The following is a 113040-nucleotide window of genomic DNA, read 5'->3' as shown; positions in this document are numbered from 1 at the left end:
GGTCCGCACAGATCGGCACTTCCAGAACCAGGTTTTCGTGAGGCTGTTCCAGTATCTTTCAGCTTCTTTTTAACTTTGTAGACTGCACATCTGGATATTCTCAGATTTGCTGCAATCTCAGTAGGTGTCAGACCGGCACGCAGCAATTCAGGTACAGCTAAAGTTTTCTTCATTTTCAGCAGGAGCACAGGAATTGTAGAGACGAGAGATTACCAGCTGCATTGAGTGACCTTAATGAATCACTTAAGCATGACAACCTATAGTCCCTACTCACGTGACGTCACAGCCACGCCCCCGCGCCATGTTGTCCTTCTGCTCGTCGTGTTAATGCATTAGCGCTTCGTAAATTCCTCCTATTATGGCGTGTTTTTCTGCTCGTTAACATTAATAATCAAAATGGTGAAGTCGTGTGTGGCAGTCGATTGCAAAAACAGAAGTTTTACCGTATTCCGAGAGACCCGGAGAGGAGAGCGAGATGGATTGCTGCAATTCGACGAGAAAACTGGGCTCCAAACGACTACCACAGATTATGTAGTAGTCATTTTATATCTGGTAGGATGCATTTAATATATATTTAGAGGGTTTTGGGCTGACAACCACAATTAAGATCATTGCTAGGCTAATCGCCGACAACATACACTCAGACATTGTGAATGAACTACCTGAAAATATATAATTATATGGGGATAATAAGACAGTTGTCATACAATTAATTTACAATTTCACTATTGAGGTCAAAAGCCAAAAAATAAATTCAACTAGGGACGATCTGGAGTAGTGCTATCGCACTTCATATTTATTACATATGTATGTAGTGAGAGTGCTATCGCTAAACCATATAAACATTAAAAGCCCTAGCTCCATTGACAAATGACATGAAATACATTAGACTTGACAGTGGATGTTAGCAAGAACAAAAGATTTTGAATTGAAAATTTCGTAACTCACCTTCCCGAGCACAAGATAGATTCCTGCCGAATTTTCGTGGACGAGGACCTGTTTCACCCAACCAGCAACGAAGTATTTATAAGCCTCCAAGCTCTTAAAGTTTTTCAAACTTTTGTGAGAATAGGCTGATTTTGTGTGGACAAGATGTAAATATCAGGGATGTCAGGCAAAGACGGCGAAGACAGCGGGTCGAAAAACATCGATTTAGGCATCAAATATGGATCTGGTGAATGGATAAACTGAAGCTTTTCCACATAACGCCTTTTATGCAACGCATCCAATGAGTTTACAGCATCAGATAACACCGGGACTTCCATGAATTGCTCTATAACTTGCACGACTAATTGAAAACAATGAGAATAGGTCTAAAAAATACGGACAATATGGCGGCCGGATACAGCGATACGTCATTTTGTGACGTAGGTGAGTAGGGTCTATTTAGATATGTTTCAATGGCTTTTAAACAAGCAGTCAACTGAGTGTAAACTTTTTTTGGGGTCACCCTGTAAAAAGCATGAAAACGGAGAACACAAACGGAAAGGAAGCTTACATGTTGCTCTGCATCGTTTACTTCCTTGATCTGAATGAATTGCCGACGCACATTTTAGCGTGGTGATGTCACGTAACCTTACGCACGGCTGAGGAGGGGTGGGGGGTTAGACGGGTGAAAAAAAAAAAAAGACACGGCTTTTTTTTGTCAATGGGAAAGGTGCCAAATGCCAATTGCTAGTGGGTTGCATCGGCTTGGAAAAAACGCGCGTTGACCCACTAGTTTCAGTGGGAAAGAGGCATAAGAGGGTTTAAGGTACACCACCTTTTTTCTTATTTTTATAGCTCATAGCGTAAAAGCACAAGCTCCAAGACAGGGTGAATGCAATAGAAGGAATCACAGATGGTCAGATTGGAGAGGAGCGAGGGGAGGTTCTGAGGGGGAATCCCAGAAGTGCATCTGGATCCAAAATACATTGGCCAATAAGCAACAACTAAATGAGAAACAAACCAGAATGTTCTAGAGCTGCAATTCAAATCAGAGCCTTTTCTCAACCCAGCAAGACTAAAAGGAGCGAGGAGAACATAATTCAGAAATCAAAGCGAGTCTCTCATTACTGGTCCAAATTCTGCGGGTTTATTCTTGTGTGTATGTTTTAAGGCAAAGTAGTGAATGAATTGCGTTCTGCAGGAGTGTTGCAGAATACATGAAAACATCTTATTTTAGATTTGTAATACTTTCTGTGCTGGATTTGTTTTGCACAGGAGTTTAAATTATGTCAGGCAGAGAGTTTTTTGTCATTTTGCTAAATTTTTTCCTAACTTTGAGCTCAGTCAAAAGCCAGGGCTCTCCGCAGGATGCCTTTATAATTCAGTACCTGGAGAGGAGATTGACTCAGATAGAGGTAAGTGTGGGATTTTTGCCTGTCCTTAATTTTTTGTGCACACTAATTGCATGTGAGAATATGTTCCCATAGGACACCATTGAGTTTCAGCCCCTTTACCTGTTGTTTTTAAGTGTGTTTGATCAATTTGAATAGCTGGGAAACAAATCACTTGACCTTCTTAAATGGTCAGTTTGTGAAATGGAAGTGTATAAGTCTATTTTATTTTTATTGTGCAATAGTAGGTACTCTTACACTTCATTTCTCCCTATTGGCTGGGTGAAGTAAACACAAGCAGTGGTGGATGAAGTACTCACTTTTTTTCTTACTTAAGCAAAAGTAAAGACACATGTGCATAGATTACTTAAGTGAAATTACAAGTACCCGCTTTAAAATTTACAAATAAAAATTAAAAGTATTTTCTCCCGATGCAAAAATGGAAGCCTGTGTGTTTTCTAACATGTTTGGTCATATGGATATTTAATATCAACTTTAACAATCTTGAGAGATTCAAGTAATAAAACTAAACAATTAAAACTGAATTTGTTTTAATAACTTTCTGTAAAATTTTATTTTAAACAAATGCCATTTCTGTTGAATAAATTAGGACATCCCCCATTCAGTCCCCCTTAAAATGGCAAAAATCACACACAGGGGTATTACATCAGGTGCACATGATTACAACATCATTATCCATTGTTTTGAAGGAGGCATGCCTAATTTAAACCTCACATTTAGTTTTGTGTGCCCTCGCTGACTGTTGAAGAGAGAGAAAACACCATGGTGAGATGAGGCTTTCAGAAAGAAGACTGTAGAAGTTTATGAGTCTGGTAAAGGATTTCAAAAGATCTCAAAAGAATATAAAATCCGCCATTCCACTATCCGGAAAATAGTCTCCAAGTGGAAGACATTCAAAACATCTGCCAACATGCCCAGGTCTGGCCGTTCAAGCAAGTTCACCCTGAGAGCAGACCGCAAGATGCTGTAAGAAGTCTCCAAAAACGCTAAAAATGTCATCAGGGACCTACAGAAGGGTCTTGCTACTGTTGATTTGAAAGTGCATGCTCTACAATCAGAAAGAGACTTCACAAGTTTAACCTTCATGGGAGGTGTACAAGGAGGAAACCTTTGCTCTCCAGAACATGAAGTCAAGACTGCAGTTTGCCAGAGTGAATGTAGACAAAGACTGGGACTTCTGGAAGAATGTTCTTTGGACAGATTCATCTAAAATAGAATTATTTGGACACCAGAACAGAGGACATGTTTGGTGTAAACACAATACAGCATTCTAGGAAAATAACCTCATACCAACTGTGGAGCATGGAGGTGGAAGTGTCATGGTTTGGGGATGCTTTGCTACAGCAGGACCTGGCCAGTTCACCATCATAGAATCCACCATGAATTATATCGTGTATCAGAGGGTGCTTGAGGAACATGTGAGATCATCTGTGAAAAATGAAATTTGAAGTGAAACTGGACCCTGCAACATGACAATGACCCAAAACACACCAGTAAATCCACCAAGGACTGACTGAAAAGGAAGAAATGGAGAGTCCTGGAATGGCTGAGTCAAAGCCCTGATCTTAATCGCATTGAGATGCTGTGGGGTGACTTGAAATGGACTGTATATGCAAGAAACCCCTCAAACATCTCACAGCTGAAAGTACTCTGTGTTGAGGAGCGGGGCAAACTTTCTTCAGACCAATGTCAAAGAATGGTAGATGGCTACAAAAAGGGTCTCACTGAAGTTATTTCAGCCAAAGGGGGAAACACTAGCTATTAGTTGGTAGCTTTTCCTAACTTTTTCCTCAGTTAGAATATGCATTTTTGGTGATATATTTGGTTTAACGGGTAAAACAATGTTTTTTTGTTGTTCACCTGTAATTTAATCGCTTTTTTTTCTAGAGATAAAGAAAAACAAGATCAGACATTGATATGTGAACATTTCCTAATAATCAGGGGTGCACAGTGGTCCGCATGCGCGCATGCGTACTGGACGTATACAAACGCGCTGGTCCTCAACGGCGTCCATACGCTTTTGCGTACCGATGGCTGACCACTGTATTTGCGGCAGACACGAGATAATCACTTCTCAAAATGTCGGAGGCAGGCCCCACTGAGTAATTATTTCCGTGTTCCCCCACCCCCGTCAAAGGACAGACAGACGACAGAGACGTCACCGGAGCTACCGAAAAAAGGACTTTTGCTGAAACGTGGCTGCAGGAGGTACCATGGCTAGAAGCAAATGATGCTCGCACGGATATGTGGTACAAAATTTGCCGTGAGAATCCCAATGTCGCTGATAAGAGCAGCGCATTTTATGTAGGGTCAAAGAATTTCAGCCATCCAAACTTTGAAAAGCACGAAAAAAACAGCATGTGGCAATTAAGCAAACTATCGATGTCAGGCAGCACCCCACTTGCCCTATGGACAAGTGGCGGAATAAAGTTAATGAAGAGCAGCGCCATGCACTGACAAACGTGTTTTTGCTCGCATTTCACAAAGCTAAACATGCACGTTCAATGAGCTCTTATGAGGAGGAGGACATCCCACTTTTACAAAGGCTTGGAGTTAATGTGGGAGCCGCATAATGCCCTTTATCTTGAATTAGTACTGCTTTTATGTTTATTTCTTTACATTTCACTTCAAAGTAATGGCAATTTTGTTGTGCCAGTTGATGTTAATCAGGCATTAATTGTTAATATAATTAATTAAAGGTATTTGGCTCTAACTAAAGCTTGTCATAATTTTATCGCATCAGGCGGGTCGGCTCTCAAGCTCAATGAGGACCAAGTTACATCTCCAGGTCCTCCTCTGAGAACCTGGGCAAAAAAAAATATGTGCACCCCTGCTAATAATGAACTGCATAGTTAATTAATTAATTAATTATTTCACAAGACTGTACATACATACATATATACATACATACATACAAACAGAGATCTGAGTTAATATTGAAAGAATGAACCAGAAAATGCATTGACTGGAAGAATGGAAAAAACAAGCAATAAAATTGACTGCACTGTAAACAGAAGCTCACCAAGCTCAAAAACTCCAAAACTTAGCCTAATGGCGAATTGCAAGCAGTATCAGGTGCATACCGCCACATACTGTACAAGAGTGTAGTGGTTTTTATTGGTCAATATCTTGTTCACCTGCCTAATCTTGCTTGTACTCGTGTTGCTGCCTCTAGTGCTCAGATACGGTATAGCTGCATGGGGCTTATCAAGTACACTGGAGGCATGAAAATGAAACTATCAATTCAAAATGAGAAAAAAACAAAACAAAAGTAACGTGTAACGCAGGCGACAATTTCAAAAGCAGTGGAGTAAAAAGTACAGATACCTGCTTTAAAATAAAGCAAAGTAAAAGTAAAAAGTACCACATATTTGTAGTACTTAAGTAAAGTACATACTGTAGGCACAAAAATGTACTTAAAGTGATCCTCTAGTTTTAAGACAAGTAATTCTTAAAAGATACATCTTAGTATGAGTTATAATAATTTGACATTAAATCCCTCTTAATATTTTCGTTTTAATAAAATTTGTAAAATTATTTTAACTGATTGTTCGCCATGGTTGTTGACGTCGCAGTGCTGTGACGTCACAAATCCCGCTGCCGGACTTCAGCGTGTCATTCATTAGCAACATCTCGTCGGTTCGTCCCTTCCAATTTGAACCAGAGCGGAAAAGTGAAGAGCAGGACAGCACTGTCGGTCGTTCACAAGACGAGCAGCAAAGGCGAAATGCAGAGCAAGAAATACCTGATGAGGCAAGAGTTGGGCTAAACTTCTGGTGTACTTGCGGCAAGTGCATCTCGATGACAACGGAGCGAGAGAGCGTATGTTGTCGAGAACTCAGGTTTTTGTCAGCAGATCTTCAAGGTGAGTTATTGCGTCATCAAACTCATTCCAATATAATTGTTTAGATTGTTAGCATCCAGAGCTGTCGTATGCTTTACATACAGTACAGGCCAAAACACATTGGCATTCGTGCCTTTTTATTTTCTTGACCATTGACATTATAAACTCTCACTGAAGGCAATAAAACTATGAATGTGTGGCGAGCTAGGGAAGGAGGCGGAGTATCAAACCACGGAGCTAATCCACATTGTTTTATTGACATTTAGGCTGCAAGAAATAGCAATGTCTGTCTGGCATGCGACCCGCGGAAGGTAACAGTTATTTCCAGCTGTTCCCTTCACAAAGTACCCCCCCCCCCCAACCACACAACGTGCCAACATAATTTCCGCCGGTGAATTCTGTTATAACTTGCTACAAATGCACACGTGTGTATTGTGTACTTAGAAAAAAGGTGAAATAACTAAAAACGTGTAATATTCTAGTATCTTCAAAGTAGCCACCCTTTTTTCTGATTACTGTTTGGCACTCTTGCCATTCTCGCGATGAGCTTTCAGAGGGAGTCCCCTAAAATGGATTTTGACTTCACATGTATGCCATTCCGGCGATGAGAATTTATTGCTTTATCAATGGGGTTGGGACATTTGTGTTGCATTGAATGAATTGCATTGGACGTGCTTTGATCAGTTTGAGTGGCAGCATCACTCATATTAGCTGAATACTGAACACACACTGCCTGATGAACTGACAGTAGAGGTGAATTATTAGCTTCCTCTGTGACTAGCGGTACGCCCGAAGGTTCGCCTCCCGCTGTAGCGACAGGAGCGGCTTGGGTGCTTAAGAGGGCGGCCAGAGTGTCTCGTCCGTCTCGCTTCATTGCGCGCATTTCACTCAATATCCGAGCATGCTGAGGCTTCTTGTGCGGGAAAATAGTTGCGACAGTATTTGGTTTTAGTCTGCGCTTATATCTAGCCGCTCCGGTGAGATCTTTCATTAGTTGTCATCTACTAAAATCCTCAAACGCGGTAGGAGAAAAATGGCGACAAGAAAGCCTTGGTTGTTTGGGAAGATTTGCTTGTCTACAGGCATTTTCCCAAACCTTTCTCCTCTTCTTGTCAACAGGAAATTTGTGGAGACTCGCATCACTCTCCTTGTTTCCATTTGACTCGAAATTGCATCCATAAGCAGCACATCGTGGCATTTTACTTCGCGAGTTAAGCCAGTAATACACAGTTGTTGTACACACGCTACACGATTGGAAAAATATCATCTACGTCATCACTTCGCGCCCGCAGAACATGGCGCCAACTATCGGTCAAAATATGCACTAAATATTATAAAATATTTCCATTGATTTAACATTTTATGTGTTTCTAACGACATATTTTAATACAAGAGAACAATTGTGATTTATTAGAGCCTACATGTCTTTAAAATCGAGGATCACTTTAAGCATTACTTTGTTACATTCCACCACTGAACACAAAGCTTTGAAAAAAAATTGTCAGATGATGCAAGGTGTTTGCTGGTTTATTTGTCATTTGCTTGTGCTTGTTCCATGGAAAGGTGGCTATCAGTTAGCAATTTACAGTTTTACACGCAAATTAACATGTAAAAACCATACATGAATATGAAAAGCCTGGAAAATGTCATATAAAATACTCTGCCATTGATGTCAGGAGCGTCTGAATCTCTGCGAACAAAACACAGTGAGCGTAACCCAGAAGACCTATGATCTATCCTCAGAAATAAGAGGTCATCTGTCAACCATAAATGCTATGAGGTAAGATTACTACTGATTGGTTGCCTAATTTTTCAGTTTAATGAATAGTTCATCCGTACGTTGTGCTAAGGAACATCAGGATTTACTGTTAGGGGTGCTTGAAAAAAATTATTGTCCTTCTAGATCCGAAGTGAGGAGCCAGCTCGATGGCATCTCTGTGCGTGTCGAGCGAGTGGAGAGAGAGCTGGAATATCTTGAAAACAAGATGCCTGTCCAATCTGACATTGACATTGAGGATGCACTGCTCGAACAACAGATAAAAGCAGCAGAACTGGACCAACTAAAAAGGAAAACTAAAATCAAAGTGGAAAATGGTACGCAATGTGAAATGGAAGAGTATTTACAGTAACAGGCATGCAGACAAAAATAAAATAATAAAAAAGGAAAAATGCACATCTTAGATGGATATACAATTATTATTATTATTATTTAATCCTTTCTAGATTGCAATGTAGCCTTGAGTCAAATTAAGTCACTCAAAATCATAAAGAAGATAGGAGACATCGCAGGCTCCTGGTTCAAGGACCCTTCTCGTGGATCGACCAAGGTATGTCACAATTGCATCTGGTTTGAATTAGCAGCATTTGTTGTTTTCACACAAGCACTATTTGGCCCGTTTTAAACGGATAAGATCTGAAAGTGGGAAAAAAATTGAAACTGAAAAATAAGATCTGAAAGTGGAAAAAAAAATCTTTGAACCTGAAAATATCCACTTTGTAACTGAAAAAATGAAAACTTTTTTTTTTCACTTTGAAAGATTCAAGAATAAAAAGGTTTTTTTTTTTTTTCAATTCTTTGTTTAGTTGTTTTTTTTTTTTTTCAGATTACAGTAATTTTGGCCTTGATTTAACACCATACACTTCCGCTCCCAAGGTTGCATTGCGTGTAGCGTCACTGCCTGGAGCATCACAGTTCCATGCTTTGACGCTGTATGTAAAGTAGCATAGGCCCACCCTGGTCCGCATGCATTTACAAGCGAAGCAGGGTGGGCTTACAGCAGACTGAAACCTACCATTTTTGAATGGACCAGAGTTTGTTTGTTTGGTTCGAACTAAAGTTGGGATGCGCGTTCTCATTTACAAAACGAAGCGGACTATCTGAGAAAAAAAAACTGTGGTCCGTTTAAAACGGACCAAACCGTGCTAGTGTGAAAGTGCCCTCATTATTGCCTCTGCATTGAATTGCCGATGGCTGATGTGATCATCACAAACACAAGTGAAAATGTATATTTAATTTTAAGAGGGGAAAAAAGTGGAGTTCTAACACAATCGTGTTTTTTTTTTTACTGTATATCTGATCTGATCAACCACTTAAAGGTCTACCTGCTGAGTGGAATTCGTAACGATACACTACTGGAGTATGCATCTCTACAAAGCTTCACAGAGAAAATCACTGTCCCCCCAGTTAAAGTGGTCAGGCTGCCATTTTCATGGCAGGGAACTGGCCACATGGTCTACAATGGATTCCTCTATTACCACAAAGCAGACACACCCAACCAGATATTAAAAGTATGTTAAGTATGTATATCTGGCCTACGACACTTTGTGATATGTTCCTCTTTCTGTATATATGCATAGCATCTAAATGTTTTCAGTGGTACTGCAGAGGAAGTGGGTAATTTGGAAACAAAGATAGACATTTGTCTTAATCTTGATTCATTTTGAAGTTAAGGATGATTTTGCAACTGTTGCTCTTGGCTGGCCACTGAGTTCAGTAAACTCCATCTGAACCTCGTCATTGGGGAGGATTGTTTTTCTTGGTGTATTTGCTATCCAATATTATCTGAGGCAAGTCAATGGAATTTGCCAAAACAAGGTCCTGACTGGAAAGTGATCTTAGAACTGACCTTCCTTCAACATGCAATTGAATTCTGTAGTCACAATCTGTTGTCAGACAGGAATGCATGAAAAACTCAAAACTTGCATGTGTATGTTTCAATTGCAAGTCGGGGAATACGTACATATGTTAAAACAAAATGTGTCATTTTTCATTCAGGTTGATCTGTCCAATGGCACAGTAGTCGACAGCACCCTTCTCCCAGGAGCTGGTCGTCTCCCAGTGTACAGCTTGAACCCGAACACCTACTTGGACATGGCTGTGGATGAACTTGGGCTTTGGGTTATTTATGCTGACCCGGAATACGGGGGAAACTTGGTTCTAACTAAACTGGATAAAGGTAGACTACTGTACTATACATCTTCAAATTTCGACTTTAATACAACCCCTAACAACAATTATTAAATCACCTGTCTCGGATGAGCCCTCACTCAGACATTTTATCATGCACAACAAACTCAGATAAAAAGCTTGAAAAAATAATGAATTAGTTCAAAAGTGCAACTCTTTAGCATTCAGAAACGCTAAAAGAAATGAAATAAAAAGCATTGTGGTGTCAATAAATGTTAATTTTTTAGAGCAAGTGCAGGGAAATATATATGGAATCACTCCATTCTAAGGAAAAAAATATGGAATCATGAGAAACAAACAAAGAAATAACAATCAAAACACATCTCTAGTATTTAGTAGAACCACATCTGGCTTTTATGACAGCTTGCAGTCTCTGAGGCATGGACTTGATGAGTATTTCTTCATCAATTTGGTGCCAACTCTCTTTGATTGAAGTTGCCGGATCATCGGTCGGAGCCTTACTGTGGACCTTTTTTTTTTTCTTTCCCTTTTTCCACCATAGGTTATCAGTAGGTTTGAGATCTGGGCTATTTGCAGGCCATGACATTGACTGGATGAGTCTTTCTCCAAGAAATGCTTTAACAGTTTTAGCTCTGTGGCATGATGCATTGTCATCTTGGAAAATGACAAACATATTTTCAATTGAAGGGATAGGAAAGCTGTCTAAAATTTCAATGTAAACTTTTGCATTTATTCAAGATTTAACAACAACCATCTCCCCAGTGCCTTTGCCTGACATGCAGCCCCATATCATCAAGGACTGAGGGAATTTTGATGTCTTATTTGTAAATCTCACTGGAACAGCAAGAAACAAAAGTTCCAGCATCTTTTTGCATGTCATCAAATTAATCAAATGAATTGCTTTTCCCACCCAGGTGAGTGAAAAAAAGGTGCAGGTGGTGCTACAAGGTAGTAGTAATAACTGTTAATGTAACCACATCTTCAACTTGTGGTAATTTCAGTTTGGTATATTTTCATAAATAGCTTGACTATTTTATCATTGACATTAAGAAACTTGCGCTTACTTAGTTTGCCGTTAGATTTTTTTATTTTAAGGGTACCACGGATAGAAAGACGTAATTCTTACAAGATAAATGTTAGGAAGAGTTATAATAATTACATAGTAAACCCCCTCTCAATGTTTTTTCATTTTAATAAAATTTGTAGAATTTTAAATAAAACTAGAAACTGCAATTTCGGGAGAAATTACACACCTTGGTCTTTCCTCTGTGGAGATACAGATCTTAGCCCCACTCAGGTCTATCAATAGAATGGACCATAATGCCAGTCAATGGCCTCGAAACAAAGTAAAAGCCATTAGAAATGAATGGGAGAATTGGACGTCCATGGACGTCAATGGCGGCACCCTTCATAATTGTTAATGGAATCGGGGAAGTTTGGGGGACACGTCCTATTGATATCATGTCATTTTCTGTTGATTTGGGGAAAAAAAAATTCCCATTGAAAATGAATAGGAAAAAATTTGGACGTCCATGGACGTCAATGGTATCAAATTACATAGGCGTCAATGGAATCCAAGTACATTGGCATCAATAGAACGAAAAAAGATGATTAAAAGCCATTAGAAATGAATGGGAAATTTGGACGTCCATGGCCGTCAATGGCGGCACACTTAATAAGCGTCAATGTAATTGGGGAAGTTTGGGGGACACGTCCTATTGATACCTGGTCATTTCCTGTTGATTTGGGGAAAAGAAAAATTCCCATTGAAAATGAATGGGAAAAATTTTGGACGTCCATGGACGTCAATGGTATCAACTTACATAAGCGTCAATGGAATCCAAGTACATTGGCATCAATAGAATGAACAAACATGAAGAAATGCCATTGGGATTTAATGGGAAGTTTGGACGTCCATGAACGTCAATGGCATCACCCTCCATAAGCAGCAATGCAATCGGGGACATTTGGGGGACACGTCCTATTGATATCTAGTCATTTTCTGTTGATTTGGGGAAAAAAAAAAAAATTCCCATTGAAAATGAATGGGAAAAATTTTGGACGTCCATGGACGTCAATGGTATCAACTTACATAAGCGTCAATAGAATCCAAGTACATTTGCATCAATAGAATGAAAAAACATAATTAAATGGCATTAGAAATGAATGGGAAATTTGGACGTCCATGGCCGTCAATGGCGGCGCCCTTCATAAGCGTCAATGGAATTGGACTAGTTTGGGGGACACGTCCTATTGATATCAGGTCGTTTTTTTGTTGATTTGGGGGGGAAAAAAATTCCCATTGAAAATGACTTTGATGCGGGAGGTCGTAGGATCGAACCTCTGTCAATACCAAGTTAGCTTTTGTCAATGCCTGTATCACATACATGATAACTTTATATACATATCACACAACACTGCATTTAGCAGATGGATAGCTCAGTGTTAATATCGCTGACCTTGGTACGAGAGGATGGTGGTTCGATCCCCGGTCAGTTTCCTACTTTATGCGTATACCTCAGAGTGGATTGGACGTCGCCGACGTCAAAAGAGCGGATGACGCCAACGTCCATCGAGAGGACGGCGCCGACGATCAACGAACGGATGGTGACGACGTCCAACGAGCAAACGGCGCCGACGTCAAAAGTTAGCGCGAGAGGCTGACGTCACCGACGTCAAAAGAGCAGATGATGCCGACATCCCACGTGGGACAGTGACAACGTTCAACAAGCAAACGTCAAAAGTGCAGAATGCGATGTCCAACGAGCCGACGTCCAAGACGTTAAAAGAGCAGATGACGCCGATGTTCCCGACGATCAACAAACGGATGGTGACGACGTCCAACGAGCAAACGGCGCCGACGTCACAAGTTAGCGTGAGAGGCCGACGTCATCGACGTCAAAAGAGCAGATGACGCCGACATCCCATGTGGGACAATGACAACGTTCAACAAGCAAAAGTCAAAAGTGCAGAATACGATGTCCAACGAGCGGACGTCACCGACGTCCAAGACCTCAAAAGAGCAGATGACGCCGACGTCTATCGAGCGCACGGTGCCGACATCTCACGTGGAACAGTGACGACGTTCTACAAGCAAACGTCCAAAGTGCAGAATGCGCCGTCTAACGAGCGGACGTCACCGACGTCCAAAGTGCAGAATGCGCCGTCCAACGAGCGGACATCACCGACTTCCAAACTGCTGACGGCGCCGACGTCCAACGAGCGGACGTCACCGACGTCCAAAGTGCTGACGCTGCCGACGTCCATCAAGCGGACGGTGCCGACGTCCAACGTGGGACAATTACGACGTTCAACAAGCAAACGTCAAAAGTGCAGAATGCGCCGTCTTACGTCCAACGAGCGGATGGTGACGATGTCAAAAGAGTGGACAAAGCCGACGTCCAAAGTTTGGCGACGTCCAACGAGCGGACGTCACCAACGTCCAAGACATCAAAAGAGCAGATGACGCCGACGTCCATCAAGAGGACGGTGCCGACATCTCACGTGGAACAGTGACGACGTTCAACAAGCAAACGTCAAAAGTGCAGAATGCGCCGTCCAACGAGCGGACGTCACCGACGTCCAAAGTGCTGACGCTGCCGACGTCCATCGAGCGGACGGTGCCGACGTCCAACGTGGGACAATGACGACGTTCAACAAGCAAACGTCAAAAGTGCAGAATGCGCCGTCTTACGTCCAACGAGCGGATGGTGACGATGTCAAAAGAGTGGACGACGCCGACGTCCAAAGTTTGGCGACGTCCAACGAGCGGACGTCACCGACGTCCTAATTGCTGTCGCTGCCGACGTCCAAAGTGCTGACGCTGCCGACATCCAACATAAAGACGGCGCCGACTTCCAACGAGCGGACGGCGCCGACGTCCAATGAGCGGACGGTGACGACGTCCAACTAGCAAACGTCGCCGACGTCCAACATGCGGATGACGCCGACGTCCAGTCGACGAAGTCCAACGTGCGGATGACGCCGACGTCCCATAAATTCCCATTGAAAATGAATGGGAAAAATTTTGGACGTCCATGGACGTCAATGGTATCAACTTACATAGGCGTCAATGGAATCCAAGTACATTGGCATCAATAAAATGAAAAAACATAATTAAATACCATTAGAAATGAATGGGAAATTTGGACGTCCATGGACGTCAATGGCATCACTCTTCACAAGCGTCAAAGGAATTGGGGAAGTTTGGGGGACACGTCCTATTGATATCTGGTCATTTATTGTTGATTTGGGGAAAAAAGAAGAAATTCCCATTGAAAATGAATGGGAAAAATTTTGGACGTCCATGGACGTCAATGGCAGCAACCCCCATAAGCGTCAATGGAGTTGGGGACGTTTGGGGTTTACGTCCTATTAATATCTGGTCATTTTCTGTTGATTTGGGGAAATTTAGTTTTTTCCCCATTGAAAATGAATGGGAAAATTTTTGGACGTCCATGGAAGTCAATGGCGGCACCCTTCATAAGCGTCAATGGAGTTGGGGACGTTTGGGATATACGTCCTATTGATATCTAGTCATTTTCTGTTGAGTTGGGGAAAAAAAAAAAAATTCCCATTGAAAATGAATGGGAAAATTTTTGGACGTCCATGGACGTCAATGGTATCAACTTAAATAGGCGTCAATGGATTCCAAGTACATTGGCATATATAGAAGAAAAAACATAATTAAATGCCATTAGAAATGAATGGGAAATTTGGACGTCCATGAACGTCAATGGCGGCGCCCTCCATAAAGGGCAATCCAATCAGGGAAATTTGGGGGACACGTCCTAATGATATCTAGTAATTTTCTGTTGATTTGGGGAAAAAAAAAAAATTCGCATTGAAAATGAATGGGAAAAATTTTGGACGTCCATGGACGTCAATGGTATCCATTTACATAAGCGTCAAGGGAATCCAAGTACATTGGCATCAATAGAATGAACAAACGTGAAGAAATGCCATTGGAAATGAATGGGAAGTTTGGACGTCCATGAACGTCAATGGCATCACCCTCCATTATCGGCAATCCAAGTACATTGGCATCAATAGAATGAACAAACATGAAGAAATGCCATTGGAAATAAATGGGAAGTTTGGACGTCCATGAACGTCAATGGCATCACCCTCCATTAGCGGCAATGCAATTGGGGACATTTGGGGGACACGTCCTATTGACATCTGGTCATTTTGTTTTGATTTTGGGAAAAAAAAAAAAATTCCTATTGAAAATGAATGGGAAAAATTTTGGACGTCCATGGACGTCAATGGCAGCAACCCCCATAAGCGTCAATGGAGTTGGGGACGTTTGGGGTTTACGTCCTATTAATATCTGGTCATTTTCTGTTGATTTGGGGAAATTTAGTTTTTTCCCCATTGAAAATGAATGGGAAAATTTTTGGACGTTCATCGAAGTCAATGGCGGCACCCTTCATAAGCGTCAATGGAGTTGGGGACGTTTGGGGTTTACGTCCTATTGATATCTGGTCATTTTCTGTTGATTAGGGGAAATTGTATTTTGTCCCCATTGAAAATGAATGGGAAAAATTTTGGACGTCCATGGCCGTCAATGGCATCGACATCCATATAGTCAATAGAATCCAAGTACATTGGCATCAATAGATTTGACATGCATGGCCGTCAATGGCATCAATGCAATGTAAATTCCATTGAAATCCCATTGTAAGTGAATGGGAACTTTTCCCATTAGAAATGAATGGGAGAGTTTTTGGCAAATTTCCGGGGAACCGTAAAGTTTTGCCAAATTCTGTATACAACTTTTATGCCCCTCACCGTCCCGGAATTTTTGATACCCAAATTATGTGATTTGGTCAAAAATTGTAGGACTAGATACATTTTTAAACTTTTTTTTTTTTCCGGAAAATTGCCGTTTACGGGCGAACGGAAAATTTTTCGGGGGATTTTGAAAAAGTCCCCGCGTCGCGCGAAAAATCCGGTCGTGTCAATACTTGAATGGTGCCGATCGGTGGTATGGTTCGGGCTGCGCGGCGCGCCGAAAAAACGCGGAGAATAAGATGATGATATAACTAGAAACTGCAATTTCGGGAGAAATTACACACCTTGGTCTTTCCTCTGTGGAGATACAGATCTTAGCCCCACTCAGGTCTATCAATAGAATGGATCATAATGCCAGTCATTGGCAAAAAACAAAGTAAAAGCCGTTAGAAATGAATGGGAGAATTGGACGTCCATGGACGTCAATGGCGGCACCTTTCATAATTGTTAATGGAATCGGGGAAGTTTGGGGGACACGTCCTAATGATATCTAGTCATTTTCTGTTGATTTGGGGAAAAAAAAAAATTTCCCATTGAAAATGAATGGGAAAAATTTTGGACGTCCATGGACGTCAATGGTATCAACTTACATAAGCGTCAATGGAATCCTAGTACATTGGCATCAATAAAATGAACAAACATGAAGAAATGCCATTGGAAATGAATGGGAAGTTTGGACGTCCATGAACGTCAATGACATCACCCTCCATAAGCGGCAATGCAATCGGGGACATTTGGGGGACACGTCCTAATGATATCTAGTCATTTTCTGTTGATTTGGGGAAAAAAAAAAAAATCCCATTGAAAATGAATGGGAAAAATTTTGGACGTCCATGGACGTCAATGGTATCAACTTACATAACCGTCAATGGAATCCAAGTACATTGGCATCAATAGAATGAACAAACATGAAGAAATGCCTTTGGAAATGATTGGGAAGTTTGGACGTCCATGGACGTCAATGGCATCACCCCCCATAAGCGGCAATGCAATCGGGGACATTTTGGGGACACGTCCTAATGATATCTAGTCATTTTCTGTTGATTTGGGGAAAAAAAAAAAATTCCCATTGAAAATGAATGGGAAAAATTTTGGACGTCCATGGACGTCAATGGTATCAACTTACATAAGCGTCAATGGAATCCAAGTACATTGGCATCAAAAGAATGAACAAACATGAAGAAATGCCATTGAAAATGAATGGGAAGTTTGGACGTCCCTGGACGTCAATGGCATCACCCTCCATAAGCCTAAATGGAATTGGGGACATTTGGGGGAAACGTCCTGTTGATATCTAGTCATTTTCTGTTGATTTGGGGGAAAAAAAAAAAATTCCCATTGAAAATGAATGGGTAAAATTTTGGACGTCCATGGACGTCAATGGCAGCACCCCCCATAAGCGTCAATGGAGTTGGGGACGTTTGGGGTATAAGTCCTATTGATATCTGGTCATTTTCTGTTGATTTGGAGAAATGTAGTTTTTTCCCCATTGAAAATGAATGGGAAAATTTTTGGACGTCCATGTAAGTCAATGGCGGCACCCCTCATAAGCGTCAATGGAATTGGGGAAGTTTGGGGGACACGTCCTATTGATATCTGGTCATTTTCTGTTGATTTGGGGAAATTTTGTTTTTTCCCCATTGAAAATGAATGGGAAAAATTTTGGACGTCCATGGCCGTCAATGGCATCGACATCCATATAGTCAATTGAATCCAAGTACATTGGCATCAGTAGATTCGACATGCATGGCCGTCAATGGCATCAATGCAATGTAAATTCCATTGGAAATCCCATTGGAAGTGAATGGGAACTTTTCCCATTCGAAATGAATGGGATAGTTTTTGGCAAATTTCCGAGGAAGCGTAATTTTTTTCCAAATTCTGTATACAACTTTTATGCCCCTCACCGTCCCGGAATTTTTGATGCCCAAATTATGTGATTTGGTCAAAAATTGTAGGACTAGATACATTTTGAAACTTTTTTTTTTTTCCGGAAAATTGCCGTTTACGGGCGAACGGAAAATTTTTCAAGGCCGTTTGAAAAATTCCCATCGTCGCGCGAAAATTCCGGTCGTGCCGATACTTGAACGGTACCGATCGGAGGTACGGTTCGGGCTGTGCGGCGCGCCGAAAAAAACGTCAACAATTATTGAATAATAATAATAACTAGAAACTGCAATTTCGGGAGAAATTACACCTGGGTCTTTCCTCAGTGGAGATACAGATCTTCGCCCCACTCAGGTATAGCAATAGAATGGACAATAATGCCAGTCAATGGCATTAAACAAAATAAATGCCATTAGAAATGATTGGGAGGATTGGACGTCCATGTCCGTCAATAGCGGCATACTTCATAAGCGTCAATGGAATTGGGGAAGTTTGGGGGACACGTCCTATTGATATCTGGTCATTTTTTGTAGATGTGGGGAAAAAAAAAAAAATCCCATTGAAAATGAATGGGAAAAATTTTGGACGTCCATGGACGTCAATGGTATCAACTTACATAGGCGTCAATGGAATCCAAGTACATTGGCATCAATAGAATGAACAAACATGAAGAAATGCCATTGGAAATTAATGGGAAGTTTGGACGTCCATGGACGTCAATGGCATCACCCTCTATAAGCAGCAATACAATCGGGGACATTTGGGGGACACGTCCTATTGATATTTAGTCATTTTCTGTTGATTTGGGGAAAAAAAAAAAAATTCCCATTGAAAATGAATGGGAAAATTTTTGGACGTCCATGGACGTCAATGGCAGCACCCCCCATAAGCGTCAATGGAGTTGGGGACGTTTGGGGTATATGTCCTATTGATATCTGGTCATTTTCTGTTGATTTGGAGAAATTGAGTTTTTTCCCCATTGAAAATGAATTGGAAAAATTTTGGACGTCCATGGAAGTCAATGGCGGCACCCTTCATAAGCGTCAATGGAATTGGGGAAGTTTGGGGGACACGTCCTATTGATATCTGGTCATTTTCTGTTGATTTGGGGAAATTTTGTTTTTTCCCCATTGAAAATGAATGGGAAAAATTTTGGACGTCCATGGCCGTCAATGGCGGCGCCCTTCATAAGCGTCAATGGAATTGGAGAAGTTTGGGGGACACGTCCTATTGATATCTGGCCTTTTTTTGTTGATTTGGGGAAAAAAAAAAAATTCCCATTGAAAATGAATGGGAAAAATTTTGGACGTCCATGGACGTCAATGGTATCAACTTACATAGGCGTCAATGGAATCCAAGTACATTGGCATCAATAGAATGAAAAAACATAATTAGATGCCATTAGAAATGAATGGGAAATTTGGACGTCCATGGCCGTCAATGGCGGAGCCCTCAATAAGCGTCAATGCAGTTGGGGACATTTGGGGTAAAGGTCCTATTGATATCTGGTGATTTCCTACTGATTTGGAGACATTTTGTTTTTTCCCCATTGAAAATGAATGGGAAAAATTTGGACGTCCATGGACGTCAATGGCATCACCCTCCATAAGCATCAATGCTATCGGGGACATTTGAGGTAAAGGTCCTATTGATATCTGTTGATTTCCTACTGATTTGGGGACATTTTGTCTTTTCCCCATAGAAAATGAATGGGAAAAATTTTGGACGTCCATGGCCGTCAATGGCATCGACATCCATATAGTCAATAGAATCCAAGTACATTGGCATCAGTAAATTCGACATGCATGGCCGTCAATGGCATCAATGCAATGTAAAGTCCATAGGAAATCCCATTGGAAGTGAATGGGAACTTTTCCCATTACAAATGAATGGGAGAGTTTTTGGCCAATTTCCGGGGAACCGTAATTTTTTGCCAAATTCTGTATACAACTTTTATGCCCCTCAACGTCCCGGAATTTTTGATGCCCAAATTATGTGATTTGGTCAAAAACTGTAGGACTAGATACATTTTTAAACTTTTTTTTTTTTCCGGAAAATTGCCGTTTACGGGCGAACGGAAAATTTTTCGGGGGATTTTGAAAAATTCCCATCGTCGCGCGAAAAATCCGGTCGTGTCAATACTTGAACGGTGCCGATCGGTGCTATGGTTCGGGCTGCGCGGCGCGCCGAAAAAACGCGGAGAATAAGATGATGATATAATAAATAATAATAATAATAATAAGACGAATAAAGTTGCAGAACAGCACTACCTGGACTTTCCATAGGAAAGACCCAGGTAATAATAAATAATAATAAAAAAAAGTACAATAAAGTTGTACAACAACATAACCTTGTTCTTTCCCTTGGAAAGACCAAGGTAACTAGAAACTGCAATTTCGGGAGAAATTACACACCTTGGTCTTTCCTCTGTGGAGATACAAATCTTAGCCCCACTCAGGTCTATCCATAGAATGGACCATAATGCCAGTCATTGGCACTAAACAAAGTTAAAGGCATTAGAAAAGATTGGGAGAATTGGACGTCCATGTCCGTCAATGGCAGCACCCTCCATAATTGTTAATGGAATCGGGGAAGTTTGGGGGACACGTCCTAATGATATCTAGTCATTTTCTGTTGATTTGGGGAAAAAAAAAAATTTCCCATTGAAAATGAATGGGAAAAATTTTGGACGTCCATGGACGTCAATGGTATCAACTTACATAAGCGTCAATGGAATCCTAGTACATTGGCATCAATAAAATGAACAAACATGAAGAAATGCCATTGGAAATGAATGGGAAGTTTGGACGTCCATGAACGTCAATGACATCACCCTCCATAAGCGGCAATGCAATCGGGGACATTTGGGGGACACGTCCTAATGATATCTAGTCATTTTCTGTTGATTTGGGGAAAAAAAAAAAAATCCCATTGAAAATGAATGGGAAAAATTTTGGACGTCCATGGACGTCAATGGTATCAACTTACATAACCGTCAATGGAATCCAAGTACATTGGCATCAATAGAATGAACAAACATGAAGAAATGCCTTTGGAAATGATTGGGAAGTTTGGACGTCCATGGACGTCAATGGCATCACCCCCCATAAGCGGCAATGCAATCGGGGACATTTTGGGGACACGTCCTAATGATATCTAGTCATTTTCTGTTGATTTGGGGAAAAAAAAAAAATTCCCATTGAAAATGAATGGGAAAAATTTTGGACGTCCATGGACGTCAATGGTATCAACTTACATAAGCGTCAATGGAATCCAAGTACATTGGCATCAAAAGAATGAACAAACATGAAGAAATGCCATTGAAAATGAATGGGAAGTTTGGACGTCCCTGGACGTCAATGGCATCACCCTCCATAAGCCTAAATGGAATTGGGGACATTTGGGGGAAACGTCCTGTTGATATCTAGTCATTTTCTGTTGATTTGGGGGAAAAAAAAAAAATTCCCATTGAAAATGAATGGGTAAAATTTTGGACGTCCATGGACGTCAATGGCAGCACCCCCCATAAGCGTCAATGGAGTTGGGGACGTTTGGGGTATAAGTCCTATTGATATCTGGTCATTTTCTGTTGATTTGGAGAAATGTAGTTTTTTCCCCATTGAAAATGAATGGGAAAATTTTTGGACGTCCATGTAAGTCAATGGCGGCACCCCTCATAAGCGTCAATGGAATTGGGGAAGTTTGGGGGACACGTCCTATTGATATCTGGTCATTTTCTGTTGATTTGGGGAAATTTTGTTTTTTCCCCATTGAAAATGAATGGGAAAAATTTTGGACGTCCATGGCCGTCAATGGCATCGACATCCATATAGTCAATTGAATCCAAGTACATTGGCATCAGTAGATTCGACATGCATGGCCGTCAATGGCATCAATGCAATGTAAATTCCATTGGAAATCCCATTGGAAGTGAATGGGAACTTTTCCCATTCGAAATGAATGGGATAGTTTTTGGCAAATTTCCGAGGAAGCGTAATTTTTTTCCAAATTCTGTATACAACTTTTATGCCCCTCACCGTCCCGGAATTTTTGATGCCCAAATTATGTGATTTGGTCAAAAATTGTAGGACTAGATACATTTTGAAACTTTTTTTTTTTTCCGGAAAATTGCCGTTTACGGGCGAACGGAAAATTTTTCAAGGCCGTTTGAAAAATTCCCATCGTCGCGCGAAAATTCCGGTCGTGCCGATACTTGAACGGTACCGATCGGAGGTACGGTTCGGGCTGTGCGGCGCGCCGAAAAAAACGTCAACAATTATTGAATAATAATAATAACTAGAAACTGCAATTTCGGGAGAAATTACACCTGGGTCTTTCCTCAGTGGAGATACAGATCTTCGCCCCACTCAGGTATAGCAATAGAATGGACAATAATGCCAGTCAATGGCATTAAACAAAATAAATGCCATTAGAAATGATTGGGAGGATTGGACGTCCATGTCCGTCAATAGCGGCATACTTCATAAGCGTCAATGGAATTGGGGAAGTTTGGGGGACACGTCCTATTGATATCTGGTCATTTTTTGTAGATGTGGGGAAAAAAAAAAAAATCCCATTGAAAATGAATGGGAAAAATTTTGGACGTCCATGGACGTCAATGGTATCAACTTACATAGGCGTCAATGGAATCCAAGTACATTGGCATCAATAGAATGAACAAACATGAAGAAATGCCATTGGAAATTAATGGGAAGTTTGGACGTCCATGGACGTCAATGGCATCACCCTCTATAAGCAGCAATACAATCGGGGACATTTGGGGGACACGTCCTATTGATATTTAGTCATTTTCTGTTGATTTGGGGAAAAAAAAAAAAATTCCCATTGAAAATGAATGGGAAAATTTTTGGACGTCCATGGACGTCAATGGCAGCACCCCCCATAAGCGTCAATGGAGTTGGGGACGTTTGGGGTATATGTCCTATTGATATCTGGTCATTTTCTGTTGATTTGGAGAAATTGAGTTTTTTCCCCATTGAAAATGAATTGGAAAAATTTTGGACGTCCATGGAAGTCAATGGCGGCACCCTTCATAAGCGTCAATGGAATTGGGGAAGTTTGGGGGACACGTCCTATTGATATCTGGTCATTTTCTGTTGATTTGGGGAAATTTTGTTTTTTCCCCATTGAAAATGAATGGGAAAAATTTTGGACGTCCATGGCCGTCAATGGCGGCGCCCTTCATAAGCGTCAATGGAATTGGAGAAGTTTGGGGGACACGTCCTATTGATATCTGGCCTTTTTTTGTTGATTTGGGGAAAAAAAAAAAATTCCCATTGAAAATGAATGGGAAAAATTTTGGACGTCCATGGACGTCAATGGTATCAACTTACATAGGCGTCAATGGAATCCAAGTACATTGGCATCAATAGAATGAAAAAACATAATTAGATGCCATTAGAAATGAATGGGAAATTTGGACGTCCATGGCCGTCAATGGCGGAGCCCTCAATAAGCGTCAATGCAGTTGGGGACATTTGGGGTAAAGGTCCTATTGATATCTGGTGATTTCCTACTGATTTGGAGACATTTTGTTTTTTCCCCATTGAAAATGAATGGGAAAAATTTGGACGTCCATGGACGTCAATGGCATCACCCTCCATAAGCATCAATGCTATCGGGGACATTTGAGGTAAAGGTCCTATTGATATCTGTTGATTTCCTACTGATTTGGGGACATTTTGTCTTTTCCCCATAGAAAATGAATGGGAAAAATTTTGGACGTCCATGGCCGTCAATGGCATCGACATCCATATAGTCAATAGAATCCAAGTACATTGGCATCAGTAAATTCGACATGCATGGCCGTCAATGGCATCAATGCAATGTAAAGTCCATAGGAAATCCCATTGGAAGTGAATGGGAACTTTTCCCATTACAAATGAATGGGAGAGTTTTTGGCCAATTTCCGGGGAACCGTAATTTTTTGCCAAATTCTGTATACAACTTTTATGCCCCTCAACGTCCCGGAATTTTTGATGCCCAAATTATGTGATTTGGTCAAAAACTGTAGGACTAGATACATTTTTAAACTTTTTTTTTTTTCCGGAAAATTGCCGTTTACGGGCGAACGGAAAATTTTTCGGGGGATTTTGAAAAATTCCCATCGTCGCGCGAAAAATCCGGTCGTGTCAATACTTGAACGGTGCCGATCGGTGCTATGGTTCGGGCTGCGCGGCGCGCCGAAAAAACGCGGAGAATAAGATGATGATATAATAAATAATAATAATAATAATAAGACGAATAAAGTTGCAGAACAGCACTACCTGGACTTTCCATAGGAAAGACCCAGGTAATAATAAATAATAATAAAAAAAAGTACAATAAAGTTGTACAACAACATAACCTTGTTCTTTCCCTTGGAAAGACCAAGGTAACTAGAAACTGCAATTTCGGGAGAAATTACACACCTTGGTCTTTCCTCTGTGGAGATACAAATCTTAGCCCCACTCAGGTCTATCCATAGAATGGACCATAATGCCAGTCATTGGCACTAAACAAAGTTAAAGGCATTAGAAAAGATTGGGAGAATTGGACGTCCATGTCCGTCAATGGCAGCACCCTCCATAATTGTTAATGGAATCGGGGAAGTTTGGGGGACACGTCCTATTGATATCTAGTCATTTTCTGTTGATTTGGGAAAAAAAAAAAAATTCCCATTGAAAATGAATGGGAAAAATTTTGGACGTCCATGGACGTCAATGGTATCAACTTACATAAGCGTCAATGGAATCCAAGTACATTGGCATCAATAAAATGAACAAACATGAAGAAATGCCATTGGAAATGAATGGGAAGTTTGGACGTCCATGAACGTCAATGGCATCACCCTCCATAAGCAGCAATGCAATCGGGGACATTTGGGGGACACGTCCTAATGATATCTAGTCATTTTCTGTTGATTTGGGAAAAAAAAAAAAAATCCCATTGAAAATGAATGGGAAAAATTTTGGACGTCCATGGACGTCAATGGTATCAACTTACATAAGCGTCAATGGAATCCAAGTACATTGGCATCAATAGAATGAACAAACATGAAGAAATGCCTTTGGAAATGAATGGGAAGTTTGGACGTCCATGGACGTCAATGGCATCACCCCCCATAAGCGGCAATGCAATCGGGGACATTTGGGGGACACGTCCTAATGATATCTAGTCATTTTCTGTTGATTTGGGGAAAAAAAAAAATTTCCCATTGAAAATGAATGGGAAAAGTTTTGGACGTCCATGGACGTCAATGGTATCAACTTACATAAGCGTCAATGGAATCCAAGTACATTGGCATCAATAGAATGAACAAACATGAAGAAATGCCTTTGGAAATGAATGGGAGTATTGGACGTCCATGGACGTCAATGGCGGCACCTTTCATAATTGTTAATGGAATCGGGGAAGTTTGGGGGACACGTCCTAATGATATCTAGTCATTTTCTGTTGATTTGGGAAAAAAAAAAAAATTCCCATTGAAAATGAATGGGAAAAATTTTGGACGTCCATGGACGTCAATGGTATCAACTTCCATAAGCGTCAATGGAATCCAAGTACATTGGCATCAATAGAATGAAAAAACATGAAGAAATGCCATTGGAAATGAATGGGAAGTTTGGACGTCCTTGGACGTCAATGGCATCACCCTCCATAAGCGGCAATGCAATCGGGGACATTTGGGGGACACGTCCTAATGATATCTAGTCATTTTCTGTTGATTTGGGGAAAAAAAAAAAATTCCCATTGAAAATGAATGGGAAAAATTTTGGACGTCCATGGACGTCAATGGCAACACCCCCCATAAGCGTCAATGGAGTTGGGGACGTTTGGGGTATACGTCCTATTAATATCTGGTCATTTTCTGTTGATTTGGGGAAATTTAGTTTTTTCCCCATTGAAAATGAATGGGAAAAATTTTGGACGTCCATGGACGACAATGGCAGCACCCCCTATAAGCGTAAATGGAGTTGGGGACATTTGGGGGACACATCCTATTGATATCTGGTCATTTTCTGTTGATTTGGGGAAGTGTAGTTTTTTCCCCATTGAAAATGAATGGGAAAAATTTTGGACGTCCATGGCCGTCAATGGCATCGACATTCATATAGTCAATTGAATCCAAGTACATTGGCATCAATAGATTCGACATGCATGGCAGTCAATGGCATCAATGATGTAAATTCCATTGGAAATCCCATTGAAATGAATGGGAAATTCTCCCATTAGAAATGAATGGGATAGTTTTTGGCAAATTACCGGGGAACCGTAAATTTTTGCCAAATTCTGTATACAACTTTTATGCCCCTCACCGTCCCGGAATTTTTGATACCCAAATTATGTGATTAGGTCAAAAATTGTAGGACTAGATACATTTTTAAACTTTTTTTTTTTTCCGGAAAATTGCCGTTTACGGGCGAACGGAAAATTTTTCGGGGGATTTTGAAAAAGTCCCCGCGTCGCGCGAAAAATCCGGTCGTGTCAATACTTGAATGGTGCCGATCGGTGGTATGGTTCGGGCTGCGCGGCGCGCCGAAAAAACGCGGAGAATAAGATGATGATATAATAAATAATAATAATAATAACTAGAAACTGCAATTTCGGGAGAAATTACACACCTTGGTCTTTCCTCTGTGGAGATACAAATCTTAGCCCCACTCAGGTCTATCAATAGAATGGACCATAATGCCAGTCAATGGCACTAAACAAAGTAAAAGTCATTAGAAAAGATTGGGAGAATATGACGTCCATGTCCGTCAATGGCAGCACCCTCCATAAGCGTCAATGTAATTGGGGAAGTTTGGGGGACACGTCCTATTGATATCTAGTCATTTTCTGTTGATTTGGGGAAAAAAAAAAAATTCCCATTGAAAATGAATGGGAAAAATTTTGGACGTCCATGGACGTCAATGGTATCAACCTACATAAGCGTCAATGGAATCCAAGTACATTGGCATCAATAGAATGAACAAACATGAAGAAATGCCATTGGAAATGAATGGGAAGTTTGGATGTCCGTGGACGTCAATGGCATCACCCTCCATAAGCGGCAATGCAATTGGGGACATTTGGGGGACACGTCCTAATGATATCTAGTCATTTTCTGTTGATTTGGGGAAAAAAAAAAAATTCCCATTGAAAATGAATGGGAAAAATTTTGGACGTCCAGGGACGTCAGTGGTATCAACTTACATAAGCGTCAATGGAATCCAAGTACATTGCCATCAATAGAATGAACAAACATGAAGAAATGCCAATGGAAATGAATGGGAAGTTTGGACGTCCATGAACGTCAATGGCATTACCCTCCATAAGCGTAAATGGAATTGGGGAAGTTTGGGGGACACGTCCTATTGACATCTAGTCATTTTCTTTTGATTTTGGGAAAAAAAAAAAATTCCTATTGAAAATGAATGGGAAAAATTTTGGACGTCCATGGCCGTCAATGGCAGCACCCCCCATAAGCAGCAATGCAATCGGGGACATTTGGGGGACACGTCCTATTGATATCTAGTCATTTTCTGTTGATTTGGGGAAAAAAAAAAAAATCCCATTGAAAATGAATGGGAAAATTTTTGGACGTCCATGGCCGTCAATGGCAGCACCCCCCATAAGCGTCAATGGAGTTGGGGACGTTTGGGGTATACGTCCTATTGATATCTGGTCATTTTCTGTTGATTTGGAGAAATTTAGTTTTTTCCCCATTGAAAATGAATGGGAAAAATTTTGGACGTCCATGGCCGTCAATGGCAGCACCCCCCATAAGCGTCAATGGAGTTGGGGACGTTTGGGGTATACGTCCTATTGATATCTGGTCATTTTCTGTTGATTTGGAGAAATTTAGTTTTTTCCCCATTGAAAATGAATGGGAAAAATTTTGGACGTCCATGGACGTCAATGGCAGCACCCCCCATAAGCGTCAATAGAGTTGGGGACGTTTGGGGTATACATCCTATTGATATCTCGTCATTTTCTGTTGATTTGGAGAAATTTAGTTTTTTCCCCATTGAAAATGAATGGGAAAAATTTTGGACGTCCATGGAAGTCAATGGCGGCACCCTTCATAAGCGTCAATGGAATTGGGGAAGTTTGGGGGACACGTCCTATTGATATCTGGTCATTTTCTGTTGATTTGGGGAAATTTTGTTTTTTCCCCATTGAAAATGAATGGGAAAAATTTTGGACGTCCGTGGCCGTCAATGGCATCGACATCCATATAGTCAATAGAATCCAAGTACATTGGCATCAGTAGATTTGACATGCATGGCCGTCAATGGCATCAATGCAATGTAAATTCCATTGGAAATCCCATTGGAAGTGAATGGGAACTTTTCCCATTCGAAATGAATGGGATAGTTTTTGGCAAATTTCCGAGGAAGCGTAATTTTTTTCCAAATTCTGTATACAACTTTTATGCCCCTCACCGTCCCGGAATTTTTGATGCCCAAATTATGTGATTTGGTCAAAAATTGTAGGACTAGATACATTTTGAAACTTTTTTTTTTTTTCACGGAAAATTGCCGTTTACGGACGAACGGAAAAATTTTCGGGGCCATTTGTAAAGTTTCCTGTGTCACGCGAAAATTCCGGTCGTGCCGATACTTGAACGGTGCCGATCGGTCTAACGGTTCGGGCTGTGAAGCGCGTGTTTTTTTTCCATTCAAAATGAATAGGAAAGTTTTTGGCAAATTTCCAGGGAACCGTAAATTTTTGCCAAATTCTGTATACAACTTTTATGACCCTCAATGTCCCGGAATTTTTGATGCCCAAATTATGTGATTTGGTCAAAAATTGTAGGACTAGATACATTTTGAAACTTTTTTTTTTTTCCGGAAAATTGCCGTTTACGGGCGAACGGAAAATTTTTCGGGGACGTTTGAAAAATTGCCCGCGTCGCACGAAAATTCCGGTCGTGCCGATACTTGAACGGTGCTGATCGGTGCTACGGGTCGGGCTGTGCGGCGCGCCGAAAAAACGCGGAGAATAAGATGAATTATAATAATAATAATAACTAGAAACTGCAATTTCGGGAGAAATTACACACCTTGGTCTTTCCTCTGTGGAGATACAAATCTTAGCCCCACTCAGGTCTATCAATAGAATGGACCATAATGCCAGTCATTGGCACTAAACAAAGTTAAAGGCATTAGAAAAGATTGGGAGAATTGGACGTCCATGTCCGTCAATGGCAGCACCCTCCATAATTGTTAATGGAATCGGGGAAGTTTGGGGGACACGTCCTATTGATATCTAGTCATTTTCTGTTGATTTGGGGAAAAAAAAAAAAATTCCCATTGAAAATGAATGGGAAAAATTTTGGACGTCCATGGACGTCTATGGTATCAACTTACATAAGCGTCAATGGAATCCAAGTACATTGGCATCAATAAAATGAACAAACATGAAGAAATGCCATTGGAAATGAATGGGAAGTTTGGACGTCCATGAACGTCAATGGCATCACCCTCCATAAGCGGCAATGCAATCGGGGACATTTGGGGGACACGTCCTAATGATATCTAGTCATTTTCTGTTGATTTGGGAAAAAAAAAAAAATCCCATTGAAAATGAATGGGAAAAATTTTGGACGTCCATGGACGTCAATGGTATCAACTTACATAAGCGTCAATGGAATCCAAGTACATTGGCATCAATAGAATGAACAAACATGAAGAAATGCCTTTGGAAATGAATGGGAAGTTTGGACGTCCATGGACGTCAATGGCATCACCCCCCATAAGCGGCAATGCAATCGGGGACATTTGGGGGACACGTCCTAATGATATCTAGTCATTTTCTGTTGATTTGGGGAAAAAAAAAAAATTCCCATTGAAAATGAATGGGAAAAATTTTGGACGTCCATGGACGTCAATGGTATCAACTTACATAAGCGTCAATGGAATCCAAGTACATTGGCATCAATAGAATGAACAAACATGAAGAAATGCCATTGGAAATTAATGGGAAGTTTGGACGTCCGTGGACGTCAATGGCATCACCCTCCATAAGCAGCAATGCAATCGGGGACATTTGGGGGACACGTCCTAATGATATCTAGTCATTTTCTGTTGATTTGGGGAAAAAAAAAAATTTCCCATTGAAAATGAATGGGAAAAATTTTGGACGTCCATGGACGTCAATGGTATCAACTTACATAACCGTCAATGGAATCCAAGTACATTGGCATCAAAAGAATGAACAAACATGAAGAAATGCCATTGGAAATGAATGGGAAGTTTGGACGTCCCTGGACGTCAATGGCATCACCCTCCATAAGCAGCAATGCAATCGGGGACATTTGGGGGACAGGTCCTATTGATATCTAGTCATTTTCTGTTGATTTGGGGAAAAAAAAAAATTCCCATTGAAAATGAATGGGTAAAATTTTGGACGTCCATGGACGTCAATGGCAGCACCCCCCATAAGCGTCAATGGAATTGGGGACGTTTGGGATATACGTCCTATTGATATCTGGTCATTTTCTGTTGATTTGGAGAAATTTTGTTTTTTCCCCATTGAAAATGAATGGGAAAAATTTTGGACGTCCATGTAAGTCAATGGCGGCACCCTTCATAAGCGTCAATGGAATTGGGGAAGTTTGGGGGACACGTCCTATTGATATCTGGTCATTTTCTGTTGATTTGGGGTAATTTTGTTTTTTCCCCATTGAAAATGAATGGGAAAATTTTTGGACGTCCATGGCAGTCAATGGCATCGACATCTATATAGTCAGTTGAATCCAAGTACATTGGCATCAGTAGATTCGACATGCATGGCCGTCAATGGCATCAATGCAATGTAAATTCCATTGGAAATCCCATTGGAAGTGAATGGGACTTTTCCCATTCGAAATGAATGGGATAGTTTTTGGCAAATTTCCGAGGAAGCGTAATTTTTTTCCAAATTCTGTATACAACTTTTATGCCCCTCACCGTCCCGGAATTTTTGATGCCCAAATTATTTGATTTGGTCAAAAATTGTAGGACTAGATACATTTTGAAACTTTTTTTTTTTCACGGAAAATTGCCGTTTACGGACGAACGGAAAAATTTTCGGGGCCATTTGTAAAGTTTCCTGTGTCACGCGAAAATTCCGGTCGTGCCGATACTTGAACGGTGCCGATCGGTCTAACGGTTCAGGCTGTGAAGCGCGCGTTTTTTTTCCATTCAAAATGAATAGGAAAGTTTTTGGCAAATTTCCGGGGAACCGTAAATTTTTGCCAAATTCTGTATACAACTTTTATGCCCCTCACCGTCCCGGAATTTTTGATGCCCAAATTATGTGATTTGGTCAAAAATTGTAGGACTAGATACATTTTGAAACTTTTTTAATTTTTCGGAAAATTGCCGTTTACGGGCGAACGGAAAATTTTTCGTGGCGGTTTGAAAAATTCCCATCGTCACACGAAAAATCCGGTCGTGCCGATACTTGAACGGTGCCGATCGGTGCTACGGTTTGGGCTGTGCGTTGGCTCAAAAAAACGCGGAGAAAAAGATGAATAATAATAATAATAACTAGAAACTGCAATTTCGGGAGAAATTACACACCTTGGTCTTTCCTCTGTGGAGATACAGATCTTAGCCCCACTCAGGTCTATCAATAGAATGGATCATAATGCCAGTCATTGGCAAAAAACAAAGTAAAAGCCGTTAGAAATGAATGGGAGAATTGGACGTCCATGGACGTCAATGGCGGCACCTTTCATAATTGTTAATGGAATCGGGGAAGTTTGGGGGACACGTCCTAATGACATCTAGTCATTTTCTGTTGATTTGGGGAAAAAAAAAAAATCCCATTGAAAATGAATGGGAAAAATTTTGGACGTCCATGGACGTCAATGGTATCAACTTACATAAGCGTCAATGGAATCCAAGTACATTGGCATCAATAGAATGAACAAACATGAAGAAATGCCTTTGGAAATGAATGGGAAGTTTGGACGTCCATGGACGTCAATGGCATCACCCCCCATAAGCGGCAATGCAGTCGGGGACATTTGGGGGACACGTCCTAATGATATCTAGTCATTTTCTGTTGATTTGGGGAAAAAAAAAAATTTCCCATTGAAAATGAATGGGAAAAATTTTGGACGTCCATGGACGTCAATGGTATCAACTTACATAACCGTCAATGGAATCCAAGTACATTGGCATCAATAGAATGAACAAACATGAAGAAATGCCATTGGAATAAATGGGAAGTTTGGACGTCCCTGGACGTCAATGGCATCACCCTCCATAAGCAGCAATGCAATCGGGGATATTTGGGGGACACGTCCTATTGATATCTAGTCATTTTCTGTTGATTTGGGGGAAAAAAAAAAAATTCCCATTGAAAATGAATGGGTAAAATTTTGGACGTCCATGGACGTCAATGGCAGCACCCCCCATAAGCGTCAATGGAGTTGGGGACGTTTGGGGTATACGTCCTATTGATATCTGGTCATTTTCTGTTGATTTGGAGAAATTTAGTTTTTTCCCCATTGAAAATGAATGGGAAAAATTTTGGACGTCCATGTAAGTCAATGGCGGCACCCTTCATAAGCGTCAATGGAATTGGGGAAGTTTGGGGAACACGTCCTATTGATATCTGGTCATTTTCTGTTGATTTGGGGAAATCTTGTTTTTTCCCCATTGAATATGAATGGGAAAAATTTTGGACGTCCATGGCCGTCAATGGCATCGACATCCATATAGTCAATTGAATCCAAGTACATTGGCATCAGTAGATTCGACATGCATGGCCGTCAATGGCATCAATGCAATGTAAATTCCATTGGAAATCCCATTGGAAGTGAATGGGAACTTTTCCCATTCGAAATGAATGGGATAGTTTTTGGCAAATTTCCGAGGAAGCGTAATTTTTTTCCAAATTCTGTATACAACTTTTATGCCCCTCACCGTCCCGGAATTTTTGATGCCCAAATGATGTGATTTGGTCAAAAATTGTGGGACTAGATACATTTTGAAACTTTTTTTTTTTTCACGGAAAATTGCCGTTTACGGACGAACGGAAAAATTTTCGGGGCCATTTGTAAAGTTTCCTGTGTCACGCGAAAATTCCGGTCGTGCTGATACTTGAACGGTAACGATCGGTCTAACGGTTCGGGCTGTGAAGTGCGCGTTTTTTTTCCATTCAAAATGAATAGGAAAGTTTTTGGCAAATTTCCGGGGAACCGTAAATTTTTGCCAAATTCTGTATATAACTTTTATGCCCCTCACCGTCCCGGAATTTTTGATGCCCAAATTATGTGATTTGGTCAAAAATTGTAGGACTAGATACATTTTGAAACTTTTTTTATTTTTCGGAAAATTGCCGTTTACGGGCGAACGGAAAATTTTTCGTGGCGGTTTGAAAAATTCCCATCGTCACGCGAAAAATCCGGTCGTGCCGATACTTCAACGGTGCCGATCGGTGCTACGGTTTGGGCTGTGCGTTGGCTCAAAAAAACGCGGAGATTTATTGAATAATAATAATAATAACTAGAAACTGCAATTTCGGGAGAAATTACACACCTTGGTCTTTCCTCTGTGGAGATACAGATCTTAGCCCCACTCAGGTCTATCAATAGAATGGACCATAATGCCAGTCAATGGCACTAAACAAAGTAAAAGCCATGAGAAAAGATTGGGAGAATTGGACGTCCATGTCCGTCAATGGCAGCACCCTCCATAATTGTTAATGGAATCGGGGAAGTTTGGGGGACACGTTCTATTGATATCTAGTCATTTTCTGTTGATTTGGGAAAAAAAAAAAAATTTCCCATTGAAAATGAATGGGAAAAATTTTGGACGTCCATGGACGTCAATGGTATCAACTTACATAAGCGTCAATGGAATCCAAGTACATTGGCATCAATAAAATGAACAAACATGAAGAAATGCCATTGGAAATGAATGGGAAGTTTGGACGTCCATGAACGTCAATGGCATCACCCTCCATAAGCGGCAATGCAATCGGGGACATTTGGGGGACACGTCCTAATGATATCTAGTCATTTTCTGTTGATTTGGGAAAAAAAAAAAAATCCCATTGAAAATGAATGGGAAAAATTTTGGACGTCCATGGACGTCAATGGTATCAACTTACATAAGCGTCAATGGAATCCAAGTACATTGGCATCAATAGAATGAACAAACATGAAGAAATGCCTTTGGAAATGAATGGGAAGTTTGGACGTCCATGGACGTCAATGGCATCACCCCCCATAAGCGGCAATGCAATCGGGGACATTTGGGGGACACGTCCTAATGATATCTAGTCATTTTCTGTTGATTTGGGGAAAAAAAAAAATTTCCCATTGAAAATGAATGGGAAAAATTTTGGACGTCCATGGACGTCAATGGTATCAACTTACATAAGCGTCAATGGAATCCAAGTACATTGGCATCAATAGAATGAACAAACATGAAGAAATGCCATTGGAAATGAATGGGAAGTTTGGACGTCCCTGGACGTCAATGGCATCACCCTCCATAAGCAGCAATGCAATCGGGGACATTTGGGGGACAGGTCCTATTGATATCTAGTCATTTTCTGTTGATTTGGGGAAAAAAAAAAATTTCCCATTGAAAATGAATGGGTAAAATTTTGGACGTCCATGGACGTCAATGGCAGCACCCCCCATAAGCGTCAATGGAATTGGGGACGTTTGGGATATACGTCCTATTGATATCTGGTCATTTTCTGTTGATTTGGAGAAATGTAGTTTTTTCCCCATTGAAAATGAATGGGAAAAATTTTGGACGTCCATGGAAGTCAATGGCGGCACCCTTCATAAGCGTCAATGGAATTGGGGAAGTTTGGGGGACACGTCCTATTGATATCTGGTCATTTTCTGTTGATTTGGGGAAATTTTGTTTTTTCCCCATTGAAAATGAATGGGAAAAATTTTGGACGTCCATGGCCGTCAATGGCATCGACATTCATATAGTCAATTGAATCCAAGTACATTGGCATCAGTAGATTCGACATGCATGGCCGTCAATGGCATCAATGCAATGTAAATTCCATTGGAAATCCCATTGGAAGTGAATGGGACTTTTCCCATTCGAAATGAATGGGATAGTTTTTGGCAAATTTCCGAGGAAGCGTAATTTTTTTCCAAATTCTGTATACAACTTTTATGCCCCTCACCGTCCCGGAATTTTTGATGCCCAAATTATGTGATTTGGTCAAAAATTGTAGGACTAGATACATTTTGAAACTTTTTTTTTTTTCACGGAAAATTGCCGTTTACGGACGAACGGAAAAATTTTCGGGGCCATTTGTAAAGTTTCCTGTGTCACGCGAAAATTCCGGTCGTGCCGATACTTGAACGGTGCCGATCGGTCTAACGGTTCGGGCTGTGAAGCGCGCGTTTTTTTTCCATTCAAAATGAATAGGAAAGTTTTTGGCAAATTTCCGGGGAACCGTAAATTTTTGCCAAATTCTGTATACAACTTTTATGCCCCTCACCGTCCCGGAATTTTTGATGCCCAAATTATGTGATTTGGTCAAAAATTGTAGGACTAGATACATTTTGAAACTTTTTTTGTTTTTCGGAAAATTGCCGTTTACGGGCGAACGGAAAATTTTTCGTGGCGGTTTGAAAAATTCCCATCGTCACGCGAAAATTCCGGTCGTGCCGATACTTGAACTGTGCCGATCGGTGCTACGGTTTGGGCTGTGCGTTGGCTCAAAAAAACGCGGAGAATAAGATGAATAAATAATAAGTACAACTAGAAACTGCAATTTCGGGAGAAATTACACACCTTGGTCTTTCCTCTGTGGAGATACAGATCTTAGCCCCACTCAGGTCTATCAATAGAATGGATCATAATGCCAGTCATTGGCAAAAAACAAAGTAAAAGCCGTTAGAAATGAATGGGAGAATTGGACGTCCATGGACGTCAATGGCGGCACCTTTCATAATTGTTAATGGAATTGGGGAAGTTTGGGGGACACGTCCTAATGATATCTAGTCATTTTCTGTTGATTTGGGGAAAAAAAAAAATTTCCCATTGAAAATGAATGGGAAAAATTTTGGACGTCCATGGACGTCAATGGTATCAACTTACATAAGCGTCAATGGAATCCAAGTCCATTGGCATCAATAGAATGAACAAACATGAAGAAATGGCTTTGGAAATGATTGGGAAGTTTGGACGTCCATGGACGTCAATGGCATCACCCCCCATAAGCGGTAATGCAATCGGGGACATTTGGGGGAAACGTCGTATTGATATCTAGTCATTTTCTGTTGATTTGGGGAAAAAAAAAAATTCCCATTGAAAATGAATGGGAAAAATTTTGGACGTCCATGGACGTCAATGGTATCAACTTACATAAGCGTCAATGGAATCCAAGTACATTGGCATCAAAAGAATGAACAAACGTGAAGAAATGCCATTGGAAATGAATGGGAAGTTTGGACGTCCCTGGACGTCAATGGCATCACCCTCCATAAGCAGCAATGCAATCGGGGACATTTGGGGGACAGGTCCTATTGATATCAAGTCATTTTCTGTTGATTTGGGGAAAAAAAAAAAAATTCCCATTGAAAATGAATGGGTAAAATTTTGGACGTCCATGGACGTCAATGGCAGCACCCCCCATAAGCGTCAATAGAATTAGGGACGTTTGGGATATACGTCCTATTGATATCTGGTCATTTTCTGTTGATTTGGAGAAATTTAGTTTTTTCCTCATTGAAAATGAATGGGAAAAATTTTGGACGTCCATGTAAGTCAATGGCGGCACCCCTCATAAGCGTCAATGGAATTGGGGAAGTTTGGGGGACACGTCCTATTGATATCTGGTCATTTTCTGTTGATTTGGGGTAATTTTGTTTTTTCCCCATTGAAAATGAATGGGAAAAATTTTGGACGTCCATGGCAGTCAATGGCATCGACATCTATATAGTCAATTGAATCCAAGTACATTGGCATCAGTAGATTCGACATGCATGGCCGTCAATGGCATCAATGCAATGTAAATTCCATTGGAAATCCCATTGGAAGTGAATGGGACTTTTCCCATTCGAAATGAATGGGATAGTTTTTGGCAAATTTCCGAGGAAGCGTAATTTTTTTCCAAATTCTGTATACAACTTTTATGCCCCTCACCGTCCCGGAATTTTTGATGCCCAAATTATTTGATTTGGTCAAAAATTGTAGGACTAGATACATTTTGAAACTTTTTTTTTTTTCACGGAAAATTGCCGTTTACGGACGAACGGAAAAATTTTCGGGGCCATTTGTAAAGTTTCCTGTGTCACGCGAAAATTCCGGTCGTGCCGATACTTGAACGGTGCCGATCGGTCTAACGGTTCGGGCTGTGAAGCGCGCGTTTTTTTTCCATTCAAAATGAATAGGAAAGTTTTTGGCAAATTTCCGGGGAACCGTAAATTTTTGCCAAATTCTGTATACAACTTTTATGCCCCTCACCGTCCCGGAATTTTTGATGCCCAAATTATGTGATTTGGTCAAAAATTGTAGGACTAGATACATTTTGAAACTTTTTTTATTTTTCGGAAAATTGCCGTTTACGGGCGAACGGAAAATTTTTCGTGGCGGTTTGAAAAATTCCCATCGTCACGCGAAAAATCCGGTCGTGCCGATACTTCAACGGTGCCGATCGGTGCTACGGTTTGGGCTGTGCGTTGGCTCAAAAAAACGCGGAGAATTATTGAATAATAATAATAATAACTAGAAACTGCAATTTCGGGAGAAATTACACCTTGGTCTTTCCTCTGTGGAGATACAAATCTTAGCCCCACTCAGGTCTATCAATAGAATGGACCATAATGCCAGTCAATGGCACTAAACAAAGTAAAAGCCATTAGAAAAGATTGGGAGAATTGGACGTCCATGTCCGTTAATGGCAGCACCCTCCATAAGCGTCAATGTAATTGGGGAAGTTTGGGGGACACGTCCTATTGATATGTAGTCATTTTCTTTTGATTTTGGGAAAAAAAAAAAAATCCCATTGAAAATGAATGGGAAAAAATTTGGACGTCCATAGACGTCAATGGCAGCACCCCCCATAAGCGTCAATGGAAGCAGGGAAGTTTGGGGGACATGTCCTATTGATATCTGGTCATTTTCTGTTGATTTGGTGAAATTTTGTTTTTTCCCCATTGAAAATGAATGGGAAAATTTTTGGACGTCCATGGCCGTCAATGGCATCGACATCCATATAGTCAATAGGATCCAAGTACATTGGCATCAGTAGATTCGACATGCATGGCCGTCAATGGCATCAATGCAATGTAAATTCCATTGAAAGTGAATGGGAACTTTTCCCATTAGAAATGAATGGGAGAGTTTTTGGCAAATTTCTGGGGAACCGTAAGTTTTTTCCAAATTCTGTATACAACTTTTATGCCCCTCACCGTCCCGGAATTTTTGATACCCAAATTATGTGATTTGGTCAAAAATTGTAGGACTAGATACATTTTTAAACTTTTTTTTTTTTTCGGAAAATTGCCGTTTACGGGCGAACGGAAAATTTTTCGTGGCGTTTTGAAAAATTCCCATCGTCACGCGAAAATTCCGGTCATGCCGATACTTGAACGGTGCCGATCGGGGCTACGGTTTAGGCTGTGCGTTGGCTCAAAAAAACGCGGAGAATAAGATGAATAAATAATAATAATAATAATAATAAGTACAATAAAGTTGTAGAATATCATTACCTTGTTCTTTCCTTTGGAAAGACCAAGGTAATAATAATAATAAAGTTGCACAACAACATAACCTTGTTCTTTCCTTCAGAAAGACCAAGGTAATAACTAGAAACTGCAATTTCGGGAGAAATTACACCTTGGTCTTTCCTCTGTGGAGATACAAATCTTAGCCCCACTCAGGTCTATCAATAGAATGGACCATAATGCCAGTCAATGGCACTAAACAAAGTAAAAGCCATTAGAAAAGATTGGGAGAATTGGACGTCCATGTCCGTTAATGGCAGCACCCTCCATAAGCGTCAATGTAATTGGGGAAGTTTGGGGGACACGTCCTATTGATATGTAGTCATTTTCTTTTGATTTTGGGGAAAAAAAAAAAAATCCCATTGAAAATGAATGGGAAAAAATTTGGACGTCCATAGACGTCAATGGCAGCACCCCCCATAAGCGTCAATGGAAGCAGGGAAGTTTGGGGGACATGTCCTATTGATATCTGGTCATTTTCTGTTGATTTGGTGAAATTTTGTTTTTTCCCCATTGAAAATGAATGGGAAAATTTTTGGACGTCCATGGCCGTCAATGGCATCGACATCCATATAGTCAATAGGATCCAAGTACATTGGCATCAGTAGATTCGACATGCATGGCCGTCAATGGCATCAATGCAATGTAAATTCCATTGAAAGTGAATGGGAACTTTTCCCATTAGAAATGAATGGGAGAGTTTTTGGCAAATTTCTGGGGAACCGTAAGTTTTTTCCAAATTCTGTATACAACTTTTATGCCCCTCACCGTCCCGGAATTTTTGATACCCAAATTATGTGATTTGGTCAAAAATTGTAGGACTAGATACATTTTTAAACTTTTTTTTTTTTTCGGAAAATTGCCGTTTACGGGCGAACGGAAAATTTTTCGTGGCGTTTTGAAAAATTCCCATCGTCACGCGAAAATTCCGGTCATGCCGATACTTGAACGGTCCCGATCGGGGCTACGGTTTAGGCTGTGCGTTGGCTCAAAAAAACGCGGAGAATAAGATGAATAAATAATAATAATAATAATAATAAGTACAATAAAGTTGTAGAATATCATTACCTTGTTCTTTCCTTTGGAAAGACCAAGGTAATAATAAGAACAATAAAGTTGCACAATAACAATACCTTGTTCTTTCTTTCAGAAAGACCAAGGTAATAAATAAGAATAATAAAGTTGCACAATAACAATACCTTGTTCTTTCCCTTGGAAAGACCAAGGTAACTAGAAACTGCAATTTCGGGAGAAATTACACACCTTGGTCTTTCCTCTGTGGAGATACAGATCTTAGCCCCACTCAGGTCTATCAATAGAATGGACCATAATGCCAGTCAATAGCACTAAACAAAGTAAAAGCCATTAGAAAAGATTGGGAGAATTGGACGTCCATGTCCGTCAATGGCAGCACCCTCCATAAGCGTCAATAGAGTCGGAGACGTTTAGGGGACAAGTCCTATTGATATCTGGTCATTTTCTGTTGATTTGGGAATTTTTTTTTTTTTCCCCATTGAAAATGAATGGGAAAAATTTGGACGTCCATGGACGTCAATGGCATCACCCTCCATAAGCATCAATGCTATCGGGGACATTTGGGGTAAAGGTCCTATTGATATCTGGTGATTTCCTACTGATTTGGGGACATTTTTTGTTTTTGCCATTGAAAATGAATGGGAAAAATTTGGACGTCCATGGACGTCAATGGTATCAACTTACATAAGCGTCAATGGAATCCAAGTACATTGGCATCAATAGAATGAACAAACATGAAAAAATGCCATTGGGATTTAATGGGAAGTTTGGACGTCCATGAACGTCAATGGCATCACCCTCCATAAGCGGCAATGCAATCGGGGACATTTGGGGGACACGTCCTAATGATATCTAGTCATTTTCTGTTGATTTGGGGAAGAAAAAAAAATTTCCCATTGAAAATGAATGGGAAAAATTTTGGACGTCCATGGACGTCAATGGTATCAACTTACATAAGCGTCAATGGAATCCAAGTACATTGGCATCAATAGAATGAACAAACATGAAGAAATGCCATTGGAAATAAATGGGAAGTTTGGACGTCCGTGGACGTCAATGGCATCACCCTCCATAAGAGGCAATGCAATCGGGGACATTTGGGGGACACGTCCTATTGATATCTAGTCATTTTCTGTTGATTTGGGGGAAAAAAAAAAATTCCCATTGAAAATGAATGGGAAAATTTTTGGACGTCCATGGACGTCAATGGTATCAACTTACATAAGCGTCAATGGAATCCAAGTACATTGGCATCAATAGAATGAACAAACATGAAGAAATGCCATTGGGATTTAATGGGAAGTTTGGACGTCCATGAACGTCAATGGCATCACCCTCCATAAGCGGCAATGCAATCGGGGACATTTGGGGGACACGTCCTAATGATATCTAGTTATTTTCTGTTGATTTGGGGAAAAAAAAAAAATTCCCATTGAAAATGAATGGGAAAAATTTTGGACGTCCATGGACGTCAATGGTATCAACTTACATAAGCGTCAATGGAATCCAAGTACATTGGCATCAATAGAATGAACAAACATGAAGAAATGCCATTGGAAATAAATGGGAAGTTTGGACGTCCATGGACGTCAATGGCATCACCCTCCATATGCAGCAATCCAATCGGGGACATTTGGGGGACACGTCCTAATGATATCTAGTCATTTTCTGTTGATTTGGGGAAAAAAAAAAATTTCCCATTGAAAATGAATGGGAAAAATTTTGGACGTCCATGGACGTCAATGGTATCAACTTACATAAGCGTCAATGGAATCCAAGTACATTGGCATCAATAGAATGAACAAACATGAAGAAATGCCATTGGAATTAATGGGAAGTTTGGACGTCCGTGGACGTCAATGGCATCACCCTCCATAAGCAGCAATGCAATGGGGCACATTTGGGGGAAACGTCCTATTGATATCTAGTCATTTTCTGTTGATTTGGGGAAAAAAAAAAAAATTCCCATTGAAAATGAATGGGAAAAATTTTGGACGTCCATGGACGTCAATGGTATCAACTTACATAAGCGTCAATGGAATCCAAGTATATTGGCATCAATAGAATGAACAATCATTAAGAAATGCCATTGGAAATGAATGGGAAGTTTGGACGTCCGTGGACGTCAATGGCATCACCCTCCATAAGCAGCAATGCAATCGGGCACATTTGGGGGAAACGTCCTATTGATATCTAGTCATTTTCTGTTGATTTGGGGAAAAAAAAAAATTTCCCATTGAAAATGAATGGGAAAAATTTTGGACGTCCATGGACGTCACTGGTATCAACTTACATAAGCGTCAATGGAATCCAAGTACATTGGCATCAATAGAATGAACAAACATGAAGAAATGCCATTGGGATTTAATGGGAAGTTTGGACGTCCGTGGACGTCAATGGCATCACCCTCCATAAGCGGCAATGCAATCGGGGACATTTGGGGGCCACGTCCTAATGATATCTAGTCATTTTCTGTTGATTTGGGGGAAAAAAAAAAATTCCCATTGAAAATGAATGGGAAAAATTTTGGACGTCCATGGACGTCAATGGTATCAACTTACATAAGCGTCAATGGAATCCAAGTACATTGGCATCAATTGAATGAACAAACATGAAGAAATGCCATTGGAAATAAATGGGAAGTTTGGACGTCCATGGACGTCAATGGCATCACCCTCCATATGCAGCAATCCAATCGGGGACATTTGGGGGACACGTCCTAATGATATCTAGTCATTTTCTGTTGATTTGGGGAAAAAAAAAAATTTCCCATTGAAAATGAATGGGAAAAATTTTGGACGTCCATGGACGTCAATGGTATCAACTTACATAAGCGTCAATGGAATCCAAGTACATTGGCATCAATAGAATGAACAAACATGAAGAAATGCCATTGGGAATTAATGGGAAGTTTGGACGTCCGTGGACGTCAATGGCATCACCCTCCATAAGCAGCAATGCAATGGGGCACATTTGGGGGAAACGTCCTATTGATATCTAGTCATTTTCTGTTGATTTGGGGAAAAAAAAAAAAATTCCCATTGAAAATGAATGGGAAAAATTTTGGACGTCCATGGACGTCAATGGTATCAACTTACATAAGCGTCAATGGAATCCAAGTATATTGGCATCAATAGAATGAACAATCATTAAGAAATGCCATTGGAAATGAATGGGAAGTTTGGACGTCCGTGGACGTCAATGGCATCACCCTCCATAAGCAGCAATGCAATCGGGCACATTTGGGGGAAACGTCCTATTGATATCTAGTCATTTTCTGTTGATTTGGGGGAAAAAAAAAATTTCCCATTGAAAATGAATGGGAAAAATTTTGGACGTCCATGGACGTCACTGGTATCAACTTACATAAGCGTCAATGGAATCCAAGTACATTGGCATCAATAGAATGAACAAACATGAAGAAATGCCATTGGAAATGAATGGGAAGTTTGGACGTCCCTGGACGTCAATGGCATCACCCTCCATAAGCAGCAATGCAATTGGGGACATTTGGGGGACACGTCCTATTGATATGTAGTCATTTACTGTTGATTTGGGGAAAAAAAAAAAATTCCCATTGAAAATGAATGGGTAAAATTTTGGACGTCCATGGACGTCAATGGCAGCACCCCCCATAAGCGTCAATGGAGTTGGGGACGTTTGGGGTATACGTCCTATTGATATCTGGTCATTTTCTGTTGATTTGGAGAAATGTAGTTTTTTCCCTATTGAAAATGAATGGGAAAAATTTTGGACGTCCATGTAAGTCAATGGCGGCACCCTTCATAAGCGTCAATGGAATTGGGGAAGTTTGGGGGACACGTCCTATTGATATCTGGTCATTTTCTGTTGATTTGGGGTAATTTTGTTTTTTCCCCATTGAAAATGAATGGGAAAAATTTTGGACGTCCATGGCAGTCAATGGCATCGACATCCATATAATCAATTGAATCCAAGTACATTGGCATCAGTAGATTCGACATGCATGGCCGTCAATGGCATCAATGCAATGTAAATTCCATTGGAAATCCCATTGGAAGTGAATGGGACTTTTCCCATTCGAAATGAATGGGATAGTTTTTGGCAAATTTCCGAGGAAGCGTAATTTTTTTCCAAATTCTGTATACAACTTTTATGCCCCTCACCGTCCCGGAATTTTTGATGCCCAAATTATGTGATTTGGTCAAAAATTGTAGGACTAGATACATTTTGAAACTTTTTTTTTTTTCACGGAAAATTGCCGTTTACGGACGAACGGAAAAATTTTCGGGGCCATTTGTAAAGTTTCCTGTGTCAAGCGAAAATTCCGGTCGTGCCGATACTTGAACGGTGCCGATCGGTCTAACGGTTCGGGCTGTGAAGCGCGCGTTTTTTTTCCATTCAAAATGAATAGGAAAGTTTTTGGCAAATTTCCGGGGAACCGTAAAGTTTTGCCAAATTCTGTATACAACTTTTATGCCCCTCAATGTCCTGGAATTTTTGATGCCCAAATTATGTGATTTGGTCCAAAATTGTAGGACTAGATACATTTTGAAACTTTTTTTTTTTTCCGGAAAATTGCCGTTTACGGGCGAACGGAAAATTTTTCGGGGCCGTTTGAAAAATTCCCATCGTCGCGCGAAAATTCCGGTCGTGCCGATACTTGAACGGTACCGATCGGAGGTACGGTTGGGGCTGCGCGGCGCGCCGAAAAAAACGTCGACAATTATTGAATAATAATAATAACTAGAAACTGCAATTTCGGGAGAAATTACACACCTTGGTCTTTCCTCTGTGGAGATACAAATCTTAGCCCCACTCAGGTCTATCAATAGAATGGACCATAATGCCAGTCATTGGCACTAAACAAAGTTAAAGCCATTAGAAAAGATTGGGAGAATTGGACGTCCATGTCCGTCAATGGCAGCACCCTCCATAATTGTTAATGGAATCGGGGAAGTTTGGGGGACACGTCCTATTGATATCTAGTCATTTTCTGTTGATTTGGGAAAAAAAAAAAATTCCCATTGAAAATGAATGGGGAAAATTTTGGACGTCCATGGACGTCAATGGTATCAACTTACATAAGCGTCAATGGAATCCAAGTACATTGGCATCAATAAAATGAACAAACATGAAGAAATGCCATTGGAAATGAATGGGAAGTTTGGACGTCCATGAACGTCAATGGCATCACCCTCCATAAGCGGCAATGCAATCGGGGACATTTGGGGGACACGTCCTAATGATATCTAGTCATTTTCTGTTGATTTGGGAAAAAAAAAAAAATCCCATTGAAAATGAATGGGAAAAATTTTGGACGTCCATGGACGTCAATGGTATCAACTTACATAAGCGTCAATGGAATCCAAGTACATTGGCATCAATAAAATGAACAAACATGAAGAAATGCCATTGGAAATGAATGGGAAGTTTGGACGTCCATGAACGTCAATGGCATCACCCTCCATAAGCGGCAATGCAATCGGGGACATTTGGGGGACAGGTCCTATTGATATCTAGTCATTTTCTGTTGATTTGGGGAAAAAAAAAAAATTTCCCATTGAAAATGAATGGGAAAAATTTTGGACGTCCATGGACGTCAACGGTATCAACGTACATAAGCGTCAATGGAATCCAAGTACATTGGCATCAAAAGAATGAACAAACATGAAGAAATGCCATTGGAAATGAATGGGAAGTTTGGACGTCCCTGGACGTCAATGGCATCACCCTCCATAAGCAGCAATGCAATCGGGGACATTTGGGGGACAGGTCCTATTGATATCTAGTCATTTTCTGTTGATTTGGGGAAAAAAAAAAAAATTCCCATTGAAAATGAATGGGTAAAATTTTGGACGTCTATGGACGTCAATGGCAGCACCCCCCATAAGCGTCAATGGAATTGGGGACGTTTGGGATATACGTCCTATTGATATCTGGTCATTTTCTGTTGATTTGGAGAAATTTAGTTTTTTCCCCATTGAAAATGAATGGGAAAAATTTTGGACGTCCATGTAAGTCAATGGCGGCACCCTTCATAAGCGTCAATGGAATTGGGGAAGTTTGGGGGACACGTCCTATTGATATCTGGTCATTTTCTGTTGATTTGGGGTAATTTTGTTTTTTCCCCATTGAAAATGAATGGGAAAAATTTTGGACGTCCATGGCAGTCAATGGCATCGACATCCATATAGTCAATTGAATCCAAGTACATTGGCATCAGTAGATTCGACATGCATGGCCGTCAATGGCATCAATGCAATGTAAATTCCATTGGAAATCCCATTGGAAGTGAATGGGACTTTTCCCATTCGAAATGAATGGGATAGTTTTTGGCAAATTTCCAAGGAAGCGTAATTTTTTTCCAAATTCTGTATACAACTTTTATGCCCCTCACCGTCCCGGAATTTTTGATGCCCAAATTGTGTGATTTGGTCAAAAATTGTAGGACTAGATACATTTTGAAACTTTTTTTTTTTTCCGGAAAATTGCCGTTTACGGGCGAAGGGAAAATTTTTCGGGTCCGTTTGAAAAATTCCCATCGTCGCGCGAAAATTCCGGTCGTGCCGATATTTGAACGGTGCCGATCGGTCAAACGGTTCGGGCTGTGCAGCGTGCGTTTTTTTTTCATTCAAAATGAATAGGAAAGTTTTTGGCAAATTTCCGGGGAACCGTAAATTTTTGCCAAATTCTGTATATAACTTTTATGCCCCTCACCGTCCCGGAATTTTTGATATCCAAATTATGTGATTTGGTCAAAAATTGTAGGACTAGATACATTTTGAAACTTTTTTATTTTTTCGGAAAATTGCCGTTTACGGGCGAACGGAAAATTTTTCGTGGCGGTTTGAAAAATTCCCATCGTCACGCGAAAAATCCGGTCGTGCCGATACTTCAACGGTGCCGATCGGTGCTACGGTTTGGGCTGCGCGGCGCGCCGAAAAAAACGACTATAATAATAAGAAGAACTAGAAACTGCAATTTCGGGAGAAATTACACACCTTGGTCTTTCCTCTGTGGAGATACAGATCTTAGCCCCACTCAGGTCTATCAATAGAATGGATCATAATGCCAGTCATTGGCAAAAAACAAAGTAAAAGCCGTTAGAAATGAATGGGAGAATTGTACGTCCATGGACGTCAATGGCGGCACCTTTCATAATTGTTAATGGAATCGGGGAAGTTTGGGGGACACGTCCTAATGATATCTAGTCATTTTCTGTTGATTTGGGAAAAAAAAAAAAATTCCCATTGAAAATGAATGGGAAAAATTTTGGACGTCCATGGACGTCAATGGTATCAACTTACATAAGCGTCAATGGAATCCAAGTACATTGGCATCAATAAAATGAACAAACATGAAGAAATGCCATTGGAAATGAATGGGAAGTTTGGACGTCCATGAACGTCAATGGCATCACCCTCCATAAGCGGCAATGCAATCGGGGACATTTGGGGGAAACGTCCTAATGATATCTAGTCATTTTCTGTTGATTTGGGAAAAAAAAAAAAAATCCCATTGAAAATGAATGGGAAAAATTTTGGACGTCCATGGACGTCAATGGTATCAACTTACATAAGCGTCAATGGAATCCAAGTACATTGGCATCAATAGAATGAAAAAACATAATTAAATGCCATTAGAAATGAATGGGAAGTTTGGACGTCCATGAACGTCAATGGCATCACCCCCCATAAGCGGTAATGCAATCGGGGACATTTGGGGGACACGTCCTAATGATATCTAGTCATTTTCTGTTGATTTGGGGAAAAAAAAAAAATTCCCATTGAAAATGAATGGGAAAAATTTTGGACGTCCATGGACGTCAATGGTATCAACTTACATAAGGGTCAATGGAATCCAAGTACATTGGCATCAATAGAATGAACAAACATGAAGAAATGCCATTGGAATTAATGGGAAGTTTGGACGTCCGTGGACCTCAATGGCATCACCCTCCATAAGCGGTAATGCAATCGGGGACATTTGGGGGACACGTCCTAATGATATCTAGTCATTTTCTGTTGATTTAGGGAAAAAAAAAATTTCCCATTGAAAATGAATGGGAAAAATTTTGGACGTCCATGGACGTCAATGGTATCAACTTACATAAGCGTCAATGGAATCCAAGTACATTGGCAACAATAGAATGAAAAAACATAATTAAATGCCATTAGAAATGAATGGGAAGTTTGGACGTCCGTGGATGTCAATGGCAGCACCCCTTATAAGCGTCAATGGAGTTGGGGACGTTTGGGGGACACGTCCTATTGATATCTGGTCATTTTCTGTTGATTTGGGGAAATGTAGTTTTTTCCCCATTGAAAATGAATGGGAAAAATTTTGGACGTCCATGGCCGTCAATGGCATCGATATCCATATAGTCAATTGAATCCAAGAACATTGGCATCAATAGATTCGACATGCATGGCCGTCAATGGCAATGCAATGTAAAGTCCATTGGAAATCCTATTGAAAGTGAATGGGAACTTTTCCCATTAGAAATGAATGGGATAGTTTTTGGCAAATATCCGGGGAACCGTAAATTTTTTCCAAATTCTGTATACAACTTTTATGCCCCTCACCGTCCCGGAATTTTTGATGCCCAAATTATGTGATTTGGTCAAAAATTGTAGGACTAGATACATTTTGAAACTTTTTTTTTTTTCACGGAAAATTTCCGTTTACGGACGAACGGAAAAATTTTCGGGGCCATTTGTAAAGTTTCCTGTGTCACGCGAAAATTCCGGTCGTGCCGATACTTGAACGGTGCCGATCGGTCTAACGGTTCGGGCTGTGAAGCGCGCGTTTTTTTTCCATTCAAAATGAATAGGAAAGTTTTTGGCAAATTTCCGGGGAACCGTAAATTTTTGCCAAATTCTGTATACAACTTTTATGCCCCTCACCGTCCCGGAATTTTTGATGCCCAAATTATGTGATTTGGTCAAAAATTGTAGGACTAGATACATTTTGAAACTTTTTTTATTTTTCGGAAAATTGCCGTTTACGGGCGAACGGAAAATTTTTCGTGGCGGTTTGAAAAATTCCCATCGTCACGCGAAAAATCCGGTCGTGCCGATACTTCAACGGTGCCGATCGGTGCTACGGTTTGGGCTGTGCGTTGGCTCAAAAAAACGCGGAGAATTATTGAATAATAACTAGAAACTGCAATTTCGGGAGAAATTACACCTTGGTCTTTCCTCTGTGGAGATACAAATCTTAGCCCCACTCAGGTCTATCAATAGAATGGACCATAATGCCAGTCAATGGCACTAAACAAAGTAAAAGCCATTAGAAAAGATTGGGAGAATTGGACGTCCATGGCCGTCAATGGCATCACCCTCCATAAGCGGCAATCCAATCAGGGACATTTGGGGGACACGTCCTAATGATATCTAGTCATTTTCTGTTGATTTGGGGAAAAAAAAAAAATCCCATTGAAAATGAATGGGAAAAATTTTGGACGTCCATGGACGTCAATGGTATCAATTTACATAAGCGTCAATGGAATCCAAGTACATTGGCATCAATAGAATGAACAAACATGAAGAAATGCCATTGGAAATGAATGGGAAGTTTGGACGTCCGTGGACGTCAATGGCATCACCCTCCATAAGAGGCAATGCAATCGGGGACATTAGGGGGACACGTCCTATTGATATCTAGTCATTTTCTGTTGATTTGGGGAAAAAAAAAAAATTCCCATTGAAAATGAATGGGAAAATTTTTGGACGTCCATGGACGTCAATGGTATCAACTTACATAGGCGTCAATGGAATCCAAGTACATTGGCATCAATAGAATGAACAAACATGAAGAAATGCCATTGGGATTTAATGGGAAGTTTGGACGTCCATGAACGTCAATGGCATCACCCTCCATAAGCGGCAATGCAATCGGGGACATTTGGGGGACACGTCATAATGATATCTAGTCATTTTCTGTTGATTTGGGGGAAAAAAAAAATTCCCATTGAAAATGAATGGGAAAAATTTTGGACGTCCATGGACGTCAATGGTATCAACTTACATAAGCGTCAATGGAATCCAAGTACATTGGCATCAATAGAATGAACAAACATGAAGAAATGCCATTGGAAATAAATGGGAAGTTTGGACGTCCATGGACGTCAATGGCATCACCCCCCATAAGCGGCAATGCAATCGGGGACATTTTGGGGACACGTCCTAATGATATCTAGTCATTTTCTGTTGATTTGGGGAAAAAAAAAAATTCCCATTGAAAATGAATGGGAAAAATTTTGGACGTCCATGGACGTCAATGGTATCAATTTACATAAGCGTCAATGGAATCCAAGTACATTGGCATCAATAGAATGAACAAACATGAAGAAATGCCATTGGAAATGAATGGGAAGTTTGGACGTCCATGAACGTCAATGGCATCACCTTCCATAAGAGGCAATGCAATCGGGGACATTTGGGCGACACGTCCTATTGATATCTAGTCATTTTCTGTTGATTTGGGGAAAAAAAAAAAATTCCCATTGAAAATGAATGGGAAAAATTTTGGACGTCCATGGACGTCAATGGTATCAATTTACATAAGCGTCAATGGAATCCAAGTACATTGGCATCAATAGAATGAACAAACATGAAGAAATGCCATTGGAAATGAATGGGAAGTTTGGACGTCCATGAACGTCAATGGCATCACCTTCCATAAGAGGCAATGCAATCGGGGACATTTGGGCGACACGTCCTATTGATATCTAGTCATTTTCTGTTGATTTGGGGAAAAAAAAAAAATTCCCATTGAAAATGAATGGGAAAAATTTTGGACGTCCATGGACGTCAATGGTATCAACTTACATAAGCGTCAATGGAATCCAAGTACATTGGCATCAATAGAATGAACAAACATGAAGAAATGCCATTGGAAATGAATGGGAAGTTTGGACGTCCATGGACGTCAATGGAATCACCCTCCATAAGCGGCAATGCAATCGGGGACATTTGGGGGACACGTCCTAATGATATCTAGTCATTTTCTGTTGATTTGGGGGAAAAAAAAAATTTCCCATTGAAAATGAATGGGAAAATTTTTGGACGTCCATGGACGTCAATGGCAGCACCCCCCATAAGCGTCAATGGAGTTGGGGACGTTTGGGGTATACGTCCTATTAATATCTGGTCATTTTCTGTTGATTTGGGGAAATTTAGTTTTTTCCCCATTGAAAATGAATGGGAAAAATTTTGGACGTCCATGGATGACAATGGCAGCACCCCCTATAAGCCTCAATGGAGTTGGGGACGTTTGGGGGACACGTCCTATTGATATCTGGTCATTTTCTGTTGATTTGGGGAAATGTAGTTTTTTCCCCATTGAAAATGAATGGGAAAAATTTTGGACGTCCATGGCCGTCAATGGCATCGACATCCATATAGTCAATTGAATCCAAGTACATTGGCATCAATAGATTCGACATGCATGGCAGTCAATGGCATCAATGTAATGTAAATTCCATTGGAATCCCATTGAAATGAATGGGAAATTTTCCCATTAGAAATGAATGGGATAGTTTTTGGCAAATATCCGGGGAACCGTAAATTTTTTCCAAATTCTGTATACAATCTTTATGCCCCCCACCGTCCCGGAATTTTTGATGTCCAAATTATGTGATTTGGTCAAAAATTGTAGGACAAGTAGCGTTTTGAAATTTTTTTTAAAAATCGGAAAATCGCCGTTTACGGGTGAACGGAAAAATTTTCGGGGTCGTTTGAAAAATTCCCATCGTCGCGCGAAAATTCCGGTCGTGTCGATACTTGAACGGTGCCGATCGGTGGTACGGTTCGGGCTGCGCGGCGCGCCGAAAAAACGCGGAGAAACCATTGCATAATAATAATAATAACTAGAAACTGCAATTTCGGGAGAAATTACACCTTGGTCTTTCCTCTGTGGAGATACAAATCTTAGCCCCACTCAGGTCTATCAATAGAATGGACCATAATGCCAGTCAATGGCACTAAACAAAGTAAAAGCCATTAGAAAAGATTGGGAGAATTGGACGTCCATGGCCGTCAATGGCGGCACCCTTCATAAGCGTCAATGGAATTGGAGAAGTTTGGGGGACACGTCCTATTGATATCTGGTCATTTTTTGTTGATTTGGGGAAAAAAAAAAATTCCCATTGAAAATGAATGGGAAAAATTTTGGACGTCCATTGACGTCAATGGTATCAATTTACATAGGCGTCAATGGAATCCAAGTACATTGGCATCAATAGAATGAACAAACATGAAGAAATGCCATTGGAAATTAATGGGAAGTTTGGACGTCCATGGACGTCAATGGCATCACCCTCCATAAGCAGCAATCCAATCGGGGACATTTGGGGGACACGTCCTATTGATATCTGGTCATTTTTTGTTGATTTGGGGAAAAAAAAAAATTCCCATTGAAAATGAATGGGAAAAATTTTGGACGTCCATGGACGTCAATGGTATCAACTTACATAAGCGTCAATGGATACCAAGTACATTGGCATCAATAGAATGAACAAACATGAAGAAATGCCATTGGAAATGAATGGGAAGTTTGGACGTCCATGGACGTCAATGGCATCACCCTCCATAAGCGGCAATCCAATCGGGGACATTTGGGGGACACGTCCTAATGATATCTAGTCATTTTCTGTTGATTTGGGGAAAAAAAAAATTCCCATTGAAAATGAATGGGAAAAATTTTGGACGTCCATGGACGTCAATGGTATCAATTACATAAGCGTCAAAGGAATCCAAGTACATTGGCATCAATAGAATGAACAAACATGAAGAAATGCCTTTGGAAATGAATGGGAAGTTTGGACGTCCATGAACGTCAATGGCATCACCCTCCATAAGAGGCAATGCAATCGGGGACATTTGGGCGACACGTCCTATTGATATCTAGTCATTTTCTGTTGATTTGGGGAAAAAAAAAAAATCCCATTGAAAATGAATGGGAAAAATTTTGGACGTCCATGGACGTCAATGGTATCAACTTACATAAGCGTCAATGGAATCCAACTACATTGGCATCAATAGAATGAACAAACATGAAGAAATGCTATTGGAAATGAATGGGAAGTTTGGACGTCCATGGACGTCAATGGAATCACCCTCCATCAGCGGCAATGCAATCGGGGACATTTGGGGGACACGTCCTAATGATATCTAGTCATTTTCTGTTGATTTGGGGGAAAAAAAAAAAATTCCCATTGAAAATGAATGGGAAAATTTTTGGACGTCCATGGACGTCAATGGTATCAACTTACATAGGCGTCAATGGAATCCAAGTACATTGGCATCAATAGAATGAACAAACATGAAGAAATGCCATTGGAAATGAATGGGAAGTTTGGACGTCCATGAACGTCAATGGCATCACCCTCCATAAGCCAAAATGGAATTGGGAACATTTGGGGGAAACGTCCTATTGATATCTATTCATTTTCTGTTGATTTGGGGAAAAAAAAAAAATTCCCATTGAAAATGAATGGGAAAAATTTTGGACGTCCATGGACGTCAATGGTATCAACTTACATAAGTGTCAATGGAATCCAAGTACATTGGCATCAATAGAATGAACAAACATGAAGAAATGACATTGGAAATGAATGGGAAGTTTGGACGTCTGTGGACGTCAATGGCATCAAAATCCATAAGCGGCAATGCAATTGGGGACATTTGGGGGACACGTCCTAATGATATCCAGTCATTTTTTGTTGATTTGCGTAAATGGAATTGGGGACGTTTGGGGTATACGTCCTATTAATATCTGGTCATTTTCTGTTGATTTGGGGAAATTTGGTTTTTTCCCCATTGAAAATGAATGGGAAAATTTTTGGACGTCCATGGACGTCAATGGCAGCACCCCCTATAAGCGTCAATGGAGTTCGGAACGTTTGGGGGAGACGTACTATTGATAACTGGTCATTTTCTGATGATTTGGGGAAATGTAGTTTTTTCCCCATTGAAAATGAATGGGAAAAATTTTGGACGTCCATGGACGTCAATGGCAGCACCCCCCATAAGCGTCAATGGAGTTGGGGACGTTTGGGGTATACGTCCTATTAATATCTGGTCATTTTCTGTTGATTTGGGGAAATTTAGTTTTTTTCCCCATTGAAAATGAATGGGAAAAATTTTGGACGTCCATGGCCGTCAATGGCATCGACATCCATATAGTCAAATGAATCCAAGTACATTGGCATCAATAGATTCGACATGCATGGCCGTCAATGGCATCAATGCAATGTAAAGTCCATTGGAAATACTATTGAAAGTGAATGGGAACTTTTCCCATTGGAAATGAATGGGATAGTTTTTGGCAAATATCTGGAGAACCGTAATTTTTTTCCAAATTCTGTATACAATCTTTATGCCCCCCACCGTCCCGGAATTTTTGATGTCCAAATTATGTGATTTGGTCAAAAATTGTAGGACAAGTAGCGTTTTGAAAAAGTTGTAAAAAATCGGAAAATCGCCGTTTACGGGCGAACGAAAAATTTTTCGGGGTCGTTTGAAAAATTCCCATCGTCGCGCGAAAATTCCGGTCGTGTCGATACTTGAACGGTGCCGATCGGTGGTACGGTTCGGGCTGCGCGGCGCGCCGAAAAAACGCGGAGAAACCATTGCATAATAATAATAATAAAGTTGTAGAATAACATAACCTTGTTCTTTCCTTTGGAAAGACCAAGGTAATAATAATAATAATAAAGTTGTAGAATAACATAACCTTGTTCTTTCCTTTGGAAAGACCAAGGTAATAATAACTAGAAACTGCAATTTCGGGAGAAATTACACACCTTGGTCTTTCCTCTGTGGAGATACAGATCTTAGCCCCACTCAGGTCTATCAATAGAATGGATCATAATGCCAGTCATTGGCAAAAAACAAAGTAAAAGCCGTTAGAAATGAATGGGAGAATTGGACGTCGATGGACGTCAATGGCGGCACCTTTCATAATTGTTAATGGAATCGGGGAAGTTTGGGGGACACGTCCTAATGATATCTAGTCATTTTCTGTTGATTTGGGAAAAAAAAAAAAAATTCCCATTGAAAATGAATGGGAAAAATTTTGGACGTCCATGGACGTCAATGGTATCAACTTACATAAGCGTCAATGGAATCCAAGTACATTGGCATCAATAAAATGAACAAACATGAAGAAATGCCATTGGAAATGAATGGGAAGTTTGGACGTCCATGAACGTCAATGGCATCACCCTCCATAAGCGGCAATGCAATCGGGGACATTTGGGGGACACGTCCTAATGATATCTAGTCATTTTCTGTTGATTTGGGAAAAAAAAAAAAATCCCATTGAAAATGAATGGGAAAAATTGTGGACGTCCATGGACGTCAATGGTATCAACTTACATAAGCGTCAATGGAATCCAAGTACATTGGAATCAATAGAATGAACAAACATGAAGAAATGGCTTTGGAAATGATTGGGAAGTTTGGACGTCCATGGACGTCAATGGCATCACCCCCCATAAGCGGCAATGCAATCGGGGACATTTGGGGGACAAGTCCTAATGATACCTAGTCATTTTCTGTTGATTTGGGGAAAAAAAAAAAATTCCCATTGAAAATGAATGGGAAAAATTTTGGACGTCCATGGACGTCAATGGTATCAATTTACATAAGCGTCAATGGAATCCAAGTACATTGGCATCAATAGAATGAACAAACATGAAGAAATGCCATTGGAAATGAATGGGAAGTTTGGACGACCGTGGCTGTCAATGGCATCACCCTCCATAAGAGGCAATGCAATCGGGGACATTTGGGGGACACGTCCTATTGATATCTAGTCATTTTCTGTTGATTTGGGGAAAAAAAAAAAATTCCCATTGAAAATGAATGGGAAAAATTTTGGACGTCCATGGACGTCAATGGTATCAACTTACATAAGCGTCAATGGAATCCAAGTACATTGGCATCAATAGAATGAACAAACATGAAGAAATGCCATTGGGATTTAATGGGAAGTTTGGACGTCCATGAACGTCAATGGCATCACCCTCCATAAGCGGCAATGCAATCGGGGACATTTGGGGGACACGTCCTAATAATATCTAGTCATTTTCTGTTGATTTGGGGAAAAAAAAAATTTCCCATTGAAAATGAATGGGAAAAATTTTGGACGTCTATGGACGTCAATGGTATCAACTTACATAAGCGTCAATGGAATCCAAGTACATTGGCATCAATAGAATGAACAAACATGAAGAAATGCCATTGGAAATGAATGGGAAGTTTGGACGACCGTGGCTGTCAATGGCATCACCCTCCATAAGAGGCAATGCAATCGGGGACATTTGGGGGACACGTCCTATTGATATCTAGTCATTTTCTGTTGATTTGGGGAAAAAAAAAAAATTCCCATTGAAAATGAATGGGAAAAATTTTGGACGTCCATGGACGTCAATGGTATCAACTTACATAAGCGTCAATGGAATCCAAGTACATTGGCATCAATAGAATGAACAAACATGAAGAAATGCCATTGGGATTTAATGGGAAGTTTGGACGTCCATGAACGTCAATGGCATCACCCTCCATAAGCGGCAATGCAATCGGGGACATTTGGGGGACACGTCCTAATAATATCTAGTCATTTTCTGTTGATTTGGGGAAAAAAAAAATTTCCCATTGAAAATGAATGGGAAAAATTTTGGACGTCTATGGACGTCAATGGTATCAACTTACATAAGCGTCAATGGAATCCAAGTACATTGGCATCAATAGAATGAACAAACATGAAGAAATGCCATTGGAAATGAATGGGAAGTTTGGACGTCCCTGGACGTCAATGGCATCACCCTCCATAAGCAGCAATGCAATCGGGGACATTTGGGGGCCACGTCCTATTGATATCTAGTCATTTTCTGTTGATTTGGGGAAAAAAAAAAATTTCCCATTGAAAATGAATGGGAAAAATTTTGGACGTCCATGGACGTCAATGGCATCACCCTCCATAAGCGGCAATGCAATCGGGGACATTTGGGGGAAACGTCCTAATGATATCTAGTCATTTTCTGTTGATTTGGGAAAAAAAAAAAAAATCCCATTGAAAATGAATGGGAAAAATTTTGGACGTCCATGGACGTCAATGGTATCAACTTACATAAGCGTCAATGGAATCCAAGTACATTGGCATCAATAGAATGAACAAACATGAAGAAATGGCTTTGGAAATGGTTGGGAAGTTTGGACGTCCATGGACGTCAATGGCATCACCCCCCATAAGCGGTAATGCAATCGGGGACATTTGGGGGACACGTCCTAATGATATCTAGTCATTTTCTGTTGATTTGGGGGGGGAAAAAAAATTCCCATTGAAAATGAATGGGAAAAATTTTGGACGTCCATGGACGTCAATGGTATCAACTTACATAAGGGTCAATGGAATCCAAGTACATTGGCATCAATAGAATGAACAAACATGAAGAAATGCCATTGGAAATGAATGGGAAGTTTGGACGTCCCTGGACGTCAATGGCATCACCCTCCATAAGCAGCAATGAAATCGGGGACATTTGGGGGACAGGTCCTATTGATATCTAGTCATTTTCTGTTGATTTGGGGAAAAAAAAAATTTTCCCATTGAAAATGAATGGGAAATATTTTGGACGTCCATGGACGTCAATGGCATCACCCTCCATAAGCAGCAATGCAATCGGGGACATTTGGGGGACACGTCCTAATGATATCTAGTCATTTTCTGTTGAATTGGGGGAAAAAAAAAAATTCCCATTGAAAATGAATGGGAAAAATTTTGGACGTCCATGGACGTCAATGGTATCAACTTACATAAGCGTCAATGGAATCCAAGTACATTGGCATCAATAGAATGAACAAACATGAAGAAATGCCTTTGGAAATGAATGGGAAGTTTGGACGTCCATGGACGTCAATGGCATCACCCTCCATAAGCGGCAATACAATCGGGGACATTTGGGGGACACGTCCTAATGATATCTAGTCATTTTCTGTTGATTTGGGGAAAAAAAAAAAATTCCCATTGAAAATGAATGGGAAAAATTTTGGACGTCCATGGACGTCAATGGTATCAACTTACATAAGCGTCAATGGAATCCAAGTACATTGGCATCAATAGAATGAACAAACATGAAGAAATGCCATTGGAAATTAATGGGAAGTTTGGACGTCCGTGGACGTCAATGGCATCACCCTCCATAAGCAGCAATGCAATCGGGCACATTTGGGGGACACGTCCTAATGATATCTAGTCATTTTCTGTTGAATTGGGGAAAAAAAAAAAATTCCCATTGAAAATGAATGGGAAAAATTTTGGACGTCCATGGACGTCAATGGTATCAACTTACATAAGCGTCAATGGAATCCAAGTACATTGGCATCAATAGAATGAACAAACATGAAAAATGCCTTTGGAAATGAATGGGAAGTTTGGACGTCCATGGACGTCAATGGCATCACCCCCCATAAGCGGCAATGCAATCGGGGACATTTGGGGGACACGTCCTAATGATATCTAGTCATTTTCTGTTGATTTGGGGAAAAAAAAAAAATTCCCATTGAAAATGAATGGGAAAAATTTTGGACGTCCATAGACGTCAATGGTATCAACTTACAAAAGCGTCAATGGAATCCAAGTACATTGGCATCAATAGAATGAACAAACATGAAGAAATGCCATTGGAAATTAATGGGAAGTTTGGACGTCCGTGGACGTCAATGGCATCACCCTCCATAAGCAGCAATGCAATCGGGCACATTTGGGGGAAACGTCCTATTGATATCTAGTCATTTTCTGTTGATTTGGGGAAAAAAAAAAAATTCCCATTGAAAATGAATGGGAAAAATTTTGGACGTCCATGGACGTCAATGGTATCAACTTACATAAGCGTCAATGGAATCCAAGTACATTGGCATCAAAAGAATGAACAAACATGAAGAAATGCCATTGGAAATAAATGGGAAGTTTAGACGTCCCTGGACGTCAATGGCATCACCCTCCATAAGCAGCAATGCAATCGGGGACATTTGGGGGACAGGTCCTATTGATATCTAGTCATTTTCTGTTGATTTGGGGGAAAAAAAAAAATTTCCCATTGAAAATGAATGGGTAAAATTTTGGACGTCCATGGACGTCAATGGCAGCACCCCCCATAAGCGTCAATGGAATTGGGGACGTTTGGGATATACGTCCTATTGATATCTGGTCATTTTCTGTTGATTTGGAGAAATTTAGTTTTTTCCCCATTGAAAATGAATGGGAAAAATTTTGGACGTCCATGTAAGTCAATGGCGGCACCCTTCATAAGCGTCAATGGAATTGGGGAAGTTTGGGGGACACGTCCTATTGATATCTGGTCATTTTCTGTTGATTTGGGGTAATTTTGTTTTTTCCCCATTGAAAATGAATGGGAAAATTTTTGGACGTCCATGGCAGTCAATGGCATCGACATCCATATAGTCAATTGAATCCAAGTACATTGGCATCAGTAGATTCGACATGCATGGCCGTCAATGGCATCAATGCAATGTAAATTCCATTGGAAATCCCATTGGAAGTGAATGGGACTTTTCCCATTCGAAATGAATGGGATAGTTTTTGGCAAATTTCCGAGGAAGCGTAATTTTTTTCCAAATTCTGTATACAACTTTTATGCCCCTCACCGTCCCGGAATTTTTGATGCCCAAATTGTGTGATTTGGTCAAAAATTGTAGGACTAGATACATTTTGAAACTTTTTTTTTTTTTCCGGAAAATTGCCGTTTACGGGCGAAGGGAAAATTTTTCGGGTCCGTTTGAAAAATTCCCATCGTCGCGCGAAAATTCCGGTCGTGCCGATATTTGAACGGTGCCGATCGGTGGTACGGTTCGGGCTGTGCGGCGCGCCGAAAAAAACGTCAACAATTATTGAATAATAATAATAACTAGAAACTGCAATTTCGGGAGAAATTACACCTTGGTCTTTCCTCTGTGGAGATACAAATCTTAGCCCCACTCAGGTCTATCAATAGAATGGACCATAATGCCAGTCAATGGCACTAAACAAAGTAAAAGCCATTAGAAAAGATTGGGAGAATTGGACGTCCATGGCCGTCAATGGCATCACCCTCCATAAGCGGCAATCCAATCAGGGACATTTGGGGGACACGTCCTAATGATATCTAGTCATTTTCTGTTGATTTGGGGAAAAAAAAAAATTCCCATTGAAAATGAATGGGAAAAATTTTGGACGTCCATGGACGTCAATGGTATCAATTTACATAAGCGTCAATGGAATCCTAGTACATTGGCATCAATAGAATGAACAAACATGAAGAAATGCCTTTGGAAATGAATGGGAAGTTTGGACGTCCGTGGACGTCAATGGCATCACCCTCCATAAGAGGCAATGCAATCGGGGACATTTGGGGGACACGTCCTATTGATATCTAGTCATTTTCTGTTGATTTGGGGAAAAAAAAAAAATTCCCATTGGAAATGAATGGGAAAATTTTTGGACGTCCATGGACGTCAATGGTATCAACTTACATAAGCGTCAATGGAATCCAAGTACATTGGCATCAATAGAATGAACAAACATGAAGAAATGCCATTGAAAATAAATGGGAAGTTTGGACGTCCATGGACGTCAATGGCATCACCCTCCATAAGCGGCAATCCAATCGGGGACATTTGGGGGACACGTCCTAATGATATCTAGTCATATTCTGTTGATTTGGGGAAAAAAAAAAATTCCCATTGAAAATGAATGGGAAAAATTTTGGACGTCCATGGACGTCAATGGTATCAATTTACATAAGCGTCAATGGAATCCAAGTACATTGGCATCAATAGAATGAACAAACATGAAGAAATGCCATTGGAAATGAATGGGAAGTTTGGACGTCCATGAACGTCAATGGCATCACCTTCCATAAGAGGCAATGCAATCGGGGACATTTGGGGGACACGTCCTAATGATATCTAGTCATTTTCTGTTGATTTGGGGAAAAAAAAAATTTCCCATTGAAAATGAATGGGAAAATTTTTGGACGTCCATGGACGTCAATGGCAGCACCCCCCATAAACGTCAATGGAGTTGGGGACGTTTGGGGTATACGTCCTATTAATATCTGGTCATTTTCTGTTGATTTGGGGAAATTTAGTTTTTTCCCCATTGAAAATGAATGGGAAAAATTTTGGACGTCCATGGACGACAATGGCAGCACCCTCCATAAGCGGCAATGCAATCGGGGACATTTGGGGGACACATCCTAATGATATCTAGTCATTTTCTGTTGATTTGGGGAAAAAAAAAATTCCCATTGAAAATGAATGGGAAAATTTTTGGACGTCCATGGACGTCAATGGCAGCACCCCCCATAAGCGTCAATGGAGTTGGGGACGTTTGGGGGACACGTCCTATTGATATCTGGTCATTTTCTGTTGATTTGGGGAAATGTAGTTTTTTCCCCATTGAAAATGAATGGGAAAAATTTTGGACGTCCATGGCCGTCAATGGCATCGACATCCATATAGTCAATTGAATCCAAGTACATTGGCATCAATAGATTCGACATGCATGGCAGTCAATGGCATCAATGTAATGTAAATTCCATTGGAATCCCATTGAAATGAATGGGAAATTTTCCCATTAGAAATGAATGGGATAGTTTTTGGCAAATATCCGGGGAACCGTAAATTTTTTCCAAATTCTGTATACAATCTTTATGCCCCCCACCGTCCCGGAATTTTTGATGTCCAAATTATGTGATTTGGTCAAAAATTGTAGGACAAGTAGCGTTTTGAAAAATTTTTTAAAAATCGGAAAATCGCCGTTTACGGGTGAACGGAAAAATTTTCGGGGTCGTTTGAAAAATTCCCATCGTCGCGCGAAAATTCCGGTCGTGTCGATACTTGAACGGTGCCGATCGGTGGTACGGTTCGGGCTGCGCGGCGCGCCGAAAAAACGCGGAGAAACCATTGCATAATAATAATAATAATAATAATAACTAGAAACTGCAATTTCGGGAGAAATTACACCTGGTCTTTCCTGTGTGGCAATACAGATCGTAGCCCCGCCCAAGGCTATCACTAGAATGGACAAACATGCCTATCAATGGCATTAAACACATTAAATGGCATTATCAATGAATGGGAAATTTGGACGTCCATGGACGTCAATGGCAACATCCTCCATAAGCGGCAATGCAATCGGGGACATTTGGGGGACACGTCCTATTGATATCTAGTCATTTTCTGTTGATTTGGGGGGGGGGAAAAATTTCCCATTGAAAATGAATGGGAAAAATTTTGGACGTCCATGGACGTCAATGGTATAAACTTACATAAATGTCAATGGAATCCAAGTACATTGGCATCAATAGAATGAACAAACACGAAGAAATGTCATTGGAAATGAATGGGAAGTTTGGACGTCCATGGACGTCAATGGCATCACCCTCCATAAGCGGCAATGCAATCGGGGACATTTGGGGGACACGTCCTATTGATATCTAGTCATTTTCTGTTGATTTGGGGGAGAAAAAAAAATTCCCATTGAAAATGAATGGGAAAAATTTTGGACGTCCATGGACGTCAATGATATGAACTTACATAAGCGTCAATGGAATCCAAGTACATTGGCATCAATAAAATATAAAAACATGCTGAAATGCCATTAGAAAATGAATGGGAAATTTGGACGTCCATGGCCGTCAATGGTGGCACCCTTCATAAGCGTTAATGAAATTGGAGAAGTTTGGGGGACACGCCCTATTGATATCTGGTCATTTTCTGTTGATTGTGGGGAAAAAAAACATTTCCCATTGAAAATGAATGGGAAAAAATTTGGACGTCCATGGACGTCAATGGCAGCACCCCCTATAAGCGTCAATGGAGTCAGGGATGTTTGGGGGACAGGTCCTATTGATATCTGGTCATTATCTGTTGATTTGGGGAAATTTAGTTTTTTCCCCATTGAAAATGAATGGGAAACATTTTGGACGTCCATGGCCGTCAATGGCATCGACATCCATAAAGTCAATTGAATCCAAGTACACTGGCATCAATAGATTCGACATGCATGGCTGTCAATGGCATCAATGCAATGTAAAAAAAATTCAATTGGAAATCCCATTGTAAGTGAATGGGAAATGTTCTCATTAGAAATGAATGGGACAGTTTTTGGCAAATTTCCGGGGGACCGTAATTTTTATTTAAAATTCTGTATACAAATTTTATGCCCCTCACCGTCACGGAATTTTTGATGCCCAATTATGTGATTTGGTCAAAAACTGAAGGACTAGATACATTTTGAAACTTTTCTTTGTTTCCCATTAAAAATGAATGGGCCAGTTTTTGGCAAATTGCCGGGAAACCGTACATTTTATCAAAAAATTTACCGCTGTCATTTTTATGCCCCTCGCCATCCCGGAATTTTTGACGCCCATCTTGTGTGTTTTCGTCAAAAATTGACGGACTGGTAACAGTTTGAAACTTGTCTTTTTTTCCCATTAAAAATGAATGGGCAGGTTTTTGGCAAATATCCGGGGAACCATATATTTTTTCCAAATTGTATTAATAACCTTTATTCCCCTCCCTGTCCTGGAATTTTTGATGCCAAATTGTGTGATTTGGTGAAAAATTGTAGGACTGGATACATTTTGAAACTTTTTTTTTCTCATTAAAAATGAATGGGCAAGTTTTTGTCAAATTTCTGGGGAACCGTAAATTTTTTCCAAATTCTGTATACAACTTTTATGCCCCTCACCGTCCCGGAATTTTTGATACCTAAATTATGTAATTTGGTAAAAAATTGTAGGACTAGATACATTTTGAAAATTGCTTTTTTTTTCCGGAAAATTGCCGTTTACGGACGAACGGAAAAATTTTCGGGGCTGTTTGAAAAATTCCCATCGTCGCGTGAGATTTCCGGTCGTGCCAATACTTGAACGGTGCCGATCGGTGCTACGGTTTGGGCTGCGCGGCGGGACGAAGGATTCCCATTCAAAAAAAAAAAACAGAATAACATATAGGGGGAGGCCGTAGAATCTCACTACCTGATCTTTCCAAAGGAAAGACCAGGTAATAATAAAGTTGTAGAATAACATAACCTTGTTCTTTCCTTTGGAAAGACCAAGGTAATAAACTAGAAACTGCAATTTCGGGAGAAATTACACCTTGGTCTTTCCTCTGTGGAGATACAAATCTTAGCCCCACTCAGGTCTATCAATAGAATGGACCATAATGCCAGTCAATGGCACTAAACAAAGTAAAAGCCATTAGAAAAGATTGGGAGAATTGGACGTCCATGTCCGTTAATGGCAGCACCCTCCATAAGCGTCAATGTAATTGGGGAAGTTTGGGGGACACGTCCTATTGATATGTAGTCATTTTCTTTTGATTTTGGGAAAAAAAAAAAAATCCCATTGAAAATGAATGGGAAAAAATTTGGACGTCCATAGACGTCAATGGCAGCACCCCCCATAAGCGTCAATGGAAGCAGGGAAGTTTGGGGGACATGTCCTATTGATATCTGGTCATTTTCTGTTGATTTGGTGAAATTTTGTTTTTTCCCCATTGAAAATGAATGGGAAAATTTTTGGACGTCCATGGCCGTCAATGGCATCGACATCCATATAGTCAATAGGATCCAAGTACATTGGCATCAGTAGATTCGACATGCATGGCCGTCAATGGCATCAATGCAATGTAAATTCCATTGAAAGTGAATGGGAACTTTTCCCATTAGAAATGAATGGGAGAGTTTTTGGCAAATTTCTGGGGAACCGTAAGTTTTTTCCAAATTCTGTATACAACTTTTATGCCCCTCACCGTCCCGGAATTTTTGATACCCAAATTATGTGATTTGGTCAAAAATTGTAGGACTAGATACATTTTTAAACTTTTTTTTTTTTTCGGAAAATTGCCGTTTACGGGCGAACGGAAAATTTTTCGTGGCGTTTTGAAAAATTCCCATCGTCACGCGAAAATTCCGGTCATGCCGATACTTGAACGGTGCCGATCGGGGCTACGGTTTAGGCTGTGCGTTGGCTCAAAAAAACGCGGAGAATAAGATGAATAAATAATAATAATAATAATAACTAGAAACTGCAATTTCGGGAGAAATTACACACCTTGGTCTTTCCTCTGTGGAGACACAGATCTTAGCCCCACTCAGGTCTATCAATAGAATGGATCATAATGCCAGTCATTGGCAAAAAACAAAGTAAAAGCCGTTAGAAATGAATGGGAGAATTGGACGTCCATGGACGTCAATGGCGGCACCTTTCATAATTGTTAATGGAATCGGGGAAGTTTGGGGGACACGTCCTAATGATATCTAGTCATTTTCTGTTGATTTGGGGAAAAAAAAAAAATTCCCATTGAAAATGAATGGGAAAAATTTTGGACGTCCATGGACGTCAATGGTATCAACTTACATAAGCGTCAATGGAATCCAAGTACATTGGCATCAATAAAATGAACAAACATGAAGAAATGCCATTGGAAATGAATGGGAAGTTTAGACGTCCATGAACGTCAATGGCATCACCCTCCATAAGCGGCAATGCAATCGGGGACATTTGGGGGAAACGTCCTAATGATATCTAGTCATTTTCTGTTGATTTGGGGAAAAAAAAAAAAAATCCCATTGAAAATGAATGGGAAAAATTTTGGACGTCCATGGACGTCAATGGTATCAACTTACATAAGCGTCAATGGAATCCAAGTACATTGGCATCAATAAAATGAACAAACATGAAGAAATGGCTTTGGAAATGATTGGGAAGTTTGGACGTCCATGGACGTCAATGGCATCACCCCCCATAAGCGGTAATGCAATCGGGGACATTTGGGGGACACGTCCTAATGATATCTAGTCATTTTCTGTTGATTTGGGGAAAAAAAAAAAATTCCCATTGAAAATGAATGGGAAAAATTTTGGACGTCCATGGACGTCAATGGTATCAACTTACATAACCGTCAATGGAATCCAAGTACATTGGCATCAAAAGAATGAACAAACATGAAGAAATGCCATTGGAAATGAATGGGAAGTTTGGACGTCCCTGGACGTCAATGGCATCACCCTCCATAAGTAGCAATGCAATCGGGGACATTTGGGGGACAGGTCCTATTGATATCTAGTCATTTTCTGTTGATTTGGGGAAAAAAAAAAAAATTCCCATTGAAAATGAATGGGAAAAATTTTGGACGTCCATGGACGTCAATGGTATCAACTTACATAAGCGTCAATGGAATCCAAGTACATTGGCATCAATAAAATGAACAAACATGAAGAAATGCCATTGGAAATGAATGGGAAGTTTAGACGTACATGAACGTCAATGGCATCACCCTCCATAAGCGGCAATGCAATCGGGGACATTTGGGGGAAACGTCCTAATGATATCTAGTCATTTTCTGTTGATTTGGGAAAAAAAAAAAAAATCCCATTGAAAATGAATGGGAAAAATTTTGGACGTCCATGGACGTCAATGGTATCAACTTACATAAGCGTCAATGGAATCCAAGTACATTGGCATCAATAAAATGAACAAACATGAAGAAATGGCTTTGGAAATGATTGGGAAGTTTGGACGTCCATGGACGTCAATGGCATCACCCCCCATAAGCGGTAATGCAATCGGGGACATTTGGGGGACACGTCCTAATGATATCTAGTCATTTTCTGTTGATTTGGGGAAAAAAAAAAATTCCCATTGAAAATGAATGGGAAAAATTTTGGACGTCCATGGACGTCAATGGTATCAACTTACATAAGCGTCAATGGAATCCAAGTACATTGGCATCAAAAGAATGAACAAACATGAAGAAATGCCATTGGAAATGAATGGGAAGTTTGGACGTCCCTGGACGTCAATGGCATCACCCTCCATAAGCAGCAATGCAATCGGGGACATTTGGGGGACAGGTCCTATTGATATCTAGTCATTTTCTGTTGATTTGGGGAAAAAAAAAAATTTCCCATTGAAAATGAATGGGTAAAATTTTGGACGTCCATGGACGTCAATGGCAGCACCCCCCATAAGCGTCAATGGAATTGGGGACGTTTGGGATATACGTCCTATTGATATCTGGTCATTTTCTGTTGATTTGGAGAAATTTAGTTTTTTCCCCTTTGAAAATGAATGGGAAAAATTTTGGACGTCCATGTAAGTCAATGGCGGCACCCTTCATAAGCGTCAATGGAATTGGGGAAGTTTGGGGGACACGTCCTATTGATATCTGGTCATTTTCTGTTGATTTGGGGTAATTTTGTTTTTTCCCCATTGAAAATGAATGGGAAAAATTTTGGACGTCCATGGCAGTCAATGGCATCGACATCCATATAGTCAATTGAATCCAAGTACATTGGCATCAGTAGATTCGACATGCATGGCCGTCAATGGCATCAATGCAATGTAAATTCCATTGGAAATCCCATTGGAAGTGAATGGGACTTTTCCCATTCGAAATGAATGGGATAGTTTTTGGCAAATTTCCGAGGAAGCGTAATTTTTTTCCAAATTCTGTATACAACTTTTATGCCCCTCACCGTCCCGGAATTTTTGATGCCCAAATTGTGTGATTTGGTCAAAAATTGTAGGACTAGATACATTTTGAAACTTTTTTTTTTTTCCGGAAAATTGCCGTTTACGGGCGAAGGGAAAATTTTTCGGGTCCGTTTGAAAAATTCCCATCGTTGCGCGAAAATTCCGGTCGTGCCGATATTTGAACGGTGCCGATCGGTCAAACGGTTCGGGCTGTGCAGCGTGCGTTTTTTTTTCATTCAAAATGAATAGGAAAGTTTTTGGCAAATTTCCGGGGAACCGTAAATTTTTGCCAAATTCTGTATACAACTTTTATGCCCCTCATCGTCCCGGAATTTTTGATACCCAAATTATGTGATTTGGTCAAAAATTGTAGGACTAGATACATTTTTTAACTTTTTTTTTTTTTCGGAAAATTGCCGTTTACGGGCGAACGGAAAATTTTTCGGGGGATTTTGAAAAAGTCCCTGCGTCGCGCGAAAAATCCGGTCGTGCCGATACTTCAACGGTGCCGATCGGAGGTACGGTTCGGGCTGCGCGGCGCGCCGAAAAAACGCGGAGAATAAGATGAAGATATAATAAATAATAATAATAAGGCGAATAAAGTTGCAGAATAACAATACCTTGTTCTTTCCATAGGAAAGACCAAGGTAATAAGTACAATAAAGTTGTAGAATATCATTACCTTGTTCTTTCCTTTGGAAAGACCAAGGTAACTAGAAACTGCAATTTCGGGAGAAATTACACACCTTGGTCTTTCCTCTGTGGAGATACAGATCTTAGCCCCACTCAGGTCTATCAATAGAATGGACCATAATGCCAGTCAATGGCACTAAACAAAGTAAAAGCCATTAGAAATGAATGGGAGAATCGGACGTCCATGGACGTCAATGGCATCACCCTCCATAAGCGGCAATGCAATCGGGGACATTTGGGGGACACTTCCTAATGATATCTAGTCATTTTCTGTTGATTTGGGGAAAAAAAAAAAATTCCCATTGAAAATGAATGGGAAAAATTTTGGACGTCCATGGACGTCAATGGTATCAACTTACATAAGCGTCAATGGAATCCAAGTACATTGGCATCAATAGAATGAACAAACATGAAGAAACGCCATTGGAAATTAATGGGAAGTTTGGACGTCCGTGGACGTCAATGGCATCACCCTCCATAAGCAGCAATGCAATCGGGGACATATGGGGGACACGTCCTATTGATATCTAGTCATTTTCTGTTGATTTGGGGAAAAAAAAAAAATTCCCATTGAAAATGAATGGGAAAAATTTTGGACGTCCATGGACGTCAATGGTATCAACTTACATAACCGTCAATGGAATCCAAGTACATTGGCATCAATAGAATGAACAAACATGAAGAAATGCCATTGGGATTTAATGGGAAGTTTGGACGTCCATGAACGTCAATGGCATCACCCTCCATAAGCGGCAATGCAATCGGGGACATTTGGGGGACACGTCCTAATGATATCTAGTCATTTTCTGTTGATTTGGGGAAAAAAAAAAATTTCCCATTGAAAATGAATGGGAAAAATTTTGGACGTCTATGGACGTCAATGGTATCAACTTACATAAGCGTCAATGGAATCTAAGTACATTGGCATCAATAGAATGAACAAACATGAAGAAATGCCATTGGAATAAATGGGAAGTTTGGACGTCCCTGGACGTCAATGGCATCACCCTCCATAAGCAGCAATGCAATTGGGGACATTTGGGGGACACGTCCTATTGATATCTAGTCATTTTCTGTTGATTTGGGGAAAAAAAAAAAATTCCCATTGAAAATGAATGGGAAAATTTTTGGACGTCCATGGACGTCAATGGCAGCACCCCCCATAAGCGTCAATGGAGTTGGGGACGTTTGAGGTATACGTCCTATTGATATCTGGTCATTTTCTGTTGATTTGGAGAAATTTAGTTTTTTCCCCATTGAAAATGAATGGGAAAAATTTTGGACGTCCATGGAAGTCAATGGCAGCACCCCCCATAAGCGTCAATGGAGTTGGGGACGTTTGGGGGACACGTCCTATTGATATCTGGCCATTTTCTGTTGATTTGGGGAAATTTTGTTTTTTCCCCTTTGAAAATGAATGGGAAAAATTTTGGACGTCCATGGCCGTCAATGGCATCGACATCCATATAGTCAATTGAATCCAAGTACATTGGCATCAGTAGATTCGACATGCATGGCCGTCAATGGCATCAATGCAATGTAAATTCCATTGGAAATCCCATTGGAAGTGAATGGGAACTTTTCCCATTCGAAATGAATGGGATAGTTTTTGGCAAATTTCCGAGGAAGCGTAATTTTTTTCCAAATTCTGTATACAACTTTTATGCCCCTCACCGTCCCGGAATTTTTGATGGCCAAATTATGTGATTTGGTCAAAAATTGTAGGACTAGATACATTTTGAAACTTTTTTTTTTTTCACGGAAAATTGCCGTTTACGGACGAACGGAAAAATTTTCGGGGCCATTTGTAAAGTTTCCTGTGTCACGCGAAAATTCCGGTCGTGCCGATACTTGAACGGTGCCGATCGGTCTCACGGTTCGGGCTGTGAAGCGCGCGTTTTTTTTCCATTCAAAATGAATAGGAAAGTTTTTGGCAAATTTCCGGGGAACCGTAAATTTTTGCCAAATTCTGTATACAACTTTTATGCCCCTCAATGTCCCGGAATTTTTGATGACCAAATTATGCGATTTGGTCAAAAATTGTAGGACTAGATACATTTTGAAACTTTTTTTTTTTTCCGGAAAATTGCCGTTTACGGGCGAACGGAAAATTTTTCGGGGCCGTTTGAAAAATTCCCATCGTCGCGCGAAAATTCCGGTCGTGCCGATACTTGAACGGTACCGATCGGAGGTACGGTTCGGGCTGCACGGCGCGCCGAAAAAAACGTCAACAATTATTGAATAATAACTAGAAACTGCAATTTCGGGAGAAATTACACACCTTGGTCTTTCCTCTGTGGAGATACAGATCTTAGCCCCACTCAGGTCTATCAATAGAATGGACCATAATGCCAGTCAATGGCACTAAACAAAGTAAAAGCCATGAGAAAAGATTGGGAGAATTGGACGTCCATGTCCGTCAATGGCAGCACCCTCCATAAGCGTCAATGCAATCGGGGACATTTGGGGGACACGTCCTAATGATATGTAGTCATTTTTTGTTGATTTGGGGGGGAAAAAAAATTCCCATTGAAAATGAATGGGAAAAATTTTGGACGTCCATGGACGTCAATGGTATCAACTTACATAAGTGTCAATGGAATCCAAGTACATTGGCATCAATAGAATGAACAAACATGAAGAAATGCCATTGGAAATGAATGGGAAGTTTGGACGTCCATGAACGTCAATGGCATCACCCTCCATAAGCAGCAATGCAATCGGGGACATTTGGGGGACACGTCCTATTGATATCTAGTCATTTTCTGTTGATTTGGGGAAAAAAAAAAAATTCCCATTGAAAATGAATGGGAAAAATTTTGGACGTCCATGGACGTCAATGGTATCAACTTACATAAGCGTCAATAGAATCCAAGTACATTTGCATCAATAGAATGAAAAAACATAATTAAATGGCATTAGAAATGAATGGGAAATTTGGACGTACATGGCCGTCAATGGCGGCGCCCTTCATAAGCGTCAATGGAATTGGACTAGTTTGGGGGACACGTCCTTTTGATATCAGGTCGTTTTTTTGTTGATTTGGGGGGAAAAAAAATTCCCATTGAAAATGAATGGGAAAAATTTTGGACGTCCATTGACGTCAATGGTATCAACTTACAATGGAATCCAAGTACATTGGCATCAATAGAATGAAAAAACATAATTAAAAATAAATGGGAAATTTGGACGTCCATGGACGTCAATGGCATCACCCTCCATAAGTGTAAATGGAATTGGGGAAGTTTGGGGGACACGTCCTATTGATATCTAGTCATTTTCTTTTGATTTTTGGAAAAAAAAAAAATTCCAATTGAAAATGACTTTGATGCGGGAGGTCGTAGGATCGAACCTCTGTCAATACCAAGTTAGCTTTTGTCAATGCCTGTATCACATACATGATAACTTTATATACATATCACACAACACTGCATTTAGCAGATGGATAGCTCAGTGTTAATATCGCTGACCTTGGTACGAGAGGATGGTGGTTCGATCCCCGGTCAGTTTCCTACTTTATGCGTATACCTCAGAGTGGATTGGACGTCGCCGACGTCAAAAGAGCGGATGACGCCAACGTCCATCGAGAGGACGGCGCCGACGATCAACGAACGGATGGTGACGACGTCCAACGAGCAAACGGCGGCGACGTCAAAAGTTAGCGCGAGAGGCTGACGTCACCGACGTCAAAAGAGCAGATGATGCCGACATCCCACGTGGGACAGTGACAACGTTCAACAAGCAAACGTCAAAAGTGCAGAATGCGATGTCCAAGACGTCAAAAGAGCAGATGACGCCGACGTCCCCGACGATCAACAAACGGATGGTGACGACGTCCAACGAGCAAACGGCGCCGACGTCAAAAGTTAGCGTGAGAGGCCGACGTCAAAAGAGCAGATGACGCCGACATCCCATGTGGGACAGTGACAACGTTCAACAAGCAAAAGTCAAAAGTGCAGAATACGATGTCCAACGAGCGGACGTCACCGACGTCCAAGACCTCAAAAGAGCAGATGACGCCGACGTCCATCGAGCGCACGGTGCCGACATCTCACGTGGAACAGTGACGACGTTCAACAAGCAAACGTCAAAAGTGCAGAATGCGCCGTCTAACGAGCGGACGTCACCGACGTCCAAAGTGCAGAATGCGCCGTCCAACGAGCGGACATCACCGACTTCCAAACTGCTGACGGCGCCGACGTCCAACGAGCGGACGTCACCGACGTCCAAAGTGCTGACGCTGCCGACGTCCAACGTGGGACAATGACGACGTTCAACAAGCAAACGTCAAAAGTGCAGAATGCGCCATCTTACGTCCAACGAGCGGATGGTGACGATGTCAAAAGAGTGGACGACGCCGACGTCCAAGACGTCAAAAGAGCAGATGACGCCGACGTCCATCGAGAGGACGGTGCCGACATCTCACGTGGAACAGTGACGACGTTCAACAAGCAAACGTCAAAAGTGCAGAATGCGCCGTCCAACGAGCGGACGTCACCGACGTCCAAAGTGCTGACGCTGCCGACGTCCATCGAGCGGACGGTGCCGACGTCCAACGTGGGACAATGACGACGTTCAACAAGCAAACGTCAAAAGTGCAGAATGCGCCGTCTTACGTCCAACGAGCGGATGGTGACGATGTCAAAAGAGTGGACTACGCCGACGTCCAAAGTTTGGCGACGTCCAACGAGCGGACGTCACCGACGTCCTAATTGCTGTCGCTGCCGACGTCCAAAGTGCTGACGCTGCCGACATCCAACATAAAGACGGCGCCGACTTCCAACGAGCGGACGGCGCCGACGTCCAATGAGCGGACGGTGATGACGTCCAACTAGCAAACGTCGCCGACGTCCAACATGCGGATGACGCCGACGTCCAGTCGACGAAGTCCAACGTGCGGATGACGCCGACGTCCCATAAATTCCCATTGAAAATGAATGGGAAAAATTTTGGACGTCCATGGACGTCAATGGTATCAACTTACATAGGCGTCAATGGAATCCAAGTACATTGGCATCAATAAAATGAAAAAACATAATTAAATGCCATTAGAAATGAATGGGAAATTTGGACGTCCATGGACGTCAATGGTATCAACTTAAATAAGCGTCAATGGATACCAAGTACATTGGCATCAATAGAATGAACAAACATGAAGAAATGCCATTGGAAATGAATGGGAAGTTTGGACGTCCGTGGACGTCAATGGCATCACCCTCCATAAGAGGCAATGCAATCGGGGACATTTGGGGGACACGTCCTATTGATATCTAGTCATTTTCTGTTGATTTGGGGAAAAAAAAAAAATTCCCATTGAAAATGAATGGGAAAAATTTTGGACGTCCATGGACGTCAATGGTATCAACTTACATAAGCGTCAATGGAATCCAAATACATTGGCATCAATAGAATGAACAAACATGAAGAAACGCCATTGGAAATTAATGGGAAGTTTGGACGTCCGTGGACGCCAATGGCATCACCCTCCATAAGCAGCAATGCAATCGGGGACATTTGGGGGACACGTCCTATTGATATCTAGTCATTTTCTGTTGATTTGGGGAAAAAAAAAATTTCCCATTGAAAATGAATGGGAAAAATTTTGGACGTCCATGGACGTCAATGGCAGCACCCTTCATAAGCGTCAATGGAGTTGGGGACGTTTGGGGTATACGTCCTATTGATATCTGGTCATTTTCTGTTGATTTGGAGAAATTTAGTTTTTTCCCCATTGAAAATGAATGGGAAAAATTTTGGACGTCCATGGAAGTCAATGGCGGCACCCTTCATAAGCGTCAATGGAATTGGGGAAGTTTGGGGGACACGTCCTATTGATATCTGGTCATTTTCTGTTGATTTGGGGAAATTTAGTTTTTTCCCCATTGAAAATGAATGGGAAAAATTTTGGACGTCCATGGCCGTCAATGGCATCGACATCCATATAGTCAATTGAATCCAAGTACATTGGCATCAGTAGATTCGACATGCATGGCCGTCAATGGCATCAATGCAATGTAAATTCCATTGGAAATCCCATTGGAAGTGAATGGGACTTTTCCCATTCGAAATGAATGGGATAGTTTTTGGCAAATTTCCGAGGAAGCGTAATTTTTTTCCAAATTCTGTATACAACTTTTATGCCCCTCACCGTCCCGGAATTTTTGATGCCCAAATTGTGTGATTTGGTCAAAAATTGTAGGACTAGATACATTTTGAAACTTTTTTTTTTTTCCGGAAAATTGCCGTTTACGGGCGAAGGGAAAATTTTTCGGGTCCGTTTGAAAAATTCGCATCGTTGCGCGAAAATTCCGGTCGTGCCGATATTTGAACGGTGCCGATCGGTCAAACGGTTCGGGCTGTGCAGCGTGCGTTTTTTTTTCATTCAAAATGAATAGGAAAGTTTTTGGCAAATTTCCGGGGAACCGTAAATTTTTGCCAAATTCTGTATACAACTTTTATGCCCCTCATCGTCCCGGAATTTTTGATACCCAAATTATGTGATTTGGTCAAAAATTGTAGGACTAGATACATTTTTTAACTTTTTTTTTTTTTCGGAAAATTGCCGTTTACGGGCGAACGGAAAATTTTTCGGGGGATTTTGAAAAAGTCCCTGCGTCGCGCGAAAAATCCGGTCGTGCCGATACTTCAACGGTGCCGATCGGTGGTATGGTTCGGGCTGCGCGGCGCGCCGAAAAAACGCGGAGAATAAGATGAAGATATAATAAATAATAACTAGAAACTGCAATTTCGGGAGAAATTACACACCTTGGTCTTTCCTCTGTGGAGGTACAGATCTTAGCCCCACTCAGGTCTATCAATAGAATGGATCATAATGCCAGTCATTGGCACAAAACAAAGTAAAAGCCATTAGAAATGAATGGGAGAATTGGACGTCCATGGACGTCAATGGCGGTACCTTTCATAATTGTTAATGGAATCGGGGAAGTTTGGGGGACACGTCCTAATGATATCTAGTCATTTTCTGTTGATTTGGGAAAAAAAAAAAAAATTCCCATTGAAAATGAATGGGAAAATTTTTGGACGTCCATGGACGTCAATGGTATCAACTTAAATAAGCGTCAATGGAATCCAAGTACATTGGCATCAATAAAATGAACAAACATGAAGAAATGCCATTGGAAATGAATGGGAAGTTTGGACGTCCATGAACGTCAATGGCATCACCCTCCATAAGCGGCAATGCAATCGGGGACATTTGGGGGACACGTCCTAATGATATCTAGTCATTTTCTGTTGATTTGGGGAAAAAAAAAAAATCCCATTGAAAATGAATGGGAAAAATTTTGGACGTCCATGGACGTCAATGGTATCAACTTACATAAGCGTCAATGGAATCCAAGTACATTGGCATCAATAGAATGAACAAACATGAAGAAATGCCTTTGGAAATGAATGGGAAGTTTGGACGTCCATGGACGTCAATGGCATCACCCCCCATAAGCGGCAATGCAATCGGGGACATTTGGGGGACACGTCCTAATGATATCTAGTCATTTTCTGTTGATTTGGGGAAAAAAAAAAATTTGCCATTGAAAATGAATGGGAAAAATTTTGGACGTCTATGGACGTCAATGGTATCAACTTACATAAGCGTCAATGGAATCTAAGTACATTGGCATCAATAGAATGAACAAACATGAAGAAATGCCTTTGGAAATGAATGGGAAGTTTGGACGTCCATGGACGTCAATGGCATCACCCTCCATAAGCAGCAATGCGATTGGGGACATTTGGGGGACACGTCCTATTGATATCTAGTCATTTTCTGTTGATTTGGGGAAAAAAAAAAATTTCCCATTGAAAATGAATGGGTAAAATTTTGGACGTCCATGGACGTCAATGGCAGCACCCCCCATAAGCGTCAATGGAGTTGGGGACGTTTGGGGTATACGTCCTATTGATATCTGGTCATTTTCTGTTGATTTGGAGAAATGTAGTTTTTTCCCCATTGAAAATGAATGGGAAAAATTTTGGACGTCCATGTAAGTCAATGGCGGCACCCTTCATAAGCGTCAATGGAATTGGGGAAGTTTGGGGGACACGTCCTATTGATATCTGGTCATTTTCTGTTGATTTGGGGTAATTTTGTTTTTTCCCCATTGAAAATGAATTGGAAAAATTTTGGATGTCCATGGCAGTCAATGGCATCGACATCCATATAATCAATTGAATCCAAGTACATTGGCATCAGTAGATTCGACATGCATGGCCGTCAATGGCATCAATGCAATGTAAATTCCATTGGAAATCCCATTGGAAGTGAATGGGACTTTTCCCATTCGAAATGAATGGGATAGTTTTTGGCAAATTTCCGAGGAAGCGTAATTTTTTTCCAAATTCTGTATACAACTTTTATGCCCCTCACCGTCCCGGAATTTTTGATGCCCAAATTATGTGATTTGGTCAAAAATTGTAGGACTAGATACATTTTGAAACTTTTTTTTTTTTCACGGAAAATTGCCGTTTACGGACGAACGGAAAAATTTTCGGGGCCATTTGTAAAGTTTCCTGTGTCACGCGAAAATTCCGGTCGTGCCGATACTTGAACGGTGCCGATCGGTCTAACGGTTCGGGCTGTGAAGCGCGCGTTTTTTTTCCATTCAAAATGAATAGGAAAGTTTTTGGCAAATTTCCGGGGAACCGTAAATTTTTGCCAAATTCCGTATACAACTTTTATGCCCCTTACCGTCCCGGAATTTTTGATGCCCAAATTATGTGATTTGGTCAAAAATTGTAGGACTAGATACATTTTGAAACTTTTTTTATTTTTCGGAAAATTGCCGTTTACGGGCGAACGGAAAATTTTTCGTGGCGGTTTGAAAAATTCCCATCATCACGCGAAAAATCCGGTCGTGCCAATACTTCAACGGTGCCGATCGGTGCTACGGTTTGGGCTGTGCGTTGGCTCAAAAAAACGCGGAGAATTATTGAATAATAATAATAACTAGAAACTGCAATTTCGGGAGAAATTACACACCTTGGTCTTTCCTCTGTGGAGATACAGATCTTAGCCCCACTCAGGTCTATCAATAGAATGGATGATAATGCCAGTCATTGGCACAAAACAAAAAGCCATTAGAAATGAACTGGAGAATTGGACGTCCATGGACGTCAATGGCGGCACCCTTCATAATTGTTAATGCAATCGGAGACATTTGGGGGACACGTCCTATTGATATCTAGTCATTTTCTGTTGATTTGTGGAAAAAAAAAAAATTCCCATTGAAAATGAATGGGAAAAATTTTGGACGTCCATGGACGTCAATGGTATCAACTTACATAAGCGTCAATGGAATCCAAGTGCATTGGCATCAATAGAATGAACAAACATGAAGAAATGCCATTGGAAATTAATGGGAAGTTTGGACGTCCATGGACGTCAATGGCATCACCCTCCATAAGCGGCAATGCAATCGGGGACATTTGGGGGACATGTCCTATTGATATCTAGTCATTTTCTGTTGATTTGGGGAAAAAAAAAAAATTCCCATTGAAAATGAATGGGAAAAATTTTGGACGTCCATGGACGTCAATGGTATCAACTTACATAAGCGTCAATGGAATCCAAGTACATTGGCATCAATAGAATGAACAAACATGAAGAAATGCCATTGGAAATGAATGGGAAGTTTGGACGTCCGTGGACGTCAATGGCATCACCCTCCATAAGCAGCAATGCAATCGGGCACATTTGGGGGAAACGTCCTATTGATATCTAGTCATTTTCTGTTGATTTGGGAAAAAAAAAAAAAATTCCCATTGAAAAGGAATGGGAAAAATTTTGGACGTCCATGGACGTCAATGGTATCAACTTACATAAGCGTCAATGGAATCCAAGTACATTGGCATCAATAGAATGAACAAACATGAAGAAATGCCATTGGGATTTAATGGGAAGTTTGGACGTCCCTGGACGTCAATGGCATCACCCTCCATAAGCAGCAATGCAATTGGGGACATTTGGGGGACACGTCCTATTGATATCTAGTCATTTTCTGTTGATTTGGGGAAAAAAAAAAATTTCCCATTGAAAATGAATGGGTAAAATTTTGGACGTCCATGGACGTCAATGGCAGCACCCCCCATAAGCGTCAATGGAGTTGGGGACGTTTGGGGTATACGTCCTATTGATATCTGGTCATTTTCTGTTGATTTGGAGAAATGTAGTTTTTTCCCCATTGAAAATGAATGGGAAAAATTTTGGACGTCCATGTAAGTCAATGGCGGCACTCTTCATAAGCGTCAATGGAATTGGGGAAGTTTGGGGGACACGTCCTATTGATATCTGGTCATTTTCTGTTGATTTGGGGTAATTTTGTTTTTTCCCCATTGAAAATGAATGGGAAAAATTTTGGACGTCCATGGCAGTCAATGGCATCGACATCCATATAATCAATTGAATCCAAGTACATTGGCATCAGTAGATTTGACATGCATGGCCGTCAATGGCATCAATGCAATGTAAATTCCATTGGAAATCCCATTGGAAGTGAATGGGACTTTTCCCATTCGAAATGAATGGGATAGTTTTTGGCAAATTTCCGAGGAAGCGTAATTTTTTTCCAAATTCTGTATACAACTTTTATGCCCCTCACCGTCCCGGAATTTTTGATGCCCAAATTATGTGATTTGGTCAAAAATTGGAGGACTAGATACATTTTGAAACTTTTTTTTTTTTCACGGAAAATTGCCGTTTACGGACGAACGGAAAAATTTTCGGGGCCATTTGTAAAGTTTCCTGTGTCACGCGAAAATTCCGGTCGTGCCGATACTTGAACGGTGCCGATCGGTCTAACGGTTCGGGCTGTGAAGCGCGCGTTTTTTTTCCATTCAAAATGAATAGGAAAGTTTTTGGCAAATTTCCGGGGAACCGTAAATTTTTGCCAAATTCTGTATACAACTTTTATGCCCCTCACCGTCCCGGAATTTTTGATGCCCAAATTATGTGATTTGGTCAAAAATTGTAGGACTAGATACATTTTGAAACTTTTTTTATTTTTCGGAAAATTGCCGTTTACGGGCGAACGGAAAATTTTTCGTGGCGGTTTGAAAAATTCCCATCGTCACGCGAAAATTCCGGTCGTGCCGATACTTGAACTGTGCCGATCGGTGCTACGGTTTGGGCTGTGCGTTGGCTCAAAAAAACGCGGAGAATAAGATGAATAAATAATAAGTACAATAAAGTTGCACAATAACAATACCTTGTTCTTTCTTTCAGAAAGACCAAGGTAATAACTAGAAACTGCAATTTCGGGAGAAATTACACACCTTGGTCTTTCCTCTGTGGAGATACAAATCTTAGCCCCACTCAGGTCTATCAATAGAATGGACCATAATGCCAGTCATTGGCACTAAACAAAGTTAAAGCCATTAGAAAAGATTGGGAGAATTGGACGTCCATGTCCGTCAATGGCAGCACCCTCCATAATTGTTAATGGAATCGGGGAAGTTTGGGGGACATGTCCTATTGATATGTAGTCATTTTCTGTTGATTTGGGAAAAAAAAAAAATTTCCCATTGAAAATGAATGGGAAAAATTTTGGACGTCCATGGACGTCAATGGTATCAACTTACATAAGCGTCAATGGAATCCAAGTACATTGGCATCAATAAAATGAACAAACATGAAGAAATGCCATTGGAAATGAATGGGAAGTTTGGACGTCCATGAACGTCAATGGCATCACCCTCCATAAGCGGTAATGCAATCGGGGACATTTGGGGGACACGTCCTAATGATATCTAGTCATTTTCTGTTGATTTGGGAAAAAAAAAAAAATCCCATTGAAAATGAATGGGAAAAATTTTGGACGTCCATGGACGTCAATGGTATCAACTTACATAAGCGTCAATGGAATCCAAGTACATTGGCATCAATAGAATGAACAAACATGAAGAAATGCCTTTGGAAATGAATGGGAAGTTTGGACTTCCATGGACGTCAATGGCATCACCCCCCATAAGCGGCAATGCAATCGGGGACATTTGGGGGACACGTCCTAATGATATCTAGTCATTTTCTGTTGATTTGAGGAAAAAAAAAAAATTCCCATTGAAAATGAATGGGAAAAATTTTGGACGTCCATGGACGTCAATGGTATCAACTTACATAAGCGTCAATGGAATCCAAGTACATTGGCATCAATAGAATGAACAAACATGAAGAAATGCCATTGGAAATTAATGGGAAGTTTGGACGTCCGTGGACGTCAATGGCATCACCCTCCATAAGCAGCAATGCAATCGGGCACATTTGGGGGAAACGTCCTATTGATATCTAGTCATTTTCTGTTGATTTGGGAAAAAAAAAAAAAAATTCCCATTGAAAATGAATGGGAAAAATTTTGGACGTCCATGGACGTCAATGGTATCAACTTACATAAGCGTCAATGGAATCCAAGTACATTGGCATCAATAGAATGAACAAACATGAAGAAATGCCATTGGAAATATCTGGTCATTTTCTGTTGATTTGGGGAAATGTAGTTTTTTCCCCATTGAAAATGAATGGGAAAAATTTTGGACGTCCATGGCCGTCATTGGCATCGACATCCATATAGTCAATTGAATCCAAGTACATTGGCATCAATAGATTCGACATTTATGGCCGTCAATGGCATCAATGATGTAAATTCCAATGGAAATCCCATTGGAAGTGAATGGGAAATTTTCCCATTAGAAATGAATGGGATAGTTTTTGGCAAATATCCGGGGAACCGTAATTTTTTTCCAAATTCTGTATACAATCTTTATGCCCCCCACCGTCCCGGAATTTTTGATGTCCAATTTATGTGATTTGGTCAAAAATTGTAGGACAAGTAGCGTTTTGAAACTTTTGTTTTTTTTACGGAAAATTGCCGTTTACGGGCAAACGGAAAATTTTTCGGGGCCGTTTGAAAAAGACCCTGCGTCGCACGAAAATTCCGGTCATGCCAAAACTTGAACGATGGCGATCGGTGCTATGGTTCGGGCTGTGAAGCGCACGTTTTTTTTCCATTCAAAATGAATAGGAAAGTTTTTGGCAAATTTCCGGGGAACCGTAAATTTTTGTCAAATTCTGTATACAACTTTTATGCCCCTCACCGTCCCGGAATTTTTGATACCCAAATTATGTGATTTGGTCAAAAATTGTAGGACAAGTAGCGTTTTGAAACTTTTTTTTTTTTTCGGAAATTTGCCGTTTACGGGCGAACGGAAAATTTTTCGGGGCCGTTTGAAAAATTCCCATCGTCGCGCGAAAATTCCGGTCGTGCCGATACTTGAACGGTGCCGATCGGTGCTATGGTTCGGGCTGCGCGGCGCGCCGAAAAAAACGTCAACAATTATTGAATAATAATAATAATAAAGAATAATAATAAAGAAGTACAATAAAGTTGTACAACAACATAACCTTGTTCTTTCCCTTGGAAAGACCAAGGTAATAATAAAGAAATTACACCTTGGTCTTTCCTCTGTGGAGATACAAATCTTAGCCCCACTCAGGTCTATCAATAGAATGGACCATAATGCCAGTCAATGGCACTAAACAAAGTAAAAGCCATTAGAAAAGATTGGGACAATTGGACGTCCATGGCCGTCAATGGCGGCACCCTTCATAAGCGTCAATGGAATTGGAGAAGTTTGGGGGACACGTCCTATTGATATCTGGTCATTTTTTGTTGATTTGGGGAAAAAAAAAAAAATTCCCATTGAAAATGAATGGGAAAAATTTTGGACGTCCATGGACGTCAATGGTATCAACTTACATAAGCGTCAATGGAATCCAAGTACATTGGCATCAATAGAATGAACAAACATGAAGAAATGCCATTGGAATTGAATGGGAAGTTTGGACGTCCATGGACGTCAATGGAATCACCCTCCATAAGCGGCAATGCAATCGGGGACATTTGGTGGACACGGCCTAATGATATCTAGTCATTTTCTTTTTATTTTGGGAAAAAAAAAAAATTCCTATTGAAAATGAATGGGAAAAATTTTGGACGTCCATGGACGTCAATGGCAGCACCCCCCATAAGCGTCAATAGGGTTGGGGACGTTTGGGGTATACGTCCTATTAATATCTGGTCATTTTCTGTTGATTTGGGGAAATGTAGTTTTTTCCCCATTGAAAATGAATGGGAAAAATTTTGGACGTCCATGGACGTCAATGGCAGCACCCCCTATAAGCCTCAATGGAGTTGGGGACGTTTGGGGGACACGTCCTCTTGATATCTGGTCATTTTCTGTTGATTTGGGGAAATGTAGTTTTTTCCCCATTTAAAATGAATGGGAAAAATTTTGGACGTCCATGGCCGTCAATGGCATCGACATCCATATAGTCAATTGAATCCAAGTACATTGGCATCAATAGATTCGACATGCATGGCCGTCAATGGCATCACTGCAATGTAAAAAAAAAAAAAAAATTCAATTGGAAATCCCATTGGAAGTGAATGGGAAATGTTCTCATTAGAAATGAATGGGAAAGTTTTTGGCAAGTTTCTGGGAAACCGTAAATTTGTTACAAATGCTGTATACAACTTTTATGCCCCTCACCATCACTGAATTTTTGATGCCCAAATTGTGTGATTTGGTCAAAAATTGAAGGACAAGATACAATTTGAAACTTTTCTTTGTTTCCCATTAAAAATGAATGGGCCAGTTTTTGGCAATTTGCCGGGAAACCGTACATTTTATCAAAAAAAATTTCTCGGTATTTTTTATGCCCCTCACCATCCCGGAATTTTTGACGCCCATCTTGTGTGTTTTCGTCAAAAATTGACGGACTAGTAACAGTTTGAAAGTTGTCTTTTTTTCCCATTAAAAATGAATGGGCAGGTTTTTGGCAAATTTCCGGGGAACCGTATATTTTTTCCAAATTGTGTTAATAACCTTTATTCCCCTCCCCATCCTGGATTTTTTGATGCCCAAATTGTGTGATTTGGTGAAAATTTGTAGGACTAGATACATTTTGAAATTTTATTTTTCTCATTAAAAATGAATGGGCAAGTTTTTGTCAAATTTCTGGGGAACCGTAAATTTTTTCCAAATTCTGTATACAATCTTTATGCCCCCCACCGTCCCGGAATTTTTGATGTCCAAATTATGTGATTTGGTCAAAAATTGTAGGACAAGTAGCGTTTTGAAAAAGTTGTAAAAAATCGGAAAATCGCCGTTTACGGGCGAACGAAAAAATTTTCGGGGTCGTTTGAAAAATTCCCATCGTCGCACGAAAATTCCGGTCGTGTCGATACTTGAACGGTGCCGATCGGTGGTATGGTTCGGGCTGCGCGGCGCGCCGAAAAAACGCGGAGAAACCATTGCATAATAATAATAACTAGAAACTGCAATTTCGGGAGAAATTACACACCTTGGTCTTTCCTCTGTGGAGATACAGATCTTAGCCCCACTCAGGTCTATCAATAGAATGGATCATAATGCCAGTCATTGGCAAAAAACAAAGTAAAAGCCGTTAGAAATGAATGGGAGAATTGGACGTCCATGGACGTCAATGGCGGCACCTTTCATAATTGTTAATGGAATCGGGGAAGTTTGGGGGACACGTCCTAATGATATCTAGTCATTTTCTGTTGATTTGGGGAAAAAAAAAAATTTCCCATTGAAAATGAATGGGAAAAATTTTGGATGTCCATGGACGTCAATGGTATCAACTTACATAAGCGTCAATGGAATCCAAGTACATTGGCATCAATAAAATGAACAAAAATGAAGAAATGCCATTGGAAATGAATGGGAAGTTTGGACGTCCATGAACGTCAATGGCATCACCCTCCATAAGCGGCAATGCAATCGGGGACATTTGGGGGAAACGTCCTAATGATATCTAGTCATTTTCTGTTGATTTGGGAAAAAAAAAAAAATCCCATTGAAAATGAATGGGAAAAATTTTGGATGTCCATGGACGTCAATGGTATCAACTTACATAAGCGTCAATGGAATCCAAGTACATTGGCATCAATAGAATGAACAAACATGAAGAAATGGCTTTGGAAATGATTGGGAAGTTTGGACGTCCATGGACGTCAATGGCATCACCCCCCATAAGCGGTAATGCAATCGGGGACATTTGGGGGACACGTCCTAATGAAATCTAGTCATTTTCTGTTGATTTGGGGAAAAAAAAAAAATTCCCATTGAAAATGAATGGGAAAAATTTTGGACGTCTATGGACGTCAATGGTATCAACTTACATAAGCGTCAATGGAATCTAAGTACATTGGCATCAATAGAATGAACAAACATGAAGAAATGCCATTGGAATAAATGGGAAGTTTGGACGTCCCTGGACGTCAATGGCATCACCCTCCATAAGCAGCAATGCAATTGGGGACATTTGGGGGACAGGTCCTATTGATATCTAGTCATTTTCTGTTGATTTGGGGAAAAAAAAAAATTTCCCATTGAAAATGAATGGGTAAAATTTTGGACGTCCATGGACGTCAATGGCAGCACCCCCCATAAGCGTCAATGGAGTTGGGGACGTTTGGGGTATACGTCCTATTGATATCTGGTCATTTTCTGTTGATTTGGAGAAATGTAGTTTTTTCCCCATTGTAAAATGAATGGGAAAAATTTTGGACGTCCATGAACGTCAATGGCATCACCCTCCATAAGCGGCAATGCAATCGGGGACATTTGGGGGAAACGTCCTAATGATATCTAGTCATTTTCTGTTGATTTGGGAAAAAAAAAAAAAATCCCATTGAAAATGAATGGGAAAAATTTTGGATGTCCATGGACGTCAATGGTATCAACTTACATAAGCGTCAATGGAATCCAAGTACATTGGCATCAATAGAATGAACAAACATGAAGAAATGGCTTTGGAAATGATTGGGAAGTTTGGACGTCCATGGACGTCAATGGCATCACCCCCCATAAGCGGTAATGCAATCGGGGACATTTGGGGGACACGTCCTAATGATATCTAGTCATTTTCTGTTGATTTGGGGAAAAAAAAAAAATTCCCATTGAAAATGAATGGGAAAAATTTTGGACGTCTATGGACGTCAATGGTATCAACTTACATAAGCGTCAATGGAATCTAAGTACATTGGCATCAATAGAATGAACAAACATGAAGAAATGCCATTGGAATAAATGGGAAGTTTGGACGTCCCTGGACGTCAATGGCATCACCCTCCATAAGCAGCAATGCAATTGGGGACATTTGGGGGACAGGTCCTATTGATATCTAGTCATTTTCTGTTGATTTGGGGAAAAAAAAAAATTTCCCATTGAAAATGAATGGGTAAAATTTTGGACGTCCATGGACGTCAATGGCAGCACCCCCCATAAGCGTCAATGGAGTTGGGGACGTTTGGGGTATACGTCCTATTGATATCTGGTCATTTTCTGTTGATTTGGAGAAATGTAGTTTTTTCCCCATTGTAAAATGAATGGGAAGAATTTTGGACGTCCATGTAAGTCAATGGCGGCACCCTTCATAAGCGTCAATGGAATTGGGGAAGTTTGGGGGACACGTCCTATTGATATCTGGTCATTTTCTGTTGATTTGGGGAAAAAAAAAAATTTCCCATTGAAAATGAAAATGAATGAAATGAATGAATGAAAATTAATTCACGCGTTCGTTACATCGAGATTGGATTACTGTAACTCCCTACTTGCAGCTTGTCCTAAAAGCTCTCTAAAAGGTCTTCAGCTAGTCCAAAACGCAGCAGCAAGACTTTTAACAGGAACCAATAGAAGAGAGCACATCACCCCTGTGCTCCAGGCACTTCACTGGCTTCCAGTCGAGTTTAGAATTAAATTTAAAATACTCCTTCTTACATTTAAGACCATTAATGGGTTGGGGCCATCTTATCTCACCGATGCTCTGGTTCCATACCGCCCCAACAGAACACTCCGATCTCAGAATGCAGGTCTACTGGTAGTTCCCAGGGTTCATAAAAGTACTGTCGGAGCTAGAGCCTTTAGCCACCAAGCCCCTGTTTTATGGAATCAGCTTCCAGCTAGTATTAAAGAAGCCGAGACAGTTTGCACATTTAAGATTAGATTAAAAACGTTCCTATTCGACAAAGCTTATAGTTAGGCTAGTTGAAGTCGGAATAGACTCACAGTTTAAGTTGCACTAGAAGCTATAATGCTGGGGGGCAGTACAGCCGCTGAGTTCTATCTCCTTTTCTTACTCTACCTACCACTTGTCTTACTTTATTTCTATTTTCCAATGTTAATATCTAGTTGTCTAGTCTCTTCATCACTAGTCACCCGGTGTCCCCTTTCCCCCCTCCCCTCTGGGGAGGGGCTATTTTTCAGCTGCAGCCTCCTGACTGTCCGGACCCCTGGCTGGATAGACGTCCTCGCTGCTACCCCCGTCTCATCTGACTAGAGGGACCTCTTCTTGCTCCTTTACTCCACTGTATTTTTACGGACTATAATTTCGCTTGCTAATTTCCATTAGCCGTTCTGGGGTTCCTGTCTATCCGTCCTGGGAGTGGATCTCTCCTGACTGTGGTACTCCCCAAGGTTTCTCATTTTTCTCCCAATTGACTCTGGAGTTTTTGGAGTTTTTCCTTGCCGGCATGGAGGGTCTTAAGGATAGGGGATACCCAGGACTTGAACTGTATCTATTCATCTTTGTTGCTTCATTTCTAATTGTGTATCATATTGCCTCTGTAAAGTCCTTTGAGACCTCTGTTGTGATTGAGGGCTATACAAATAAAATTGAATTGAATTGAATTGAAATGAATGGGAAAAATTTTGGACGTCCATGGACGTCAATGGCATCAACTTACATAAGCGTCAATGGAATCCAAGTACATTGGCATCAATAGAATGAACAAACATGAAGAAATGCCATTGGAAATTAATGGGAAGTTTGGACGTCCGTGGACGTCAATGGCATCACCCTCCATAAGCAGCAATGCAATCGGGCACATTTGGGGGAAACGTCCTATTGATATCTAGTCATTTTCTGTTGATTTGGGGAAAAAAAAAAAATTCCCATTGAAAATGAATGGGAAAAATTTTGGACGTCCATGGACGTCAATGGCATCAACTTACATAAGCGTCAATGGAATCCAAGTACATTGGCATCAATAGAATGAACAAACATGAAGAAATGCCATTGGAAATGAATGGGAAGTTTGAACGTCCCAGGACGTCAATGGCATCACCCTCCATAAGCAGCAATGCAATTGGGGACATTTGGGGGACACGTCCTATTGATATCTAGTCATTTTCTGTTGATTTGGGGGAAAAAAAAAATTTCCCATTGAAAATGAATGGGTAAAATTTTGGACGTCCATGGACGTCAATGGCAGCACCCCCCATAAGCGTCAATGGAGTTGGGGACGTTTGGGGTATACGTCCTTTTGATATCTGGTCATTTTCTGTTGATTTGGAGAAATGTAGTTTTTTCCCCATTGAAAATGAATGGGAAAAATTTTGGACGTCCATGTAAGTCAATGGCAGCACCCCCTATAAGCGTCAATGGAGTTGGGGACGTTTGGGGGACACGTCCTATTGATATCTGGTCATTTTCTGTTGATTTGGGGAAATGTAGTTTTTTCCCCATTGAAAATGAATGGGAAAAATTTTGGACGTCCATGGCCGTCAATGGCATCGACATCCATATAGTCAATTGAATCCAAGAACATTGGCATCAATAGATTCGACATGCATGGCCGTCAATGGCAATGCAATGTAAAGTCCATTGGAAATCCTATTGAAAGTGAATGGGAACTTTTCCCATTAGAAATGAATGGGATAGTTTTTGGCAAATATCCGGGGAACCGTAAATTTTTTCCAAATTCTGTATACAACTTTTATGCCCCTCACCGTCCCGGAATTTTTGATGCCCAAATTATGTGATTTGGTCAAAAATTGTAGGACTAGATACATTTTGAAACTTTTTTTTTTTTCACGGAAAATTTCCGTTTACGGACGAACGGAAAAATTTTCGGGGCCATTTGTAAAGTTTCCTGTGTCACGCGAAAATTCCGGTCGTGCCGATACTTGAACGGTGCCGATCGGTCTAACGGTTCGGGCTGTGAAGCGCGCGTTTTTTTTCCATTCAAAATGAATAGGAAAGTTTTTGGCAAATTTCCGGGGAACCGTAAATTTTTGCCAAATTCTGTATACAACTTTTATGCCCCTCACCGTCCCGGAATTTTTGATGCCCAAATTATGTGATTTGGTCAAAAATTGTAGGACTAGATACATTTTGAAACTTTTTTTTTTTTTCGGAAAATTGCCGTTTACGGGCGAACGGAAAATTTTTCGGGGCCGTTTGAAAAATTCCCATCGTCGCGCGAAAATTCCGGTCGTGCCGATACTTGAACGGTACCGATCGGAGGTACGGTTCGGGCTGTGCGGCGCGCCGAAAAAAACGTCAACAATTATTGACCTATAATAATAATAAATAAAAAAAAGTACAATAAAGTTGTACAACAACATAACCTTGTTCTTTCCTTCAGAAAGACCAAGGTAATAAAGTTGTAGAATAACATAACCTTGTTCTTTCCTTCAGAAAGACCAAGGTAATAATAATAATAATAAAAAGTACAATAAAGTTGTACAACAACATAACCTTGTTCTTTCCCTTGGAAAGACCAAGGTAACTAGAAACTGCAATTTCGGGAGAAATTACACACCTTGGTCTTTCCTCTGTGGAGATACAAATCTTAGCCCCACTCAGGTCTATCAATAGAATGGACCATAATGCCAGTCATTGGCACTAAACAAAGTTAAAGCCATTAGAAAAGATTGGGAGAATTGGACGTCCATGAACGTCAATGGCATCACCCTCCATAAGCGGCAATGCAATCGGGGACATTTGGGGGACACGTCCTAATGATATCTAGTCATTTTCTGTTGATTTGGGAAAAAAAAAAAAAAATCCCATTGAAAATGAATGGGAAAAATTTTGGACGTCCATGGACGTCAATGGTATCAACTTACATAAGCGTCAATGGAATCCAAGTACATTGGCATCAATAGAATGAACAAACATGAAGAAATGCCTTTGGAAATGAATGGGAAGTTTGGACGTCCGTGGACGTCAATGGCATCACCCTCCATAAGCAGCAATGCAATCGGGCACATTTGGGGGAAACGTCCTATTGATATCTAGTCATTTTCTGTTGATTTGGGGGGAAAAAAAAAAAATTCCCATTGAAAATGAATGGGAAAAATTTTGGACGTCCATGGACGTCAATGGTATCAACTTACATAAGCGTCAATGGAATCCAAGTACATTGGCATCAAAAGAATGAACAAACATGAAGAAATGCCATTGGAAATGAATGGGAAGTTTGGACGTCCCTGGACGTCAATGGCATCACCCTCCATAAGCAGCAATGCAATCGGGGACATTTGGGGGACAGGTCCTATTGATATCTAGTCATTTTCTGTTGATTTGGGGGAAAAAAAAAAAATTCCCATTGAAAATGAATGGGTAAAATTTTGGACGTCCATGGACGTCAATGGCAGCACCCCCCATAAGCGTCAATGGAATTGGGGACGTTTGGGATATACGTCCTATTGATATCTGGTCATTTTCTGTTGATTTGGAGAAATTTAGTTTTTTCCCCATTGAAAATGAATGGGAAAAATTTTGGACGTCCATGGACGTCAGTGGCAGCACCCTCTATAAGCGTCAATTGAGTTGGGGACGTTTGGGGGACACGTCCTATTGATATCTGGTCATTTTCTGTTTATTTGGGGAAATGTAGTTTTTTCCCCATTGAAAATGAATGGGAAAAATTTTGGACGTCCATGGCAGTCAATGGCATCGACATCCATATAGTCAATTGAATCCAAGTACATTGGCATCAATAGATTCGACATGCATGGCCGTCAATGGCATCAATGCAATGTAAATTCCATTGAAATCCCATTGTAAGTGAATGGGAACTTTTCCCATTAGAAATGAATGGGAGAGTTTTTGGCAAATTTCCAGGGAACCGTAAATTTTTTCCAAATTCTGTATACAACTTTTATGCCCCTCACCGTCCCGGAATTTTTGATACCCAAATTATGTGATTTGGTCAAAAATTGTAGGACTAGATACATTTTGAAAAAAAAAAAAAAATCTGGAAAATTGCCGTTTGCGGGAAAACGGAAAATTTTTCGGGGCCCTTTTTAAAAAAGCCATCGTCGCGCAAAAATTCCGGACGTTTCGATATCCGAACGGTGCCGATCGGTGCAGCGGTTCGGGCTGTGCGGCGCGCCGAAAAAACGCGGAGAATAAGATGAATAATAATAATAATAACTAGAAACTGCAATTTCGGGAGAAATTACACACCTTGGTCTTTCCTCTGTGGAGACACAGATCTTAGCCCCACTCAGGTCTATCAATAGAATGGATCATAATGCCAGTCATTGGCAAAAAACAAAGTAAAAGCCGTTAGAAATGAATGGGAGAATTGGACGTCCATGGACGTCAATGGCGGCACCTTTCATAATTGTTAATGGAATCGGGGAAGTTTGGGGGACACGTCCTAATGATATCTAGTCATTTTCTGTTGATTTGGGGGAAAAAAAAAAATTCCCATTGAAAATGAATGGGAAAAATTTTGGACGTCCATGGAAGTCAATGGTATCAACTTACATAAGCGTCAATGGAATCCAAGTACATTGGCATCAATAAAATGAACAAACATGAAGAAATGCCATTGGAAATGAATGGGAAGTTTAGACGTCCATGAACGTCAATGGCATCACCCTCCATAAGCGGCAATGCAATCGGGGACATTTGGGGGAAACGTCCTAATGATATCTAGTCATTTTCTGTTGATTTGGGAAAAAAAAAAAAAAATCCCATTGAAAATGAATGGGAAAAATTTTGGACGTCCATGGACGTCAATGGTATCAACTTACATAAGCGTCAATGGAATCCAAGTACATTGGCATCAATAAAATGAACAAACATGAAGAAATGGCTTTGGAAATGATTGGGAAGTTTGGACGTCCATGGACGTCAATGGCATCACCCCCCATAAGCGGTAATGCAATCGGGGACATTTGGGGGACACGTCCTAATGATATCTAGTCATTTTCTGTTGATTTGGGAAAAAAAAAAAAATCCCATTGAAAATGAATGGGAAAAATTTTGGACGTCCATGGACGTCAATGGTATCAACTTACATAAGCGTCAATGGAATCCAAGTACATTGGCATCAATAAAATGAACAAACATGAAGAAATGGATTTGGAAATGATTGGGAAGTTTGGACGTCCATGGACGTCAATGGCATCACCCCCCATAAGCGGTAATGCAATCGGGGACATTTGGGGGACACGTCCTAATGATATCTAGTCATTTTCTGTTGATTTGGGGAAAAAAAAAAAATTCCCATTGAAAATGAATGGGAAAAATTTTGGACGTCCATGGACGTCAATGGTATCAACTTACATAACCGTCAATGGAATCCAAGTACATTGGCATCAAAAGAATGAACAAACATGAAGAAATGCCATTGGAAATGAATGGGAAGTTTGGACGTCCCTGGACGTCAATGGCATCACCCTCCATAAGTAGCAATGCAATCGGGGACATTTGGGGGACAGGTCCTATTGATATCTAGTCATTTTCTGTTGATTTGGGGAAAAAAAAAATTTCCCATTGAAAATGAATGGGAAAAATTTTGGACGTCCATGGACGTCAATGGTATCAACTTACATAAGCGTCAATGGAATCCAAGTACATTGGCATCAATAAAATGAACAAACATGAAGAAATGCCATTGGAAATGAATGGGAAGTTTAGACGTCCATGAACGTCAATGGCATCACCCTCCATAAGCGGCAATGCAATCGGGGACATTTGGGGGAAACGTCCTAATGATATCTAGTCATTTTCTGTTGATTTGGGAAAAAAAAAAAAAAATCCCATTGAAAATGAATGGGAAAAATTTTGGACGTCCATGGACGTCAATGGTATCAACTTACATAAGCGTCAATGGAATCCAAGTACATTGGCATCAATAAAATGAACAAACATGAAGAAATGGCTTTGGAAATGATTGGGAAGTTTGGACGTCCATGGACGTCAATGGCATCACCCCCCATAAGCGGTAATGCAATCGGGGACATTTGGGGGACACGTCCTAATGATATCTAGTCATTTTCTGTTGATTTGGGAAAAAAAAAAAATTCCCATTGAAAATGAATGGGAAAAATTTTGGACGTCCATGGACGTCAATGGTATCAACTTACATAACCGTCAATGGAATCCAAGTACATTGGCATCAAAAGAATGAACAAACATGAAGAAATGCCATTGGAAATGAATGGGAAGTTTGGACGTCCCTGGACGTCAATGGCATCACCCTCCATAAGTAGCAATGCAATCGGGGACATTTGGGGGACAGGTCCTATTGATATCTAGTCATTTTCTGTTGATTTGGGGAAAAAAAAAAATTTCCCATTGAAAATGAATGGGAAAAATTTTGGACGTCCATGGACGTCAATGGTATCAACTTACATAAGCGTCAATGGAATCCAAGTACATTGGCATGAATAAAATGAACAAACATGAAGAAATGCCATTGGAAATGAATGGGAAGTTTAGACGTCCATGAACGTCAATGGCATCACCCTCCATAAGCGGCAATGCAATCGGGGACATTTGGGGGAAACGTCCTAATGATATCTAGTCATTTTCTGTTGATTTGGGAAAAAAAAAAAAAAATCCCATTGAAAATGAATGGGAAAAATTTTGGACGTCCATGGACGTCAATGGTATCAACTTACATAAGCGTCAATGGAATCCAAGTACATTGGTATCAATAAAATGAACAAACATGAAGAAATGGCTTTGGAAATGATTGGGAAGTTTGGACGTCCATGGACGTCAATGGCATCACCCCCCATAAGCGGTAATGCAATCGGGGACATTTGGGGGACACGTCCTAATGATATCTAGTCATTTTCTGTTGATTTGGGGAAAAAAAAAAAATTCCCATTGAAAATGAATGGGAAAAATTTTGGACGTCCATGGACGTCAATGGTATCAACTTACATAACCGTCAATGGAATCCAAGTACATTGGCATCAAAAGAATGAACAAACATGAAGAAATGCCATTGGAAATGAATGGGAAGTTTGGACGTCCCTGGACGTCAATGGCATCACCCTCCATAAGTAGCAATGCAATCGGGGACATTTGGGGGACAGGTCCTATTGATATCTAGTCATTTTCTGTTGATTTGGGGAAAAAAAAAAATTTCCCATTGAAAATGAATGGGTAAAATTTTGGACGTCCATGGACGTCAATGGCAGCACCCCCCATAAGCGTCAATGGAATTGGGGACGTTTGGGATATACGTCCTATTGATATCTGGTCATTTTCTGTTGATTTGGAGAAATTTAGTTTTTTCCCCATTGAAAATGAATGGGAAAAATTTTGGACGTCCATGTAAGTCAATGGCGGCACCCTTCATAAGCGTCAATGGAATTGGGGAAGTTTGGGGGACACGTCCTATTGATATCTGGTCATTTTCTGTTGATTTGGGGTAATTTTGTTTTTTCCCCATTGAAAATGAATGGGAAAAATTTTGGACGTCCATGGCAGTCAATGGCATCGACATCTATATAGTCAGTTGAATCCAAGTACATTGGCATCAGTAGATTCGACATGCATGGCCGTCAATGGCATCAATGCAATGTAAATTCCATTGGAAATCCCATTGGAAGTGAATGGGACTTTTCCCATTCGAAATGAATGGGATAGTTTTTGGCAAATTTCCGAGGAAGCGTAATTTTTTTCCAAATTCTGTATACAACTTTTATGCCCCTCACCGTCCCGGAATTTTTGATGCCCAAATTATGTGATTTGGTCAAAAATTGTAGGACTAGATACATTTTGAAACTTTTTTTTTTTTCACGGAAAATTGCCGTTTACGGACGAACGGAAAAATTTTCGGGGCCATTTGTAAAGTTTCCTGTGTCACGCGAAAATTCCGGTCGTGCCGATACTTGAACGGTGCCGATCGGTCTAACGGTTCGGGCTGTGAAGCGCGCGTTTTTTTTCCATTCAAAATGAATAGGAAAGTTTTTGGCAAATTTCCGGGGAACCGTAAATTTTTGCCAAATTCTGTATACAACTTTTATGCCCCTCACCGTCCCGGAATTTTTGATGCCCAAATTATGTGATTTGGTCAAAAATTGTAGGACTAGATACATTTTTAAACTTTTTTTATTTTTCGGAAAATTGCCGTTTACGGGCGAACGGAAAATTTTTCGTGGCGGTTTGAAAAATTCCCATCGTCACACGAAAAATCCGGTCGTGCCGATACTTGAACGGTGCCGATCGGTGCTACGGTTTGGGCTGTGCGTTGGCTCAAAAAAACGCGGAGAATAAGATGAATAATAACTAGAAACTGCAATTTCGGGAGAAATTACACCTTGGTCTTTCCTCTGTGGAGATACAAATCTTAGCCCCACTCAGGTCTATCAATAGAATGGACCATAATGCCAGTCAATGGCACTAAACAAAGTAAAAGCCATTAGAAAAGATTGGGAGAATTGGACGTCCATGGCCGTCAATGGCGGCACCCTTCATAAGCGTCAATGGAATTGGAGAAGTTTGGGGGACACGTCCTATTGATATCTGGTCATTTTTTGTTGATTTGGGGAAAAAAAAAAAATTCCCATTGAAAATGAATGGGAAAAATTTTGGACGTCCATGGACGTCAATGGTATCAACTTACATAAGCGTCAATGGAATCCAAGTACATTGGCATCAATAGAATGAACAAACATGAAGAAATGCCATTGGAAATGAATGGGAAGTTTGGACGTCCATGGACGTCAATGGCATCACCCTCCATAAGCGCCAATCCAATCGGGGACATTTGGGGGACACGTCCTATTGATATCTGGTCATTTTTTGTTGATTTGGGGAAAAAAAAAAAATTCCCATTGAAAATGAATGGGAAAAATTTTGGACGTCCATGGACGTCAATGGTATCAACTTACATAAGCGTCAATGGAATCCAAGTACATTGGCATCAATAGAATGAACAAACATGAAGAAATGCCATTGGAAATGAATGGGAAGTTTGGACGTCCATGAACGTCAATGGCATCACCCTCCATAAGCAGCAATGCAATCGGGGACATTTGGGGGACACGTCCTAATGATGTCTAGTCATTTTCTGTTGATTTGGGGAAAAAAAAAAAATTCCCATTGAAAATGAATGGGAAAAATTTTGGACGTCCATGGACGTCAATGGTATCAACTTACATAAGCGTCAATGGAATCCAAGTACATTGGCATCAATAGAATGAACAAACATGAAGAAATGCCATTGGGATTTAATGGGAAGTTTGGACGTCCATGAACGTCAATGGAATCACCCTCCATAAGCAGCAATGCAATCGGGGACATTTGGGGGCCACGTCCTATTGATATCTAGTCATTTTCTGTTGATTTGGGGAAAAAAAAAATTTTCCCATTGAAAATGAATGGGAAAAATTTTGGACGTCCATGGACGTCAATGGCAGCACCCCCCATAAGCGTCAATGGAGTTGGAGACGTTTGGGGTATACGTCCTATTGATATCTGGTCATTTTCTGTTGATTTGGAGAAATTTAGTTTTTTCCCCATTGAAAATGATTGGGAAAAATTTTGGACGTCCATGGAAGTCAATGGCGGCACCCTTCATAAGCGTCAATGGAATTGGGGAAGTTTGGGGGACACGTCCTATTGATATCTGGTCATTTTCTGTTGATTTGGGGAAATTTTGTTTTTTCCCCATTGAAAATGAATGGGAAGAATTTTGGACGTCCATGGCCGTCAATGGCATCGACATCCATATAGTCAATAGAATCCAAGTACATTGGCATCAATAGATTTGACATGCATGGCCGTCAATGGCATCAATGCAATGTAAATTCCAATGAAATCCCATTGTAAGTGAATGGGAACTTTTCCCATTAGAAATGAATGGGAGAGTTTTTGGCAAATTTCCGAGGAAGCGTAATTTTTTTCCAAATTCTGTATACAACTTTTATGCCCCTCACCGTCCCGGAATTTTTGATGCCCAAATTATGTGATTTGGTCAAAAATTGTAGGACTAGATACATTTTGAAACTTTTTTTTTTTTCACGGAAAATTGCCGTTTACGGACGAACGGAAAAATTTTCGGGGCTATTTGTAAAGTTTCCTGTGTCACGCGAAAATTCCGGTCGTGCCGATACTTGAACGGTGCCGATCGGTCAAACGGTTCGGGCTGTGAAGCGCGCATTTTTTTTCCACTCAAAATGAATAGGAAAGTTTTTGGCAAATTTCCGGGGAACCGTAAATTTTTGCCAAATTCTGTATACAACTTTTATGCCCCTCACCGTCCCGGAATTTTTGATACCCAAATTACGTGATTTGGTCAAAAATTGTAGGACTAGATACATTTTGAAACTTTTTTTTTTTTTCGGAAAATTGCCGTTTACGGGCGAACGGAAAATTTTTCGGGGCCGTTTGAAAAATTCCCATCGTCGCGCGAAAATTCCGGTCGTGCCGATACTTGAACGGTACCGATCGGAGCTACGGTTTGGGCTGCGCGGCGCGCCGAAAAAAACGTCAACAATTATTGAATAATAATAATAAAGAAAAAAAAAAATAATAAAAAGTACAATAAAGTTGTACAACAACATAACCTTGTTCTTTCCCTTGGAAAGACCAAGGTAATAAGTACGATAAAGTTGCAGAACAGCATTACCTTGTTCTTTCCCTTGGAAAGACCAAGGTAATAATAAGGCGAATAAAGTTGCAGAATAACAATACCTTGTTCTTTCCATAGGAAAGACCAAGGTAATAAATAATAATAATAACTAGAAACTGCAATTTCGGGAGAAATTACACCTTGGTCTTTCCTCTGTGGAGATACAGATCTTAGCCCCACTCAGGTCTATCAATAGAATGGACCATAATGCCAGTCAATGGCACTAAACAAAGTAAAAGCCATTAGAAAAGATTGGGAGAATTGGACGTCCATGGCCGTCAATGGCGGCACCCTTCATAAGCGTCAATGGAATTGGAGAAGTTTGGGGGACACGTCCTATTGATATCTGGTCATTTTTTGTTGATTTGGGGAAAAAAAAAAATTCCCATTGAAAATGAATGGGAAAAATTTTGGACGTCCATGGACGTCAATGGTATCAACTTACATAAGCGTCAATGGATACCAAGTACATTGGCATCAATAGAATGAACAAACATGAAGAAATGCCATTGGGAATGAATGGGAAGTTTGGACGTCCGTGGACGTCAATGGCATCACCCTCCATAAGAGGCAATGCAATCGGGGAAATTTGGGGGACACGTCCTATTGATATCTAGTCATTTTCTGTTGATTTGGGGAAAAAAAAAAAAAATTCCCATTGAAAATGAATGGGAAAATTTTTGGACGTCCATGGACGTCAATGGTATCAACTTACATAAGCGTCAATGGAATCCAAGTACATTGGCATCAATAGAATGAACAAACATGAAGAAATGCCATTGGGATTTAATGGGAAGTTTGGACGTCCATGAACGTCAATGGCATCACCCTCCATAAGCAGCAATGCAATCGGGAACATTTGGGGTACACGTCCTATTGATATCTAGTCATTTTCTGTTGATTTGGGGAAAAAAAAAATTCCCATTGAAAATGAATGGGAAAAATTTTGGACGTCCATGGACGTCAATGGTATCAACTTACATAAGTGTCAATGGAATCCAAGTACATTGGCATCAATAGAATGAACAAACATGAAGAAATGCCATTGGAAATGAATGGAAATTTTGGACGTCCATGGACGTCAATGGTATCAACTTACATAAGCGTCAATGGAATCCAAGTACATTGGCATCAATAGAATGAACAAACATGAAGAAATGCCATTGGAAATGAATGGGAAGTTTGGACGTCCATGAACGTCAATGGCATCACCCTCCATAAGAGGCAATGCAATCGGGGACATTTGGGCGACACGTCCTATTGATATCTAGTCATTTTCTGTTGATTTGGGGGAGAAAAAAAAAATTCCCATTGAAAATGAATGGGAAAAATTTTGGACGTCCATGGACGTCAATGGTATCAACTTACGTAAGCGTCAATGGAATCCAAGTACATTGGCATCAATAGAATGAACAAACATGAAGAAATGCCATTGGGAATGAATGGGAAGTTTGGACGTCCATGGACGTCAATGGAATCACCCTCCATAAGCGGCAATGCAATCGGGGACATTTGGGGGACACGTCCTCATGATATCTAGTCATTTTCTGTTGATTTGGGGAAAAAAAAAAATTTCCCATTGAAAATGAATGGGAAAATTTTTGGACGTCCATGGACGTCAATGGCAGCACCCCCCATAAGCGTCAATGGAGTTGGGGACATTTGGGGGAGACGTCCTATTGATAACTGGTCATTTTCTGATGATTTGGGGAAATTTAGTTTTTTCCCCATTGAAAATGAATGGGAAAAATTTTGGACGTCCATGAACGTCAATGGCATCACCCTCCATAAGCGTAAATGGAATTGGGGACGTTTGGGGTATACGTCCTATTAATATCTGGTCATTTTCTGTTGATTTGGGGAAATTTAGTTTTTTCCCCATTGAAAATGAATGGGGAAATTTTTGGACGTCCATGGACGTCAATGGCAGCACCCCCTATAAGCGTCAATGGAGTTCGGAACGTTTGGGGGAGACGTACTATTGATAACTGGTCATTTTCTGATGATTTGGGGAAATTTAGTTTTTTCCCCATTGAAAATGAATGGGAAAAATTTTGGACGTCCATGGACGTCAATGGCAGCACCCCCCATAAGCGTCAATGAAGTTGGGGACGTTTGGGGTATACGTCCTATTAATATCTGGTCATTTTCTGTTGATTTGGGGAAATTTAGTTTTTTCCCCATTGAAAATGAATGGGAAAAATTTTGGACGTCCATGGCCGTCAATGGCATCGACATCCATACAATCAAATGAATCCAAGTACATTGGCATCAATAGATTCGACATGCATGGCCGTCAATGGCATCAATGCAATGTAAAGTCCATTGGAAATACTATTGAAAGTGAATGGGAACTTTTCCCATTGGAAATGAATGGGATAGTTTTTGGCAAATATCCGGAGAACCGTAAATTTTTTCCAAATTCTGTATACAATCTTTATGCCCCCCACCGTCCCGGAATTTTTGATGTCCAAATTATGTGATTTGGTTAAAAATTGTAGGACAAGTAGCGTTTTGAAAAAGTTGTAAAAAATCGGAAAATTGCCGTTTACGGGCGAACGAAAAATTTTTCGGGGTCGTTTGAAAAATTCCCATCGTCGCGCGAAAATTCCGGTCGTGTCGATACTTGAACGGTGCCGATTGGTGGGACGGTTCGGGCTGCGCGGCGCGCCGAAAAAACGCGGAGAAACCATTGCATAATAATAATAATAATAATAACTAGAAACTGCAATTTCGGGAGAAATTACACCTTGGTCTTTCCTCTGTGGAGATACAGATCTTAGCCCCACTCAGGTCTATCAATAGAATGGACCATAATGCCAGTCAATGGCACTAAACAAAGTAAAAGCCATTAGAAAAGATTGGGAGAATTGGACGTCCATGTCCGTCAATGGCAGCACCCTCCATAAGCATCAATGTAAGTTTGAGGGACACGTCCGATTGATATCAGGTCATTTTTTGTTGATTTGGGGGAGAAAAAAAAAATTCCCATTGAAAATGAATGGGAAAAATTTTGGACGTCCATGGACGTCAATGGTATCAACTTACATAAGCGTCAATGGAATCCAAGTACTTTGGCATCAATAGAATGAACAAACATGAAGAAATGCCATTGGAAATGAATGGGAAGTTTGGACGTCCATGGACGTCAATGGCATCACCCTCCATAAGCGGCAATGCAATCGGGGACATTTGGGGGACACGTCCTAATGATATCTAGTCATTTTCTGTTGATTTGGGGAAAAAAAAAAAAATCCCATTGAAAATGAATGGGAAAAATTTTGGACGTCCATGGACGTCAATGGTATCAACTTACATAGGCGTCAATGGAATCCAAGTACATTGGCATCAATAGAATGAACAAACATGAAGAAATGCCATTGGAAATGAATGGGAAGTTTGGACGTCCATGGACGTCAATGGCATCACCCTCCATCAGCGGCAATGCAATCGGGGACATTTGGGGGACAAGTCCTAATGATATCTAGTCATTTTCTTTTGATTTGGGGAAAAAAAAAAATTTCCCATTGAAAATGAATGGGAAAAATTTTGGACGTCCATGGACGTCAATGGTATCAACTTACATAAGCGTCAATGGAATCCAAGTACATTGGCATCAATAGAATGAACAAACATGAAGAAATGCCATTGGAAATGAATGGGAAGTTTGGACGTCCATGAACGTCAATGGCATCACCCTCCATAAGCGTAAATGGAATTGGGGACGTTTGGGGTATACGTCCTATTAATATCTGGTCATTTTCTGTTGATTTGGGGAAATTTAGTTTTTTCCCCATTGAAAATGAATGGGAAAATTTTTGGACGTCCATGGACGTCAATGGCAGCACCCCCTATAAGCGTCAATGGAGTTAGGGACGTTTGGGGGAGACGTCCTATTGATAACTGGTCATTTCCTGATGATTTGGGGAAATTTAGTTTTTTCCCCATTGAAAATGAATGGGAAAAATTTTGGACGTCCATGGACGTCAATGGCAGCACCCACTATAAGCGTCAATGGAGTTGGGGACGTTTGGGGGACACGTCCTATTGATATCTTGTCATTTTCTGTTGATTTGGGGAAATGTAGTTTTTTCCCCATTGAAAATGAATGGGAAAATTTTTGGACGTCCATGGCAGTCAATGGCAGCACCCCCTATAAGCGTCAATGGAGTTGGGGACGTTTGGGGGACACGTCCTATTGATATCTTGTCATTTTCTATTGATTTGGGGAAATGTAGTTTTTTCCCCATTGAAAATGAATGGGAAAAATTTTGGACGTCCATGGCCGTCAGTGGCATCGACATCCATATAGTCAATTGAACCCAAGTACATTGGCATCAATAGATTCGACATGCATGGCCGTCAATGGCATCAATGCAATGTAAATTCCATTGGAAATCCCATTGAAATGAATGGGAAATTTTCCCATTAGAAATGAATGGGATAGTTTTTGGCAAATATCCGGGGAAGCGTAAATTTTTTCCAAATTCTGTATACAACTTTTATGCCCCTCACCGTCCCGGAATTTTTGATACCCAAATTATGTGATTTGGTCAAAAATTGTAGGACTAGATACATTTTGAAAAAAAAAAAAAAATCTGGAAAATTGCCGTTTGCGGGAAAACGGAAATTTTTTCGGGGCCCTTTTTAAAAAAGCCATCGTCGCGCAAAAATTCCGGACGTTTCGATATCCGAACGGTGCCGATCGGTGCAGCGGTTCGGGCTGTGCGGCGCGCCGAAAAAACGCGGAGAATAAGATGAATAATAATAATAACTAGAAACTGCAATTTCGGGAGAAATTACACACCTTGGTCTTTCCTCTGTGGAGATACAAATCTTAGCCCCACTCAGGTCTATCAATAGAATGGACCATAATGCCAGTCATTGGCACTAAACAAAGTTAAAGGCATTAGAAAAGATTGGGAGAATTGGACGTCCATGTCCGTCAATGGCAGCACCCTCCATAATTGTTAATGGAATCGGGGAAGTTTGGGGGACACGTCCTATTGATATCTAGTCATTTTCTGTTGATTTGGGAAAAAAAAAAAAATTCCCATTGAAAATGAATGGGAAAAATTTTGGACGTCCATGGACGTCAATGGTATCAACTTACATAAGCGTCAATGGAATCCAAGTACATTGGCATCAATAAAATGAACAAACATGAAGAAATGCCATTGGAAATGAATGGGAAGTTTGGACGTCCATGAACGTCAATGGCATCACCCTCCATAAGCAGCAATGCAATCGGGGACATTTGGGGGACACGTCCTAATGATATCTAGTCATTTTCTGTTGATTTGGGAAAAAAAAAAAAAATCCCATTGAAATGAATGGGAAAAATTTTGGACGTCCATGGACGTCAATGGTATCAACTTACATAAGCGTCAATGGAATCCAAGTACATTGGCATCAATAGAATGAACAAACATGAAGAAATGCCTTTGGAAATGAATGGGAAGTTTGGACGTCCATGGACGTCAATGGCATCACCCCCCATAAGCGGCAATGCAATCGGGGACATTTGGGGGACACGTCCTAATGATATCTAGTCATTTTCTGTTGATTTGGGGAAAAAAAAAAATTTCCCATTGAAAATGAATGGGAAAAATTTTGGACGTCCATGGACGTCAATGGTATCAACTTACATAAGCGTCAATGGAATCCAAGTACATTGGCATCAATAGAATGAACAAACATGAAGAAATGCCTTTGGAAATGAATGGGAAGTTTGGACGTCCATGGACGTCAATGGCATCACCCCCCATAAGCGGCAATGCAATCGGGGACATTTGGGGGACACGTCCTAATGATATCTAGTCATTTTCTGTTGATTTGGGGAAAAAAAAAAATTTCCCATTGAAAATGAATGGGAAAAATTTTGGACGTCCATGGACGTCAATGGTATCAACTTACATAAGCGTCAATGGAATCCAAGTACATTGGCATCAATAGAATGAACAAACATGAAGAAATGCCATTGGAAATTAATGGGAAGTTTGGACGTCCGTGGACGTCAATGGCATCACCCTCCATAAGCAGCAATGCAATCGGGGACATTTGGGGGACACGTCCTAATGATATCTAGTCATTTTCTGTTGATTTGGGGGAAAAAAAAAAATTTCCCATTGAAAATGAATGGGAAAAATTTTGGACTCCATGGACGTCAATGGTATCAACTTACATAACCGTCAATGGAATCCAAGTACATTGGCATCAAAAGAATGAACAAACATGAAGAAATGCCATTGGAAAAGAATGGGAAGTTTGGACGTCCCTGGACGTCAATGGCATCACCCTCCATAAGCAGCAATGCAATCGGGGACATTTGGGGGACAGGTCCTATTGATATCTAGTCATTTTCTGTTGATTTGGGGGAAAAAAAAAAATTCCCATTGAAAATGAATGGGTAAAATTTTGGACGTCCATGGACGTCAATGGCAGCACCCCCCATAAGCGTCAATGGAATTGGGGACGTTTGGGATATACGTCCTATTGATATCTGGTCATTTTCTGTTGATTTGGAGAAATGTAGTTTTTTCCCCATTGAAAATGAATGGGAAAAATTTTGGACGTCCATGTAAGTCAATGGCGGCACCCTTCATAAGCGTCAATGGAATTGGGGAAGTTTGGGGGACACGTCCTATTGATATCTGGTCATTTTCTGTTGATTTGGGGTAATTTTGTTTTTTCCCCATTGAAAATGAATGGGAAAAATTTTGGACGTCCATGGCAGTCAATGGCATCGACATCTATATAGTCAGTTGAATCCAAATACATTGGCATCAGTAGATTCGACATGCATGGCCGTCAATGGCATCAATGCAATGTAAATTCCATTGGAAATCCCATTGGAAGTGAATGGGACTTTTCCCATTCGAAATGAATGGGATAGTTTTTGGCAAATTTCCGAGGAAGCGTAATTTTTTTCCAAATTCTGTATACAACTTTTATGCCCCTCACCGTCCCGGAATTTTTGATGCCCAAATTATTTGATTTGGTCAAAAATTGTAGGACTAGATACATTTTGAAACTTTTTTTTTTTTCACGGAAAATTGCCGTTTACGGACGAACGGAAAAATTTTCGGGGCCATTTGTAAAGTTTCCTGTGTCACGCGAAAATTCCGGTCGTGCCGATACTTGAACGGTGCCGATCGGTCTAACGGTTCGGGCTGTGAAGCGCGCGTTTTTTTTCCATTCAAAATGAATAGGAAAGTTTTTGGCAAATTTCCGGGGAACCGTAAATTTTTGCCAAATTCTGTATACAACTTTTATGCCCCTCACCGTCCCGGAATTTTTGATGCCCAAATTATGTGATTTGGTCAAAAATTGTAGGACTAGATACATTTTGAAACTTTTTTAATTTTTCGGAAAATTGCCGTTTACGGGCGAACGGAAAATTTTTCGTGGCGGTTTGAAAAATTCCCATCGTCACACGAAAAATCCGGTCGTGCCGATACTTGAACGGTGCCGATCGGTGCTACGGTTTGGGCTGTGCGTTGGCTCAAAAAAACGCGGAGAATTATTGAATAATAACTAGAAACTGCAATTTCGGGAGAAATTACACCTGGGTCTTTCTTCAGTGGAGATACAGATCTTCGCCCCACTCAGGTGTAGCAATAGAATGGACAATAATGCCAGTCATTGGCATTAAACAAAGTAAACGCCATTAGAGATGATTGGGAGAATTGGACGTCCATGGCCGTCAATGGCGGCACCCTTCATAAGCGTCAATGGAATTGGGGAAGTTTGGGGGACACGTCCTATTGATATCTGGTCATTTCCTGTTGATTTGGGGGGGGAAAAAAAATTCCCATTGAAAATGAATGGGAAAAATTTTGGACGTCCATGGACGTCAATGGTATCAACTTACATAGGCGTCAATGGAATCCAAATACATTGGCATCAATAGAATGAAAAAACATAATTAAATGCCATTAGAAATGAATGGGAAATTTGGACGTCCATGGCCGTCAATGGCGGCGCCCTTCATAAGCGTCAATGGAATTGGAGAAGTTTGGGGGACACGTCCTATTGATATCTGGTCTTTTTTTGTTGATTTGGGGAAAAAAAAAAAATTCCCATTGAAAATGAATGGGAAAAATTTTGGACGTCCATGGACGTCAATGGTATCAACTTACATAGGCGTCAATGGAATCCAAGTACATTGGCATCAATAGAATGAAAAAACATAATTAGATGCCATTAGAAATGAATGGGAAATTTGGACGTCCATGGCCGTCAATGGCGGAGCCCTCAATAAGCGTCAATGCAGTTGGGGACATTTGGGGTAAAGGTCCTATTGATATCTGGTGATTTCCTACTGATTTGGAGACATTTTGTTTTTTCCCCATTGAAAATGAATGGGAAAAATTTGGACGTCCATGGACGTCAATGGCATCACCCTCCATAAGCATCAATGCTATCGGGGACATTTGAGGTAAAGGTCCTATTGATATCTGTTGATTTCCTACTGATTTGGGGACATTTTGTCTTTTCCCCATAGAAAATGAATGGGAAAAATTTTGGACGTCCATGGCCGTCAATGGCATCGACATCCATATAGTCAATAGAATCCAAGTACATTGGCATCAGTAAATTCGACATGCATGGCCGTCAATGGCATCAATGCAATGTAAAGTCCATAGGAAATCCCATTGGAAGTGAATGGGAACTTTTCCCATTACAAATGAATGGGAGAGTTTTTGGCCAATTTCCGGGGAACCGTAATTTTTTGCCAAATTCTGTATACAACTTTTATGCCCCTCAACGTCCCGGAATTTTTGATGCCCAAATTATGTGATTTGGTCAAAAACTGTAGGACTAGATACATTTTTAAACTTTTTTTTTTTTTCCGGAAAATTGCCGTTTACGGGCGAACGGAAAATTTTTCGGGGGATTTTGAAAAATTCCCATCGTCGCGCGAAAAATCTGGTCGTGTCAATACTTGAACGGTGCCGATCGGTGCTATGGTTCGGGCTGCGCGGCGCGCCGAAAAAACGCGGAGAATAAGATGATGATATAATAAATAATAATAATAACTAGAAACTGCAATTTCGGGAGAAATTACACACCTTGGTCTTTCCTCTGTGGAGATACAGATCTTAGCCCCACTCAGGTCTATCAATAGAATGGACCATAATGCCAGTCAATGGCACTAAACAAAGTAAAAGCCATTAGAAATGAATGGGCGAATCGGACGTCCATGGACGTCAATGGCATCACCCTCCATAAGCGGCAATGCAATCGGGGACATTTGGGGGACACTTCCTAATGATATCTAGTCATTTTCTGTTGATTTGGGGAAAAAAAAAAAATTCCCATTGAAAATGAATGGGAAAAATTTTGGACGTCCATGGACGTCAATGGTATCAACTTACATAAGCGTCAATGGAATCCAAGTACATTGGCATCAATAGAATGAACAAACATGAAGAAACGCCATTGGAAATTAATGGGAAGTTTGGACGTCCGTGGACGTCAATGGCATCACCCTCCATAAGCAGCAATGCAATCGGGGACATATGGGGGACACGTCCTATTGATATCTAGTCATTTTCTGTTGATTTGGGGAAAAAAAAAAAATTCCCATTGAAAATGAATGGGAAAAATTTTGGACGTCCATGGACGTCAATGGTATCAACTTACATAAGCGTCAATGGAATCCAAGTACATTGGCATCAATAGAATGAACAAACATGAAGAAATGCCATTGGGATTTAATGGGAAGTTTGGACGTCCATGAACGTCAATGGCATCACCCTCCATAAGCGGCAATGCAATCGGGGACATTTGGGGGACACGTCCTAATGATATCTAGTCATTTTCTGTTGATTTGGGGAAAAAAAAAAATTTCCCATTGAAAATGAATGGGAAAAATTTTGGACGTCTATGGACGTCAATGGTATCAACTTACATAAGCGTCAATGGAATCTAAGTACATTGGCATCAATAGAATGAACAAACATGAAGAAATGCCATTGGAATAAATGGGAAGTTTGGACGTCCCTGGACGTCAATGGCATCACCCTCCATAAGCAGCAATGCAATTGGGGACATTTGGGGGACACGTCCTATTGATATCTAGTCATTTTCTGTTGATTTGGGGAAAAAAAAAAAATTCCCATTGAAAATGAATGGGAAAATTTTTGGACGTCCATGGACGTCAATGGCAGCACCCCCCATAAGCGTCAATGGAGTTGGGGACGTTTGAGGTATACGTCCTATTGATATCTGGTCATTTTCTGTTGATTTGGAGAAATTTAGTTTTTTCCCCATTGAAAATGAATGGGAAAAATTTTGGACGTCCATGGAAGTCAATGGCAGCACCCCCCATAAGCGTCAATGGAGTTGGGGACGTTTGGGGGACACGTCCTATTGATATCTGGCCATTTTCTGTTGATTTGGGGAAATTTTGTTTTTTCCCCTTTGAAAATGAATGGGAAAAATTTTGGACGTCCATGGCCGTCAATGGCATCGACATCCATATAGTCAATTGAATCCAAGTACATTGGCATCAGTAGATTCGACATGCATGGCCGTCAATGGCATCAATGCAATGTAAATTCCATTGGAAATCCCATTGGAAGTGAATGGGAACTTTTCCCATTCGAAATGAATGGGATAGTTTTTGGCAAATTTCCGAGGAAGCGTAATTTTTTTCCAAATTCTGTATACAACTTTTATGCCTCTCACCGTCCCGGAATTTTTGATGGCCAAATTATGTGATTTGGTCAAAAATTGTAGGACTAGATACATTTTGAAACTTTTTTTTTTTTCACGGAAAATTGCCGTTTACGGACGAACGGAAAAATTTTCGGGGCCATTTGTAAAGTTTCCTGTGTCACGCGAAAATTCCGGTCGTGCCGATACTTGAACGGTGCCGATCGGTCTCACGGTTCGGGCTGTGAAGCGCGCGTTTTTTTTCCATTCAAAATGAATAGGAAAGTTTTTGGCAAATTTCCGGGGAACCGTAAATTTTTGCCAAATTCTGTATACAACTTTTATGCCCCTCAATGTCCCGGAATTTTTGATGACCAAATTATGCGATTTGGTCAAAAATTGTAGGACTAGATACATTTTGAAACTTTTTTTTTTTTCCGGAAAATTGCCGTTTACGGGCGAACGGAAAATTTTTCGGGGCCGTTTGAAAAATTCCCATCGTCGCGCGAAAATTCCGGTCGTGCCGATACTTGAACGGTACCGATCGGAGGTACGGTTCGGGCTGCACGGCGCGCCGAAAAAAACGTCAACAATTATTGAATAATAATAATAAAGAAATAAAAAATAAAGAAGTACAATAAAGTTGTACAACAACATAACCTTGTTCTTTCCCTTGGAAAGACCAAGGTAATAATAAGACGAATAAAGTTGCAGAACAGCACTACCTGGACTTTCCATAGGAAAGACCCAGGTAATAAAAAATAATAAAGTTGCACAATAACAATACCTTGTTCTTTCTTTCAGAAAGACCAAGGTAATAAAAATAATAAAAATAAGTACGATAAAGTTGCACAACAACATAACCTTGTTCTTTCCCTTGGAAAGACCAAGGTAATAATAAAGTTGTAGAATAACATAACCTTGTTCTTTCTTTCAGAAAGACCAAGGTAATAATAATAATAAGGCGAATAAAGTTGCAGAATAACAATACCTTGTTCTTTCCATAGGAAAGACCAAGGTAATAAACTAGTAGCTCGCCATTGTTGCTGACGTCACATGGCCACGCTGCCGTACTTCACAGTGTCTCTTTAACTATGTAACGTAATGATTTAAATACACCACAAGGTGTGAATGGCAAGTTTTAAATGAATAAGATATCAAGCCAATGAGTGCATTTTGTCCCTCGACTGACGCTGTAGTTTCTTGTCTAGTTCCATTGTTATTTATGTTCATTTTAGTTTTGACTTCACAACAAACAAGACTCCTGATAATGGCTCCCAGCCTCATAGTTTGTATATTGTGAGTAAATATTGCCATCCAGTGTATTTGCTGTGCTAAACGAGTTGCCAAAATGTTTAAATAGAGTCTGACCAGTAGGCTAAGCACAATTTCTGTATTTTACGGTTCAAACAACCTAAATATCACATTATATGCTGTTTGGAGGATTCTAGATAATTGGAGCCTGCCCGAACACTCTACAATCCACGCCATCATATCAAGAACTCTTTTTCATAATTCTGATGATATTAAAATTAAAAAGTGGAGTTGTAAAACCCCTTTGTGTGCTATTTGTTGTGTGCAGACAATTCTTTCGTTGAACAAGTTTAAACTGACCCATCAGTTGTTTTGACAGGATAAAGTTATTTGGGAGAGTAATAATACAGGTTTATATGTACAAATGTCATTTTCCCCAGAACAATAAATTCAAAATCTACAGTGGTATGAAAAAGTATCTGAACCTTTTGGAATTTCTCACATTTCTGTATAAAATCACCATCAAATGTGATCTGATCTTTGTCAAAATCACACAGATGAAAAAAACGGTCTGCTTTAACTAAAACCACCCAAACATTTATAGGTTTTCATACTTTAATTAGGATAGTATGCAAACAATGACAAAGGGAGGGAAATAAGTAAGTGAACCATCACATTTAACATTTTGTGCCCCGCCCTTTGGCAGCAATAACTTCAACCAGACGCTTCCTGTAGCTGCAGATCAGTCTGGCACATCAATCAGGACTAATATTGGCCCATTCTTCGCTACAAAACTGCTGTAGTTCAGTCAGATTCCTGGGATGTCTGGCAGAATCGCTGTCTTTAGGTCATGCCACAACATCTCAATGGGGTTCAAGTCTGGATTTTGACTTGGCCACTCCAGAACGTGTATTTTGTTCTTCTGAAACCATTCTGAAGTTGATTTACTTCTGTGTTTTGGATCATTTTCTTGTATCAGCATCCATCCACTTTTTAGCTTCAACTGTCTGACAGACGGCCTCAGGTTTTCCTGCAAAACCTTCTGATAAAATTTTGAATTCGTTCTTCCATTAATGATTGCAAGTTGTCCAGGCTCTGAGATAGCAAAGCAGCCCCAAATCATGATGCTCCCTCCACAATGCTTCACGGTGGGGATGAGATGTTGATGTTGATGAGCAGTTCCACTTTTCCTCTACATGTGGCATTGTGGTTTACTCCCATACAATTCGACTTTGGTTTCATCAGTCCACAAAATATTTTGCCAAAACTTCTGTGGCGTATCCAATTGCCTTTTTACGGACATTAAACGAGCAACAATGTTTTTTTTAGACAGAAGTGGCTTCCCCGTGGAGTCTTCCCGTGAACAGCATTCTTGGCCATAGTTTTACATATAGTTAATGTGTGCACAGAGATACTGGACTGTGCCAGTGATTTTTGTAAGTCTTTGGCCGACACTGTAGGGTTCTTTTTTTTTACCTCTCTGAGTATTCTGCGCTGAACTCTTGGTGATGGGAGAGAAGCAACAGTGCCAAACTCTCTCCATTTGTAGACAACTTCTCTGACTGTCGATTGATGAAGATCTAGACTTTTAGAAATTGTTTTGTCTCCTTTCCCAGCTTTATACAAATCAACAATCCTTGATTGCAGGTCTTCAGACACCTTTTTGACCGAGCCATGATGCAAGTCAAACAATGCTTCTAATCAAAACAGTTCTTACCAGGTGTGTGTTTTATAGTGGGCAGCGCAGCTTTAAACTACTCATCAGGGATTGGGCACACACCTGACTTGAATTGTTTGGTGAAAATGGGTTTCAATTGCTCTTCAAGCCTCCTTAGGCAGAGGGTTCACTTAATTATTTTTCCCCCTCCTGTCATTGTTTGCAAGCTATCCTCATTAAAATATGAAAACTTATAAATGTTTGGGTCATTTTAGTTAAAGCAGACAGTTTTTTCATCTGTGTGATTTTGACAAAGATCAGATCATGTTTGATGGTGATTTTATGCAGAAATGTAAAAAATTCCAAAAGGTTCAGATACTTTTTCATACCACTGTATCACATCTGAACCCTAATGACTTCTTCTTTTTTTTTTAAAGGAAATTTAGCAGTTGAATACATCTGGGATACACAGTGCAAAAGTTATGATGCTGAGGGCGCATTTATCATATGTGGGACTCTTTATGTCGTCTACAACACACGTTATGGTGGACGGTCAACTGTACAGTGTCTCTATGATATCCATGACACCATCCACAGGTTGGCATTTGACTCACAAATTCACAATATACCCTATTCCAATATCTTGTCCCATAATTTTCTCTTTTTTTTCTTTGCTGTCATCACCTGGAAGTGCTGAGAGTCCTGTGGTGTTCTTTCCTAAACGCTACACAAGCCACAGCAGCATCAACTACTTACCTGGAGACAAACAATTGTATGCATGGGATGATGGCTATCAGACAATATATGAAGTGGAGACACACATCAGTGATCAAGTTATAGCTGAATGAAAGTTTGCTTCACATATTTTCCCCATCAAAAATAATAATATAGAGTACGTAGGAATTGTTACACACAATATGTATTTGCACCTTCAATACATTACATACAGCAATTAGTATCAGTGTCTTTTCTCATTGTACTTTGCTGCCTGTAAGTCATCCAAATGTAAGTTTTTCTATCACAATAATAAAATGTATTTAAAAGCAAAAGTACAGTATTTTCTCTCAAATTTCAGGTGAGTCAATAATGTGTCCGAACAACTGCTTTGGATACTTGCTAAAAATATTGTGAACAGTAAGCCCTAAAAATCCGATCGGAGTCATATACAGTATGACTACAGTCTGAACGCAGCCGTAGTGGCTTTGATTTTTAGCAATGGGTACACTTCATCTGTGAGGGACAGGATGTTAAAAAAAATCCAGGAAATGAAATTGTATTTTAAATGACTATATTGTGTAAATTATCCCAGAAAATAAGTATTTGTTCACATATAAAGAAGCCCGATTTGACGGCCACAGACCTGTATTAATTAATTAATTAATTAATTAATTAATTAGGCGGCACGGTGGCTGAGTGGTTAGCACATCTGCCTCACAGTTCTGAGATCAAGGGTTCAAGGCCTGCCCAAAAACGTGCATGGTAGGCTAATTGGACACTCTAAATTGTCCGTAGGTATGAGTTTGTGCGTCAATGGTTGTGTGTCTCGTTGTGCCCTGCGACTGGCTGGCAACCAGTTTAGGGTGTACCCTGCCGTCTGCCCATAGTTAGCTGGGATAGGCTCCAGCACCTCTGCAACCCTCGTGAGGAAAAGCGGCATGGAAAATGAATGAATGAATTATTAATTTTTGAATTCAGGTATCTGTATTTCAGATTCCACAATGGTTAAGACCAAAGAGCCAACTTGTAGGCAGTTGTAGACATGCACTAGCCTGGGTAGAGTGAATATACAATAGGCAAACAGCTTGGTGTGAATAATTAAATTATTAGAAAATGGAAAACATACAAGGCCATTGATATCTCCTTCCTTGATCTGAGCAACCACGCAAGATCTCATCCCACTGAGTCAAAAATGATCATGAGAATGGTGAACTAAAATTCCAGAACTGATGAGTGACCTGCAGAGTGGTAATGCGTACAGGTAGTCCCTGGGTTACGAAGGAATTCCATTCCTAGGCTGGCGATGTAACCCGAATTTCTGCGTAAGTCAGAATTAACCATTTAAGTACCTCTAAATACAAAATAACTGTCCAAAAACATGTATTGTACGTCACGTTAGTAAGATCAAGTTAAAAATAAGATACCGTGATGTACGTTGTGTAAAATGCTGTGGTATTGAATGACTAAAAAAAGAAAAAAAAAACTATTTGGGCTTTACTCGTCGCAAGTGAGTCGCTTTGCTGATAGAAAAGGGCGCTGTGGAAAGATTAGGGAGGCGAGAGAGGGGGGAAAACACGTTTGCTCAGGTCGCCTCTCTTAACGCAAGCCCGTCATCCGAACTCAAAAAACCAGATCGGGTCCCGCAAGAGGATTCGGCGCCGGGATAGAAGGAGCAATAGCAGCGGGAGCAGCAACATGAGAACAAGGAAGTGGGATGTCCGAATAAGGCGCAATGTCGGCGGCCAGTGAAGAACCAGAGGTTTGGCCGGCCATCATAACGCTCCCAAGCTGAGCTGGATGGACACATGAGAACTGAAGATGAGAGCGGGTGGCTGCTTGAGCCCAGTCTGAAAAAGGCTCTCCATCGGCGGTCAGAGGCGAACCAGAGGTTGGGGCGGGTGTCATGACGCAACCAAGCCGAAAAGGGCGCTTCTCGGGTGGACACATGAAGACTGGAGATGATAGCGGGTGGGACCTGACGCCGTCTGGAACTACTACTACTACTACTACTGCTGGAAGAGGTGGAATGGTAAGAACTAAGTACTGTTTACGCGACAAGAACAAACAAACAAAAAAACAATACAACTTGAGACAACGTGGCGGACGAGACTTCGGCGTCGTAAAGTCGAAATCGCGTAAAGGCTGAGTTATGCTTTTGCGGCAGACCTACACTGTCAAAGCAGACCCGATTTATGACCCTCTGTCATAACCTGACATGCACCTCCACAAAATACGGACTACGGGTCACGTCAACGTGTGGTGACGTGGTGAGCAAATGGACTGTGATTG

At 40.6% G+C, this 113040-nt stretch overlaps 1 protein-coding gene across 1 annotated transcript; it reads left to right on the top strand.

Annotated features, from left to right (window-relative positions):
* Positions 1–1950: 1950 nt before the first annotated feature.
* On the top strand, positions 1951–111070 carry olfml1 (olfactomedin-like 1). The gene is made up of 8 exons (XM_057836585.1): positions 1951–2342; positions 7860–7963; positions 8087–8277; positions 8407–8510; positions 9280–9471; positions 9959–10139; positions 110472–110631; positions 110726–111070. Exons 1-8 carry the CDS (start codon positions 2214–2216, stop codon positions 110880–110882), a joined length of 1218 nt encoding a protein of 405 aa, XP_057692568.1. The 5' UTR covers positions 1951–2213; the 3' UTR covers positions 110883–111070.
* Positions 111071–113040: the final 1970 nt, after the last annotated feature.

Source organism: Corythoichthys intestinalis, chromosome 5 (assembly GCF_030265065.1).
Source record: "Corythoichthys intestinalis isolate RoL2023-P3 chromosome 5, ASM3026506v1, whole genome shotgun sequence".
NCBI classification, from domain to species: Eukaryota; Metazoa; Chordata; class Actinopteri; order Syngnathiformes; family Syngnathidae; genus Corythoichthys; species Corythoichthys intestinalis.
This window is presented reverse-complemented; position numbering and strand designations above follow the sequence as displayed.

Coding starts and splice junctions, on each gene's coding strand:
- olfml1 (XM_057836585.1), top strand. CDS start 2,214: ATGTCAGGCAGAGAGTTTTTTGTCATTTTGCTAAATTTTTTCCTAACT. Junction 9,472..9,958: donor CACCCAACCAGATATTAAAA/GTATGTTAAGTA, acceptor TTTTTCATTCAG/GTTGATCTGTCCAATGGCAC. Junction 110,632..110,725: donor ATCCATGACACCATCCACAG/GTTGGCATTTGA, acceptor ATCACCTGGAAG/TGCTGAGAGTCCTGTGGTGT.